At 24.7% G+C, this 130,084-nt stretch overlaps 1 protein-coding gene and 1 long non-coding RNA gene across 3 annotated transcripts; one reads left to right on the forward strand and one right to left on the reverse strand.

The window, feature by feature from the left end:
- Positions 1-49,931: 49,931 nt before the first annotated feature.
- LOC129610353 (uncharacterized) lies at positions 49,932-50,847 on the reverse strand. 2 transcript variants are annotated; one of them, XR_008697086.1, is made up of 2 exons: positions 50,763-50,847; positions 49,932-50,067 (listed from the first exon to the last, which is right to left on the reverse strand). It is a non-coding gene; the product is annotated as an uncharacterized LOC129610353 (long non-coding RNA). The 2 variants fall into 2 exon arrangements; XR_008697087.1 differs by having other exon boundaries at positions 50,772-50,832.
- An 8,267-nt stretch (positions 50,848-59,114) lies between these two features.
- On the forward strand, positions 59,115-116,001 carry LOC129610350 (sodium- and chloride-dependent glycine transporter 1-like). The gene is made up of 12 exons (XM_055522906.1): positions 59,115-59,318; positions 84,471-84,762; positions 85,568-85,702; positions 86,346-86,489; positions 88,168-88,390; positions 99,912-100,101; positions 103,412-103,579; positions 103,677-103,853; positions 104,358-104,642; positions 108,058-108,192; positions 109,985-110,140; positions 115,754-116,001. The coding sequence occupies exons 1-12, from the start codon at positions 59,307-59,309 to the stop codon at positions 115,883-115,885; spliced, it is 2,049 nt and encodes a 682-aa protein (XP_055378881.1). The 5' UTR covers positions 59,115-59,306; the 3' UTR covers positions 115,886-116,001.
- Positions 116,002-130,084: the final 14,083 nt, after the last annotated feature.

Raw genomic sequence — 130,084 nt, forward strand, 5'->3', positions numbered from 1 at the left:
ATCAAAAGGAAAACTCTTTTCATTTTTCTCTCCATATAGCACTACTGTGACAGTATCAAAGGAATAAAAAGTTTATTTTATTTTTCTCTTTTTTTTTTTTAAATAAAAAATTTTTAAGTGGTGCAAAACCAAATTAGAATTAACTACTGCTCTGAGAATTATTTATCATTTTTGCAATTGGACAAAAAATAAGAGAAAAGTAAAGAGTGCGAAAAAATTAAAATAAAAAGCATAAAAACTTTATTTTGTTATTTTTTAATTTTTTGTTTCATATATAAATGCATTACAGTTGCATACACAAAAACAAAAATATTCATAAATTTATTTTTTGTAAAAAATAAGGAAGATTACATTAAAATAATCAAAAATGTAAATATATGAATACATACAAGTATTCAAATATGTTGAGTAAATGTGTGTATTTATTCTGGAAGTATATGGTGTATGAGTTGGATTAGACATATTTAGAGTTCCGGTCGTTTTTGTTTTTAATAAAAATTTTAAGTGCAAGTTACATATTTGTAGTTTTGTGTGTTTTACAGTCTACACGAATAGAACTTTTGATACCATTTTAATATTGCTACGAAAGGTCGGTATATATTGCGTATACGTGCTCAGCTTCTATTAATTAATTACCTTCGATTCAATTGTTACCAAAAAGCAAGATTATAATATGTAAATTCTCATTGAATGAATCATGTTTTGCTATTTAAATGGAAATTTTCGAAGCAAAATTTTGCCAAATAGAACATATAATAATTTTGAACCAAAAAAAATTAAAAAATTCAAAAATACTGAAAGTCACTTTTGCTACTGCCACATGCTTTTATTATGGATCACCCTACAAAACGTTATTTATTTGATTTATTTTTTTGTACTTATTTACAGATCACTTACGGGAAGAATTATGAGTGAAAATATTATATTACAAAATTTATTATAATATAATAAGTTTATTTTTTTGTATATAGTTTTTTATTTCTTAATATTATTGCTGTTTTTTTATAAAAATTTCAACTGACTTGCATGTGGCAGCAACTAGTATGTTAATATTTATTTATGTTGTAATTTTAATCTTAATTTAAAAAAGAAAAAAAGAGAAACTTTTCAGACATAGTTTTTCATTATTTTGTCTGACAGTATTAATTTTTAACTTTAGTCCTTTATTCCAATAATGAATTGCATAATGAAAAAGTCGAAATTTATACTTAAGAAGCGTTGATTTACGTATCGTATATTATTATTAAGTGAAAACCAGTTGGGAGCGAACATTATTGAAAAGATATCCTATATTTAATTTGCTTAATACTTCAACCATTATGGAATAGATAAATATTTTGGATTTTCAGTGAGCTTATTGAAAAATAATTTTATTTGTAAAGTAGTGGCTATACAAAGAAAAACTTGGTAATAAATTTGGTAATTCTTTTAAAAAATCGAATTGATATTTTTTTTTTCAGATTAATTTTTGAAAATCATTTTGAATTTATTGTAAATTTGTGTGTAAAGGACTCTTAAATATCAATGTAATTAAAGGTCTTATGAAGGTTTTATATAGTATACATTACAGATTTGTACAGAAATGTTTGGTATTTAATTAAAATATTTTTTTTAACCAAAGATTGCTAAATTTTATGAATTTTATAAGCAATTTTTATCTAAATTATACAATCAGTGTATTAAAATCTAAATGAGATGACAAAGCTTTACGGTGTAAAGCTGCTGTGTTTTACACTGGCCCGGTTCTGGCTTGTTTTGGCGCCCGAATAATACGCTCGTCCCTCCTCCTTCACCTTTTAAACAGATAAGCACAGAGTTATAAATTACTAATAGAATTAAATTTTTAGTTTTTTGTTACGCAATATTTGTATTTAGAGAACACGCAATGGAAGAAATTAGAATGAATTTTTATTTTTTAAAATTTAGTTTTTTTCTTTAAGTTTTCAATGCCGCGCCTGTTTTTCGGCGATAATTGCAAATGTTTATTTTGAATATATGGTAGATCCGCTGCTGGCTTTACGTTATCGGGTCATCTGGATGCTGGACATCGTAATTTCCTAATTTTTCAAGAACACTTAAAGCATTTATGTATATAAAACAGTTGGGTATATTTGTAATATATGTAGATGAATTCAATTTCTACTAAAGCAATAAAATATTTTTAATAGCTTAAGTTTTTTTTTCATTTTCAAATTTTTGAACTATAAAAACAGGATTACTAAATTAATTTTTCTGTTTGTCCTTAAATTTTAACTATTTAATTTTATCTTTTTTTATAACTATTTATAGGTAGTTAGTAGAAATTTATATTGAAAAATTGCAATTGATTTTAATTTTCCAAAAAAGAAAAATATAATAAAATCTTCTGTTGCTAACACATTTCTTTCAATCTTATTCACACATCCTTAAAACGTATGCATGTAGATTATATTTTATGTTACATACATTTATGTAAAGAAAATATAAAATATTGTGAATATTTTTCATTTGTTAAAATACTTTAAAAAGTAAATAACTGCAATGATTTATAAAAATACATTTACAATACATACAATATACAATACATATTATAGTGTAGACAAAATCCAGTTAAATTTTTTATCCTTTCGGAAAATTCATTGTTTATCTTCACTCCCCCCACCCGCCCAACTTTTTTTTTTTTATTTAAAACTAAAAACAAATAAATTTTCATAAAGTCCTTTTATATTCAAAGTCTTATACAGTATGTTATCATATGAAATATTTTGTATGTACATACACGGATATGCACATAAATAGGAACGTATAATAGAATTTTGTGAGGAAAATAATGTATACCTACATGTACTTTATAATTCGTTTGTATTTAAAATATAAAAATAAAAACAAGAAAACAAAAAAATAAATTTTTTTTTAAGTACTTTACTTCTTTTTTTTGCATTGAAAATTTTCAAAATAATATTGAAATACTTTTTGTTTAAATATGCAAGTATGTGCATATTTGCCTTTGATATTACATATTTTGTTTGTATCTAACACATAAATGCAATTGTATATATATTATATGAAATGATCTATAGTAAAAACATAGACGACCTCGACTATCCGACGAGTCTATTCTAAAGGATTCTAGAGTTAAAACAAAAAATTAAATTAAAAAAATAATAAAAATAATTCTTTTGATTTTAGAGAGTGAGAGTAACATGTGGCAGTTATTATTGTTTTAACACAAAACTTTTTTTTTTATGTTTTTTTTTCTAGGTTTTTCTTTACTGAATCCTGAATATTGCCGTATTTGCTTTATTTTTAGATTTTGAAAATTTTTCTTTTTCCTCGCTCTTTCTCTCTCTCTCTTTCTCTATTGGTCTTGATCTCTCTTATATTTTTATTTATTTAGTTTTTTTTTCTGATTTTTAAAAAGTCTGTTCACATCACAAAAGAGTACAAACATTATGTTAAAATTATGTCGCCTTCTCATTTTATACATTATTTTTGTTTTGTTTGTTAGTAAAATGTAAACAAATATATACACATGCAAAGTGTATTTATAATATTTATAAATCCTTTCGGATATAGAGTAAAAAAATATTCTTTAAAATATAAGGAAAAATTAATATAAAAGTTTGACATAGTTTAAGTAGATACACATGCATACATACATTATACATTTTTATTTATATTATGTTTGTACTTTGTATGTGTATAATTTTAATTAATATTAGACAATAATTTTTTTATTGTGTGATAAAACCGAGTGTTGTACTGCGTATACATACATATAGAGTATATTATATAACTAGCAAATTATGTATTATGTACATACAAATAGTTGGATACGAATAGTTGGTGTTGCTAGTAAATAAAATAAGAAAAATTATTTTTATACTTTATATTGGATAATTTAATGACATTACTACAATACTGTCTATATGATTATAAACAATTTACTATTATAAAATAGAAGAAGAATCATAATCATATTTAATTAAAAATATTACCGCAATAAATTTAAAATATGATTTGGTTATGGTCCACAGAGTGTGTACATACTGTATAAATACAAAACTTATATAAAATTGTTTAAAAGTTTTAATGAACTCTATTAAATAATTAAATATGTTTTAAATTATATTTAAGTATATTATTAGTTTGTTAGTTTGTAAATTTAAATAAAATAAATTTCCGGAATAATATTAGTTATTTAGAAATTTAGTGAAAATATTTTATTAAATATTATAATCGAACTAAAAAAGTGTAGTTATAGAAATCTTGAATTACAATTGTAAATTTACTGATCGAGTTTATAATTGATATTAGAGAGACTGTTTGTTTTCGACTCTTTTTCTCAATATACGCGATTTATAGTATAAAGTTTAATATATTATAGCTAAGAAATCGCATAGTAGTAGGTACATTGTGGATTTTTAGATTTGTAGATCGGCTGGGGTCAATCTCAGATCAAGCCATAAAAGCTTATTGTAATATCCCACTGTAATAATAATACGGCATCAGCTAAGGGCATAACCGTAACATATTTATAGATTCGACTGAGCACCATTTCTCAAAGATCCGAGGGGGCCACCACATATATCCAAAGTGAACCAATCGGCTCCTGGCTAATGCCTAACAAAGTAGAGAGTATGCTCAGCTGTCTCATCGTTTCCATATCAAAATTTAGATAAACGATCCCCAGATTGTCCGAATTGTATAGGTAGGTATATCATCTTTTATCTTAGCTTCTAGTTATAAAAAATCTTAGATATTTCACAAATTATTTAATCTGGAGAAATATTTTAAATAGTTATAGGAACAACTTTTCATTTTTCAAATAGAATTTTATAATGGAGCAAATTTTCATTTTTTTTAAGCTAATAAATAATTTAAGAAAACGAATATTTAAAGTTGGGAATTTAAAATAATTATTGTAGTTGAAAAAGTAAATTGTTTTGTACCTATAAAACAAGTTTGAGTAACCTATAAATTTTAGGTTTATAAGCATAATATGTAATTATAGTGTTCTTAATTGCATTTGATATTCAGAATTTGGAATTCAAATCATATACATATTTTGTAATTTTAAATTTTTTATATCGTATAGATCTACAATATTAGTAAAATATAGAGATGCAGTTGATTTTGGGCTGCACCCACACAAAATTTTATTTATCTAATTATCATTTTCAGTGTTTAATTGAAGAGCTTTAAATTGTTACAATTGTCCAGTATAAACTTGTAAGAGAAATTTTCTATTTTCAAAAGATTTTTAATTTTTAAAATTCACATTTAAAATAGAATTGCAGAAAATCAAGAAAAACTAAAGTTTTTGTTTTTGGATAAAATAAGAGTCAAAGAACAGAAAGTTGCATTTTTATTCACAAAATAATAAGAAATGAAAGTAGAATTTTAGTTTGTATTTAGAAAGGGTTAAATCATGTAGAAACTATAGTAATTGGAATGGTTAAACATATTGTTTCACTAAAATTTGTTCGTTTGGAACAGAAGAAAACAAAAAACTATTTTTAACATTTGATTTTATTTTTTCATTGTTCAAAGGAAGTGAGAAAAAGTAAAAAATGTGAGAAAAGAGGAAATTAATTTTTTCATACACAATACACACACATACATTATTGTGCTTTTGAGAATTTATTTTTGTGTTGTTGTTGTTTGATTCCTCTAAAGTTTTGAGATTCCTGAAATTGTCATTTGTGGTGATTTCCTCTATAGTTTTTTTTTTGTTTTAGTTTTTCAGTTTACAAAAATAATTTTTCTTTGTTTTGTGAAAATTTTGAATTGTATTGTGTGTGTGGCCCTTCCTTTTGTATGTGCTCAGCAATTTTACATGACATTCTTTTGTTCTTTAAATATATTTTTGAATTTTCATATTATTATTTTGTGTCTATTTTAGAGGAAGAATAGTTTTGAAATAACACATTGCTTTTGTCTAATAATTTATTTGCTATTGTATTTGATTTATGTTATGAATTGCTCAGATTCTTTATTTTTTAAATTTTAAGAATTATAAAAATCATGTGAGAAGAAAGGATTGTGCTACAATTTTCTATTTATTAATTCCATACTTTTTTTAAGTATCTCTATGAAATTATGTGAAATTTGGGAAATTGTCAAAATTTTATTAAACTCTTTTGTTTAAGAAAATTATTTTTTTTTAAAACTAAAACTTGTTCTATATTAAATTTTTCATTCAAAAAATTTTTTTCTATCATTTTTTTTAATATTAACGCTTGGATACTCTGATAAATATTCGGAAACTTTATGAAAAAAGTATGCTTATTGGTTTCATTTTGTCTGTAAGTTTGACCACAAAAACATAATTTTTACGTATTCTTTTTACCGTATAACATGCAATTCTTCAAATTTCTGAAAATGCCAGAAATCGATTATTGTCTGTCGCTTAATGTATCATCTTTGATATTTCATCAAATGATAATCGTATTAGTTGCGCTTACAAAAATATATGAATTAAATTAAATTCTATAGAAAATATAGAGGCAATTGTTTCGGGAAAACATGCGCAATTATTAATAGCTTTTAGTGAAACAAATTTTTTTAAAATTGCTTCCTACTATTGAATTTTTGTTTGGAATTTTCATTTTCATCAATTATAGCAATAAAACATTCGAACTTTCATCCTTACTTTCTCCGTAATTTGAAAAACAGAAAATATTTGAAGTTTTCCACCAATTGACAACACATTCGTATTTCATAGTCTATTGTAGTTTCAATTGTGGCTCGAAATTTGTTTTTCGTTATTTTCTTACGAAGAGAAGAGAATTAATTATTTATTCACTCTTCCACATAGGTTTACTAAGTTTTAGTGTTTATGTAAGGTTTTCAAAATTATCTCATAAAATTTTCCTTTAATTATAATAGAGCATTAGATTAGAAAAATTATTATTATGGCCCTAATATTTTTAAAGCATTACTTTCAATTTATAATTTATGAAGATCTAAATTAGATTGGAAAATAAATTTATTTTTATTTTATGAGTATCATAATAGAAAAAGGATTTCAAAATTCAAATTAAATAAAACAAATACGTGAATTTAATCCCAGTTCCGAGCATTAATTTTTGATTATTAATTTATGAGAATGCAATATAAAATGGTGGTTCTCCATTTCTGCAGTAATTTATACAGAAAATATTTTTTAATGCATAATGTAAATGTAAGAGCTTTGAAAATTTTAACTCTCCAATATATCAAATAATTTAAATTTTTCTCATAAAAACAGCAATATTTTATTAATCATTGCTGAATAAAAGTTTATATTAAATATAAATCTTCTTTCTCTGATAATCTACTTGGATATTTTATCTGTGTTGTTGAAAATATAAGGTTAATAAGAGAAAGTATAATAAAAATGTAGGTGAGTATGGCCGTTTATGGTTTTTTTTTTGCATTTCTATTTTTGCACAAAACCTTTTAAAAATACCTATTAATATTATAACAAAAATATAAATAATTTGTAGCTCTGATACAAAAAAAAAATCGTTTTTAAAAGAATGTTAGTATTCCATTAGTAAAATCCTTTTAAAACTTGAATTAAAAGGATTTAAAATTTTTACACAGAATATTTAATTTTTCCCAATAAACAAAATATGGTTAATATTTTTATTGCATTATGACATCACTTACGTATATTCCTTTAAGAAAAAAAAATAAAGAAAAAAATGGAAAAACAAGTTCATAGACCTTATCATTTAATCTGAATATTGATCCCATGACAGCCGAATATATGTCATACGTTATGTCTTAAAAGCTAATGTAATTTTTACTGCAACACCTGGCTATAATATTTTTGATTTATAATGGCGAAAGTCGCCAAGAAAGCAAAAGAAAAAACAGAAAAAAAAAAAAATTTTTATTCCTATTTTTATTTTTGCAAACCAAATGGTAAATTAACGGAATGGTAAGAAAAATGAAAATTGGATTAAAAATATGGGGAGGATATTTTTTATTTTCGGAAGAAAAATAATAGCTTTAAAAAGAATTTCGGTTTCATTTAATTTTTAAAAAGGTTATCACAAAAAAATTAAATTAAATTTTGTCCTATTCTCTTAAATCAATCATGTTCTCTTCTGTAAAGAGACCCTTATAATGTAAAGCTTATCATGCCTAAGATGTTACTAGACATACAACAAAAGAATTGGAATTTTCTATTATTTTATGAATATAAAATGTGTAGGTAGTCAAAATTTCCTCCTGTATATAATTAATTTTTAAAAGCTTTTTTTTATATGAAACCAATTTTGCGTCGGCGACAATAAGAAAAAACAAAATGCAGTTACTACAACTATTGAAAGTGAGTTGAAGCGGTACCTCCGTTGAGGTACTGGAATGAAAAAAATATAATGAACGAATCAATTGCAACGAAATGCAGGAAAATTGATTCACAAATTAAAACACCGAGAATAATTTGTAAATATTGCAAAAGATTTAACTTGAAATGTTATTGAACACGGCTTTGGAAGGTATGTCAACAAGAAAGGAAGACATTCAATTGAAAATGTCGTAAAATGCATAATTGCAAAAAAGATTTTAAGTTTGCTAAAATATTCAGAAAAAGATATTGTATTTTGTTGAAAAATTCCAAAAAATTCGAAATATGTGGTTATTTTAGTTAAAAAATCGGATTCTAAATAATGCCATTTACTTCTATGCACTTTTTGTGTATATGCTATAATATTATATTTACTTATAAGATACGAGTATAAGGCTTTTAATTTTACTTATTTAGAATTTGAATTCAATATAATTTTGTACTAAATTAGTTTTATGAATAACTTTCGACTTATTTTATATATTTGGCATTCGCAATGAATTTAAATTCAAAAATGGCAATTCATGTAACGACAACATCACTTACATTAAATTATACATGTAGCATTCATTTAATTTTATTTTACTAAAGGGCTTCTTTTATATTTGTATATTATATGTTATTATTATGTATTGCGGTATATGCAGATAGAGATGGTATCTCACTCAGTTTATTTAATTTAAGCCAATGGTCGTTATAATAATTTACAAAAAATTGAAAGAAAAAAAAAACAAATATATTATATACATTACTGGTATTCAACTATTATTACCTACCTATGTAATATATTACAATATTATTACATTTACATTTAACATAAATCTGAGCGTTGTATCAGATTAATATACGGTAAAAGGTTTTTTTTTTGGGATTTCATTTAGTTTGTTGGCTGTTATCATATGTTATATAGGTTCCTTTATTATCATTCAGTATTACGTTCGTAAAAAAAAATAATATTAATAATTCTACCGGTATATTGCCAAAACATAGATCCTCTGAATGGAATTTTTTGTTGTTGCGTGCATAATTTTTGTTTTGGTGTTTTCCTTTTTTAATAGTTAAAATTCTCTCCTAATTTTTTTTTTTAATTTTTGTTACTTACACCATTCTGCATTTAACTGCGAAAATATGCAATATTTTTATTGTTTGTACATATATACTATATTGTACATATATTTACTTAATATGTAATATATATATATATATTATGTATTTTTAATATTATGTATTTTTATGACTTTTTTATGCCACTTAAAGGTGCGTATAATGCCAATTTTATGCCTTTCATTAACATTTTCTAGAAATATCTAGAATAAATAGGAATTATTTATCAAGGGGGACCTTTAAATTTATTCAGAAAATTAAAATCCTTTAAAGTGAATTTGATGGGCTTTAAGAGTAAACATGGTGTTCAGTTATAAAATTCTTAAGTCATTTTAAATTTAACCTTAAATTATTATTGTTGAATATTTTAATTTGAATTCAACTTGAATATTTTTCTAAATTAAGAGCGAATTTTGCCTCGAATCAAATTAATTTTTAATTTTCAGAGGTTTTTAACTGTTATCGAAAAAATAAATTATGAAAAAAAACTTCCGGTACCGCCACGTGAAGTTGAAAATCAATAGGAATATTTATTTGAGCAACATTATTAAGAGCTAAAATTAGAAAACATGCCATGGGAGTGTGCGGTTAAAAGCAGAAGCGTTAATACAATTTTTTGAAAATCTCAACGATAACTTAAAAACTAATTGAGCAAATTTATTATAGTACACGGCAGAACTTAAAGTAATTATAAGCTAGGTATGGGTGGGGGTAGCTGCCATACAACTTCAAAATTTAGTTGGTTGTATCTCAGAGATTATTTTGCGGATAGTTTTGAAAATTTGCACAAACAAATTCTTAGTATGTTTGATAAAAGCTGTTGAAACTTCTCGATTACGGTAGCTACCATATAAGTTTATAAGTTGTTGGTTCGTAGCTCAGAAAGTATTGAATCTACAAAGCTGCAATATTACACAAACGAATTTAATGATGTGGTCAGTAAAACTCTCTAAGATTGTATGGGTATACGTGTATGGTGTATATGGTATGAGGTTGTAAGAACCTGTATCTCAATAATTTATTATCACAGAGTTGACACGTTGAACTATATTCATTCTCGTTTTTTTTTTTTCAAAATTCATTTATATTTTATTTGAGTCTCAGAAAATTATAATAATATTTTTAGATACTTTTTAGCACTTTTCCAAAAATTTTTTTGAAAAAAGTGCTTATTAGTTTCACTCTGTCCGTCCGTCCGTCCGTCCGTCCGTCTGTCCGTGTGTCTGTTTACAAAACTTCTACACCTTTGAAGATAGAAAGCTGAAATTTAATACGTACATAGATCTTCACTAGAAACTTATTTCCGTAGAACAAAATTTTTACCTATCTCCCTCCCTCTAGAAGTTATACCCCCCCAAAACCCTAAAAATGGCCTTTTTTAAATATTTGTTGCATTGAAACCATAAGCATTTTTGAAATTTTGCAAACGCAGAAAGGCAGTGGCTTGCTTCCCCTTGCGCGGTATACTATAGTTCAACTTAAGAAAAATAAAATGGCCGCTCAAATTTACCGTTATTTAAAGTCCTTTTTTTGCAAATTTTTGATGTCGTTTTTCTTCTAGACCCCAGCCTGTAGAAGCTTGAAATTTTAGGAGGTTTTAGATATTATCAAATAGTTCATTTCGCTAGAAAAAAATTTTTTTCCATCTCCACCCCCTCTCAAGTTATCGCCTCTTGAAATTTGTAAAATTTGAATTTTTGACACCTTATATTTCCGAAACCGCAAGCTTTTCCAAATTTTTATAAACGCAAAAAGCTAACGGTAAATTCCGTAAAATTAAAAAATATAATTATTTTTCTGAACTCACACAATTAACCCTTAAAATCGAGCATTATGTTAACCCCTCTTTATATTAATTTTTGCTTTATTTCAAAGACTGCATGTATGCATGTATCATCCTAAATATATGCAATCCTAGAAATAGTTTTGTATATGAATGAAAATAATTTTAATAGTGTGATAGCTATACATAGACTGTATTTAAAAGCAGAATTTTAACTTGTTGAAGGGAAAAGTGCTACAATACAAACCATTGGTTTGACCCAACTTTATTAAGATTAATGGGACCAATAATTTTGCAGCAATATTAAAAATTCAATTTTTAAATAAAATTAAATTTGAAAAACTTCAGTTAGAATAAGAATTTAATATTCAGAATGTAGTATAGAATCCTTTAAAAAATCATTAAAGAAAAAAAAATTAATCTCAAATCTTATTGATGCAAGAATTTGAAGCATAAAAAAATATCTACAATTTAATTTTAAAGGGATGTAATAAAAAATGAAAGATATTTTTTTTTATGAAATTTATTTAATGTAATAAAAGTGAAAACTAGGTTAATAATTTTAGTTGCATTTTAATAAAAAATAAAAGTGATAACTAGATTTTATGTATGTTCTTCTATCAACACTTTGAAGAAGAATGTCTAATATTCTCTATAAAGATTCAAATAATTGTAATTTGAATATTACTAAGTAAATTTATACCTTGTATACTTAAAATAGAGTTAAAGAATTTTTATAATAGTGAGAAAATAAATAATAGATGTTGCTTATGACTGATCCACGACATTTAAACTAACACTTGAATTTTAAGATTATCTGAATGACTTCAAGCTAATTATTGCTTTTTTACAATTAAAGTTATTCTTTAGTTCTTCATGAATTTCATTTTCACTGTCTTTAAAAGAGATACTAAAATGAAAATTTAATGTCTTCAAAAACTGTTTGATTTTGTTTTAATTTTCATTGTCAATTTTTTTTTGGGAAAAGAAAATAAAATAGAAAATAAAATCATATTGTGAATATTTTAGAAGCAGCAATAAATTTACATTCTTCATTTAAATGTGTTTGAGAGTAAAACGAGCTCATATAAGGGGGGTATATTTAAAATTAATTCATTTCTTTTATACAATTGCTTATTAATTCCCAAATAAATGAAAATTTTCATAATTCAATTATTCGTGCCTTCTGAAAATTTTTGTAGATTTCAAACAAATCTAAATAAATATTATTTGAATCTTATAATTATGTTCAAACTTTTCACTAAATTATTATACGCGACACATTTAACGTTTCATTAGTCGACAAAAGATTTAAGGTCTCATAGTTTCGTACCTTACATTTCCGAAAATGTAAGCTTTTCCAAAATTTTGCTGGTAGACGGTAAAACTTTGGAAGAACTTAACATTTAAGGACATTTACTGTTAACTAACAGAAAGTTAACGGTAAATACCATGACATTAAAAATATAATTATTTTTCTTAACTCACTTAATTAACCGTTAAATTCACGCAATTTGTTAGCGCCTCTTTCAATTATTTGTTTCGTTTTACTTCAAAAATGCATACATTGCTCTACCTAAAAGTATGCAATTTTTTAAATATTTTGGTACATGAATGACAGTAGATTTAATAATGTTAAAGTTAGACTGTTTTGAAAAAGCAGTATTTTCACTTTCTGAAGGGACAAGTGTTACATTACAAAGCAACTTTTTTTAAACACTCTGTTTCGTTTTTTTCCATCATATAAAAATTTAAATTGTTCATGGCAATGAAATATAACAAACCGTGAAATTGAACAGCTGTCGACGAACTGGATTTAATTGTTTTAACAATTTCGTCATTCTTCAATATTTCCCTATTTTACTCTATGTACTGCACTCTGATTTTTTCAAAACATGATTAGATTATTTACAATTAATTCTTTTCCTTAAAATTCACTAAGAGAACAAAAATTATTGAGTGATTTTAATGAGTTTTACTTCTTATTAGAAAAGTAAATGACATTATTAGTGAAATTTACTTTTCTACAAAAAGTTTCAGGTGCTCTATGAAAGATCAATGAGTATTTTAAATGATAAATAAATTAAGTGCATTTAACGAGATTTTCCAAAAAAGTGAACATAACACGTTTTATCTTTAAACTCTTGCCATGTAAGTGTTTATTGTATGCGATTTTAATACAAAATCGCTTGGAATGCACATTTTTTATATAGGAATAGTTTTATGCTATGCACAAATAAGCAAAATTAATTGATCTTATAACAATATTCGTATATGTGATTTTCTCTATATATAAAAGTTTGTTGGAAAATTTCAATATTTTTCAATTAAATTAAAACAGTTTATATTTTCTTTTTTTATTTTATGATGGATATCAAGGATATTATAAATTTAAATTGGAACAAGAACTTTCCTTTTTTTTTTGTTGTACTCTTTTGCAGATTTTTTCACAATATTTCATTTAATAGTTTCAGTTTTTCAGTCAGAATTTAGTATCATCGCCTTATTATTTTGTATGGATAAAGTTAAGTCAAGTGGTAACTGGGTTTTCCAGCACTTTGCCTTAATATATTTAAAAAGAGAAAATAGGATTTTTTTTTCGTAAAAAGGAAAAGTTAAATCAGTATGCGATTAACCAAATTTAGCGAAAAAAATAACTCTTTTTTTTTTCTTTTTAGCACAAACAGTTAAAAAAATACAAAAAATAAGAAAATTTTTTTGAAATTTTTAAAATTTTAAATGAAAAAGTTTCTCATTAAAAAGTTTTCTTCCCAATGTAAATTAATTTTCGTTTAATTTTGTTTTTTGTTTTAAAGTTTTTTTCTTAAATTGCTAAAGAGAAAATTTTTTTTGTTGAAAATTATTTTGACGGTGAAAAATTTGATTGTGCATTCCAGTATGAAATTTTTTTTCATTATGAATATGAAATTTTAAGCAATTAATAAATTTTTTTTTTTATATAAAATGCTATGCATGCATTTCGAAAAAGATTGAAATGGAAAATAATCTATGGGAAAAATAAGATTCATTTTTAATGATGTGCCGCCAATCGTCTTTACTTTAATACTACCTGTGCTATTATTTTCATTCGACTGACCAAATCAGAATAATTTCGAACTTTTAATCGAGAATCAATGCCCGAGCCTCTGTTCAAATGGGCAAGAATATTAAAACAAGAATATTTTGTATAGTATTGTTTGCCTGCTAGAGCAGTCTTAGAGAAATTTATTATTTAACTCAAATATTTTAAATAGTCCAAAATTGGAGCAAGAAATTTTGACAAAATTAAAAAATTAAAACAAAATTTGAAATTTATGTCCAAATATTTCTTAAAACATCACGCAAATCAGAGTTAAAATAGAAAATCATGGTATAGTATTAAAGCTACATTCAATTTAATATCACCATAAAAAATCTCTACGTCAATTGATTTTAAAGAAACTTGCATTGAATTTTTTATATTAAATGTTGCTTATATTGAAGCTGTGTACAAGAAACTTAGATTAAAAATTCTAACAAATGGAAAGAAAACCCCAAAAAAATATTATTAACAATTCATTTAGTAATCACAAAAAGGTTAGAAAATATTATGAAGAAACTGTCAAGATAAAAAAGAGGAAAAGAAAATTTAAGGAACCGATGACCGATAATTAATCAAAATTGAAATTTTGACACTTTTGTTTTTCCTCCACCTAAATGGTTAATATAGCGCGGAGGCGGAGTAAAAGTATTGACCACAAAAATTTTCTAATTTACTAAAGATATTTCTTTTCTTCCTTTCTTCTTTTGATAGATCCTTATTTTGACCTTTTGAAAAACAAAAAGAGTGAAATAAAAAAACAATCTTAAAAAAAAATCCTATCATCTAATTATGTACTTTTTTACACCTCCTTTATGTGGCAAGAATAAAAACGAAAAAAAAAACAAAGTATTTTATATTTTAGGGGTATTTTTCCCTCAAATCTATATAAAAAATTCTATGAACCCTATTTTGTTAACTTTTATTTTAAACCACAATTAAGATATTTTAATTTTTTTTTTGTTCTTTAAGTTTAACGCTACAAGCGCGCATAATATTTAAAATTAGGAAATTATTTTTTTTATGCAGATCAAAGCATATTTTTTTAATAAAAAATAATAATTTTTAAAAAATTTGAAGGTTCATTTATTGGAAAGTGGCTATGAAGGCATTTTGGCGATGATTCGGAAATAAAAAATCAGAAAATTTTTTAATTAATATTTAATAAATTTTTCAAAATTTAAAGATGAGTTTTCCGGATAAACTTTTGCACTTGCTTTGAAAATTGATAAAGAATTTAATTAAATACAGAAGCAAGAGGGGAAACACTGCATTTAAATTCAAAATTCAAAAATTTTTCGAAAGCTTGGATACAGTTGGAACTATATTAAGTGATCTAAGAAGACCGTCGGCAAACTTTTGTGAGCTATGGGCAAATAGAAAACTATGCGAGTATGGGTATAGGCCATTCGAGTCTTTTACATTTCCTACTTACAACGAGAAATGATATTTTCAACTGACTTAGAAGTTGAATGGGCGGCATGCTGCCCATATGTCGCATTTTGCTGACGTCTGATACAAGAAATTTCCATGTAGCTTTCATTTTATTTTTTTTGCATAATAGGGTTTGGAAATTCCATTAATATTTAAAGTGCCTAATAAAAACTTTAATCCGCTGAGCTCATATTGTATTCATACATACATATATAAACTTTTATAGTTTAAAAATTTTTTCATATAAGACACTGGTAAATTTAATGGACGCTTTACATGCTTATATCACCACTGATTGATGCTTATATGATTTTTAAAATTAATTCTAATAGGATTCTAAAATATCGTCATAATAATTTCAATGATTCCCGATTCGATTATTTATAAAAAAAAATTTTCATTATTTTTTCAAAATCTATTCAAAAAATTATTCGATGTCAAAAATATTAAAATTTCATACCTCAAAATCAGAAATTTTCATTGATTGTACTTTTTTACCCGGAAGGCTTTTAAACATTTTTTTTTTCAATAAAATCATTAAATAAATAAATTATTAAAGTACAAGGCATAAAAAAATTCTTTTTGGAAAATAACGCTCGCTCTATTTTTAAAACTTACCATTATATCTGACTCTTATCTAACCCCTATACTTTTTTGTATGAACATATTTTTGAACAAAGAATAAAAAATGTTTTCTGAATTTTGTCTATTTTAGCTATGATGGAAAATTTCCTAAAAGGATTTTATTGGGATAATATTCTTTTTTTTCTTAGACTTCATATCTCTCACCCCAAAAAAAAACAAAACGGAGACCTTCTGTAAATATTAAAGGCAAAAAAAAAACTTAAATATAAAGGGTATTTTCCATTATCCTTGTACCTCTTCTTTTACTTAACATTTTCTTTTTTCTACACTCTTTCCTTTTATTTTAACGCATTAAAATATGAGTTCTACGTTGTATACATAAGACAATAAATGGCATAAACACTGCAATAAGAAAAAATAAAAATACATGTGAAAAAAAGGATACTATAATAAGAAAATGAGAAAAAGGACAACAACTCAAATGGAAATATATATTCCGTGGAAATTATTTTTTTTCTTAATTTTCTCGTTCTATAAAGGAAAAACATAAAATTATTAGGTCAAATACCTCCAAGTGTATATTGAAGTATTTGTAATTTTGCAGGCATTTCAACTCATCTTTGTAGGAACGTAATTAATTTTTGTTTTGAATTTTTGAATTTTTGTTTTGAATACACGAATTACATTGAATCAAAAATATATTAGCAATGTTTTCCAATAAATCGGTTGCCACAGATGAACAAATGAAGAAACAAAATTTTTGGTAAAATTTGGTAACAGCAGTTAATATTAAATTCTTATGAGAAGGTTGGTGTAATAAGATTAAAGATCCTATACACAAATTGTCATTTTGAAGAAATTTTTGTTAATTTTTAATGAAAGGCGCCACCTACATTATAAAATACCGTATATTTTACACCATAATTTGAAAATTAAATTTTTACTTCAAATTTTTCAAATAGTCGGGAAATTTTTAATAATGTGAAATGGTAATTTTTTTTTTGCTAACTCACACTTTGATTTAATACACTCAAAAAATAATGGGGAAAATAATAGTACTAAAGAAGTTAAGGTTGATAAAAGAAGACACAAAAAAAATAAAAATTACAAAAAAAAGAGGAACAACCATATAAAAAAAAGAAAAAGGAAAACTGACCAATTTGTAAGCGTTTTTGGTGTTGATTAAAATGTATTTGAGTCTTAAAACACCGTTATTTATTATAAAACGAAGAGCTTTAAAAGAAGTTTGCTATTTTTTCTTTCCTTGTGTGTATGTGTTCCCCATTTTCTTCTCCTTTTGTTTTCCTTTCTTTAAAAAACAACAAAAAAACAAAATCATGGGGATAATATGAAAGAAAAATGTGCTAGTAAAGCTGAATTTAAGGAATCATAATCTAACACATTTTTTTTCCCGTTTTGGTTTTTTGTTGTTAAGCGTGAATTTCATGGTTTTGTACCCTTTTATTTACTCATTTTTTATTTTTTTGACTTTAATGTTAGTTAGTTTGGTTGCTTATCGTATTTTTTTAAAGTAATAATGATGATGATGATTGTTATGATATTGATGATAGTAGTGAAAATATTTTTGATATTTTTTCCACCCTTTTCTGTTTTTTTTTTTGTCTTTGGTATTTTATTCATAGGATTTCACGAGTAATTACAGAAAAGGATATTATTTTTTGATTTTCTGCTTTTCTTTTCTTGTTTTTCTTTTTGGTCATCATAAAGCTTTTAAATATGTTAGTGATTTACTTCAGTGTTTTGCTTTTATATTCCTTCTATATTAAATTGTATAAAAGCACCATTTTGTTTATATACGAAAATGAAAATTATGGTGTAGAATAAAAACTTTTTTCCCAGGCCATCCTTTCATTTTGATAGTGCTATATAGATAATGGGATTAAAATAAATGTGGTCAAATGTTTTGGAATTGTGGTATATTATAGAATTGAATTAGAATGGTGTTTTGCTACACTAAATTATAATTTTTCCTTTTTTTTTTAAATAATGAGATGAAGTCGAAAAATTTCTTGTATTCCTTTCGTGCTTTTTTGGTTTTTGTTTTTCAAAATTAACTCTGAAATTAATAATATACTGGGGTAATTTTTTCATTTTTTGGTAAAATTGTGTAATTATTGTGAAAACTTCATATAAAATAATTAATTTTTAAGATTATTATATTTTATTTACTCTTAAATTAATAAAGATTTGGTGACTACAATATTCTGTAATTTTTAATTTGGTCCTGTACATTTTATTTAAATAAAATTTTTCTGAAATGCAAAATTTGGTGTTAACATTTTATTATTATTGTAGCAATTTTACTTTCATATTAAAATTAAAATATTGAATGTGTTATACATAATAAGATAATACATTCAGTATGATAGCATTAGAACTCAACATAATTTGTCGAAAGACGAGAATTTTCTTGTTATCTTTTAACAAGAGGTATAATATTAAGTCTCTTATAACGGTGCAAAACAATATTATCGCTATTTACTTCAGTACACTATATTGTATCTTATATACAATTATTAACTTTAGTCTTGAAAAAACCACCAAAGAATAAAAATTTAAATAAAATTGTAGTCTTTTAATAATTTACTGCCAATCAAGGATACCTTCATGATTGGGAAATTGTTACAAATAACAAAATGTTGATACCAAATTTCTCCACAACCACACAATTTAGTTATTAATTGTCTCTAATGGTTCTACATTATTTAATAACTATAGTAATTTTATTAACTGTTTTACATTCAAATTTAATAATTTATTTCTTACCAAATTAAAGTGAAGTTCTTGTAATTTTATAAAAAAAAACTCACCTGGAAATAGAGAAAAGAAAATAATTTTAATATAATTAAGGCAATATTTAAAAATTTTTAATTATAGTAGCTATTGTAAAATAAAATAAATATTAATTTTTGACCTGACCACAAAGATTTTTTCTAAACAAACATAAAAATTGTTATGCAAGGAATTTCAAAATCATATGCTAATTTAAATATCACTATCTTCTAATATGATTAAAATTATCAAACGATTTTTGAATTTACCATTGTGAATTTTACTTTTAAAATTCATTAATTGCAATTTTTTACTTAAAAAAAATCACAAATGATTTACAAATAAAAATTTAATTAATTTCTAAAGAATTTCATATTAAACACAAAAATACCTTTATAAAAGTTTTTGAAATGAATACCCAACTTTTGTGGCAGATAGCAAAGTTTAAGGATATTTTTACAAATAGAAGGATGAACTTTTGCCACAATTTAGGAAATTTTTCTTAGAATTTATTTTAATAAATAAAGGCTCGTGCTTGTGTAAGACATTACAATTTTGAATGCATATTTTAGAAACGTGTCTTTATATCTTCATCTTTTAAAACTTTTTATTTTAAAGCAAATTTTTTTAATAAAAGTGAGTTAGATTTATAGAATAGAACAATAATATTAGAAATATTGCCTAATAATATAAATCAAATTAGAATATACGTGTTTTCATACACGTGTTTTTGAAGCGGATGATAAATTTGCCTTACCGTTTCTAAAGCTAAGAAATAATGATCTATAAAACATGTCTGACCGTCTGTCGTTCAGTCCCAATTATAACTAAAACTAATTACTTAAAAACTAATTGAGCTATGCTCAGCAAATTTTCACAAATAAAATTATAGTAATATAGTCGTATGCTGAAATAATTTGGGTAGCTACCGTACAGTAAAAGTTTTCTAACGACGTCTCAGAAATGATTGAAGTTAAAATATAGAAATTTTGCGCCAACGAGTATAATATTATTGGGGCTGTTATGCATAATAAAATTCCTTGAAATTTATTGATTCCTTATGGTAGTTACCAGACTACTTTAATACTTGTTTGATTATAGACTAGAAACTATTGAAATATCTACGGCAACTATTATTTCCGTACGAACATACATACATTATTTTATTCGAAAGGTATTATAAATTCGCCAATAGGATAACAAGATGGTATGGATATCACAGAGTTGATATGAACAACTGTATTTTTTTTCTCTTTAAGTTTGTTTTTATCAAATTCTTTAATTTTCGCGAACGATTTTTAAAATTAAATGTCAATTTACTTCAAATTTTTAACAGTAAGTTTTTGATATTTTTAGTGTTTTATTATTGCGACTAATATTGAGCGACTAGAATAGCGACTGACATTTATAGTATTATTGAAATATTTATGTTTTGATGAAAAATTTTAATATTTTCTAAAGATAGCTAAAGAAATGTTCCATTAAACAGACAATATAAAAGTCTTTATATTAAAATTTTCTTTAGGCATTCAATAAATTTGCAATGCTTTAAAATTAAGAAAAATAAAGTTCAAAGTTTTTTCTAAATTTGAAATGGAAAATAATAAATTTTTTGTCTTTTCCTTATAAGCACTATATTAATCTGGAATATTTTATTTAAAAAGTCAAAGGATATTTTCTATGTTATACAATTATCTATTTCAAACTCCTGCAAAATAATTATTTTGTTGCCAATATAAGGAATTCACTTAAAAGGTCTTCCGCTTTAAAATAATGTTAGCTGAAATTTAATTTAAATCCAAAAGTTTTCGTGTATATTTTACACACATGTATGCATTGATATACATACATATTATGTATGTTTTCCATTTAAATTCTTTTACGGTATATAAGGTGAAAAAAAAAATTAATTTTTGTGCCATACATTCATTAATTTGCGAAAACAAACAGGAAAAAAAACAGAAATTTTGTAGTAAAAGGTCTAAAAATATTTAGATATTTTAGATAATTTTAATAAATAAATATTTATTGGAGCGTAAAAATATTTTCAGACTATGTACATACAGACATATATATAATTAAAATTCTAAATATAATTATGATTTTATTAATGAAATTTAAAAATTAAAAGTTGAAAAAATTCAAAAAGAAAAAAGCCTATAGAATGTCATTGAATAAATTTAATAAAATTTAATAAAACCAAAAATTTCGGCACACGTACATTTTATGAAATAATTTCGATTAAAATTTTAAAATTTTCTAATAATTGCAATAATTTTTAAATTTTAAACCTCAGAACGAAAAAAAATTGCTGAACTAATTTATGATTTCAAGGCTTTTTTGAATAATTTTTTAATTAAAGACAAATATATTGAAATTTTGAGGTATTTCGCGTACTAGTGACTTTAAAGGAGGGAAAAAAATATTCAAAAATGCAGTTTATAAATTTTACAATTCAAAAGGTCTTGTTTTTTACAACAATGGAAAATTCAACATGAATTTTTAAGATATGAAAATTATTTGCATTGGCATATGCACATTATTCTTAAGCTAGGTATTTTAATTTATAATTAAAATAAATTTGTTAGTTAATGAAAACTATATGGGAGTCTGGCAACAAAAACATTTTTAGTTGCAAATTTTTAATTGCGGTAAAATAATATCATGAGAATTACAGTAACTCTATGCAACATTTTGGAAATTTATGAGTTCGAATATTGAAGTCTTTAAGTGTATACTTGGTGTCCAGAACCTTATAACCCATATTTGCATAATTGTCAAATAAAACTGAAGAACACAATTTTCTATTATAAATTTGTGATATTTTTTTCATGAGATAGTTGGAAAAATTGTTATTCAACTTATTGAAAACTAATGAAATTTAAAGCACTTGGAAGCTTAAAAAGCACATGTAAGGAATAAAAATGAGGTTAACAATATTAATTTTCTAATTTCAGATTTGCGTTATAGGCAGATAGAGTGGAATTGCTTATAATCATATTGTTCTCAAATCAGCTACCAATAATTGATTTTAAAAATTTTCACCATAATAACAAGAAATTCGCTAGAATTTTAACCCAAAATCTTACAAAATTTTTTGAAATTTAATTATGGAAAAAATTCATATTTTCGATTTGGAATTAAAGAGAAAATAAATTTTGACAATATAAAGCTTTAAAAATTCCGATAACCGACCTACTTTTAAAGACCAAAAATGCCATGTATATTATGTAGGTACATTTAAATTTCCCCCAAACATATTTCATACAGAATATTATATTACCATATTTGGGACAATTTGTATTTAATATTCTGTTTTCCTTCCAAAAAGAAAATTATGTTTTGAAGTTTGGCTAATTTAAGAAATTTAAAAATCCTACGCAAACCAAATTCTGAGCCAAAAATTTTTAGTATAAAACAAAAACCAAAAAAAAAGAAGAAGCAAAATATATGTAAAAGAAAAGAGGAATAGTTAAAGTATATCAGCATTATGTTGAAGTTTTAAAGGATACATTAAATGGCGGCATTCTGTCGCAAAAATAAGAAAAAAAAAATTCAATTCCAATTCCTTAATTTTTATCTAAAAAATTATTTTCGTTTCTCAGCAAATTGATAATGATAGTTCTACATATATAAAGTTTGTATTAATAGAGAAATGGTAAAGTATAAATTAGCAGTATAAGAGGGAGATGTAATGTAAAAGATAAAATAATACAAGAACTTTATAATTTTTTATTGTTTATGTTAACGAGAATTCAAAAAATTTGAAACTCATGACATACAACAGATTTAGTTTTCCACTTATAATGTAAATGGAAAATTAAAAAAAAAACCTTTTTTTTTGTCCTGTACTCTTTAATCGATAGGACGTGTAATGGCAGTATTTAGATGATAGTGGAAATAAGATTTTTTTCAAATCAGAAAAAATCACGACCTCACAAGCTTTAGGTATTTGGAACAGTAAATATTACCCAGAAGGCGCTTAAAAATTGAATAAGTTGTTAGAATTGTTAGAATTGAATTCATCATCATTATTGGAAAACAAGTGTTCGAAATTGTCACAAATAACTCTATTATACGGGCAGGGAATATAAATTAGGAGATGTGAGCTCTTACTAATATAGGTTATTGAAGTAAAGAAACAACAAGATTCAAAATGTGAATCTAATAATATTGTCAATTTTAATTTACTAATTGAAGACCAAAATACTGAAATCAATAACCCTTCATTGGGTTCTAAAAATTTTATATTTTTATGCTTTTTTAAATAAAATCAATACTCGCACCTGTATCAAAGACCTGAATGCAATTATTTGTAGGATACCTGCCATGGAGTTGCTGTACCAACGTTTTCTTTATTTCCTTCTTTTGTAATAATTGCTTTTCATAATAATATTATGTACCAAACTATTTTATATAGTAAGATTAAGAGAAGAATAAATTCTTTTTGCAGTATACACTTTAACAATATTTTGCTAAAATTAAGTAACTGTAACCATATGAAATACGTTTTTTGGCAGAATAAAACCAAATTCTCACTTGAATTATTATGAATTTGGCTATTAGAAAACATAATAAAACTTTTTAGTTTCAAACATTGTTTTCTATATTTTGTAATTTAAAAGAACAATTTATTTTTCGAAGCGTAGTAAAGGTGACTTTTGCCAAATATAGCTAAAAATTGAAATTTAAGAAAATACTTTTGTATAGAGTGAAATTAATTTACAACATTTAACAGCTAAAATTTTGAAATTACTGCAGTATAAATAAAAATGTTGTGCGTTTACAAATCTTAGAAAATTCTTCTTAATTTCATTCTTGCCTTTAAAACTAAAGAAAACCATCTTTTGTGTAGCAACCCTAATGTCGTAGTCAATTTCCAAAAAAAAAAAAAAACGATAAAAAATAGAGTTGACCGTGTCAACTCTGTGATACCTATACGAATTTGTTGTCCCTTGTCCGAATAAATATGTCATAGATGACTGTGGGACAAACTATGACTTTAAGTTGTCGTATTGCCATATTAACTTATGCAAAGTTTCAGTCTGTGTTTTCAATATTTTCTAAGATATGGCCAAACTGAAGTTGTATGGTTGCTTCCACAACGAGTCAAGGAAATTCAATGATTTTTATCACACATAGCAGCTCTAATAATATACTTGAGAGTTCTATATTATCTAATAAACCTAATAATTTCTGATATAATGCTAAATACATTTTGAGGTTGTATGGCAGCTACCCGAACCAGTACCCCGACCATGTCCAATTTAAAAAGGTTTTTGGCACTAACTACATTAAATCATATGTAAAAATTGGCGAACATACATTCGTACGGGTATAACTAGAATAGGTAGAGTTAACCGCATCAACTTTGTGATACCCTTACAAATTATTTTAAGAGTTGTATTATAATTTCCGCAATATTTCACCTCTTATTTTTTTGTCTTATGTTTTTGTGCTATTTTATACATATATATGTATATATATATATATATGGTATGTATAGTAACAACATAAAAGCGCACCATCTCAAAGATTTTTGCTGGAAATACTAGCCATATTATACTAATATAATAATATACTGTAATAATTATTTCATCTGTAATATCTTATTCTATTGGAAAGGTATGATTTAAAAGAAATTGGGCAAATTTTTTCGAGCTGGTATACGTGTATCTACAAGGCATTAACAAAAATTGTAGTTTATTTTAATATTATTGTAGATTATTAATACTTTCATATTAGCAAGTCCAATTCGATTTTTAATAATTTTTGAACAGAAATGTGATGAATTGCAATTTCATAATGGTTGATTCAGCAATACCTTTAATATGAGAAATAAATGCTATTTTTAATAGCCTTCAACGCCAATTAATTGACGTAACTAAAACTTTAAATTTTTAAAGTTTAAAATTTTTCTCTTGTGATTTCTGGAAATAATCATAATCAGTTTTAATAAAATCGAATTCTTACGGTCATTCAAAATTGCCAAAAAAACATACAGAACGCACGTTATACGTAAAAACAAAAATATTTTTCATATTTGCGAAATTCTTTAAATTTAATTACATTTCAATGCCAAATTTTTAAATAATCAAGTATGTATACATATGCAAAAATTTTAAATATTTATTTAATAGTTACACCTGAAAATTCTTTTCAGCTTTTCAAAGTCGAGAATGTTTGTAAATTTCATTGGAATTTTTTTGAAAATTATATTATGTATAATTATCTAGTTATTTAAAATTTTATTATCTGCCACAAAATAAAATTTATTATGAGAAAAAAATTAGAACGTTATGTATATGTCCATGTGTATGTGTATTAGTAAATAACCTAGAACTTTCAAATCCACCCACAATTATACTAATTTCATGTTTTTTTGTTTTTGTTTTTTTTTTTCTTTAATTTTAATTATAAATAAAAATATTATGTTCTAAGTATGCTACGTAAAATATATTTATTATTATATACGTTTATTACCTTGCATAAGTACATATACATGTGTATAATTTTCTGTTATACGTTATAACATTTAAGATTATTTCTAACATAAAACAGATTAACTTTGATATAAAAGAAACAGAGATGAAAATATTTTTAAAATGAAATAATTTTTTTTTTGTTTCAACATTAAATTATTTAAATAACAAAAATTTAAACAAATGATGAAATTGTCACCTGTCACAACAGTAACAATAAATTGTGATTTAAAATATTATTGAGAACGAAGATTAGACTAATACAAGAATCATAAGAATTCAATATGTTATAAACTACAGAATTATTTCTCCCATTATAGTCTGCGATAGTTACTTTACTGTTACTCATATAATATCAAAAGAGAGCCCATATTTAAGACGCTCAGCGTTTTAGTTTGAATTTAATGTAATATTAAATATGCTCTTTTATGCAATATAAAACTTCTTTTTCTCTTTGGTTTTGTAACACCAACATTTAAATTTCAATTTTATCTAGAGTATTGAATATTAAAAGAAAAATATTAATATTAAAATACGTGAAACAGTGGTAGTTGCAAAAAGAGGAGTGGAAATGCTCACATACTTTTATATAATAATACAAGATTTTTATTTAAGTGTTGTAGAGGTAAGGCAGAGTTCGCACATTAAAATACTGTTCATGGATTTTATTTAACCTACGGAAAATTTGATGAAAGTTGGATGTGTAATCGCCCGTGCATTTTGTTTGATGGATAAAATCCAATTTCATCATACATAATTCATAAATAATATTGATTTTTATTGACGTTGATTATAATGTACAAATTTAATATATTGTATTACACTTTTTCTAGAAAAGACAATAAGAATATGTCTAAAAATAGATTAGCGCAAATATCTTAATTTTTTTTTAAATAATTTTGAAGATAAATCTACAATTTTGGTAGCGCTGATTCCGATTCCTCATTATTAATCGAAATACAAATTCTAGAGAATTTATTATAATGTTAGAATATTTAAAAAATGCTATCAACAATACCACAATCCAGCTTTTTCTACACAATCCAGATAAAAATTAGTTTTTATTCCTCATTTGAAAAACCAAAATATTCTACTCTATTTTGCTAGAATTAGTACAATAAGAGAAGCTAGAAATTGTACAATAAGAGAACGTGGAAGAGAGATTTGATAATTTTAAAATTTCAATTAAAAAGAAATTTTCAAGTTTGCGACAAACCTTAATAATTAGCGAGGATAATTTCAAATTTGTAATTTGTATTGCAATTTCTAATTTTATAAATGTGCCAGAATTTTTCCATACATCATTCGTTATGAACTATAGCTATACTAATTAATTTATTTGTATGTTTCCACATAGGTATAGGTATACTCCATTTATAATTTAATAATTGAAAAATTCAATTAAATTACTCCTCTTTCTACTAAAGAAAACAATTTAAAATTTAATCAAAACTTAGGTCAAAATTTAATTGAACTTTTGCTCCTTTATTTTTTTTTCACTATTTAAAAAAAAAACAATCAAACGAAGAAAAATCCATTCTCCTCACATATCCTTTGCTTTTTTCTATCTCTCTTTTTTTCCAATTAAGAACAAATAAAACATGAAATATACACCTGAGACCTGAAACTAATACCTCAATCAATAATTTATGTTATCAAAATAGAAAAAATAAAAAAATAAATAAAATCAAACATTTTTAAATTAAATTCCTTTTATTATAACAATTTAGATAAATGATGTGGAAATATGTGGGGTGAAAGGATTGTGTGAAAATTAGTGATAAGGTATACAAAAAAAAGGATAGTTTTATAGCCAATCGATAGACCTACATTGATAATGATGATGAAAGTTATTTCATTTAATTTTAAAAGAGGTGAAATTTATTATATTTTATTTTATAGAAAAAAAGGGCTATTAAATTAAAAAAAATAAATTCAAATTAAAGTTTTTTTTTAGCATTTAAGCTTTAAGATTTTAATGAAATGACGTTATTGCTATTAGAATTACTGAAAATATTCTTAGATTTTAAATGTCAGGTTGTTTGTTGGTATTAAAATTTTAATACTCAAAAAAATTTTATCTATGGTCATAGGTCATAATTTAAGATTGTTCCAATGAATACATCTAGATTTATAGCTTGATATAACTTCATTATTTTAAACTAAGTAATTAACTTCACAACTTTAAAATATTAGAATTGTTAATCTTTTATATGTGCGGTGCTTCAGCCTATATTGTAAGTGGTTTTTTAAATCTGAATATTTATATAAAATATTTTATGTCACTTAAATCTAAAGGGAGTGCCATAATTAATATTTTAATTGCATATTCACTGTAATACTTATTGTAATAGCACAGAATTGATTTTTATACAATAGTTACCAATATACGTTAAATAATTTTACCATATTTTCCCTATTGTTCCCGAAATCAATTATCAAAACTGATTTATATTCTCTGTGTGCACTTATATTGAGAATTATACAAAGCACAGAATATTTGTCTAGAAAAGTTTCTCCCTCGATAAGCTTCAATACGATTATACTATTATACCACATAATAAATATGTTATTTTTACAATATAAAAGTATGCTAATAAATTAATAATAGTATATGGTTTTTTCTTTATTTCATAACAAAGTACATTTTGTTTCTATTTATTTACATTTTCATATTAAAATACATTTTGTGTCTATATACCACAAAATCACTTACTATTGGGTCAGTTCAATAAACACATACAGAATAGAACCACCCGACAATAGACACAATAATATATTATTTAAACAATATAAAATATATAGGAGTGCATTTTATATATGTTTGTATGTATATAATAGTCATCTCTAATAGATAATTGATAATATAATAATGTAATTAATTAAAATTGAAACAATAAAATATGTAAATACAATTGATGTGTTTATATTTAAAAATAAAATAAAAATGTTGCGATATTGCTAATTTTGGCAAAATTCCAATACAGTAGACAATCAGCAACAACAACAAAAAAAACACACAAAAAATAGAGGGAAAAAATAGAGCCTATTTTTCTAGCCTCTAGCGATTTATAAACAAAACTAGAATAATTTCAAAGAACAAAAAAAAAACAGCAAATTATTGTTGAAATATAAAACAGGAAAAGTTCATAGGTTATGGCAGGTGTGCAAGGTAAATAAATAAGGGAAAATGATTTATAGAAACAAAAAAAAACAAAAGAAAAAAAAATAAATTCAAATTTAATTTTTTTTTTCATTCTATTTCACTTCAGTATCAGCTGATTGATTTTGACAAGGTATTCATGTATTCTAGTTGTTAAATTTTCAACCAGGTATAAAATAAATATTTTGAATCCCCTTAGATAAAAAAAAATTGAAAAAAAGTACTTATTAATTAGATCCTGTCCGTCCGTCCGTTTGTCTGCCCGTGTGTCTGCTTACAAAACTTCTACACCCTTAAAGATAGAAAGCAAAATTTTATATGTACATAGATCTTTTATCGCCTCCAAAATTTGAAAAATTTTAATTTTCTGTACCTTATATTTTCGAAACTCCCAGGTTTTCTGAATTTCTATAAATTGAAAAAGCTAACAGCAATAGTAATGCCACGTCAATAGAAAATATTACAATTTTTCTTAACTCACGAAATATTAACCCTTATATTGGAGCATTATTTTAACGCCTCTTTCAATTTTTTTTCCTCATCCTGAATATATGCAATTTTTGCAATTATTTTTATGAAAAAAAAATTTTAATAATGTAGGACATAGATTGCTTTTAAAAGAAGTATTTCCACTTGTTGAATGGAAAAGTGCTATTTTGCAAACTTTTGGTTTGACCCAACTTTATTTTCTTTTTCATTTTTTGCTGTATTCACTTGCATATGCATCTTATTTATTACAAAATAACATTTTTGAACATTTTACAAGAATATACAGCCACTACTCTGATCCACCAAAGAAAAAATCTTATGAGTCAGTCATTAATTTCACAATATTTGCCATCTCATAATGTACACCCAGAACCAAATATAGTCTGTTTTCATTTTTAATGCATTGTTATGCATTTTAATTGCAAAAATAATAGAAAGGGCATGATAAAAACCCTTACAATAAACAATTAAAATTATAAATTTCATTTGTTTTTCTTTTTTTTTTTGACTAATAAATAAATTACAATTTTATTGTTAGGAAAATTCTACGTGTATATATAAAATTTTCTATAGAGAAAATATAATTTTCATAAATGGAAGACGACAATATTTTTGTTTATTCTTACAAACATACGATCTTATGATATACGATGCTTTTAAAAAATCTTATACATAGATCATAGTATGTAGATAGATACAATAGATGAGAAAAGGCGGAAAATAGTGTATGAGTCATCGTAAAACAAAAAAAAAATTTTATGTGTCACTATGTTTAAAGTCAAAAATAAAAATAAAACAGAAGATCAGATCATAGTGTATATCTTTACGAATTCTATAAATAGCTGGATTGGTAAAAGAAATAAAATAAAAATAAAATAGAAAAAGAAAACGTAGAATAAAAATATAATTTTATTTGCTTTTATTTTTAATATTTCGATAAGTTTAAAATTAGCTTTAAAATTTTCATCAATTAAAAATTTAATCAACATGCTGTTGTTAAATAATATTTGACACATAATCCAACTAGAAAGAATAGTGTTTTTGCATGTGTATAATAAAGTGTGTACCCATAATACATTAAAAAATATTCTTAAGGTGCTGTTGTTGTTTTTGGAACCGAAAAGATCATTAAAAAATTTCTAATTAGTTTTTAAAATATTGGGTATTAATTTTTTAAAATATTTTCTAATTGTAGACATTTCTTAAATGATTTATTGCGGTATTTTTTGCAAAAAAAAAAAAATTCTTGAAATTTTTATGTTTATTTATAATAATAAAAAATAAAAACAAGTTCAAGTCAATTCAATCAACTTTCAAGGTCTTAAGTCGACAAGTTATCTGTGTACTGTACAATATAACGCATGTTGTACTTTCACTAAATAGAATTTATTATATTTTCATAGCTATTTATAGCGGAATAATACAGTTTACTGCTGTTAAAAGTATAAAGAGGCGATTGATGCAAAAACACTATAAATAAATTTGTCCACTTTGCGTATAAAATTTCAAGTGTATTGCGCCAAAATTATGTCACCATGTGGAAATTTATTACAGAGATGATTTTTTATATCCGAAAATCTTTTAAAAATCTGATTCATTGAAAAATCTATATCCTTTTTTTCTAAAGTTTTTGAAATTATAATAATTGTCAGATAATTATTATTGAACGGACCGGACCTTTGAGGTATTGGGTCATTGAATTATATTTATTTAGAAATTTTTGATTGGGCAGATATTCATGACATTTACTTTACAAAAGGGAGTACGTGGGAGAAAAATTAAGATTAGTAAAATTTTGTACTAAAATTAACTATTCGCATTTAAATGGCAACTTAGAGTTACATCTAGAGCTAAATAGACTATTTACATTCAGATTCATAATTTTGTGATTGTACTAGAGGCAGCATTATGGGAGAAAACCTTCTACATAAAATGTTTTCCCGGAATGGTATTACCATGTTGAAATACAGATAACAAGAGGTTTTTAAATTGAAAAATTTAATTTTCATTGAGCATTTAAGTATTTTCTAAATAAATTTTAACAATAACTCTCTTAATTACGGCAACATACAGCTCCGTTTAAACAAAATTATTACAGCCTTACCAGTTTTTAAAAACATTTCTTAAAAATTTTTTTTCTATCAAACTTCATATAACATTGCTCACAAACAAATCTTGAAATACATTCCCAATGTTAAATTTTATTATAATAGAATATTATACAGTCTTAATGTTTACATGCTGGAACAGAATTATAATTACATTATATACTCCTTCTGTTATTACACTGTTTACATCGTTCGAAACTCATAAAAAATATCGCTTTCATAGTCAAATTAGAATTTCTACAAACTCTTTAAAAATTTAATTTACATATTATGTATTTAAACATTTATGTATGTGTAAATTTATATCTGTTAAAATATTTACATATTTATTTATTTATATTATAATAAAAAATAAATAAATTAAATCTTAAATATCATGCGACAACAATTTAGAAATACAGAAAATAAAATAAAAAAAAAATTTATCGCATGCAATTTTTCTTATTTTATTACGGGTGATGTGTGAATCAACTGAGAGATTATAATCCATGTTGTATTTTATTTCGGTATATGATTTTATTACCTTATGAACGTCAGAGATTTTTCTGAGTCAAATAACCTTGAAATATAAAAATACACATACATATTATATACATAGATAAAATGTCAACATATAATTATTATAATATGTAAATGTGAATGTAATTTTCCAGCATATTATGTATGTATGTAGGTAAAAATTTTCGTATTTTATACATAATATAATCCAATGCTTGTGTTTTGCTACAACACAAATATGAAAATGTTTTTGTGGAAATATTTTTTATTTAGCACTTTTAATTTTACAATATTGCCGATTTATTATCGCAATTATTTTTATGTAATAATCTGTAGTATAAATGGGATTATAAAAATATCGGAGCTATATACACCTATGTAAAGCGTATAATATAATAACAAAGGTGAAAAAAATTGATAGATATAGGGGGAAAAAAAGCAACACATAGAAATCCAAACAGAAATATTTTTTCATTTCTAACCGTTTCCTGAACCTTCGTGAAGGGTATATTAACTTTGGTACAGAGTTTGCAACCACTTGAAGGAGGAATCTGCAGTAACGACATGTAAGAATATATTATGTTGCATAGAATTCTGCCATGATTTTGACATGTCCGTCCGTCCGGCCGATCGCACAATAACTCAAAAAGGAATAAACCTATTGTAATTGAAACAATTCGCACAACAGCTTTGGGTAGCTGCCATATACCTCAAAGAGATTACTTTAAATATTTGAAAAATTATTAAAGATATAAATATGAAATTTTTTATACTTGTGTCCAAATTCATTTCACACGCACTTTAAAAATTTTAATCGGATGTTTATACTGGTTCGATATATTCGGAAAAGTAGTAAAGTTAGATTCATGAAACTTTACAATCATGGTGTCCAATTATAAGACAGAGATGTCCTTAAAATTTTTGTGGACGGCTTAACGATAGAGTCCAGAAGTTTTTAAGTTAAGTCCTCGAAGTCTTTATGGAATAGTTTGACAAGTTCGAGTAGCTCCCATGAAAGCTGATTCTAAATATTTAAAGAAAAAGTTTTTATGCTCGGATTGTCAAAGTACATGGTATAATTCAGTGTCAACCAACGGAAGCGTTTTATTTGTTCTTTACTTTGCTCAGCGTTTGATCTGTGAAGCACATTTCGCTATATGTTGTGTTACAAGTTGCAATTTTTTCAACTAAAATTTAGATCCGATTTTTTTTAAATTAAAATTTAGAAAAAAAAAAGGGGGTTTCGTAAATAGCATGTTTTCCGGAATGTGTTTCATCTTAAATGTTCTGCATTTAAAGACACTTTAATAAAAATGTGCCAAAATTTTTGAAAAATTATTAAATTTAATAATTTTTTTGAAAACTAAATTAAATTTGTAACTTTTCGTTTGTTCCTCTTATTTGGATTGAATATAAACTTTCCGGATTATAAGATATAAAAAAAAAAATAAAAAAATGAAAAGCACTATACTAAAAATGCTTAATAATGACTTAAAAAAACAAAAAAAAATTTGCTTATTTTTATGCAATATTTTTAATTATTATCTATTTTTGTATGAGTAACCACACTTTTCTGGCATAATGTTATGGCATTAAAATGAAACTTTTAATTAAACATTTTTTTACTTAAATTATTTCAATATTCTTTTAATAGCTCGTTTTCATTTTTTCTTCCCTATTTTATTTTTTTTTTCTTGTTTGCATTTAGTTGGTGAAGACAACAAAAAAAAAAGTTTTGCTTATTAATGAAGCTTCTTTTGGTTATTTGGTTATTCTGTTTAAATTTTACTCATTTATTACACAAATAAATGCCGGGTACATATACCGTCAGGGTATAAGAAGGGGATTTTAACAAGAAAACAAAAAATTCTGATTAAGCATCTATTTTCATTTGAATTTTCTTGAATTTTTTTTTGTTTACATTAATATAAGAATTAAACTAAAAAATATACAAAATTTGTGACTCCATTTATAATACTGAAACTGCAACCAATTAGTTTTAGTTGAGGTTTATAACAGACTTACATTATATTTGATGGAGTTCGGAATATATATTTAATTTTTAACAATGAACCATCCTATATCGTTTAAAAGAATATAGAAAACAAGTTTGTTGAAATCTAATAAATATGTTTGATCACACAATTGAAATGGAGGAATCATACATGTTTGATTATAAACTTGACTTAAATCGATTTTTCAGGTTATTGTATGATATTAGGCCAAATTGATGATTACTCATTAATATCAATTCACTATTAGGCCAAATTACGTTCATTAATTGACACTATTAGGTTTCTCATTAGTGAACGTAAAAATGTGAAAGTAGCAAAGGTTTATTGCAATTAAAAACCTTATGTTTTCATAAAATAATCTGCTTAATTTAAATCTGAAAAAGGCTTTGGTTTTTGGGAAAGATTAATTTTCCAAGCAACAGCTGGAAAAAACTGTTCTGAGGAAAATTCCCTGGTACAATCTTCATTAGTTGGAAATTATAGTTCGAGATATTAAAGGTACAGGAACATATTTACTGCTTTAGAAATAACAGAAATTTTAAATATTTGAAAGAAATAGAAATTTTAAATTTTATTGGAACAAAAATTTTAAAACTTTCCTTATAGAGCCAGACATGCAAATTTTAGTTTTGCAAAAACTGCTTGATTGTAAAATCGTTGCGCGTACATCTAAGTGACTAAACTGTTGCGTCAATGCAAATCGATTATTTTAACTAAAAATTGCAATCAGTTCGTAAAAAATTACAAACCGTTTGATTGCTTAATTGCATGCGATCATGCAATTACCTGAGCTCGTGCTTGAAGCAATGTAATACAAATAGTTAATCAAGCAGTAGCAAAACTAATAATTGTAATTCTGTCTAGGCCCTTAATACACTATTAATTTAGATTTCATTAATAATATCTTAAAGCTAGTCTTATTAACTTAAAGTTTTTTACTTTTTGAATAAATTTTTGTTAAAAACAAAAAATAAAAAAAGGCTTTTATATCCACTTAGCATAAATAATTTTGAATGAGATCAAGGATGCGTAAAAAGAGACTCTTTTTTTTCTGTTTATTGTTGTATTTCATTTGGTACCTGAATAAAATTCTAATTAACTTTATATAAAATATTTTCTTTGCCCCTTTTCTTTTTTTCTTATTTTTTTTTATTATTTAAAATAATTTTTTAATTTTTTTTTTTTTTATTTTACTGGTATTTTTAAAGTAAATTAAGCTTATATAGAATATGAGGAAAGGATTTTAAATTATTCTCATTTAAAATTTTTAAATGCTGACTAAAAAATTTACATATAGAATTTGTGAATTAATTTTTTTAGGGAAATTTTTTTTTGTTTTCTGTAAAAAATGATTAAATTTTTATTTCGAATGTTATATGAAAACTCTATAGTCCTATACCGGTTTGCATATTTAAATACGAAACATATTTGGGTATTTTTAATTTCAAAATATCTATGTTAATTAGAGAACATCATGTTTGTATACGCATATAATTTATAGGATATAACTTTGACAAAGAATTTAAATTTTTATATTGTTTTGATGAAAGATATACTAGAAATAATAAACACAGAGTTTGTGTCAGATTCGAATTCCAAACTGAAAAAAATTCTTCGAAATCGAATGGAACTATCGATTTAAGTAAATGTATGAAATAGTATACTCTATAGAAAGAATTGCTGAAATTAATTATAACATTAAAATATAAAATATAATTTCATTTACTAGAATCTTTAATTACAATCTTTTAAATTCTAATGTTATATTTCATACTTAAATTTAGTACAAAATGCTAATATTTAATTTGAAAAAGAATAGCAAGAATTATTTATTCTGTAAAGTGCAATAATTCATGTATTCGAACACAATTTTCTACAATCTTGTATAATCTTTACGAATACTAAATTTTATAGTACATACCTATTATGTGAAAAATTCGAATTAGGTAATTAACAGTAATAAAATAATTATATTGCTATAATTTGAGAAGCTTGTTAATGATGCAGTATTCCAGCGAATTTATGCTGGGTTTTAAAATTATTATTATATTTTGCGTTTTCTCTCTCTCTTTATTTTTAAATAATTTTTGTAGAATGAACTTTCGCTCAAGAAAAAATGGTTGATATTCTCTAGTTTTCACCATCTTTCAAAACTGTAAATTTAAAGTACGGTAGTTAAGTCTACCAAAACTTTGTTACCCATTATTGCTTGAAGAACAATTTAAAAATGACTACTAACTTGTAGTTTCGTATATTTTTTTAAAACATATTCCAAAAAAAAATTTCTTGTGTTAATCAAACGAAAGAATTAGACGAAAGCATGAACACAGTTAGATGAGAAGTGTATACTTTAAATATCGAAATTATTAAAGATTAAGTACTTATAAAAATGATAAATAGGGACAATCAATAAAACTTTAAAAACTGTAATTTTAGATTGGACGAATAATTATAGATATATATATTGGACCTGTTTTCCATGTCTCTTAAGCTTCTTAAGTTCCAGGAATAAAATACACTCAGTTTCTTGAGGATAAGATTATTAAAATTTTTACGAAAATCACTTCAACTGAAACTGAGTGTATTTTATACTTGGAAATTAAGGAAGATATTATTTTCATCAAAAATAATTTAGTTGCGATGCTCTAAATCGGAGAAGTTCATTGAATACTCAACCCGTTGAATTTCTTTACCTTTCTACTGAACATAATCCGAACAATATTACATACTGTTATTCATACGTTCATTGCCATATTTAAATTGAAAAAAAGCAAATTATTTCTGATGCAAACACATTGCAGCTTTTGCATATACAAGCAATTTATTTAATCTTCATATTAATATTCATTGTGATTCAAATTTTATATATGCAAGTGTATGCGGGTGTGTAGGTGTAACAGTTAAATTATTCAAAGTAATTTATATTTAAATTTATTGAATTTAATTTTATGTTTAATTTTTTTTATTCTGTTTCATTATAATAATGGTGATAATTTTTTAGCCGGCATGCAGTAAAAAAAAGAAACAAGTGAAAACAATTTCTTTTTATTAATTTTTTAGTGCGATTTCCCGAAAAATTCAGTTGAATGGTGGGTAGAACAAAATATAAAAATTAAAATTAACTTAAAATAATTTTCAGATTTTTTATTTAAATTATTATTGTTTTGTTGCTTGTATCTACATATAATTTAAAATTGTGACCGCAAATAAAATGTTAACGATGACAACTAACAAAACACAATACAACATCCTTTTTGTCATTTCAGAATATTATTTTAATTTTTTTGTTCTTTTTCCTATGTTTCATTATTTTTCTAGAATTTTAAATTTTCCACTTATATAAACACCCATTTACATATAAATAAATATCTATCCTTTTTTTTTCATTTTGGGTATGGTGTGTGTGGGTATTTGTGCTGTGTTATTTTTAATTTTTCATATGATTGTCGGTCTTTTCTGTGTCCCAAAAACCATAATATCCTTTAGTTTTGTAAAATAAAATTGAAAGAAGATATAAATAAAATTTTAAACACATTGCATTAAAAAGAAAAACAGAAATTTATAAAAAAATTTGTAACAACATAAAATATCCCTTTTGTTTTTTAAAGAAAAGGGAATGAATTAGTTTGATGATCATTCCTTTTAAAAATTATCTTACATAATACACTACATAAATAACAATAAGGATGTAACTCCAACTATTCTCATACAATATAATTTCATAAGATATTTTGAACAAACTCACGTCTATTTTAATAACTTCAACTATATATACTTAATATACCTAAAATCTCATTCATCATTGTACCTATACTTTTATTTTATTGTAATGTAAGGGCTGTTCTGCATAATATGGCTAACATTTTTATGATTATCGTGAACATGTATATACAGATGTTTCATAAAAATGTTGGCAAGAATAACAAAAATTAAAAGAAAAACTAAAAAGAAAAAAAATAAGAAAAATTATCTAGAAAAACAGATTTATAAGGACTCGTTTTGAATAATATCTGATTTTTGTTACCGTTATAACATTATACTAGAGCTGTTTTGTTGGTATTTTATTTGTTATTTTTTTCTTTTTTACATTTTATTAAATTTTGACGATGATGTTTTACTTTTGTGTTTTTGGTTTTCCTTATACATATTATTATTATTATTATTTTGTAATAGAAAGGAGAATTTCTAAACCATGTTTGAAAATAATTTTATGTAGGTGGCTAGTTGTTATTGTTGTTGTAGTATTGAAATGGTTTAAGTTACGAAAAGGTATGGAAAATACAACTTTCTTTAATAGATTTATTTGTATAGAATTTAGACTTCGATCAAGACAGAGTAATTTTTATGTATTCGGTAATGGTATAATGTAAAATTTAAACTCAAGGGACAGTGTGGAAAAATTTATTATTGTAGAGACCCCTGTAAGAATTCCCACCTGATTTTTGGTCCTAATCTCCTAGAAGCTCCCTGGCATGTTTCAGCCCCGGAAGACTCCTCCAGCGCTCCGATTCTTATTTCCCAACGAATAGTATACAGTCCGATATCGCAGAAGGAGTCCGCAAAAAAAAAATTTAATGCCATGTAATTTAATGCACTTTGATCACAAGTGGAACTATTTTTTTTTTTTTTAAAGGAATGTGAAATAATTATTTTTACACTCCAGAGTCTAGAAGATTAAAATAACCATTTTATGACAATAATTTTAATCTAAATTCTTTCCGTACTGAACTAAAACAGGTAAAACAGCAAAATTAACAAGTTGAATACTACTCATTCTTGTAGTAAGTGACTCAGTATATCTTCCAAAATAATTACAAAAATATCCTTTTTTCATACAATAAACCAGTATGCATTATGTAAGTACATAATATACTCATGTATATTAACTTTGCATAAATTTAGTAAAATTTTCAAATCCCCTTTCAATTGCCTTATTTCTCTTAAAATAATTCATTTAAAATGTTGATTTTGAATTAATATAATATATGCTATCTATCTACGTCTATAACAATTTCGTACCCAGTTTGTGTCTTCATTTATAGCATATAATTGTTTTTTATCTTATTATCATCATTTTATATCTATCGCACTTATTACGCCATCAGTAATGCGTTCATTATAAAACTGGATCCGATTATGTTATATTAATTGAAGTAAAAAATATTTGGATATACATAAGGATGGTTCATGTACCTATGTACTTATATATAATGCTATAATTTGTACATACAAGAGTGTATTATATTAATCGTGAAAACTTTCTCTTGAACGCCATTCAATTTTCCGCACTTTCTATGCATACCTCTTTCTCTTTATCAAATGAAATCAAATGATTCAATTTTGCCGATTGAAAGCATTCAAAAACAGAATTTTTATTTTATTACTTTTTTGCTTACACAAATTTTATATTTTACCCTGATCATTTAAGCTCCAAACGGATTGGTATTTTTTGTATATTTTGTGGAACGAAAAGAAATGTTTTCATGTAAATAGTTAATGATGGCGTGTAGCATATACTCAATAACACTGTTGAAATGTAAAAAAAGAAAATAAAAGGACTAACCAAAAAATAAACACAAAATAATAACAAAATTCAGTTTGCACATAGCAAAAAAAAGAGAAAAATAAAAGAGCAAGGTGATGTAAAATTGTGTTGCATAATTCTAGGATACAAGAATTAAAAATAATTATAAAATATCAAATAATACTGTTTTCCTAGATAGAATCTGCACATCAAGTTATTTAATAATTCTGAATGCAAAGCAAAGTTAATATAAACCAATAAAGTTTCCGAGCTATTGAAAGATGGTAAAGAGCTTACGAGAATAGAAACATGCCAAACTAAAATAAAATCTTAAACATTAAGTATTTCTAATTTTAAATTCCGTAGAATTTGGCAAATGCTGAATCGTGTTTCATTTTATTGATCACACAGAATCTCATCTCAAACCATATCTCTAGTCTTTTAAACATCAGGCCTTCATAAAATTCTTCAGACTTTTGAACATCAGATCAAGCCTTCATATGATCAAACAAATTTCTAGAATAGTACTTTGTACGTGGACTTTATAGAAATTAGGAATATGTAATAATATAGATAAAGAATGTTTTTAATAATCATCAATAAAACTAACTGTTATAAAACAATTGTGAAACCTATATAATAAAACAGGTTTTCGAATAAATCATATTCCACTCGTAGTGTTCCTAAACATATAAGGAAATTTTTTATATCAATTGAATAAAGTACACACTCAGAGAACATAATAACAATAGAACATAAGAATAGAAACAAAATTGAAATGAAAAGAAAACCCATTTAAGGGAGGTGTTAGGGGGAGAAATGAAACGGTACGTAGAAAGAGATGTTGCAAAATTAATAGCCTCATTTATTTAATTAAGGGGTTCTTGTAAAATTTTTTTTTATTTTACTTTTTTTTTTGTTTTGATTCCCCGTTTTAAGATTGAAATGTCAGTTCTGGTTTTTGTTTTTATTCTGTTTTGTTATCCTTGATTTTTATTGTCAATTATTAAGTTGGAAAAGAGTACAAACAGAATTTGAAGAGAAAAGAGTTTTCAAAGAGAATGAAATATTTTTTGTTTTTCATTTTACTTAATTTAAAAAAAATTGGTAAATTTAATTTTTGTGTGCTTATTAGTTTTGAATTTTTGATTATTCTTTTATTGTTATACTGCTGCTAATCTAATAAAATTAACAAAATTGGAAAAAAATTTAAATATAATCTTAAAAAAAATTGTATAATGTAGAAGAATAAAAAAGCTAGGTCTAGAATTGGTGCTGACATTAAAGTTAATTAAACCAAAATTAATGAAATTGTTTAAGTTTATTAAAAATAATTTCAATTTTCGTAATTTCATGTTAAAAATTTTGGAAGTTTTAAGTTAGAAAGATTTATTGCAGTTTTTGTAAGTGATATAGCCCTGATTATCATTTACTGTCTTGTGTTATATATTAGAAAAGTCGTCTTAAACAAATCCCTAACACACTTACGAAAAGCATTATGAAATCACCGATGTTATCGCAGAAATTTATAAATGCCGATTAAATAAAATTATAAAAGTTTTGAGAGATTTAAATAAAAAATTTAAATTATTAATTAATTTAATAATTTTAGAAAAATTAATATATCCTTTAGCAATATGAATGCCGTTTTGTTTTTTACCAAACCACCAATTTGATAATGGAATAATGCGGCTATTGCAAATTCAATAATACCGAAGCATTTCATTGATTCTTATTAAAATTTTATTATAATATGAGAATTTTTTAATTTTAATAAAATATACACAAATTATGCAAATAACCATTTTTTTTCGATTGCAAAATTATTAATTTTTTTTGCTCTATTCAAATTCTAAATAAGTTATACTGCAAAAATATTATTTTTATTTTTTATATTTTCTAAAAATAAAATATCCAAAGATGTATTTATTATTTTTATTATTCTAGGTGAATTACTTGTGTATTTCTGTTCTAAAGCTAAAATAAACTATATTATACCTACATAATATACTTAATGTTATTATTATTATATGTATATATAAACAAATATAGAGAACATTAAATAATATTTTTGTTCTCTTTATAATTTTTCTTTTTTCTTGTGATCGGTAGACCGCCTTTCATTTGAAATGAAAAATGAAAAATTGTAAAAATCTATTTTTGTTGTGTACACAAAATGTGTGTGCGATAAAATGGAAAAAGGCAACTTAAAAAAAAAAAATATTTTTGTGTGGAGACAAAATGAATTTAAGAAAAAAAAAATTGACATTATTTAAACAGTGTTGCCGTCACATGAAGAAAAATATGAATAAATTATCTCTGCATATTCTCTATATTTATAAAAAATTTTGAACAGAAGCTCAGCTAGAATCTACTAAAAAAATATACAACACTATAGTGATTGAAAAAAAATAACACTTAATAGGCTTGTTATATATATAGAGTATTCGACATCTGAAATAAAAGAAATCTGTTGAATGTTATAATCTAATACTAAATTTACAGCGATCTTGTCTGTAACATTCTTTAACAATCTAGCAACTTTATTAAATTCCATAAAAAATTCTGTGAAAAAATTTTGTGAGAAGTTACCGAATTCGTTAAAACTATATAAAATATTTCACTGAGATAGTAATTCATTTTAAAAAGAGGAGAAACAGCCATCGCCTAAAAAAACTTGATTCAAATTGCGGGAATATAAATAAAAACTTTCGTTAAACTGAATAAGAATTTGTAGGATTAGAACTCAGTAAAAGGAAAAAACAATAAAAAAAATTGTTACAATTGTATTGTCAGTTTTTCAAAAAATATATTGGTATACTTTTTCAGTTTTTAGTATTATTTTACCGCTAACCCAATACGAAGAAGGTACACTAGAAATTGCTAGATTTTCTTCACGACTCCCTTTTCATTTTTGCTGTTAAAGTTTCGAAAATTTCTTTAAAATAATAGCAACTAAATCGATTACACAGCAACACTGATTATACAAATTGTATAAAAGAATTTTAGTATGTATATACATATATTATAATATAAAAGATTTTAATGAGATTAGGGATAAAGACAAAAGGGGAGAGAAAATTTAACATACCTGTACCATATGAGTGGGTAATAATTTTTTTTGTTTTTGTATTATAAAAAAAATATTAAAACCAAAAATTCAAAAGAAAAAAATTTGCCACCAAAGGTGAGAGGAGAGTAAAATCATAAATTTATTTTGATTCTATATAAAATATAAGTGTATGTAAATAAATAGTGTGTATGGTATTGTATAAATTTATGTGCAATTGATGTGTTCACTTTAATTAAATAAAATATGAAAAAAAAAAATAAGAAAATATTTTTTCTCATAATATTGGCCACTGATGACGCTTAAGGATTCACTCCTACACACATTTAAAAATGACTTAAAATAATATATTTTTGTTTTACAGCATTATTTAAGAGCATTTTAAAATAAATGGTAACTATTAAAGAGCACACATGTATATATGCACATAACTATATTATTGTACTTGCTATATTATGCAGGTATGCTGTAATGTATGTATGGGTATGCGAAATTATAAAAAAAGCTGCAATAACAGCCACTTAAAAATTACAGAAAAAAAGCAATAGTTTTGTAACGTACAATTGTGAATACAAAATAAATGTCACCCTAGAAGCAAATTTTGTGAAAAATTTCAATTATATCTGCTCACCATACCTACATAATATATATGTATGTATATCATTTGAGAATAGAAAGAATTCAATTGTAGGGTAATTAAATTTTTTTTTCATGGCTAACGCCAATATAAAATAGTTTTTATTGTTTGCCGTAGAATTGCGTGCTGTTTAAGATTTATAATTTAAAAAGCAAAAAGAAGTAAAAAACGCTTCAAAAATTGATAAGCATAGAAATATTTTGAAAAATTGTTTAATTTAACATTTTTTTCCCAAGTTTCTCATAGTAACAAAATCAAAATTATATTTTCAATAAATTTGAACCAAAGAAGACAGGAACTATTTAATTTACGACATTTTAATTGTATTTCTACAGTCATTTATGTTCTGCGGAAAATCGTTCTCGTATATATGCTTGTATTATGACTTGATTATAGCATGTACAAGAATATTTAAAAAGAGAATATTAGACTACCAGGCTCTTTTTGTATAAAAGTTTTAATCCTTGTCCCTAAATGTAAGCTTAAAATTCGAATTGCCCGAAATTTTTGGAATAAAGTTAATTTTTCTTAAAATTTGTTAAAGATTTACGAGGACAATTTAGTGAATCTTGCATAAATAACTTAATATACCAAATCTTCGCCCAAAAAATTACAGATTTAGTCAACTTTAATAACTTTAAAATTTATTCCAGAATATCATATTTTTAAAAATGCAACCGAATTGCAATTGTCTGAACTGAATAGAAAAAGAATCGCTTCTAACAACAGATAATTTAAGATTAAAACTACAGCAACTGTTAAAATTTTATTCAAGAAATTGTTACGTAAACCACACAAATTTTGATAAGTTTTGAAAAATTTTTATTTTTAACGAAATTTTCGAATACTGTCATATAATCGTCATTTTATTTGTAATTTAAAACTATTATAGACGTCGACAAAATTTTATTTTGTAAAATTTTTTAACTTATTTATTAGTCACAATATTCTAAGTGTTCTCTTTGTGAAGAAGAATTCACAATAATTATAATGTAGGTTTATGCCCGGGTATTTTATTTACTAGTTAATTAATCACTAGTTCCCATACATTGCATACACGTTGTTAAGGTGCACTCCATTTACCATAATCATAACATTTAGCTATATTAAAATACACAATATTATAGCTCAATTAATATAATACTAGTGATATAAAGCAATTATTTTTTATGGCTGCTGCAATTAATTTATTTTTTTTTCTTATTGAAAGTATATTTTAAACGATCGAACTTAGTTGAATCATTAAAATATTTTTAATAAATATTTCACACCATTTTTATAGAAATTACCTTGATCTTTTTAATATTAAACCGAAATATTTTTAGAAGTCAATAATATTCATAGAAGAAAAAAATTGCTGCAAGAAGCTTAAAATATTTTAATAAAAATCAAAAACGCACTTAATTCCCAAGAAACAGAATATTTGTCAGGAACGTTGTGAAAATTAAATAGCTGGTAATATCCAATTTTTTTTTTTTTAATTCTTGTTTAAAACACAATTATTTTAAGAATAACTAAAAAGCCCAGACCGATTTTTAACAAGTGAATATTTAAATGCCACTAAATTCAAAAATTTCTTCTCTATGTTGACAAACATACCAAAATAATTATTTTCAGTCATAAAAATTAGAAATTTTTATTACATTTTTTAATGATTTAAGGCGACAAATGAAATAGAATTTAATAGAAGAGCATGGAATATATATTTTATTGAAGAAAATCTAATATGAAAAGTTGCCAAAAAAAGAAAAATATCGTTGAACTCATTGGTCGCTAATGTTGGCGGTCATACTTTATAAAACACTTATTTAATCAATTATTTTTAAATTAAAAAAAAATGTTGTCGCTTATTAAAATAATAATAATTATAATTAATAGAATATTTTACATCAAAAATTATTTTTCACTTAAAGTACCATAAATTTCTAAAAACAACCATAATTTTGTTTTCATGCAAGAGCTATTACAAACAAAGAATAAAATTTATAAGAAAAAAATAATTAAAATATTAAAAATATTAATTAAAATTTTTGAAATTTAAATTCTTGTTTTGTTATTTGAATTGATAAAATAAAATTTTGTATGAGAGTTTTCAATGTATTACCAAATTGTGGTACTGGATATTTTCTAAATTATTTTCACACAACAGTTTTGAATTAATTTAAAAAAAAAATTTTCTAGCAAATGTAAGACTAACACGTTAGGGTTAAATTTTCTACATTATTTTTGTTAAAAATGATCTTAAATTCCTTTAGTACAATTGGAAAATTGTATGTGAATGTCTCGATATACCTTCACTGATTCGCAACCATAAAATTATTTTAATGATTATTTTTTAAGAATCATCTCCCGTTTTTTATATACATATATACATATTTTGCGTTTATTTAAAAGCTCTGAGACATAAACTCTCAATATGAAATTCCATTAATAAAAAGAAAAGAAAATTGGACGTAAATTCGATGTTTTGTTATTGTATCTGCAATAAGCACAAAATTCAAATACATACATACATATATTTCCTATATTTATATTTACATATTATTACTATATATTCCCCTATGTAGATATGGAAAAAAACGTGTACTTTATTAAACAATGTTAATGATCTTATTAATTCAGTTAATATGCCAAGCAATAAATAAAATATTATAAATCAAAAATTCAGCTGTCATATCGTGTTGAAGTTGCACAAAAACATTAATAAATAAAGACAAAAAAATATATGTATGTATGTATATGTATAATATGAAAAACAAAAATTTTTTGAATAATTTTCAAAAATAAAATTAAAAAATTTTTATTAAAAATGCATACTTTTATGGATAGCCTTTGTTTAAAAAAAAGTTAATTATAAATTTATGCCCACTTGTTATAAAAATATTTTTTTTTCTTTATTCATTAAATTTCATACATTTTCATTAAAATTAATCTGATGAACAAGTATAAAAATACCTTGGCTTATAAATCGATAACAATTTTCACCTTGCAAAAATGACAAAGTTAATTTAGTAATTAAAATGCTTACAAAAATATTTTTCGTTTTTTTTTTTTGATTTTCTTACTTTAATTCTAAATAAATAATTGTGACTTAATTTTGATAAAATTATAACAAAAAAAAAATTTCTTTTGTTTTAATAAAATTTAATATAATATTATGCATCTGTCGTGTAGAAGTGAGAAAATACAGATCTAGATAGTCTAACAATAAAAATAATGATGAGTGTGTAAATGAAAAATTATGAAAACGAATGATTAACAGAATAATGTAGAATAGTCAAATGCAGGGGCCTCGGTGTAATATTCGATAAAATGGTATGATACCACGAATCAATTTGTATGGTACTATACTTTTCCATTTCTGCAAATATGGAAATCGTTTCACAAAAATCAAATTACATAATAAGGCCCCAGATTAATTCTAAGAGTTGCGTATAATTCTAGATTCTTAGCATAATTCCAGATGCTCTTACACATAAAATTTATATATTATCTTTTAAAGCATATAGAGTTTCAAATGCTATCTGTCTTACCATATAGACTCAAAAATACTGTGGTATATTTGTTCAAATTTATTATTTTTAATACTGGAAATGCCATGGATTTATGCCATAATTTAATATCTAATAACAGAGCAATAAGCCAAATTATGTATAGCTCTCGGCGGAAAATGAAAATTTTTAAAATTTTCATGAGATTTAAAATTAAGTATGGTCAGAAAGAATAGAAATGATATTATAAGCAGGTATTTATAAGATTTGTGGCAAGACATAGAAAAGAAATATAATAATAATGTAATTATAGTATAAACTTTTACATTGCATTTCAATGAAATTAAATTATAGCAACAAATTTTTTTTTTAACGTGGATAATGTTAAAACAATTTCATTAGAAAATTAGCCACAATATTAAAATGTAAATCAAAGAAGAATCAGGCGTAATTGTACTAAACTCGTTAAAGATGAAAGAATTTTAATATGAGAAAATTGACTTTAATTTTCGATTCGTACTTATGCAGCTTTTACATTAAATCACTATTAGATTATTAAATGTACAACATAATTATGAGTTCTTTCTTAAAAATTTCCCAACACTACAACACTGTGAGTGTAATGTTTTTGTCACAGTTTTGCCCTCCATCCATTTCAGAAAACAAATTTACTTAAGTTTTCTAAAAGTTATTGAAAAAAGTGAAAATAATTTTAAAAATATGCATAGTTACAATCAATTTACAATAATAAAAAAATCATTCTTCATTTTAACACACAATTTGCTACTTGGGTAGTCGCAAAAGAAATTTTTTATATACAAACATAACATGAAACTGAATAAAAATTAAGAAATTTAGAACAGGTAAACCATATTTAATTATAATGTATATTCAATTTTGAATATAAGCCAGAACAAGAGGAAAAAAAGAAGTAGAAATAAAATAGAAAATCCAATATGCTTATGTGTTAGTGCATATCCAAAGTTATCGTATATGAAATATTCATAAAAATTTGGAAAAATGATGACAAATTTTGGCACACATTTTAAAATTTTTCATATTTTTTGTTTGTTTTTTTATACCCTGCACTTCGTGAAGGGTATATTAACTTTGGTATGGAGTTTGTAACTACTTGAAGGAGTCATCTGCGGTATGGACATATATATATATTCTTGCTCAGCGTAAAATTCTGCGTCGATTTAGACATGTCCGTCTGTCCGTCCGTCCGTCCGTCCGTCCGTCCGTCCGTCCGTCCGTCCGTCCGTCCGTCCGTCCGTCCGATCGCACGATAACTCAAAAACGAATAATGCTATCGACACCAAACTTTCACAAGTTTTTTCTTTTGTGCCAAGGACGAACCCTATTGTTATTGGACTAATTCGGACAACGGGTTCGGGTAGCTGCCATACAACTCAAAGAGTTTATTTTAAATATTTCGAAAACTAATAAAGCTATAAATATAAAATTTTGTACACATGTGTCCAATTACATTTTACACATGCTCTAAAAATTATAATGGGATAGCTGCACCGGTTCGGGTGGCTGCCATACAACTCCAACAGCAAATTTTTTATATTCGGCAAAATAATAAAGTCAGATTCATGAAACTTGGCAGTCATGTGTCCAATTATAGGTCAAATATATTTCTGAAGTTTTAGAAGAATTGCTTGACAGGTTCGGGTACCTGCCATACAACTCCAGAAGCTAATTTTAAATATTTGGAAAAATAATAAAGTCAGATTCATGAAACTTGGCAGTTGTGTGTCCGATTGTAGATCAGACATATTTGTGAAGTTTTAGTGGAATTGCTTGACAGGTTCGGGTACTTGCCATGCAAGTCTAAAAGCTTATTTTAAATATTTGGAAAAATAATAAAGTCAGATTCATGAAACTTGGCAGTTGTATGTCGAGTTATAGGTCAGATATATTTCTGAAGTTTTGGTGGGATTGCTTGGCAGGTTCGAGTAGCTCCCATACAAGTCCAAAAGCTTATTCTTAATATTTCGAAAAATAATAAAGTCAGATTCATGAAACTTGGCAGTTGTGTGTCCGATTATAGATCAGATATATTTGTGAAGTTTTAGTGGAATTGCTTAACAGGTTCGGGTACTTGCCATACAACTTCAACAGCAAATTTTTTATATTCGGCAAAATAATAAAGTCAGATTCATGAAACTTGGCAGTCATGTGTCCAATTATAGGCCAAATATATTTCTGAAGTTTTAGAAGAATTGCTTGACAGGTTCGGGTACCTGCCATATAACTCCAGAAGTTAATTTTTAATATTTGAAAAAATAATAAAGCCAGATTCATGAAACTTGGCAGTTGTGTGTCCAATTGTAGATCAGATATATGAAGTTTTGATGGAATTGCTTGACAGGTTCAGGTACCTGCCATACAACTGTAAAAGCTAATTTTAAATATTTGGAAAAATTATAAAGTCAGATTCATGAAACTTGACAGTCGGATGTCCAATAATAGGTCAGACATATCCGTGAAGTTTCTATAGAATGTCTTCACGTGTTCGAGTAATTGCTACACAATAACGAAAGGTGCAGGGTATAATTCAATCGGTTTATACCGACTGAAACGTTTTTACTTGTTTTTATTATGTTTTTGATATTTATTTTTTTTTTTTATAAAATTTTTCCTTGAAAAAAATATTTTTTTTTTCATGTTTTATTAGAAGAAATTTTTTTTTTATAATTTTTATATTCGAGAAGAAAATTATTTATTTATTAAAATTATTTTATTTATTTTTTTTTTTTAATTTTTCTTGTTTTTAATATTTTCTTGGTTCATATTTTAATTGAATTTGAAAATTTTGTTGTTATTGTTGTTTTTTTTTGTTTTAAAAAATTTTTCTTTTTGACATTTATCTTTTTTATCACACAATCTTCACGTAGGTGAAAATGACATTCGGTATAAAAAAAATAAAAATTAATTTTATTTAGAAAAAAATAATGAAAAATAATAAAAATCTAGAATTTTTTCTCTTCATAATCCAAGTAAATTATTAACGAACTTTTTTAATATACGCGTAGATATAAGACAATGTTAATGTATACCTATAAGTTTAAATATAAAATTATTAATAATTTTTTTTTTGTTTCAAGTTTAATATTTAATCCATATTTATGAAAATAGGAGAATTTTTATATTACATTTTTGTTATGTATTCAAATTTTCACCTATATAATATTAGTCATGGCAAATTTTTTATAATTTTTTTTTTAAAAATAATTTTAAGACCAATAATTTGAAAAGAAAAATTACAGCTATTGCATTTTTGGTTTTTTTTGAAATTTTTTTATTAATTTTGTTTTTTGTTGTAATAAATTAAACAAAACACTTACCGAAAATACTCAAAAGTAAAACACTTTCACTAGCAGATAGAAAAACTGCACGCGTTCAAAGCACTTTACTTCAACTAACTAATAATAATAAAAAAAAACAGATTTTGAAAAATGGGAAATTCACTGAGAAAAAAATCTACAAAAGAAAATATAAAAAAAAAAAGGAAAAAAAAAATTTCTTTTAAAAGAAAACAACAGAAATCACAGAAAGAAAACGCAATACACTTAAAAAAAAATATTTTTATTTTTGTTTTATTTTTGTTTTAGTTTTTATTTCAAATATCGAAAATATAATTTTTCATTTGATATTTTTAAATAATTCATTTGAGTCACAAAATTAAAATCTTCTAATATTTTTTTTTCTTTTCGTGTTTATTTATTTTTTTTATCTTTATTTTATTACAATATTTTTGAGTTTTGCAAAATAATATTTTCTCTTATTTATAATGAAACTGTAATAGTAAAAATCCCGATTTTTTCACAAAAAACAGAAAAAAGATCAGTTATATTGAGGGGAAATTTTTTAAAATTTAATTAAAAAAAAGGGAAATTTTAACTGCAGAAGGGAAAATAAAATTTGAATAAAAAATTAAAAAAAAAAAAAATCGTTTGTTATTTTTTGATGCAAAGAGTGCAGTACGCGTACATATGTACTAAAAAAGTACCGTTAGTTACAAATATACGGTAAATATTTAAATTTAAGAGCAAAAAATTATTTTCAGTAAAAAAAAAAAAATGAATTTTATTTCCCTTTTTTATTTATTTATTATAATTTCAGTTTTTTTTATAATGCATTTATTAAAATTTAATTAATAAAAAAAAAATTCGCACAGCGTATACCACAAACGTGTATTTTTTTTATTGCTTTAACCGCTAACAATTACCAATGAATAAAGCTACTTAGTTGCGATCTAAATAACAACAGGATTGTGTAGAATGAAAAAAAAAATTCTTTTTTCGCTTTAATAAAAAAAAAAGTAATTTTTAAACAAAATGAATTGGCATTTTTCTACTTTATTTTTATTCTTTTCTCCATGGTTTTTAAAGAAAATTTAAAGGAAAAAAAAAACAAACACAAAAATTAAAAAATAAAAACAAATCTAATGTACATAAATAAATTTTCAATAAATTACCTTGTATAATGCGAAAAAAATCAACAAATAATTTTTTATATGATATTGAAACCACCAAAGAAAACTATTGTAAAAAATAATTCTAATTTTAAATTCACCTGTTCATGTCTATGTGTATTTAGGAAGTTCAATTTCTGGAAACGATTTCCAATTAATGCTGATTTAGGTGATCCAAGTATCGCTGCTTTGTCAGCGTTAGGCAAAAAATGAACATGCATAAAATTTTTGATTGAAATCTAACTGATAAGCCTATTTCTTAAAATTGATCCGCTTTAAAATTTTCATTTTATATAGGAAGATTATAGTTGCTATATGGCACGTACCTCCATTAAATGAAAAGACCATTCTATCGCATCATTTTTTTTGTATTTTCAAACAAAGTATTATTCATCATGACAGGGTAACATAATTTCTACTGAGCATGATTTAATGTATGATATCCGATAACTAGCATTGAAACAATAGTAAAAGGTGTTTTTTCGGGATGTTGTGTTGAGTGTTTGTAGATTCTGAACAATCCGTTAAAGGAAAAGTGAGCCACTTCAAAACATAATTTTACGGAAATCCTAGACTATATACATAAGGTGCGTCAACCGACTTCAGATTTTAAAAGCAATGCTGGTTGATTTGATGAAAAAAAATGCAAACAAACAATCAAGACAGTTGGCTAATATTAGCAATTTCAAACTTATTGTGATTTTCCACTGAAATGTCAGCCACTGAAAAGCCAGACGCTCTAAGCAACTGTAAACATTGGCTTGTGTATTGTGAAAAAATTAATTTTAAATAGAAGGGTATTATATGGGGGTATCCATGCGAGAAAATGAATTTTAATTGAATTTCGGAAGATTAAAAGAGTTTAATATAGCTACTCTAAATAATATTATCCAGTTAGTGGTCAAGGTAAAAACTTCCGTTGTTTTCACAATCATAGGAACATAATTGATAAAAATAATTTTTATTTTATGAACATAATATGGGTAAATTAAATTACTCATATTAGTATTTTCCATTGGGAAGGCAAAATGTTTGAAAAATCGAACCTTTAATCTAATTTTTGATTATTAGCACTTTGCCAAAAAAATTTTTTTTCTAAAAAAAAGTGCTTACGAGTATTAGTATCTTTCTGTCATTTTTAGTTATTTTAAGGAAACCATAAACTTTTTTAAAATTTTGTTAACGCAGGAAAGTAGCCTGGAGCTTTCTCTACCGCTTCTATGCCGAATAACTTAATATTAAAAAACCAAAATGGCTGCTAAAATTTTCTTAAGTCCATTCTTTTCGAATTTTTAATATTGTTTTTCTTCTAAACAGCATGGTTTAGGAGTTTGAAATCTAAAAAGCTTTTAGATATTGATAAATAGTTTATTTCGTTAGAAGAAATTCTTTTCCATCTTCAACGTTTCTCAAGTTATCGCCTCTTGAAATTTTTAATTTTTGGCACCTTATATTTCCGAAACTGCAAGCTTTTCCAAATTTCTATAAATGCAGAAAGGTAACGGTAAATGCCATGTCATCAAAAAATGTAATTATTTCTCTTAACTCATATAATTAACCCTTGAATTCGAGCATTATGTAAACGCCTTTTTCATTTTTTTTTTTGTTTTATTTTAAAGATTGGTAACATTGATAATCCTAAAAGTATGCAATTTTGAAATATATTCATATATGAGTGAAAATCATGTAGTATATAGCTGTATTGTTTTTAAAAGCAGTATTTTCACTTGTTGAAGAGAATAGTGCTACAATATAAAACCATTGGTTTGACCCAGCTTTATCTGAAATGAATATTTTCGATAACAATATTTTCACAAAGTAGAGAAATTTCAAACAATGCTTCCAAAATTCGAATCACATTATCTAGTCTAGAATAATTTCGGAATAGAGAACAAATAATATTAAATAAATTTTTGTTTAATACTCCGGTCCTATGTTCAATTTATATTATATTGAATCACATAACATACTCAGTATTTTTCTGTAAGTATTTTTATTTCATACAAATTTAAATACTATAATGATAACATATACCTATATATGTTATCATTAAATGTATACTTTTAGATTAACATAATACGTATTTATTTGTTTATTATACAGTTAATTTATTGATCAACACCTTAGAATATAATAATCAGTGAGCGCAAGCGCTTAGGTAGGCGTGAGAAATGAGTAAAAAAATTAAAAATTTTACAAAAATACCCAAAAAAAAAGAATAAAACAATAACCAAAACAAAATCTCTCCTCTCCATTTTACACTCTCAATTCATGAAAAATATTTACACAAAAATTAGAATTTAGAACTCAAGTTTTTGGCATAACATCAAAACTCAGCGTTTAAAATTGAAGAGATTAATATTTACACATTAGAAAGTAGATACCCATGAATAATATGTATAATAAAAACAAAATAACATTGCATATAAATACATGAGTAATAAAAGAACAACGGCGATATCAAATGAGTCGTTTTTTTCTATTTTTGAGTAGAATTTTGAGTACATGTATTTTATCTCTGTGTTAGTTAATAAAATGAGTGTGAAAATATACAATTTTCGGTATAAACGGTATATTATTAATTTCGTTAAAAAATTTTATAATTTAAAATTATAAATGCAACGAATTCATTTATTCAATATGATATGCGTTATGTACATACATATACGGTTCTCATTATAGTATTTTTCGTGTATTACTAATAATTATTTTCTACTGCTGATTAAATGATTTTTCATTTTAAAATTATTCACTATATTCGAAATTACTAATAAAACATAAGATTGATTAAACATCTATTTTGAATAAATCCGTGACAAAATATCTTTAGTCGTCTGTGGAGACACAGATTTTGTTATATAGTTAATTATAAAATACATTTCGTATAGCAAAATATTTGAAAAATAATATGCGGTCTACGCTGAGAATATTTTTGAAGCAGTGATTTATAAAAAATTTTGTATGTGGCGATTTGGTCGGAATAATTTGTTTACATTTATAACCCAACTGTTGTCGTCCCAACTGCTTCCATTATCACTAACCAGTATTTTTGTTATAACACAAACATTGTGAACTAGTGTAATATACAAAATTTTGAGGCTATACAAGAAATATTTTCAGTATCTTTCAAAATAATTTTTTATTGAGTTTTTATATAGAAGATATCTTAAGTTTTTTATTAATTTCTAACATTTTTTAATAAGCCCTTAAATACTTTAATAACAGGAATTAAAAGAAAATTTATATAAATATTATTATATAATATGTATGTTAATATAATTATAAAAAATGTATGTACGAATATAGTTTTATAATATCATTATAACTAATTAACCTTATCATTTTAAAATTTGAAATTCAAAACTGATTATTTTGAGTAGTAGTTTTATAATATATAAGATTGATAAGTAGAATAATTAATTTATATTTTGCAGTTAATGAATATAATAATATCGGTCATAATAAAAACGGTAGTTACTAATTGATATTATTTTATAATATAGGTAAATAATAATTTTAGGTTATTGAACTTCAATAAAAAATTGCAAGAAACATTGTTTTAAAGCAAAAGTATAACAATGAAGCGATAAGTTTAGAGAAAGTGGGAAGATAGCCTTCATAAATATAACAATGTAATAATCTATTTATTGTGAATAACTAATTCAATTACTGTAGAAATATTACTTAGTTGCTACATATTTGTTAAGGAAAAGAATGTAAGCAATTATCACATGTGGGTTAAAAAATCTATCTATAATATTTTAAGTATTTCATAAGAACGAAAGATTTCCCTTGTTATCTTCATTGATGTCATAATAATATTATAATGATAAAAAAAAAATTCCTAGAATTGATTGCTTTTTCCTGAATTTTTATATTAGAAACAAAATTGCTTTTGAGTTAATTCTATAGTATAAATTTTAATTTAATTAATCTATTGATTTTCGAACAGAAAAGAAAATATGTAGTCGATGAATAAAGGAGAGTTTTAAAAATTAGGAAAACACATTTTTAAGAATAAAAATTAAGATATGATAAAATGATTGAACTTTGTATTCTTTTAAATATAAGACAATGTAACTGCGTATTATTAGGACCTTTGTCGACTAAATTTCAACATGAAAATCTAATTATAAAATCAAAACCAATAATATTCCAGCTGAATAAAATTTTTGAGGGACTAATCAACTCTGCATTGGAACCTTCTTACCATAATTTCATGCAGTTATATGTGAAGCGACTTTACTAAAACTTATAGGATACATCTGAGCCCTAATTGGACACATGACCGCCAAAATTCATGCTAGCTTTATCAGTTCCGTTGTAGAAATTTCTGTTATTTCGCAGAAAATTCGGTAAAACATATGACCATATTAGGCACATAAATATGTTGTTATCTTTATTAGTTTTAAAAATATTTAAAATATGTTTTTTAAATTATACTTTAGCTAACCGACCCCGTCATTCGTATCGGTGCAATTACTGTAGCAACCATCCTTGACAGAAAAAAAACAATTTCTCGTAGTTTGGCGGTGTTTACCTTTTTCGGTTTTTAATTTATCAAGGACGGCTGAATAGAAAAACGAACATGTTTATGTATATATCAAGGTGTTGTTACTACAGATAACTACTTCAAGTTATAGGTTATTTGGTGGATAATTACTTACTATATAAACTACATAAATATTTTGTGTTAGTTTCACATCAAATTCTCCTTGACTCAATATAGAACCTTGAATAATATAATTTAAAATTCTAAAATATTAATCAATTGCAAGATAAAATTTATTAGCTTTAAGTGTCTGCCATAATTTATGTATAACCATAAATTATAATGTATTTATAGATTACTAGCTTAATACTGTAATACCTTCTAGCAACAGATTTACTTTACGATAAAAATTTTATATATGCATTCTTGTACGTTATATCTGCATTAAATTTCAATCACTGACAAATTTCTCACTTGAATTTTGTGAATTTGGTTAATTTATTGCATTACATATAAAAGCTTGCACGAGGCAGCAATTATAAACACTTCAAATTCAACTGATTACTCAGCTATCTTAATACTTTTCAATATCTAATTTAAATATTTGTTTTTGATTTATTGAAGGAAAAACCTATGTATATGTACATACTTATAGTCAATTGTTATATTTGTTATTCATGCAATATAATATTGTCGATTATAAATAATTAAAAACTTATCTTTAATAAATTAAAATCAAATTATCAAATTTGATTTTAATAATGTCAATGTAATTTTCAATTTATGATTAGAATTTCATAAAGCAGCTAAATTGTATATGACATTTTTGTGTAGAACACATCATTTTCAATTCACTTACCAACACTGTATTTCACTGATTATAAAAAATTTTATGGCAATAGAAAATAAGTTTAAAATTAAATCCCTTTCTTTCCCTCTAAAATTAATTAATTTATTATGAATTTTTAGATCGTTAATACTCTGTTTTAAGAAGCTTGAAATTTTCAGGCGAAAAATTGATTATTGTTGTTGTTCACTTGTGTAGTATATTTTTTAATAAAATTTTCATTTTGAATAATAGTTTTCAATGTGTTATTTTAATAAATTTGTTAATAACAATAATTTGACCTACATAGCTAGACAGTTTTGAAAATAATTGTTTTTCAGTTCACTAAAAATTACTTTTTGCTTCGTATAGTTGGTCACGTAGGCTTTCTTGCGTTAATTCTTTAATTTTTAACACTTCTTCTTATTAGTTTCATTCTTTCCGTCCGTTCGTTTGGGTGCCTCTTTATAAAACTTTACCCTTTAAGATAAAAAACTGGAATAATAATAATTACAACACAAAATGTTTGCAATGATTGCATACACATAGGATATAAGTAGATTTTTATCAGAAACATTATAGCCTAGCTATCCGCAAAAGAAAATTTTTAATACTTATTATTCAAAATTTTTATTATATTATATATTAAAACATTTTAGTGTATGAATGAAAATAATTTAAAGAGTGTAATAAATAATTGTTCCTATGACAGCAAATTGTTACTTTTACAGGAAAAGTGTTACTCTACAAAGCATATCAGTTGGACCCAACTTTATTTCCTTTTTCTTTAAGTACTTAATTATTACATTAAAACAAATAGCTTACAATAATTAATTAAATTTAAAATTTTAAATTTATTTAACTAAAATATGTAACATAATAGGTATATTGTAATAATAATAATAATAATAATAATAATAATAATAATATTATAGTATAACACTCAAGGTGGTTTTTCAATAAATACTAAAACACTGTAATCATAATTATAGTTTGTTTGGTAATCACATATCGCAATTTCCATTCTCTGCTTGTTTCATATTCTAAATTCCTAGTGCACAATTTATTTGAAATATAGAATATAAAAAAGTATCTGTCTGGAACGCAATTTATTTGAACTTATTCGAAAACAATATCGATTTGCGGTTTATATCCAAAATGTATTAAAGTTTACTGATTATGTAATCTTGTAAATTTATTATTTTTAAAACTAAAATGTTAAAATAAATTTTTTATGAAAATATTATCTTTTTAATTGATTTCGTATGAAATAGTTTTAGAATTATATCTATTACTGTTTTCACAAAAACACATTATAAAGGCATGTATATACTTAATATAATAATATATAACAATAGGTGTTATAATATAAATTATCTTAAAACTATTTGAAAACCACTTCAACTCTTATATTATGAAAGTGAACAAAATATCTTAGTTTTTATTTCTCTTATGGTGAAGAGCTTTAAATTTTAGTTAGCTATCAAATTTGTTGAGAAATAATGACGATAATACGATAATATTATAATCACACTAATAATATTTAATGTGATAAGCCATATTAAAAATATAACACACATATTATTTAAAATGAACATTTTTAACAAAAATTTTTATATCTAATGTGACTTTATTAATTTTTAGCTCAGTTAATAAAATTCACCTGAGCTGGACGGAGTGAAAGAATTATTTACGGCTTTTCTCTCTATAATATTTTGTAATTATTATCGTTTGTTCTCATTATAGTGAATATCGAGTTGAGTTCGTCATACAATTTTGTAAAATAAAATTATTATAAATTTTTGTTTTGCTTTTTTGTTAATATTTTTAAAATCCGGATTAATTAAATTTTATAATTTTTGTTGTTTTCTTTTTAATTCTTTTACTAACTTGGATTTTTCCTTATAATTTTGTTGAAAATATTATTGAAGTTTTATGTAGGCACCTTTTTGTTTCAAAGAACAATCAGTTGCCTTTTAGGTTTTGATTAATCAGTTCAGTGTTTACTCGTGTTATAAAGGTTACGTGTAATTAATAATAATAATTATTAATTAATTAATTAATTACGAATTGGAATTACAAAGTTTTACTTGAAAAGAAATAATATTTTGGTCATTAAGAAAAATTAAATATTTACGGATTGCCGGCAATATATTTTACGATATAGTCGTTTCTGGAACATATTATTATTAAAATAACCGATATTATCAAAATTATATTTTTGATAATAAATAGTAATAGTGCCAAAAAAAATTTTATATGATAAATTATAGAAATATTTTGTCAATTTATTGGAATAAATATAAAGGAATTTACTCAATGTTGAATCATATGCAAGAATTATTAATTGACAAAAAATATATTCGCCATTTACTAAGATCATTCTTAACTAGCTCAGAATTTTTTTAATAAATAATTAATTATACATGTACATATATCGAAATATAACAAATAATATTGTATGTAATAATTTTATAAATACAAAATTATAATACGTTTTGGAGTTGCAAATTTGCGAATATACATCAAGTATACACAAGCGCTCATTAAGTACATATTTGCGATATTAATTTGCAAAAGTGTATTATAACAAAAAAAAAAAATACACGAAGTGATCGTGTAAAAATTTGGCGTATGGTAGAGTACAATAAAAAAAAACAGTCGTTTTTTTTTTCTTTGTTGTTATCTCGTTGAGATAAAGCCTGCGAAAGAGTAAAAATAATAACTTGTTTGGCTTATTCCATATTCCAAAATAATACGAGAAGTGTTTTTCGTCAAAATTTGAATTTATTTGAGATTATTAAACAAAAAAATAAAAATAAAACAAAATCAAAAGAATTTGATTATTCTTTGATTATAAATATTAAACGAAGGAATAACAACATACACAGTATTAGTTTGGATTGCAACTTTTGGTGGCTGTTATCATGAGCGGAAAGGTATGTTATTAATATATTTTTTTTTTTGTTTTAAATTATTTGGTAATAATTAAATTTAAAATTTGATTTTGTCATGGGATTATTTCAACAATGTCTACTATTATTTCCTTTTAATTATTATAATTTTATTAATAATAGAAAAAAGCAAAAAATTCGGGTTTTCGGAAAAATTTGGCTGTTCCGAAACTTTGCTGTTCAAGATTTACTTTTATATTATGTTTGAATTTTTTTATTTTCATTACAGTTTTGAGATCAATTTTATAAATTTTAATTGTAATCTTTATAGCCACAACAGTCTTATAGAAGTCTAATTAATACTTTGTCGAACTTTATTTAATTATTTCTAATATGCTATTTTGACTATACGTTCCGCATTATAATTTAGTTATGCACTTATGTAAATTATTGAAAAAGTTCAATGAAAACTTGGTCAATATTTTTGCTTTTCATATTTTATTGAGAACAATATTATCTCAAAAATCTATTAGTTAACACTTTTATTTTTCAGTTAAAATAGATTGAACTATTAAAAAATTTCATATAACAGTATAACAGTATTTTTCCCTCTGTTATTTCAAAATTTTGAATTGCCCTAAGTAAATATTATGTAGTTTGTAATTTCAATGAGTATTCTTGTTATTGTATTGTGAACATAATATTCATTGTCACTATTCACCGACCGTATTGTGCGAGTAGTTTTAAATTAATTTCTAAACTTTTAAATTAAAAAAAAAAAATTAATAATTAATTTTAATATATTCGAAAACAATTAATAATTTTAATACAATTTTTTTTACTTTTATTATAAATTTATTCAAAAACAAACAAAATTTGTCCGAAATCTTGCCGAGTTATAAATTTTTTTAATGTGCCGGTAAATCATAATTTATTATAATTTTATAACAAAAACAAAAACAAAGCTGTACTAATTAATCAATGTTGAAGTTAATTCTATTTTAAAAACTATTCTATTTTAAAAACATATGATAATAAATGGCATGTCTATCACGTATTTTATGATAGTAAATGTATCATAATAGTATTTAACTATTATGATAGTAAATGGCATGTCTACCACGTATATTTTTATTTACACATGTTTGATTATAACATCAAGATGCTTAACTATTCTTTATGAGTGAACATTTTCAAAATAAAAAGTAAACGAAAAATTAGTATTATTTAACAGTTTTCGGCATACCTACATAGTAGTATATAGTATGTATATGTATAGATAAATATTTACTAAGATAGTATCGCTTGTAAATATTTAAAAAAGTTAATTAATTCAGATGAATTTAATAAAAGTTTGAAATTTAAAAAAAAATTGTTATTATCGATTCATTGTGATGAAAGTGTTTGATTTGCTAATAACATGTGAAAATTAGTATAATAAAATGAAATGGAAATAGTCTAACAACATTTCATACTAAAGGTACGATTCATATCTAAAATTATGTCATAAATGTAGGTATTTTAAAAATTAGAGGAAAATTACTGGAGTGAATTCAGTTTTCATTCGAATTTCAAAAACAAAATAGCTGTAGTAAAATATTTTCATTTAAAATGAGATGTTTAACACGTTTTATGTGATTATGATTTTCCTAAAAGTTATTTATTATTCATAAATATTCATATACGTTGTAATTACTTAAAGTACTTTAATAGAAAACGTAATTAAAATGGCAAAATAAACTATTACAAATAAACGTTATAATTGAAAAACCGCACAAGTTTTAGATCAAGTTCTAAGTAATTATTGTTTATTCAATGAACTTCATTGAATATTATTGACGCATAATTGCAATACAATAATAAGATTTGCTTGGATGAACAATATTAATATTCAAAATTTTTAATTAAATTTTTTGTGATGATTGTATGATTATCTTGCAACAATACAATCATACATTTTTTGTGTCTGATTGTATTGTTGCAAGAAGTAAAAAAATAGAAATATCACGTGTGTATCTATAATTAAATTGAGAAATATTATACATTACATAAAATAGCTCAAATTTTTTATGCCGTTTCTTATCATTTTAAATAATTTTGATTTGATCCATTAAAAAATTTTGTATTCTAAACTGGTATTTCAATATTTTGAAACTACAATATCATGTATAATATTAACTGAGGGACTATTTTATTATTGTTTTAACTATTATAGTTTTCTATTTGCTATACACAATAATAAACAAGTTCAATTTTGAAACAAAGAAAAAATATTACTTAAAGTGTGATTAGATAAAATTAATACTTAATATTACAAACCTAAAATTATGATTAAAATTTACTAAAATTAAATTTTAAAAATAAAATTCGTCTGGAAAAAAGGTTTGATTATCTTTTCATCTTTCTAATTTAAAATAATGTCTATTTGTGTGTATAACTTTTATTAGAGTAGAAAAGTGTTGGAATAAAACAGGACACATATATGTACATACTCAGTTAGTCTGGTCATTTATGATATTTTAAAGCTTGAAATACACCAACTTTGAAAAAAAAATTTTCCATAAATTTTATTACTAAAAATATTTGAGCACAAGTATTTAATTTGAATGACATATTTTCACAGCTGATCGGTGCCGAAATCATAAACTGACATTTACAGTACCTCAGCCCAGATTTTGTTTCTTAAGACAAACCAATTTAGTTACTTAGAATTAAAATGATTTTCCATTTTCCAACTTTAAAAATCTAAAATTTTGAAGAATATCTTTTGTCATTTTATTTTCTTTGAAAATAAACGCACGTTTTCCTAAAATTGCATGTATAAATTTTGATGATTTGCTCTTAAAGTACATTTTGATTTATTTTTATTTTAGAAATCTTTTCACCTTTTCAGTTATTTGCAGTATATAATGTCACTTAATGTAAAGTGTTTTAAATCATTGTGCCAATTGAATCAAGAAACAAAAAGAAAATTCAAACTAAAATGGTTAATATAATAAACTTTTATATTTAAAGAAAACAAAAAACGAGGTATCCTTGTATATTTGAATTGAATTTACTTTTCAAAAATGTCACATATTGAATCAAAAATTTAAAGATAAATAAAAATTGATTTACAAAATAGTTAACACGGTTAACCTTAGGATACTTGTAAATTTATTGATAAAGTATTTTCCGAGAAAGTAATATTTGTAATTTATATAGCAATATTATTAAAGTAGCAAGTTATTGTTCTAGCGCCTGTCTTGCTTTTAGATTTTCTGGTGTTTATATCTTATTCAAAAGATTAGGCTTACGATAAAAGTAATTTTCAATATGCAAATGCAGAATGATAAAATAGTTTAAAGACTGTTTAATACTAGTATTGAGAAATTCAGTTTGAAAACCACTATTGTGGTTTAAATAAGTTTTAAAATCACTATAGAGAAATTCAGCAAGAACATAATATTACTAAATTTTGATTTTTAAAAATGAACAATTTTTTGGCCATTTCGCATTACAAAATGCTAAGAAATTCTAAATACACTTATAATCAACCTTCATTTTGATTTAAAAAAAAATTTTTGATATTCTATTGTAATAAAAAAGAATTTGTGTACTTGCATAAAAATGACAATTTGAGTAAAGGCAACAAAAATTCAAAACCAATTTTTCATCTTTATTTACTTACTTACAATACGTGGGATGCTTAGATTTTAAACCTTTCACGTGGAAATTTAAACATAAAAAAAAACTATATGAGTTTGTACATATGTATGTATAACTGTGCTACAGTACATAAAATACAAGGATAGATAAATGATACAAAAATATCAAATTGAATCAACATTATCATATATAAGAGAGTGACAGACTAGGAATGAGCGAACAAAAAAGAATTTATATGACATTTGTGTAGATTCCTTTTGTGTAAATATTATATAAATCATATAAAAATTGTCATTTTCTTGTTTTTAGTCTTAGCTTTTTATTTTTTATAATTTTGTACGGATTCGTTTAAGATTTTGTAAATTAAATCCATGACTTTTTGAATTATTAAAGGAAGAAAGAAGGTTTTGTATATTAAGAGTGTGGGTTATTTGTGTAGTGTGTACATTTAAGGGTAGAATGTATAAGATTTTTTTTATTATTAACTTAAATTAGACTATAGAAGAATTTGTGACTTTGATGTTTATCAAAATTTTGAATTACTTAACAAATGTTCAAAGTTTATCATGCACAATTACGGTATTGTTTCTTCCTTAATTTCAGTTACATTTAATTTAATAAAAATCTAAATCTGAGACTCTAAAATTAAGAAACTATGAATACTAGTTGGACAAAGCAGTTTTCTGAATCCTTGTGTAATGTAGTGCCTGTATTGGAGTATGGTATTGGAGTAGTACTGAAATGATTTAGAGGAGATTTCTTCAATATTCCTTATCACAATTTAGACAATTGTAAGAATGGCCAGTTATGATTACTTTGACCTTTGCATTAGGAATGTTGCTCGTAATTTTAATGTTTGACTAAAATTTACATAAAAGTAACTTGTTTCGCTACTCATTTTCGTTTTTAAATAATAATAATGTTTTGATAACGTTATGTAGGTATCTAATACAAATACACTCTGACAACTACTAACCCTTCATCATTTGTCGCCCACTTTAATTAATGTTATCGGTATTAATTAATGAGATAGATTATTGAGATCTGATAGTCGAATTTTGTGTATCTAAATGCTTTCCACATAATTTCAACTTTAAATGATAATAATTTATGCTTGATCAAAGCAATTCACCTCATTTATACTAGTACTATAATATAACATCTATTAATAAGCCAACTATTTAAATATCAAAAATTATTGTAGATAGCGTTATTGTTGATTGATATTGAGGCATGCATTTTTAAATAAAACCTTGGGGTTAAAATGCCTGCTATAGACTAACAAGGCAAATTTTTCCCATAATAGTTAATATTTTTCATTGTCCTTATCCTGTCTAGTATAATTTTTTTCTTTAAATATAGCTACCTTTAAATACGTATAAATATTTAATAATTTATTATATTACCATTTTTTTTTTGTTTTTGCTTTGTAAAAAAGGATAATAATAGAGAGATATCCTTAGAACAAGTATGTAATTTTATTTTTTTTTTCATGTACCTAATTCTCTTCATTTTTATTATTATAAGTGATATTGTCGCTATTTTCTTTTTATATTTCTGGCCTGATTTAAGAATAAAGTTGTGCATGCATACAGCATCTTAAAATAGATTTTATAAGGGAAATTCAAGAAGATAGCGAAGAAAAATAATAGTATATGAAGAGAAGAGTTAAAAATTCATGTCACGTTCTTAAGTGATTTTCTATCAAATTGACACTGCTTTCTTTTATAGTATGTTGTGTTCCTTTTCTATGGTATATTCTAGTGTAACTATATAATCATGAATGTCTTGAATAAAGTAAATGAACATGTATTTTTGTCTATAAGTTTTTTTTTTTTTTTTAAATAAAATCGAATAACTTCTTCTATGTCTTCATAAATGGAAAATAAGTTTTGAATTTTAAATTCTATTTATTTTAAATAATTTTTGGTTACTCGTTGCTTACTTGCTTGCTTTACTGGTACTGTACATCCACCATTCAACATAGTGTATAGTATAATATGTAGAAATTTTATGTATGTATAACAAAAAATACCTGAGTTAAATTCTATTTATGAACTCAGGATTTGAATATTAAGCACAGGATGTTTTTAAAATAAATTTAATTTTAATTGTGATAAATTGTGTTGGGTTTCATAAAAAACTTTGTGGTGAGTTGTAACAAAGGAATTAGGATTCAGACCATGTTAATAGCAGTGTCAATTTGGTAGCAAATCACTTAACATATTTTTATGGTGTGCTATGGTCTAAGATAAGGAAGGAATTTTTCGAACTTTTATATGATTAAAATTGTCTTCATTTAAAAAAGAATTTGAAACTCTTATATTTCTAATACCGTTGAAACTTTAAAAGTTAGATGAAGCACAAGATTGGATTATTTTTCTAGCATTTAAAATTCAAAAAATTATTTACTGTTAATTGATTTCTTAAATATATGTACATAGATACATGTAATTGTTTTTCTAAATTTTGACATTATTATTCGCTAATATCGTGTTTGTATGAAAACTTCCAATATTGATGATATGTTAATTAATATAAAATTCTTTCACGAGCTTGGAAAGCGTAAGTTTCATTAAAATTATAGGTACCTTACTTAAAATTCTGTTTTGATTGGACAGTAATATTTGGTTTTTAATAGTCATTTAAAGGAAACTCTTAAATTTTCACCAATTTGAAATAATTTTCCAATAACACAGAAAATTAATTCATTTTATTAACCAAAACCTGAAATACATCCTGTATTAAGTTTATTTATGTGGCATATTATAAAAGAAAGGAAACGAGACTTTTACATTAGAGTTTAAAATGCGCTCTTTTGTTGTTTCAAATTTTATCTAATAAAGGAAAAGATGGGGAATTTTTTTTTATTCAAGATTTGAATTCGATAACGATTGCGACATTATTATTTTGTGAGAGAGACACCATTTTCTCTTATGACTTCTTTGTAAATATTTCGTTTCTTTTTGGTTTTTAATAGTAATGCAAAACATGTAATGATTTGAAATCTTAGTTAAATTTTAAATGGAGTTTTGTTTTCTCTAACAAAAAAAAAATAATAAAATTTTTGTAATGGGAAAATATTCAAGTGCATGTAATATAGATTGAGTATATGTAAAATTTGATAATAGGTCCTTATATAATACATACATTGTAACAATACAAACTGAATATTTATTTAGATTTAATAAGTTTTTAAGTTAAATGTTTAAATGAGCACTTAATTTTAAAAGTTTCGTGTAAATTCGTTTTCAAATTCTCATTTAAAATTTAATAGTTTTTTATTATTTTGGTAAGGTTTTAAATTCAGTTAATATATTATAGCGTTTTGAATACGAAAATGCAAAATTGTTTGTAAGTAGCCAACCTTAGTATTAATATTAAGTAATGAGTTTTTAATTAAGTTGATTAACAACTCATTATCCAAGAACAATGAAGACATTTGAAAAATAAATAAAATTCTAAAAATCAATAAAATAAATACGTCATAGTGAAAATTTAAATTGTAATAACAAATATCGTAGAACACACAGGTATCATAATATAAAACTTAAATATAGTTACCGCAGTGATTAACTGAAGTTCATTATGAACAGCGTTAGTAAACCTGAATAAAATTATAATTTTAATATTACGAGTTTATCATTTACATTATATTTTCCTGTACTTTAACCTCAAAGTTGTTACTTCAACTTCAACTATATGGAGTGGTTTAAAAGCGTCACTTATGATGTAAATTGAATTTAAGAACGTGCATAAGCGTTCACACATCTTTTTGCCTTCACATACATTTGAATTTTATTCAAAATTCCACTTTCATGCTATGACGCTTTGGAAAACCCATCTAAACCATATTTGAAAATTTTTTTCTTGATTAGTTTTCAAATGATTTCTGGCACATTAAGATGTTGAAATTTTGGAAATTCCGTTAATGATTTCATGACGCGTGTTTATTTGTTCACATTAAAATTTATAAACATCTTTATTTTTAGACGATAAAGATAAATTAAGCTTTAAATTGTAATGTAAGTAAAGAGATATACAACATAGATTATTAATATTTTTATTTCGTAAGATCTTTCGGTACACATCACATTTAAATAATCTAATCATAATTTACAAAGTTGTAAAGCTTATTCTTGTTATAAAAAAGCTTGCCTTAAATATGTTATTCAGCATTCGTTATGATATTTTAAATTAAAAAATTATTTCATATGTAAACAGAAAATTAATTCGTTCGACAAAAAATGTATTTGTTACTTTATTCTACCTATCTGTCGGTTCTTTTCAAAATTTCAACATCATTTAAAGCAGAATGCCGAATTCTTATAGAATTTTAAGATTTCCGAAGTAATCCCAAATGTTATTAGTTTATGGATGTCAAGAAAATATTATATTTTTTATTAAAACAATTAATCTTCCCACACGCAAGTTATTATGTTCCAAAATATGTGAAATGTTAATTTTCATTGTCGATCAAGTTTCATACAGTCTTATCATTCTTTTGGCTGAAATAACTAAATTAACTACAAATACATATATTTTTAAAAAAATAATCGCGTCAAGTTTTCTCCTAAATTTATGCAAAATTATTTTGCACTAAGAGAATAGAAGAATTTCTTAGGAACATAAATAGATTGTTTTCATTATTAATACCTAACGTTATACAATTATGTAAATAAGTATATAGTGCTTTAGATTTAAAATTTTAGGAAAAATATGTGCCATTTAATCAAGCCATGGATCTGATAGATGACATTTTTAATATTATAAATAACTATGATTTATTAGTCAAAATATTTTCATATCAGACTGTAATAAAACACCCAAAAATTAGGTTAAAAAGTATTAATAATTTTCTTATTAAAATTAAAATTTTATTTTGATATATAAAACACTTTATAAGGATAATTATTGTATATTAAAAGTTTACAACATTTTAGTGAATAATTTATGATTTCGACATGTGGCGGTAAAGTACTGAATGTGTGGCTGTATACATAATATTTAGGTATACATAGATATTTTTTTATAATACTTTGTACATACTCGTATGACCATTATCATTTAATTTTAATTTTAATATTTTCATAATCATTGTATTCGGCCGTAATCGCCATATAAATTGCTATATGATAAACATCTAATGATTTATAATTATATTATTCAGAATCTAATTGAAAAAAAAACACCCAAGTTTTTTTTCTACTGTTAAGATAATCTTATCTAGTATCGACGATAACAATGCGAAATAAAAATGTTTTTATTAATCTAATCAATAAAAAAAGAATAATGTGTTTGACAAGTACCAAAGCACTTACAATTAAAAATATTGTAGACGGCATAAATATTATTTTGCAATTTGTTTAGCTACACATAGTTTTTAATATTGATTTTATAAATTAACATAAATGCTTAGATACTCAAGTTTAGTGTTATAATTTGACTGTACTCACTGTTTTACAATTTTTATCATGTTAAAAGCTCAAAAATTTCCTTTCATGTTCTCTTTCCGTTTATCTATCGAATAAACTCTCTCTCTCTCTCTCTCTCTCTCTCTCTCTCTCTCTCTTGGTTTTTGATATGTTGTGAAGGAAAGTTGGAAATTGAAGTATAAAGGTTGTTCAATATGTTGAACAATTTATAATAGAGTAATAATATTATTATAGATCGTTTAAGGTCAATCGCGGTCAAAAGTTTTAACTAATATAAAAATATACATGCAAACATAATGTATATGCTATGTACACATTCATGTATAATTTTTGAATTATAAATTTATTATGAAGATGTATAATAATTACAACTTTGCATACACATACATTTTTTGTTTATGCACATTTTAGGTGGATGCATACTGTAAATGGAAAATTTTGTGTAAATATTACACACTAATTCCGATTTAAATTACATAAGTCAATTTTAAATAAATTAACACAATATTTTATTTACATGTTATGTGATACTCGATAGATAAATTTTTATGTGAATGTTAAAAAGTTTGTGTGCCTATTCATTTTATTATTAATTGAAAATGTATTTTTGAGGTGATGTTAATATAGTTACAAGTTACTAATTGAAATAGATTTTATTTCAGGCTTATTACTTTGTTATAATAAATTCAATATTTTTATAATTTTGTTTTATTGATTATATACTCGTATTTGGGAAAGGGAGTATTATGTTACCTGTACATTATTAAAAATTAACATTAATAATCAATTTGGATTTTCTTTACAGAGAGATGATTTCTATGTAACATTGTTTTTCTCACTAATAACGTTATTTAAAAGAGCTGATTCCTAATCAACTTTCATAATAGTAACATAATGATAATAAATTGCATAACACAATAATAGTAGCAAATATATGAAGTTGAGAATTTCATTTTTTAGTGTATGTATTGAAATGACTCTCATAATTTTGAAACTGGCATTCAATAATATGAAGTTGATATTAATAAATAGATTTTTTGAATCAATAATAAATTATTTTTAATTAAATATTATATTATATTATATTATGTATTATTTTGTCAGGTTTACAGCTGTTTTGAGCCGATAATAATATTAAATGTTATTGTTTGAGTAAATTAGCATAACAGTTACGTACCTTTATTATAACTTATTCAAATTATCAAATAATAAATTCTATACCAATATTATTAATTTTATTGTTATATAACAATGATATTTTTAAAGGTCAATGATAAATACAAATAACTAAAATTTTTAAATTTTGATAATATAGCTACTTAATTTTCGAATGATTTTGTTTTATAATGTCCATCTACTTCAACAGATACTTAAAATAAAATATTGAAAAATTAATAATCACTAGAGTGTCATTGATTTTAGAAATTTTTATCATAATTTTTTTTCACTTAGCACTTTTCCAAAAAGAATTTCCGTCCGTCCGTGGACATGTTTTCAAAACTTCTACAAATTGTTCAATATGTAAGAAAAGTAGTGGATGCCTTCTTCCACCGCGGTTTCACGGTACCCATTTTTCTACTATGATATCGTTTTTCTTCTAGATGTCAGTTTAGAGGAATCCAAAATCTTAGCAGATTTTAAATACTATAATAAATAATTTATTCTGTTGGAAGAATTTTTTTTTGTATCTCCACTACCTCTGAATATACCGCCTCTTGAAATTTGAAAAACTTTAATTTTTAGTACCTTATGTTTTTGAAACTGCAGGATTTTTTGCAAACTTCTATAAATGCAAAAACCTAGCTGTAAATACCGTGCCATTAAAAAATATAATTATTATCTTAACTCACACAATTAACCGTTAAATTCGAGCATTATTGGAACATTGATCATTTTAAAATTATGCATGTCTTGATCACCCTAAAAGTATGCAATCTGTGAAATATATTCGTATATGAATGAAAGTAATTTTAGTAGTATTTTGGTAATATCGAACCTATATTATTTTTGAAGGAAAAAATGCTGCACTGAAAACAATTCGTTTGGCCCTACTTTATTATTATTTTAAATTGATTTTTTAATATTTTTTGTGTGTTATGTTAAGATAATTTCTATTGTCCTTCAGGTCGGGCTACTAGACATTGTTCAATATTATTTAAAAAAAAAGATATTTCTTTTCAATAAAAATATTGAACACGTGTCAGTATAACATAAATACTTTTAGATAGGTTGTTCGTTATTTTTGGCAATTTATTGTTATGATATAGAAAATTAATAATGGTTATTTTTTGTGATAAGGATTTTTTTTTTAAATTAATTCATTAAAAATTTGTTAAATAGAGATTATAAAATTTGTTATTGCAGACGTATTCGTGCGAATATAAACGAAGCTTTGTTTTCTTATATAATTACTGATATGGTAGCACCCTTTCTGTTTTTAATTCAAAATTTTAAAATTAATAGTTTGTGTCTTTTCTCAGTATAAAAGTGTGAATAAAATGAAAGTTGATTTTTCAATATTGTTGCAAAAATGTTCAAAATTTATTGATATAGGTGTGTAATTATAGTAATCTGACAGATTATAGACCTATAAAATTTAATAAGATAAAATTTTGCTCCTTTATCAATATTATTGTTTAAAAACACTTTTTCATCATTTAAATATTTGAATTTAAATTTAAAATAAAAAAGCTATAAAATGGGGAAATACATTAAACTTAAAATATAATGCAAAATTTTACCTTGAATATAAAATTTTCAACATTATAAAATTGAGATTTTATAAAATTTGAACCCATTAACTTTTACTGTTTTCTTTGTAAATATTTTTAGAATTTAAGTAGAATTTCTTCTTTTTATATTATTTTGTATCGCAAATATTAACTCTGTGCATGATTTTTTTCATATGAGTTTTATAGTATAAAAAATACATGTACGAATAGTCACATACACATAATGCCCTATGTTTATATACTTTATTGTGTACATTTTAGGTTTCTCTTTTAAAAATCATGTTATGGAGAGATTATTATTCACTTCATATAACCCACGAATTTTATTTAATATTTACCTTATTTACACGCGTATACGCCGTACATATTCATATTATATAGAGTATTGTTCTTTTATACACATTATAACCTTAACTTTTCATATAATGTGGGGTATATCAATATTGTGAAAAGAAAATCACGTATATCAATATTTGTCCACATATTTTTTTTTTCTTATTTTTTTTGGTTTTTGTTCTATGGTAAAACTGACATTTTTTTTTCTTTTAATTTCAAATTTATATATAGAAAATTTGTATATATGTGTGAATATTTTGTTCAAGTATAAGAAAATATTCTTGCATAACCAAGAATGTTAGAGAGGATGTATAACGTGTGACATTTTCTAAAAGGTTTGTAGAGAAAAGAACAAGTAAAATGTATTTTTTATGTGTGTATTTGTGGAAAAATTTTCCAAGCTTTACCAATATGAAGACATTCTTGATTGTTGTTTTTTTGTTTTGTTTTTGCTGCTTAACATGTGAAAAAGGTTTTTCTACTTCAGTATAATAAATACGAAATGAAAAAATATTGAAATTTTATTAAACATAATGTTAAATTTAATATTTACTTTTAGCTATATTCAAATACATTTGCGGTGTAAGTTAGTTGAATTCCAGTTTATGTTCTGTAATTTTTGAATATAAACTTATTTCAAATATAAAATAAAGCCTATATCTACAAGAAAAAAATTTGGTATAATTAATAATTTGTAAAAATAGTGAAATACTTAAAGTTTGAACATAATATACCTAATATGTAGGGGTTAAATACTATAGGAGTTTGTTTAATTTGCTTATAGGCATCAAAACATTTACTTCTCTTTAAGTATTATTTTGATATATTGAATATGTGTTTGTATACCTACATATATGTGTATTTATTATAACCATTATAATAATACTATATAACAATAGTAAAAATAAGTATAAAATGAGAGTCCATAAATAACCATTTTGATATTTTGAAGTATATTTTCATGGCAGGATATTTTTGTATAAAGAATTAATTCTCTTAAGGAATAAAAAGTTAAAATCGACGGATCTTGAAAATCTAAATTCAGAGTAAAAAGATTTTTATTTTATATTATCATAAAGTAGGTACTTTCGATATAAAAGCTAATTCATAGAATTTGGTTTTGTTTTTTTCAGTGAGCTTATGTGCTTATGTATTATGCATTTAGATATCTCGTTAAGATCAAATATCGAAATTTGTTTTTTTTTCAATTTAAAATTTGCATTTAAATCTTAGTAGACGGTACAAGATATTATGCTTAAATAAAATTAACTTCTAGCTTTATTAAAATGCTAAAAATGCTAAGGTTCATTGAACTGTTGTAAGGCTCTCTCGTTTTGATACTGCCAGATCCACAAAATCATCCGCCTTTGCAAGAATCTGGCCGGGCTTCTTAGAAATCAATTAGAATCTCAGACATTTGAATTTTCTTAACAATTCTATTTAAATAATTGTATTTTTCATTGTAACTTTAAATTCTATTTATAAGCTTTTTATTGGACAGTTTATTTTATTATATAAATTCAATAAAAATGCCGTTGAAAATTCATTTCAAATCGAACATCATTATCTTACTCAACGACATTAACATTAATATTATAGTTTTACATAACGAGCCACAATTTTTTCATAAAATTTTAAATGGTTTTCGGTATATTACTTTAACACATAAATCTATCAAGATGTATTTTTATGTTATATTTGTTTGAGGAGAGGGGAAGGGCTATACAAAAAAAAAGGTGGATAAATAGTAGTATATATAGGGAAACAATGAAAATATATTATGAATATGTCAGTGTTAAGAAATTTGGCTATAAATCACGAAAATCTGACAAAGTTTACGGTTTTATTTTGTTGAAGTTGTGATTTTTGTTTAACTTATTTTGTATAAAATTCTTGGTAAATATATAAAATAGAAGAAGAAAAACAAAAAGAAAAAAAAAAAGAAAGAAAAAAGTAGAATCCAGGACATAAACTTAAAAATAATTTAAGTATGTTTTTAATGTTTGTCTATGGGTTTCTTTCCTCTTTTTGTTTTTCCTTTGAATTTTGTTTTATGTTATAAGAAAAAAGGACATTTTAAACGCGAAAATAATTTTTATGAATATTAAATTAGTTAGAAATTTTATTTTAAAACATAAAGAAACAAACAAAAATGGAAATTGTCAGGATACAAAAATCATACCGTTATTATTGTCAAAGATAAACTCAAATTTTGCGTATTTTTATATTATACACATACAAACATAAGTACTATACTGAAAATGATTGATGTCTTTGATAAAATTATCAAAAATATTGTATATGAATAAATAAAACGTTTTTCAATAAATTTTCTTCGAAAAAATTAATGTTTTTTAAAAATTTCTTGTTTAATTAGAAAACAAAATAAAAAAAATTCAAATAATCATCGGAGACTGGCTATGGTGAAGTTTATATAATTAATATGAATACTAAACTTCGGGACTTAAATATCTTAATTTTAGAGCAAATGAAAGAAATTAGTACTTAAATAAATGCATTTAAAGAGTGTACTGGCAGTAAAATAAGGCAAATTTTTGTGTTTCTTCGTGTTACTTGTATGGAAGACAAATTTTGAAAAATGTTTAAAGAATCACTGTAAAAAGATAATAATGTAGAATAAATTAAAATTAACAACTGCCTAGAAAACCAAATGAATGTGTATACGATGCCTGTATATTAGAAAAAGTCTAAAAATTTAAAAACATTTTTCCGAATTTCAAAATTTTGTTTGGTAGAGACAAAAATATTTGGTAAGAAATCTTTATTCTCTTAATAAATTACTGCTGCTATGTTCCAAATAAATTAATTAATCCTAAACATTTGCCAACCAATATCGTAAATTTTGACCAAAAATTAAATTTTTTGCATTATTTAAATTTAAAATCTAAAATTATTTTTTATTACTTTACTATTGAATTTTCATGAATATTGATGTAATTCTATTGAAATATAAATGTGATTAAAATTTAACAACAATTTCTTATATACAAAATTGTCGATTAGGGTGAAATTGACCTTCAATAATATAACAAATAAAATTGAAGAATTTAATATAATTTCAAATAGATATTTTTTTTTATTAGACATCTGCCAAAATGTCAGAGTTAATTTAATTTTATATTTTTATGAATTTTATGACATTTGATATTCATATTATTTGATATTTGATAAAAAATAACTGTTCGAAATGAAGGATAAATTATTTATAAATAATGTTAAACTTATGACATATTTCCAATAAAGAATGACGTGGAATTTGTAAGAAGTGTAACCCTTTTTTTGTACAAATTTTATTTAATAAAAATTAATATTCTAATATTGAAGATTAAAAATGTATGAGATTGACAGTTTTTTTTTATTAAAATATTGCGTTTGTAATCTTGTATAATTGTATATGATAAAATATAGATTTGTACTATAATTATGTAGTTTTCTCAATAGCATTCTCAGGTTCAATAGAAGTGTCATCATTATTATGGGGAAGAGATTACTTATAATTGTTTGTTACTAAACTAAAATTACTGTCGGTCCCCAGTAATTTGATGTTCACACATGACTAGCTAAATTTAATTTGGCATGTCATGAGTGAACATCAAATTTCCTACAACATTACTTAAACAGCCCGCTTTCAATAAGTAGAATCAAAAAATAGAGTACTAAAATCAATTTTAGTTACGGGGTCTAATAATTTCTAGGTAGCGTGGCTTATATTTTTAACACCACTTCTAAAGCAAAATTTTTTCAACATGGATGAAGTATGCAAAAATCTCATACTTAAATGCACTAAAATTAATGGATTTAAAGTTTTATTTGTATAGAAGTTGTAGTTTCTTCTTTCTTATAGTCGTGTCATAATAAATTTCTTGTAACCAGATTTCAACCATTATTTGGACTAGAATTTTAATTTCTTACACAATAATTTAATGATATGAATACTGGCTGTCCGGTGTTGCAATTGTCGTGGGTAGAGTTTCCTTAGTTTTCGCGAACTGTATAATGTTGTCTAATTTATTTGGGGATATCTCCAGTTTTATACTTGTGACAAAAATATTAAAGGCGGGAGCGTGAGGAGGCTACAATAAGACGCGAATGACTGCGGTAGCTTGGAGGATGTGCTCTGTAGCCCCATTCAGTTCTCTTGGAATCTATTAATTTAGTGATTTGGAATTACAAATGGCAGTTTTAATTTAATTCGAATCTTAAGCAAGGATCAGTCTTATTATTTTCAAGTTCAGGTGAACTTGTTAATTCTTTTAGGATGCGTTAAGACATTTGAAAACCAAAAATAGTTTTGAAATTTAAAATTAAATTTAAATCTGGTCAGACGACGGAGTATAATTGAAAAAATGCTGTGAATTTTTATTTGATCAAATTTAAAATAAGAAATAATATTCAATATTCAAATTGTCTTTAAAATTTTGAAAGGACTTCATTGGTAACTATCTCTTTTCTATTTCTATTTTACTTTCAATTATTTTGCACATTCTTTGTGTCCACTTAACCGACCAATTATTCAAATTATTTTTTAATTAAAATCTACTCATTTTTTTTCAGTTTTATTTTTATTAAATGCAATTATTCCTCTTCAATTTGAAATTTTTCAAAAATTGACTTTCCTATTAATTGAATTTTCTTCCTTTTTTTCTTTATTTTTCTGTTTTTTTTTTTTAAGGAATACTGCCACTTCAACACTATTTTCTATGAATACCAATATAAGGATAAGATGTAAAGCAAGAAATCACCATGGAAAAATTTTTCCAATTTTTTAATTATTTTTGTGTTTTTTCCTCTCTCGATCCCTTTAATCTTTTGTGTTTCTTTTAAGAAGTGGAAAATTAATAATTTTATTTTTGTTTTATTTTTAAAGAAAATCTTTCGAAAACCTATAAAAATAGAAAACAATATTTTTTTTCTCGTCCTTTTTGTTTTTTTTTATAATAATAGAAAAGGATTTTCAATAAAATTCTTAAAAAGCAAAAAGAAAAATTGCTGAAATTTTCTGTTTCATGAAGTCTTCTGTAGGATTTTTATATTTAATAAACCTAATATTTTTCCAAAATGTTACATTGAGTACAGTCTGTTGCTTGCTTATCATATTGCAATCAGCTCTTATGCCATTTTCAATAATTTTGAGACTTGGTCGGTCGTTTAAAACAATTTTATTCATGAATATTAATTTTATTGGAAATTGGGCTCCATTATGAAAGAAAATGCAAACTTCTAATATACTTACGTAGTTGTTGGTCGCATTGCATTTAAATCATAGCATTCTAATTTTCAATCTACATAGCATTCTAATTTTTTCCCTTCTGGCGACATATTATATTGATATATGAGAAAAATTGAAAGAATAATCAATAATAATGTTGGAAAAAATCAGGAAATCAATGAAAAAATATTTTTAAAACATATAAAATGCATCCTTTCAATTGTGATTTTTCATATTTTCCAGTTTATATAAAAAAAATTTAGATGGTTTACTTTGTATGCGCTATATCCTGTTTTTCAATTCTATATACATATATACGATATAATATTATGAGCATAATATTTAAATAAGATGAGAATGAAATGTAAAACAAATTTCTAGGAATTCATTTTCTTAAATGCATAAAATTACATTTAAAAATTTAGTTGAATGTCATTTAAATCCGATAAACACTAAAATAAAATTAAGATATTTCAAATTTTAGGATGGTTTTATTTGAATTTCCTATGGATATCTGAAGATTTAACAGTTAAAATGTAAAGTAGGTTACATTTCACTTAACGTAGATCTCTCTAAACTCGGCGTATAGGTCTCATTTAAAAATTGCAAGCGACAAATAATGTTTAAATTTAAAATATTGAAGAAATCTTTATAAAATTACACGAAATGGATTTTCTATAATTTGTACAATTTGGCTGATAGCTCTCTATATTTTTCTGAAATCGTTTAAAGGGTTAAGATTTGAATGCTCCTATGAAGGTGAGGTAAGGAGAAGAATTTGTTTTGTAATACAATTTTTCTTTTTTTAGAATTTGCAAGGTGCATTCCGTCATTTAATCTTGTTTTATATTTTTTGTTTCACCTTCAGCGATATTTTAAAGATTTACGTTTAGAGATGAAATCAATATTTTTTTCAATATTTGCCTCTCTTTCTTAATATTTATATTTATGCTATTTGATTTGGTTTTTTGTTCTCGTTAAGAGATATAGAAAAAATGGAGAATTTTTAAATTTTTTTATATAAAATTTTAAGATAAATTTTATAAAACTACGTATTTAATATTTTGTATGGTAGTGACAGAATAGATGCACATTATTTGTGAATTTATTATGAATTTATTTTAAGGTAATTTATGAAAAAAATTTTACAAATTTATGAAAAAGGTTATAAATTTTTTGAAGAAAATTGTGATAAAGAGAAAGATTTTTACAAGATTTCATTGCATTTTTATCGTACATAGTTTAAAAAAATTTGGTTCAGGAAAAATAATGTTACGTAACGCTGCGGGAAAGTAAATGAAAATGTGAACTTTATTCAAATCCAAAGATCTGTTAGTTTTTTTTTCAAACAAATTGCAATAGCAATCAAGATTGAAGAGATCATTATTAAATTTATATAAACTGTCATGTGGCGTTTTACGTTCAACGCTAGAGTATGTTGATAACATAAACATTTTCGATTAAAATTTTTCGTGATCAAGTTTCGCATTTCAATAAAAAGTTCTTATTATAATTTTGTATGGAATTTTCTTACAGACTAACATGCTTTTGTCCAGAGAAGTTTTAACTCATTTTATATTATAATTTTTTCTATAATTTAAAACTTAAAAAATATTAATCTCATTCATAATGCTATTTATAAAAGGTTCGAACAAAAATTTATTAAAAGACAAGAACGAAAAAATCTTGTACAAATCCTTTTGTACAACTTTCGACTTTCTGTGAAGATTTTAAAATATTGTTTTACTTTCTATTATAAAAGTTCATCAAAAAAATTTTCCCGTATCAATGCTTTCATTATAAATATTAAAATTATTAATTCATGAGAAAGGATTTCTCGTACACATTCTTGCTTACACACATTTAGGAAAAGTAAATTAATTAAAATGATATTGAGAAAATTAAAGACAGATTTCTTCCGAATTAGTTGATATTTTTGTGCTTTTTAAAAAAAATTATAAGAAAAAATTTTGTAATATTACTTTGCATACATAAAGAGTAAAAAGGATTCTTTTAATCAATATTAGTTTTTAATTTATCCGAGATATGTGATTATAAATTATGTTTTTTGTAGTTAGTTTGAAAATATTTTCATATGAAATGAAAAAAATCTGATGTGGTCAGCACATAACCGACCGCGTTGTGTATTGTCTAGTTAAATGAAAGTGTTACAGAATATTATAAAAATGTCTGTTAAATATTTCTTTCCAATTTTTAGGACATTAGTAAGCTTATAGTTAACATACTTAGAAAAATGTAAATTTGGCTCTTAGTAGAGTTTCGCTTTGTGCTACCCGAATTCCTTGAAATGCTCGCCAGTTAGTTTGGGTAACAACCAGAACTCAAATATCAAATTTCAAGAAATTCCATCAATTTGTTCTGTGGATATGGTGAAAAATGTAAAATCGGCCCGCAAATCAGTTCTCGAGCCCTGATCTTTCCAAAAAAGTTATATGTTCATTGCTTTAATATGAGGAATTCATATATTAAATTACAATGAAATCGGTTGATTATTTCTCTTTATATACACAAAAGTGTATGTTTGGCCCATAGTAAACGTCTAGTTGCCGATGCCTGATCTTTCCAAAAAATTTACATGTTCATTGTTTTAATACGGGGAATTTATATATTAAATTTCAATGAAATCGGTTGATTATTTCTTTTTATATACACAAAAATGTATATTTGGCCCGTAGTAAAGGTCTAGTTGCCGATGCTTGATTTCTTCTAAAACATACGAATTTTTGCGGACGGGCGAGCTGAGCTTATATATAAAATTTCAAGTAAATCGGTTGAATACTTTCTTCAAAACGTTCAAAAATGTAAAACAGGCCCGCTAAAAAGTGCAGTTCCCGAGGCCTGATATATACCAAAAGTTGATCGATCCGTCCCATGGTGGAAACAAACTTACATATAAAATTTCATCAAAATCGGTTCAGCCGAACTTGAGATACACGCGTGCACACACAGACCGACAGACGGACAGACCGACAGACCGACAGGTTGCTAAAAATAGTTTATTTATACTTCCCTACTATGGAGAAGTACGTTCTCACCGAAAACTCGATATGCAAAATTTGTTGCCATCACATAACCTACCTATTGTTTACACAATACGGTCGGTAAAAAATTATTCTAAAAGGGCATATTTTATATACACGTATGTGTGTGTATGTGTAAAATAATATTTTCGTTTCCTATTTTTCATTTTCTTAAAAGATTTTCATCAGCTTGTTTTTTCTTTCGTATTCCGTTTTTTATTTCTTCTTGTCGATTTCTTAATTTTCAATTTCTTCATTTACAAAAAGGAAAAGAAAATTAATCAATTGATATGCTTAATGAATTTGTTTTTCAACATTTTCTCTATCATTTTTTTCTTTTATTATTATTGTTTTTCTCAAATTATATGATAAAATAATATTTTTAAAAGGAATTGAATTAATAAATGAATTTTCAATGATGTTTCATTAAAATTACTAATTGGTTTAATGGAATTTTTATAATTAATATTTTATAAATTTGTTAGCTTTGTTCTTTCTATCAGGCGTATGAAAAAGAAAAAACACGTGGAATCTATTAAATTTTTGAACTCGAATAGATAACATTGAAAAAATTCATCAACTTCGATAATTTTTAAATTATACTTACTCGTTCCTTTGTATAAAATCATTTGTACAAGCTTCATTTATATACTAACTTTGATAAAAAAGCTTACAATAACCATTTAGACATTTCCAAGTTTAATAGAGTGCAAAAATCTGAATCTGCACGAAAATTTGATAATTTAAATCTTTGCGAAGTTTAATCCAATATTCTAGCTAAATATTTAAAGTCCATTTTTGATATATATCAAAACGATCAATGATCATTTTGAAAGCAGTTTAATTATTTTAATATTTCTAGCCATACATTTTGTTTCATGTCTATTTTAATACTTTCAGGTTTTTGATTCTGAGGAAGAACAGAATCAAGTATACTAAAACTTAAAAGATCTACTTTTGTATTTACTTTATTTATTCAGTTCTGTATAAAATCCTTTTGTCACAATAGAGAAGATTTACTGTTCTTAAGTGCAAGAATCATTGAGAAGTTTGTTGTATATCGTATTATAATATCGTAATTGTTATCCTTATATAACAAACAAAAAATATTTTTGTAAATTTTTCAAAAAAAAAAATATGGGCAAAAAAAACAACTGATTTATTTTTCATTTTGATCGTTGTTACAAAATCAAAACTTATGTCCTGTCCTACGCATATAAACGCGTCCATGGTATTTAGATTTCTAAAAAAAAAAATAAATAAACTTTTACTATCTTCCTTAGTTACATAAACTAGAAATAGGATTCCATATTTTTTTTTCATTTGGCTCGTGTATACAAAAGTTAAAACTTCATTGTAAATATTGTCTTTTTTTTTACCCTTTTGGAATAAAAATAAAAAGCATATATGACTGACAGGTTCTAGGTCTGATTTGTTTTTTTTGGAAGAAAAAACGAAAAAACATCAAAAGCAAATAAAATTTCATTTAAAAAAGAGTAAAAGTAAAAACTTTTGACTGAAATCTCCTTTCAACTTAGAAAAAGATTGAAACTAACAATTATTTTTTTTTCTCTTTCAGTGTCTTTATCTGTCAACAGCACACTGCATAAAAAATTAACACTATAACGAAAAAAAAAACAAAGAGAAACAGTAAAAGAAATATTTTTGTTGTTCTTTAAATTTCTAATAAACAAAATTGCTTATGGTAATGTTTAGTTTTCTGATAGCTACACAAAATACAAGCCACCGTATCGTACTCAAAATAAACATTTACCACCCCCCTTTTTTATTTTTGCATTTTTGCATAAATATTTTCTGTATTGAAATTTGTAAAAATTTGTTTTTTTTTTTTTAACATTTGAATCTGACCCAAAATCTAATAGGAAAAAAAATGTCGCCACCGGGTTGCTTTTCAAACTCTCAACTTCAGATTCTTTTAATGTTGTATTATAGATTTTTATTTCTTGGTAATTATAATGTAGAATATTAGAATATATATATTTTGGAGTGCCAGTATTGTAAAATAATTTTTCTAAAATTTTGCCATTTTCTAAAGCTTATGTGGATCTTATTCTGAACTGTTGAATTTTGCTGTTGCTTAAAAAGACCAAAAAGCGTAACAAATATTAGATTCAATAATTAGAAATGGGCAAATTAATAAAATATTGTTCCACAATTTCAAAATTTTAAATAGAATCTAAATTATAAGAATTACTTTATTTGTTTTGCCCTTCCCAGTTTAGAATTCTGCATTCGAAATAATGACTTTTTACTCTAATATATCTCTCAATGTCTACTATTAGCCAGGTAGCATATTTTAGGTTAGAATCAATTACTGTGATTGCTGTACATAATAATTCACTAGAAATAATAACTAAATTATTACCATCTAATTGTATTAAAATTGTCGAGAAAATTGCAAAAAAATTTTCGGTATTTTGAGTTTAACAATAAGTTTTTGGTTTTTTAATTTTTGTATTTCCGTAAACAAACGGATGTTTCTCTCTATCTGTCCCTTGATAGTTTTATTTACAAATCAATCAAAATTTTTTTTGTTTCTCTCTTTTTATTTCGTTCTTCTGAGTTGGTAGTAAACAACGAAAAATCATCTAAAATGCAAATGCAAACTTAAAAAAAAAGGCAAAAAAATATTCGGCTTTCTAAAAATTAGAAAAAAAAAAACGGAAAAAATATGTTATACTCGTATAGTTTTTTTCCTGGTCTTTTGTCGACATTTAGGAATAAAAAATAAGGATAACATGCCGCTGAATATTTGAAAAATTCCAAAACATAATGGAAGAAAAAAAGAATCCGCGAGGAATAATCTTCATTTTTGATGCCTAGTTTTTTTGTTTTCCTAATTTTTATTCTATGTGATCTATTTCCATTTTATAAAAAAGTTTCACATTTAAAGGTTAATTTGATTTTGTCGGCCATTTTGTAATGTTTTTAAAGTTTTAAACTTTAACATGCCAGAAATTATTTTATTAAGATCTACATGTTTTTATAAAACTGCTTAATAGGTTAGTTGCTGTGTTTGTTTGATTTATTTCAGAAACAAAGTAAACAGGATTGAATAAAATAAAAGAATAAGGGAAGAAATCAGTAGCCTTAAAGATCTTCCAGTTTTTTAATTTTACAAACTCGCTCAAAATTCTGGAAAATCTTATAAGTACTTTATATCTATTTGGAAAATCCCTAATTTGAATTTAATTTAAATTTTATTAATTGAAACTGTAAACAATGAGCCCTTTACCTCTTTTGATAAAACCTATATTTTTAACTAGCAATTCTTATAATGATTATTTGAAATGAATTTTGTTCAAATTCATGTGCTGTTAAGGTTTCGATACCTTAGAGTAGAGATTATCAAATTGTTTTCATTTGTAATATTTTTAGATTGTTTACTAACAGAGTAGGTTTAACAGTAATTTTGGAATTTTAGATTTAGATAGTAACTAGGATTACAATTCAAATTCCAGTTGGACACTTATTTTTTTTTTTGTTTGCATTGTTTCGAATAGTGAGCGTATATTGTAATGGAAAAAAAAGGATATGTAATTGTTTTTTCAGCTTTGAAGTATGTTCTCTTTTTGTTATTTTTATTTTTGACTCTATCATAATTCAATTTAACTGAATTACACCCATTTTTGCATTTTTGGAAGGTTTGTTTTACATTTTGTTTTTATTTTTTTTTGTATTTCAATAATATTTTCCGGTTTCCGCTTATTTTTGTTTGAGAGTTCATATTTTCAAAACGTAAAGTCATCAGAGGATTTTTAAATTTTAAAAAATTGTTATTGATATTGTGAAAATATTTCGAAAAATAGTTCAATTTTAGAAATTCTAAATATTTTTTATTTCCAAAAGAAAATATTTTTATTTGGATTTTAAGTTCAGTTGATTGAATTGAAAAAAATTTTTGTTTGGCGCATAAATTATCAAAACTATTTGGGAGTGACATTAAATTTAGACTTTATATAAAATATGATGAAAGAATTGTTTGTGTTTGGAATTGTATTAAAATTATTTCTAGTTGAATAGAATGTGTGAAAGAAACAGGTGACTTCCTTAATTGAATATTGCTGGTTTATAGTCTTAGATTGCTAAAATGTGGAAATTAAAATATGTTAAAATATTAAAGAATTACCAAGAATATTCATTAGGAAATTGAGGAAACCTTTCATTACATTGAATATGTGACAGGTTAATGGAATTTGTGTTAATGTATATTATAGATATTATGTATGATATACTAATATTTTCGATTAACAGACAATATGGGGCTTGTTTTAATCCTGGTTTGCATTTGAATTTTTTTTTTTCTGAAAATTATTTCTTCGGTTGGCTGAAACTCATAAAGTGAATGAGTTACAAAAAAAATTATTTTGAAACTAATTCCAGTAGGATGTACAAATATTTCACAGCACTATTTTTAAAATATAGAAAACATAGAATTGCAGAATTAGCTACGCAGACCTTTTAATTACTTATAAAGTTGCTGCTCTAAAAATACTCTCTTAATCAATTAATATGACATTATTTTAGCTTCCTAAGTTTGCCTAATAAGGTTTTAAATAGGCCTTACAGAAACGAATTTCATTATCCTTTTAAAAAGCGCAATAAAATTCAATTTACCCAAATACACTCAGTTTTTTTTTATTTTATAGGTCTTCCATTATCTCATTTCCTGTTTTTTTTTTTGGTAATACTTTAAGCTTTTTTTCTAATATTTAATTTTTTTTTCTATTTTTTTTTTTTGTTTACTTTTATAGGAAAATTCAATATTGTCAAATGGTTCAAGGCGATCAGTCAATTCAAATGGTTCAGTTGTAAAAACAACGACACCTATATCATCAAAACCATCATTAATAACATTAAATAAAGGCAATTCCATTGAACAAAATGGAAAATCTACTAGTGTACCTGATGGCACTACTATCATAGATGGAGAAAATCGTGGAAATTGGCAAAATCCAATTGAATTTATTTTAGCATGTATTGGTTATGCTGTTGGCTTAGGAAATGTTTGGCGATTTCCTTATTTAGTTTATCGCAATGGTGGAGGTATGTATATTATGTAACATTTTATACTCGTATCTATAATATAATTTTGTTGGTGTGGTACATCGAGCCTCACAGATACTTTCAGTTATAAAATGCTTTAAATTTAAAATATTCAGAAATATTTAATGCTCATGCACTCAAAAGTATTTAATTGAAAAAAAAAGATATAAATTGGAAAAGTCTTTATAGCACTATACTTTACGAGTAAGAACGACATATAAAGGTAACTAAAAAAATACCAGTAAATAATTTGCAACTACTAAAAAGAAGGTTAGAGGATTTGGACATAATTAAAAAAATTCTTTTTAGAATTTTATACATACAAATTAATTCTCAAAACGTATTTAGATTTTTATTAGAACTTCATAGAAGTGATAAAGATTGCGTGTGTTAGGAATGAGCAAGATTTTTTGGATAATATGTTTATTAATTCAATTAAGATTTGAATCCTTCCACGAATTGTCTAATAGAAAAAAGAAATATATTTATATAAACTTTGTTATCTTCCACAATGGGGGATTGTGGGTTCCTCACACGCAGAAGAAGGGAAATACTGGGGAACTACACGCTCACTTCGGCGCAACTGCGGTCCTCTCGGCAGACCTCTCAAGATATTCGAATTTATCAGAAGAAAGGGTCTGGAGGAGGTGTTGTAGGAGCGTATCCAAAACCTAGTGATCTAGCACTATAGATACTTTTATGCTAGTCGCGGTGCACTGTTACTCCGCCTCTATAATCTATAATCTATACAATCTACCTTCCACAATTCAATTTTAAAATTAATTAATTAAATTTTAATTTACAGGAGCGTTCTTAGTACCGTATCTACTTATGGTGTTCGTAATTGGTTTACCAATATTTTTAGCTGAATTATACATTGGACAGTATTCAGGTCTTGGACCAATAAAAGCTTATCATTATATGTCGCCTTTCTTTCAAGGTAAGAAAATAATGTTATCAAAATAAAATTTTTTAAATTACGTGTTTAGCCTATAATCAATATTGTCGCGTAAATTTTCATTTTGCACCCAATTTGATCTTAACTTGGTGTAATTCAATTCAAAAAATTTTTTCCATTTCCTTTAACTTTAGTTTAATTTTAAATAACGTTGTATGGGTTGTATAATTATGAGACCAAGTATAATGGTTTGATTTTCTTTACGGAAGATTTTAATGGACTGTGATGTTATAAAATATGATTCTTGTACGATGAAAAATATTTTTGTTTCATGACAATCATATGTTAATTGACTATGTATTCGAAAGTTTTTAATAGATTAATTATCCCGATCATTTCAATTCAGTTCTTTTTTTTGGAAAAACGCGATTGATTTGCTTTAATTTCAAAATTTTTTTGCATATTTGAGTTACAACCTACTAAATACTAATTACTATTTTAAAAACAATTTTTTATTTTGATATTATTTCCAAATTGCAATTGATATAAATAGTACATCCGACATATCATTCTTTTAAAATATAATGTTTCTTCGATTAATAATCGTATTACATTAAATTACTACACTTATATTACGATATTTTAATAAATTGTCAATTAAATTTATTTCAATTTTTTATTATAGGTCTTGGTTATTGTACACTTATAGTCATTACATTTGTTACAATCTATTATATGGTGATTATTGCATGGATTTTATTTTACTTTTTTGCATCATTTACAAGTGTATTACCATGGGGCTATTGTAACAATGATTTTAATTCATATCGTAAGTACATTTATATGATATTTTTCCTATATATTATAAAAAATCCTTGTTTCACATACAAAATGTACAACAAGAATATTATTTAATTGTCTCTTTTTTTCAAATTTTCTTATTTTAAAAGTAGAATAAAAGTATTTATTAAATTGAAAATAATAATTACAATTTCATAGACTTTCATAGAGAATAAAATTTTCCAAAAATTTTAATCGCATCTGTTATTAAATTTGAATAATATCTTTCATTGGAAGAAACCTCAAAAATCTATAAATATTATTGAATTTTATAATAATAGACAATGAAATTTTATTTTAAAATTTTTACATTATAGTTTCCTAATACCAATATTGTATTTAAATTATGAATAGATTACTTGTAAAAGTCATAAAATGAATATAAATTTAATTTAAAAAGTATAAAAGAAATATTTATTGTAAAAATTTTGTAATATTTCCAAAAATTGCAATTTCATATTAGGGTTTGTTCATTTGTTATATGTATGTATGTAACTATGTACTTGAAGTAAAATTTAGAATAGTGCCTAGATAATATAGGAATGTACTATGATTCCAAAAAATTTCAGTACACATACAATTTGCAAAGACGTTATTTTGTCCTACTCACTCAATAAGGCCGTCTTTAATTTCTGCCTGATACTAATTTGATGTTTTTTGATGCGTCTGTTATGCAAGTTCCCCAAGTACTCGGTCGTGACCACAAGACCTGGTGATTGGGGTTTTTAATTGCTTATAAAACACCGCTTCTAGAATTATTTTCCAGCAATGCTTTGTGTTATTGTCTTGTTGAAAAACAAAAAAATTTTTTTTTCATTTTTTCTAATTTGTTAATAGTGTCCTTAATGAATACCAACAAATACTGCAAAATATTTCATAATGTCAGATATATTTTCTTTATTGTATTCTGTTTAGCTTTCCCATAGTTTTTCATTACTGTCTGACAGTCTTCAAAAATATTATAATATTTTGATTCGTCACTAATTAAAACTTGCAATGTAGTAAAATGTTTGTTCGCAAAATTAAGTAATTTTCATTATTTTTATCACACTTGAATAAGTTTTTTCAATTTCTCGCAATGACCTACTTTGCAAAAATAGTGCCAGTACAATTTTCTTAGTTTCTACAGATGTCCTACTTTGATTATCTTTTTATTTTCATTGCCGGCTATTTTTTGATGTCGAAGGCCAGAAGACTGTTTTAGTGCTTAAACAATATGTAAAATAAATTCAGCCCCGATGTCCGACATAATCACTTATCTCGAATTTACTCACTCAGTTCCCTCTGTTAATCAATTATCTGACAAAGTTTTTCTTTAAGCTGTACGAGTATATTCTTAAAATGTCGTCTCAACCTTAGTCCATTACGTAGTCTAGCTTACTTAATAAAGACTCCCTGTGTTACAAATTCCCAATAAAATGTCATTGTCGAAAAATACAATAGAAAATAGTATTTATTCGGAACGGAATGAATTAAAAGAAAAACTATAGCATTAATTTCCTATAATAATTGAATTTTGATATAATTTACATTTAATAAACCTAAACAAATTACAATATTAATATTTAAATGCTTTTAATATGTATAAAGGTAGGTAGATTTACCTAAATATACCTACATACATTTTCTAATATAGTATTTAAAAATAATATTTAATTTTATTACAGAATGTTACAGCAGTTTAGAAGATAATTTTTGTAAGCAAAATAATACAGGAGATAAAATGGATCAATTATTTTATAGAAAAAACTGTACAACAATTGATAATATTTGCCGTGAAAAGAATTTTATTGGTCATAATGCAAGTTATTGTTTTAATGAATTTAATTCAACATTAATTCCATTAAAAGATGTTGCAAAACGTGTTCTAGCATCTGAGGAATATTATTAGTAAGTACAAAGCAATTTATTATTTATAATATTATTATTGTAATAGTATTGAAATAGTACAACGCATAATGTGGATAGATTTTTTATGAAATATAATATTAGTATTTGTTGCAATTACCTGGTTATTGAATTGCATGTAAATAGAAAATACTTGCCCCTAATAAAATTTTTAAGGGTATTTTTTATGTAACTATTAATATTTTTATATGAGTACATTTAGTTTTGAATGTGAGATTCATATGAATCAGGTGAATTTAATTACTGTTAACTGTTAAGAGAATATATTTATTACATTTAGTTAAAATCTTAAATTTGTGTTTGTTTTGTATTGTTATTGAATTACTATAGTGTAAATTAGTATGTATTCATATATTCAATGAATGTTCTAGTGTATTTGATTTATAGTGAATGTTTTTTGAATTAAATTTTAGTATTAATAAATTCTGACAAAATCTTAAAGATGCGTTCACTCCTCATCTCAGGTCAGGTAGGCAACAGAAATAAGTTTTAATTAAAAATTTTAATAATAATGGCATTAATTTTTTGTCTTTAAGAGAAGAAACTTAAATTAATCACATATTCAAGCCACATAATGATATTTCTTTTTATATTAAAGTATTATTATATGACTGTGACCTTAAATATTTCAGAACATTCATTATTTCTAAGAAAAACGAGAAATGTAATTTATTTTTTTTTTTCTTAGAACATTTTTATCTATTCGAGCTCTTTGAATATAAAACAAAACAGCCAAATGGCATATTATGTATAAAACTTTGATTTTTTTTTCTTGTATTCAAAAACACAATTTATTACGTATTCTATGAAATTTATAAATATCTAAGGGGTTTCTATCTACTTTAATAAAATTGTTTAGAATATAAACGGAAATTTCTTTTATGAACATTTTTTACTTTGTGGTTTACCAGTAACGATATTCGTTTGTATTTGAATAAAAATGTAGGAGCACTAAAAATATATTTTTATACTCTTACAAAAGTATGTTCCAATGGTATACTAAATTTGCTTCACCGTTTGTAACGATAAGAAATATTGGTCTGAGATATAGACATAGGTGTATATTTTTGATCATTGTCCGTCTGTCCATGCATCCGCACGTTCAAACGATAACTGAAATACTATAATTTTCTCACTTTAACAAAGTGTCGCAAATGATTTATAATTGTAAATGCCTAAACCCTATTTAAATTGGATAAAACTGCTGTACAATTTCGAAGTCAATTGGTCTTACATTATGGAAATTGTTGAAATTATAGTGAAAAATTTTGCATAAATGAATAAAAAACTAGGAGTACTTATGGAACAAGCAACACACAGCCCTTAAAGTAATGCATCCGTGTGGGGTATCACAGAGTTGTCACAGTGAACTCTGCCTATTCTCTATTTCTATACAATTATTGTACATACACGATTTCATATTAGATGAATATTGTGTATCTGTGTAGAAATTCATCAGAATTCAAAATCTCTGGTGGACTATATCCAAGAATAAATGTTGATTTCTCGTTGCCTAATCCGAAATAAATAAATTTTATTTAAGTTTTTGTTTTTGTTCATTTTTATAGCAATGTTTTATTGTTAAATTTTTTTTGAATTTTTTTTTTCTCTTTTTTGTACTTACATTTTCTTTTATGGTTTTATTTTCACCTTTAAATATTATTTTTTCTTATTATTTTTATTATGCTTGTTAACTTTGTATAACTTTGAAATTTTTTTTTTTAAAGTACTTAATTGTAATAGGAAAAGAAGTAAAGTTTTTGAGTACCAACTAATTTTTATTCGACAATTTAGTATTCAGGATAATTTAGTTAGGAATGTATTATTTTTCTGTGTGCGTGCATGTACACCAAGAACTATGGATATCCTAATATGAAATGTATATGCACAGACTGGGAAGCATTTATACTTTCTTTGTCCGAAATTCAGATTTTTTATGACGGGACTTAGTAAACTTTAAAAACGTATCGTAATGATTTTAAAAGTTTCTACTACACTTAAATCAAAGTTGATTTATTTGTCTAGTCCCTTACAATATTTTACATAAATAAAAATCAAATAGAATGAATTATGTATGTAAGATGATTACTGAATGAATGCTGGCCATTAGAGACAATAAAGTCGAATACGCAACTGTTTCAGTTTATTTCATACAATTTAATAATAATGAGCAGCGTTGAACCAAAGTATGTGTACAAATACCATGACAATTTACATTAATTCGTTCGTTAAGAGTAAGAGTAAGTAGGTTAGGAAGGAAATTTATGTATCTAGACTTACATAAACAAAGGTGCAACAAAAATAATAAAATTATATAATTTGTTATAATAATTTTTTAAAGTTCGTAATATTTTAAAAGTTCTTCTAAAATCAAGTTCAAAAAGCCAAGCAAGTAAAATGTAGTGCACATAAACCTTATTTTATTTTTCTGCTCGAGCTGCCAATAAAATTCGGAAAAGCTTTTTAAGATCAACAGATTTTCATTATTTTCTCTTCTTTTTTTTTTTTACTTTTGTTAACTCACTCACTATTGTTATGGCCTTTTCAAAATTTTGTTATTCTCCAACATTTTATTTTAATTTTTTTTTCGAAAGAATAATTTTTATTCTTCTTTCTTTATATCTTTACCAATTTTTTTTTTTCATTTTTTTGAGCGATTTCGTTCCGATTTTATACTTATTTTTAGCCCTTTAAAAAAATTTTGAAAAAAGTGCTTATTAGTCTGATTCAGTCCATTCGTCCATCCGTGGACATATTTACAAAACTATTACACGCTTGATGACGCAAATGTCAAATTTATTATGTACATTGATCTTTCCTATTACCGTAAAAGAAATTTTTAAAATCTCATTTTTTTTACAGAAATATGGCGGAGAAATTCTTCTGTCGCGACATAACTTAGTTGAACTTACAGAAAACAAAGTGGTCGTTAAAGTTTACCGTTATCTGTAACCCATTTTTTTTTTCAAATTTTTGATATCGTTTTTTCTTTAGACGATAAGCTGTAGAAGTCAGAAATTTTTACAACCTTTAGTTCAGTTTTTTAGAAGAAAATTTTTTTCTATTTCGATCCTCTTTATCTTTAAAGTCATCATCACCTTTCGAAATTTGTAAAACTTGAATTTTCGGCACCTTATATATTTTCAAAACTGTAAGCTTTTTTAAATTTTCAAAACTTCAACTTTTTTAGACGTCAAAAAATATAATTATTTTTCCTTAAGTTGTTAATACAAGCAAGTTAATGTTTCTTTCATATGTTATTGCTTCTTTCAAATTTCACTTTTTTGCTCATCCTAAATGTATGCAAAAATTTTATATACAATTAGAATATCAATGAATAATTTAAATAATTTAGTATTCAGGTGGACATGCAATTTTAAATTTTGCTATTGTTTGATTTCTTATTTGTATTCAATAGGTTTAGGTTCAAGCGGGCAGCCATGCAACTGTATGGGTCGTATGTAATTAAGCAATCAAACAGCTTGTAATTTCTTACAAATTAATTGAAATTTTTAGTTTAACGTAATCGATTTGAATTAACGCAATAACTTAACAGTAGCAACTAAACTATTTTGAGTTTAAATTAAATTGCATGTCTGGCTAAGCTATTAGAAACTGTAGTTTTTATGTCTTGTTGAAGCAAAGAGTGCTACTTTACATACCATTGGTTCGATCCAACTTTAGTTATTTTAAATTTGCTCTTATATTTCTCAAGTAATATTATAACAACTATGAAATTGATGCTTGATGGAAGTTGAATCAAAAATTCATGATCTTACGGATGAGATAATCGTTCGATGTACAAGTGAAGGAATCATAAAATAAAAAATTAAAAAAAAATAGAGGCAAAATTTAAAACAGAACGCCAGCTACTTGTAATTTTTTCTTTTATCCTTTCATATATAATGTTACATGGAAACCGAAATTGTAATTTTATTTTTTATCTATATGATTATATACAGCTATATGTACATTTGTATTATTTTATGTACACATATTATAGATTTATACTTAAAATAGCAAAAAATATTTTATAGTTTTGCAGAGATTTAAATCGAGTAAAAATTGCAATGATGTTGCACGATTTATTTATAAAAAACAAAACAAAAAATGAGCAAACAAACGCCAGCAACAAATGAAATAAAATGATGGAAATACTGTTTATAAAGAGAAACAGGATATTTATATACTGACTATAAAAGCAAAAAAAACAAAAATAAATAAACAATAAGATATGATATAGCTAGATAGATAAATCGAAAAGTAAATTTATAATAAAATTACAAATGAAGTAATAAATAAAATTTTTAATTGCATGAATCAGTAGCTCTGTAAGATCACACCATTCCCAGTTAAATAATCGTCTTGTGGAATAGTGTAGTCATACATTTATTTTCAGTTCTCTTATTGAAATTTAAAAACCATTTTAATAACGGAAATGAGTTTTTAAATATTTCTACAATATTCAGTTCAAGGGTTCAATTTCTTGGCTACATTCAAGGTAATATCTATAATAGAAATGAAATTATTTAAGAATAATAATATTGCCAGCTCATATTATTTTTCTTAATATCAAATTTGCAATTTATTATAAATGAAATTGAACTTTTATAATACTTTTCTAAAAATAACAAATTACTGCCGACTATACAATAAAAAGTGATAAGAGTACTTAGTAAGTAATGTAGTCTTGAAGTAAGCAACTTGATTTTAAATTACAATATTTTGTAAACGAAAAGCTAACGGGCATAAAAAATTACAAAATGCATAAATTTTTTTTTCAAAATAAAAAAATTTGAAAATGAAAGGATAATAATGAAAAAATGAAAAATAAACCAAAAGCAAGACAAGAAAAAACCCTTTAATAATAATTTATTGAATTGATTGATTTGGATTGTTCAATCAATTTTGAATTTATAATGTTAGGTTAAGTGCTTCTTGAATAATAAAGTTTTTCTGTTATTATTGAAGATTTTATATATTGTATAGCATAATATACTTATAGATTCATGAAATTAGCAAAAGGAAATAATATAGTAGAAATAGTTTTGGAGCTATTGAAAAGTTGTAATTTATTTTTGTTTTTAATTCGAAAATAAATTTTCTTTCAACATTGTTCAAAATATTTCTTCATAATTATTTTAAATATTAAAAGAATAAATAGAGGCGACAAGCAGTCAAATTTCAAATAAATAAGCGAAATAGATGATTTAGTTTTGATTTAAAAGTTAAGAATATTTTTTGAGTTTAAATGTGAAAATTAGAGCCTTAAGTAACCAACATTTCTTATTAATAATGCTCTATTTTAAAGAAAATTTTATTACAGTATGTCTGAAGTAAAGTTCAATATTGGCCTTTATAATCTTTTAGTGTTTTAGAACCAGTGCATATTACAATTATATTTTTGTTGGTGTTGTTAAAAGAATATTCAACAGCTTTATTATATTGCATATAATTCGGCTGAATATAATGCTTGAATATTTTGCAATGTGTAATTTTCAATTGAAATGTTTATATTTAAAAGCTGAACCAGTTCCACAACCAATTTCGAGTACAATCAGTAAAATTTTTTTAATTTCGTATAAAAATTTAGGAAAATTTTCAAATTTATTGTTATTAAAATTAAGTTATGGTGGTTTTTCAAATTTATACAATAAATTTCTAAATTTCACGAAGCAAGGTTGAATATCGATTTTGTTATTCTTTAATTTGGTCTACAATTTTTTAAATTTTCTGGAATTGGGTGGTTTTCAAAAGACATCAGTTTACAGCCATAGTTCAAGATTTATTTAAGTCTTCTATATTTCAATGGCAACATATTTGAGTCAACTGCTAAAATTTGCTGCTGAACTACTTTTAATGGCGACTGTCGCAAATTAATTGATCTTTTTATTTATTTTCTAAAATTATTTTTAAAATTGCAAATCAAAATTGTTTTTTTTGTTGTTTAATCTTAAAATTTATTAAAATTTTTTGCTTTATTTTTTGAACTTTGAAAATTTATTTCTTCATTTTATTTTTTGAATTTTTTTTATTTATATTTTTAATTACCGTTGGATTAAAATATTTTAACAAATAAAATTTTTATTCACTTCGAATATAAAATTAATTTTGTTTTTAATCACCAAAAATGGTGAAACAGTGTAATGATTTTGTATGGTAAACGCCATTAAAATTCTAAAATAATTCAACAACAAATTTACAATATAATAAAAAATGTTGTACGAGGGTTTTTCTCAAAATCACTTTTTCATTATTTTAATATCGAAATTTTATAAAATATTTTTATTGATTTTATTATTGGAGTTATAAAATAAATAGCAATTAAACCAAAATGCTTATGAAAGTATGTAATGTGTATGTGAAATTAAAAGATTTCACATTGTGAACACACTGTAAGTAAAGTCTGAATGAAACTTATAAAAGAATAACAGAAATCAATGATAACCTACTGTATTCATTTCATAGTTGAGAAAAATCTGTATAAATTGACCGTTTCCCAATGCAAAGATTTTAAAGTGAATACACGGGCAAGAAATTAATATTCAGGGGACGCCTGTATTCACATTTCCCTAGGCATTTCAAATGTTTTAATTTTCTGTTAAATTTTTTTTTTTGTTTTAATTAAAAGTGTTACTGTCATAAGTGTATTTCCAATGAAAATATCTTTTCTTACAAACAGTTTTATATTATTTATACCTTTCTTTTAGTACATTTACAAAATGATTGAAGACACATTCCTTGAACATCTCCTTTAAGTCTACATTTGAATTTTGCAATTTAAAATTGAGCATTTTCTTAAAAAAATTTTACAAAAAATTTTAAGAATTTCGCTTAGCAAGTACCTATATGGTAACACTCTAACTTAATATTATAACTAAGTATACATTCTCTTGCAATTAATTTAACATTTTTATATAACATTTATTTTATCTACCAGTTCAAGTATTCACCATAGCAATTAAAATTTGATTATGTTTTAATTTTTTTTTTCTCTTTATGTGAAAATGGAAAAATTTAATTTGAAAAATCGTAAAAATCAAATTCCCTGCTTTTATTAATAATTTTCTTTTACAACTTTATCCTTTCTTATTGTAAATAATTTTTGTTGCGCGAATTTTCTTGCAAAATTTAACTTTAATTTTTTATTATAAAAGAAGTTTCTTAACATTATATTTGATTGAAATTTTATTTTTTATTTGTTAAGAAATTTAAGTGGGTATTTGTAGCAATATTGCAAATTTGGCATGATTTCTTCAAATTTATAATATGATAAGGCAACTAAAATCAAACGAGTAATGCAGTTTGGTTGAAATGGGGGACAAATTTCGGGAATCAAAAGACATAGTAAAGGTATTTTCCTTCATTTTGCCTTATAATTGCATTAAGATTTAGCAAAAAATAAGAGAATTAAAAAGCACTAAATTTTTAAAATATTAGGGATGAGTTCACGAAAAAATTGCATAATTTTAGGGTTTTGATATATCAATAAGGAATGAATACCATTATAATGAATTCATTTGTATTTGGATGACGTTTTTAACAATTTAGTTTCAATATTATTATTATTATTGGAAATATTAAAAAATATTAATTTATTCCGTAAATAGGAGGTTTTACTTGCTATTTTCATACTATTACAAATATTTTAATTCTCGATCAAGTAATTTCGGTAAATTTTCCAAATAGCCATGTACAAAAGTATTTTGTTATTGTATTTCCCGTTGTTGTATTCCATAGAACACAGTAAAACCATAAAAATAGAAAAAATATAACTTTTCTCGAGGATAACATAATAAAATGGAACATAAACCAAAAAGGAAATTAAAAACAGAAGAAAAAAAAATAATCTGAATCCAAAATGTGAAAGGAAATCCAAATGTTGTGTAAATATTTTTATACAACATTTTATTTATTAGTGTTCGGAGATTTAACAGAGTTGTAAAGATAATTGGAAGCTCATTTTATGTATTTATAGAATATATTATATAATTCTTTAACTCATATTACATTGTTAAATTTTTAATTACTAAAAAATTTTAGACAAATTGTTAAAGTGGCATTAAAATGATTTCAATTGAATGAAATCTTAAATATTTAAATTTTCCTTATTACGTGTAATATTTTACAGATTTCTGACTTAAACATTATACAATTATCATTAAGTACTACAATATTATTGTAATTAACAATATTATATGTAAGTTTTAATAAATTTTTTGTAATCAATTCCAAAAAATCAAAATATACAAGTCTTTACACTGTTCTAGTGTTATATGAGGAGAACTGAAAAATGTTATATGTTTTTTTTGTTCTCTTTCTCTATAGTAATATGCGCTATTATTAAGTGAATTAATTTTTAAAAAGCTTGACCTAATTTTCAGTAGAATAAATCAAAAAGATTTATATAATATGTGTCTTGGGATTTAGACTTTCATGTTATCCGCCATGACGCCAAAATATTGACTGAGAGTGAATAAACTTTAATAATATTCTATAAAAATGTATTTTTATAAAAGCTTTTATACATAATATATAAATTTATATTGAGGTCACTTAAAATAAAAATTCTTAATGAAATTAAAAAAAAAATTATTGAAATTTTGTCCATTTATAAGTAAAATTAATATTTATTACTTAATTTATTTAATTTTTAAAATATACTTCAAAATTGAGTCATAATCTGGTCTCAGATTAAGTTATTTAAGTAAGTAGTATGTAAAAAGTAAATAATAAAATCTTTTTTTAATGTCAGTAGTGGTGATAATTTTTTGTTAGACTAAAATTTGTCAATTTTATTGGAAAAGTTTTTGTAGTCATAACTTAATTTTATGTAATTAATTGACTTGTAAGCATATTAGGGAATGAGAAAAAAATTAATAATTCAATTTTAGCAATTTTATTTGTTTGAATTAATTAAATTTATTTCTCCATCATGCGGTTGATTACGTAATTTTTTCTAGACTATAAAATATTCTCATGTCTACTTGCATCTCATTTATTTTTTTCAATTTTTAATCTTTAACTGATTTAAAAGAATTCGGGCTCAATTTTGTTTAAAATAAATTGTTAAATCACACAAAAGTTGTTTCCAGAAAATCCAGACACAATGTGTTGTTGCCTAACTCAATCAAAACACAAAACTTTAACAAACAAAAATTATAAATTCAAAAAAAATTTTGAAAACTTTTAGTTTTTAAGAAAAACTTAATTTGTAGGAATTATTTCTCTTATGTCAACAATACATAGTATGAAAAATCTATTATGGTCGGTACATAACTCACCATAATGTATATTTTCTGGTTAGTGAAAATATCATAGCAGAAATGCATTATGAAAATGCGTTTTAAGCACTTATTCACAATTTAAAGAACGCTAGTCAGCTTTGAGCTAGCATTCTTTAAAAAATTTAAATTTGGTTTTTAGTTGAGTTTCACTTTCTGCCTTCCGAATTCATTGAAAAAGTCGCCAGTTATTTTCGGTAACAGCCGGAAATAAAATATTAAATTTCAGCAATTCCATTTATTAGTAAATATGGTAATTATTGTAAAATCGGCCCCTAGTTCGATTCCCGAGCCCCTGATTCATTTGTTTTAACATTGCGAATTCAAATATTATAAGAAAATTGGTTAATTATTTCTCTTTACATGCGTAAAAATGTAAATTCGTCCCTGGAAAAAGATTTATTTTCCTGATATATCGCAAAAGTTGATCAAACCGTTACATAGCCGAAATAAACTCAAATATAAAATTTCATCAAAATCGGTTCCGCCGAATTTGAGACACATGCACGCAGACAGGCCCACATCTACCTAAAAATAGCTTATTAATGCTTCCCTATTGTGTAGAAGCGCGTTAACACTGAAAACTCGACATCCGAAATTTGGTGTTATCACATAACTTCGTATACAATAGGAGCAATATGGTCGGTACAAATAGTATATAGAGTTTTACAAGAGAGTGAATAATCAATTCGAAGTTTTGTTCTGACTTGAAAAAAGAATAATTTATTTTAAAATATTGTTTGTCCGATATCAAGAATATAAATTAGTTGAAGAAATTTGCCAAGGTTTAAAAACTTCAAACATTTCAAGTTTGAATATTAATTTAGTGTTTAAATTATGCATAAATGATTACTTTAATGATTGACCGTAAAAATAACACTATATAAAAAAGGTGTTAATATATGCAATTTTTTGTTAAAAAATTTAAGAATTTATTCAAATTTAAAAAAATAAAAAAATCTTCATTCATTATTACAAAAAATTTACAAGCACAACTTTAATTTCTTAATCGTTTTCTCTTTACTATTGTTATTTTAAAAGAATGAACTCTATATGACATCATTTAAATTAAAATGAAAGGATTTGTTTTTTTTTTTATAAATAATTTTCTTTATGTTTTTTAAATAATGCAGACAGTCTTTGTAAACAAGAGAAAAGAATAATATAAAGCAATAATGTGATCCTTTATTATTTGAAGTTCCTTTATAAAAATGCACATAGATTTAAAGATTCTTGTATATTTTTTATAATATGTCTTTCTCACACGTGTCTTAATCCTATGGCTTCCATCATTTATTAAATTGTCTGTAATAGCCGCCAAACTTCATTATTATTACGAAAATTCTGTAACGTAAAAAATTTTAAGAAATTGAAATTTAAATTATCGTATATCTTGACATTCTCGTAAATGATCATTATGTTACAATATAAGTAGAAAGTGGCAGAATTTGTCAAAAATAAATTGTTTATCACTCAAATTATGACATCGACTTTCATTTCGAGCCGCTCTCCGCTTTTTCCTTTTCATTCAAAATTATCTTTAAACAATACGGAATTGGTTCGGAATTGAAAATTTCTTTATAAAAAAAATTGTAGGTAATATTTTGCCTAAGTTCATACAATTTTAACAATATGGAAGTCAACACAATTCTGTGCCATATAGGCACCTTAAAGTGTAATTTACTTGTCTATAAATTTTCATTGTAGTAGATTTTTTTTCGCTTATTTTCTTGTGTTTTTTGTCCTTTGTTATTTTACGATTCAACGATTTCTGTTTATTATTATGTTACACAACACAATGCCCACGAATTATTCAAGTTAACAATAATTTTTTATTCGTGTTTTTTTTTTTCAACTTATTTTCTTACTAAAATTATTTTCATTTCTTTTTTAAGTTTTTGTTTGAATAGCATTTTTTCTTCTTCCATTTTTTTTAACATACTTACACACTGTATAATGTCAAGGCTTGCATATTCTATTTTATATTGAAATTATACTCTCACAGTACATGTTAAGCATATTAAGTAGAATATATTAATATTATGTATGTAGATTCTCTTGAATGTATAGATGGTCGGATGTACTTAAAAAAAAAAAACAAAAAGCATAACGTTTAAAAAGCAAAATGTTGAAAAAAAAAATTACTCTATTCCTTTTTTCATTAAATTTTTTATTTGATTTTTCATGCTCTTCTTTTCGTTTTCTTTTTATTATTCTAGCCGGTATGTCCTCGGAATAAATGATGATACAGATTGGACTAATTGGGGATATCCTAGATGGCAGTTGGTATTGTGTCTTCTACTTGGTTGGTTAATTGCATTTTTTTGTCTCATTAAGGGAATTCAAAGTGCCGGTAAAGTGGTTTATTTTACAGCACTTTTTCCATATGTTATGTTGACAGCTTTGTTGGTAAGTATATACAAATATGCATAATATTGTAAGTGTTAATAAAAAATATAGGGAAAAAAAATTTTTAAATTAAATTATATTCATATACATATATATATAGTATGTTATGCACATTTATAAAAAGAAAATTAAGTTAAAAATGTAGGGAGGACAAAACAAAGATAAAAAGATTAATAAGTTTACATTCATATAGGGGGAATCCATAATAATTTATTTATCTTATATGTTAAATTTATGAGAACGATATGAAAAAAAACTTGGATTGTTTACAATGGAGTTTAGATTAGTTTTACAATCCAATTGGATTTTATATGGTATTTATGACAATAAAAAAGTTTTATCGATGCAATAACATAAAATTTTCTTACCACATCATGTAACTGTAAGATTTTAACAGCAAATTTTGATTGTCAGACTTGGCATTATTATATGAGTTGACTGCTCATTTAAATTGTTAATAATATTAACCTATTTACATAAACGAGAATTTTCACAATTTTCTCTAGATTCTGTCTATAGTAGCAGTTTGAGCATTAAATTTGTGAGCTATGTAACGCAATTAAAGTAATCCATAATTTTTTAATGTGATTTTTGCATTATTAGTGCATTATTCTGTTCTGAATTCAATAAAAAATTTCATTATTGCAATCAAAGAATTGATTATACAATAAATTCGTTGATTTAGTTTATAAGCTGCTCTAGATTATATTTACAAAGAACTGTATTGGATTGTGTTAGAATAATCTTTGTAGGACTGAGTTAACATATTTTATTAGAGTTTTTATCCTTATGCATAAATTTGTTTTACGAGTATTAAAATACTTTTGTAAAAGTTACAAAAAAGAAAAGTGTTAAGTAAAGGGAAAGACAAAATTTTATATTTTGTTTCCATATCATTTTACAATATACATTTCTTTTATACTATGTGAATGTGTATAACATAATGCATTTTAAATGTGTATAACATTTAATTACGAGTACTAAGGTCTATTCACAAAATTTATTTTTATATTATTATGTTTATTCAGTATAACTATGTAAATTTTTAATGCAAAGGCTAATGTGCATAACTTAAAAGATTTTAAACATATTAATTACCCATTAAAGAATAATCTAAATAAAGTATGTATATATGCATTATATACAATAGTATGTGGAGAGAATGAAATATTTAACTTCTTGTATGCGATGGTTACATTAAAATTTCATGGTTCTCATTAAAAATTTTCCATTAAAGAATAATAAGTCGGAATATAATAATAATAATAACAAAAAGAGATAAAGATTCTTAAACAGTTTTATTACAGTATATGTGTAAATGTAAAATTTTATTAGTTAATGTTAACATAATATTTAATGGTTGTAATCTAGGCTATACAAATACACATAAATGCATACATACGATTATTTATTGTAAATTTTAATAATAATTCTGAATTAAAACAAAATTTTGAGAAACAGTTGTATGCATTTGTGTATGTATGTGAATATAGAGATATCTGAATAAATTAATGACCACAAGTTTATAATTAATAAGAGATTTTTGGAGGTTTCAATAATTTTATTTTGTGTTATACAATAATATTAGAATACAAAATTTTATTAAAGCAATATTCTTATTTATTATTATATAACTTGCTATATTATTATACAGAAAAAAATGTTAATACTAGTTTCATTTTGGATATAAGAATGATATTAAATTAAAATATTAAAAAAAAAAATATATTAAAATTGCAAAATTAATTGATTTCAATTTTGGTTAATTACACATTAACAATTTAGTTGAATAAAATATTCTATTTGAAAAGCCATAAAAAAAGTGTTAATTTTGTTCAAAATATTTGAAGTGAAAACGCAATAAAAATTAAAAATTTAAAATCAATTACAATTTAAAAGTATTTTTTAGTGAAACAATAATTAAATTATAATTTTAATATTCATTTGTACGAACCTGTTCTACCCATGTTAGTTTCAGTTAATTTCAGTTGTTTATTTTCGAAACATGGGGAAATAAGTGTTTGTTAAGTGAGCGGATAATAATATACAACATACATAGTAGAAAGAAGAAGAATTTAGATATTTCATTTGGCAAGAAATTTATTGTATGCTGTCAAAACTATCAATACCTACCTTATTAGACCTAATATAGTAACAAATTTTTCAAATACGTAGAAGAGTTTCTCATGTAAAAAACTAGAGCACAATTTTAAGCCTAACTATACTTAATATACCCTCTTATATATTCAATATTAAATACTGACAAATACGACTAGATAAAAGATTTTATTTTTATAAAAAAAAACCCATATGTATATGCTTATTTCAAACGTCTAACCGAAAATGCTCTCTTTCGCAGAATTTGCTTAACCCAAATGAAAAGTTTATTTGTGGATTTTGTATTTTTCAAATTTAATTGTGTATACATATTATGTACTTTTTAAGAATGCTTATAAGTCTACTGTTATACACGACTTACAATATGAACTATAAACTTGAATTTTTCTTTGTTTTAAAGTAATTTTGTATTGCGTAATTTGGTACCTGGATAACATTTATCAGTTTTGAAATTCTTATTAGAATTAAGATGATTTTTGCCTCTTTTAAGGCATTTTTTTTGTGGGGCCGTAGACAATTATTATTTTTAGTGTATCGTTGAATAATTTTTTAGACTTGATGTACATTCTTTCGATTTCCATTTTTTTTGCCTAAATTTTATATTTTTCAATAAAAAAAGCAAAGAAAAAAAAAATCTATTATTTAGTATAGCTATTTTTTGTTATGTCTGTACCGTAAAAATTTAATTGAGTAGAAATTTTTCATTATTTTTTAAATTAAATTTTAATAAAACGCATTTAAAGGCAATTTTTTTTCTAGTGCAATTGGTTTTACCGCATACATATTTTATAGAATCGCGTTTAAAATATTATGGTATTGAAAAATTGCTTGTCATGAGTGTACAATATTTTAAGGTAAAAAATTGCATATATTCAGGATGAAGATATCGCACATATTTTTAGAAAATTTCTATAATAATTTTGAAATTAAAAATCGTGATCAAAGAAATGGATACATATTTTGTTTAATAATTATATGAAGGTATTCAATATTTTAGAGTAACGGTAAAATACAAATGAATAACATGGTGCAAAATATTATTGGTACAAGTGGTGATACCCGGCACAGTTGATTAAATTACCTATAATTGCAATTTAATTATCACTTAATAAAATTTTGTGACTCTAAATTTTTGACTCAAAAAAAATCATTTCGCTTTAATATTAAAGTTTTGAAATAATTTTTTTTTAAGGTACGTGGTGCAACTTTACCAGGTGCATTAGATGGTATAACATTTTATATACAACCAGATTGGAATACACTTTTATCAGCGGCAGTATGGGGAGATGCTGCATCACAAATATTTTATTCATTTGGATTGGCATGCGGTTCACTTGTAGCGTTCTCATCTTATAATAAGGTAAGAAACCAAAAGAAATTATGTTCCACTAAAATTTTTCTTTAGTAAATTATTTTCCACTAAAATTTCCTCTTTTTGTTTTATATTTCTATTTTAGTTTAATAATAATTTTCATACAGATGCTGTGGTTGTATCATTTACAAATGTTTTCACATGTGTTTTTGCTGGTTTTACGGTATTTGCTGTATTAGGTTTTATGGCACATAATTTAGAAACGACTGTCGGAGATGTTGTACAATCTGGTCCTGGTTTAGCATTTATTGCATATCCTGAGGTACTAAATTTATTATAATTTAAATATTTTAAAATACCATTAAAGTATATTTTTAATAAACCTTTAAAAAACTCGAAGATTTTGTATAAAATCATAAATTTTTAATCAAAAATTTGAAATTCAAGTGAAATTTAATTACGATCAAAATCACGAACGACTACTCTTCAATAAGGCAATGAGTAATTTTTCTAAAGAGTCATTCATTTTATTAATAAAATTTTCAAATTGAAAAATCTTCAATGACTCTTCTTTCAATTAAAAAACAACAATCAAAGTAAATTCTTAACTTAAGCATTTGTGGTCTTTTACTAAAATATAATAGATGAGGAATATGTATAGTAAATTTTCAGTTATTTCTAAATTTTGTTCTTAAAATTTACCACAAAATAAAAGACCTTTAATATTAAACTCAATTATAACCGCGTTCTACTTAAAATGTACTTGAAGTTAAATTTACATGTAAACTCTTTTTTTTTCATTTTAATTAATAATTTCAATTTTTAGGCTGTTTTATTAATGCCAATTGCACCGCTCTGGGCAATATTATTCTTTTTAATGATGTTTGTTCTTGGTATTGGTTCACAATTTGGTGGTATTGAAGCTATTTGTACATCACTTGTTGATCATTGGCCACATTTAAGAAATCAAAGATGGAAAGTAACTGCTGGTGTTTGTCTTGGATGTTTTGTTGCTGCTTTACCAATGGTTTGTAATGGTGGAATATATGCATTTACATTAATGGAATGGCATACAGCATCATGGGCTATTTTGTTATTGGGTACCGCTGAGGTATAAAATTCATACAGTTTACATTATTTTTAAATTAAATTTTTTTTCCCAGTTACTCGTATTTGAAATATTGTTGTGCATTATTAAAATTTCAAAATATGACATTTCATACTATACCTTAGCAATACTACAATACTATGCGACAGCTAAAGATATTTGCTTCCTTAATTTCTTCTTGAAAATGACCTTAAAAATTTTAACAATGCCATGATTTTAATAATATAAAAAAAATTTTTAAAAATATGCGATAAAAAATTTTCAAATGGAAAATTCCTAATTAGTATCTTTTATATAAAAAGGATAAATTTTTCCATTTTGCCATTTATAAATTTGCCTTTATTAAAAAATTGTTCGCATATAAATCGCGAGTATAAAAAAAATATTTTTTGTTCAATTACTTAATTTTAGATCTATGTTGAAATTAACCTACACCCATAATTATAATAAATGAATAAAACCATATTGCTAATAATTTAAATGTATGCACGTATGTATAGTATGTAATACATTCAATTTAATGCATTAAAAATCTGTACGCAAGCAAGCATTATCCGTACGTGCTTTTACTTCTTTCACCCTTATATTTCACCATTTTTTTTTTTGGTATTTAATTCAAAGCTTTATAGTTTTTTTTTCTGGTTCCATGATTTATAAAATTTGTACCATCTACCGGCAATAAATTGAAACATCTATTAATGTCATTAATAATGAATGGTCAATTTTATTTTTTTTTTCGTTCGGTTACCAGTGGACCATTTTCCTTCATTTTCCATTTTCACACTTACTTTCATTTTGATAATTTTTTTTTTATTTTTTTTTTTGTAATTTTATTGTTAGCTTATTTTAATACACAATTTTTTTGTTTTCTTTTCTTTTTTTTTCATTCGGAACCGCAACACTATGTTACCAATTAAATTTTTTTGTAATCAATTTTTCAACGGTGTATACCCATTACCAAAATTAATGTCGAACATTATGTAAAATATATAAAATAAAGTAACAAGTGGCAAAGTGTTGGCGTATAAAATTTTTTAACAAAGAGTGTGGGTACTTTAATATGGTACACGATACACACTTAATGTACATTATAATATTTTAACTACAGAGATTTAATGTACTACATATAATATTATACCGTATAATAATTATGAATAGGTATATGCACTATATGCAAATTGTAGTTGGTATTTTTGCTAAAAATTTAATAAAAGTTGTTGAAATATTAAAATGAATTTACTGAAAAGTTAGTAGCCACTATATACACATACAGTTATGTAGAGAAAATTGAGGCTATCTAGATGCTATAGTTTTATTTAATGTTGGGAAAACAAAAATGGTTTCTTTTAATACAAACATTTCATTTATGTTATAGTGTTGCTATATACAGTTAAAATTTTATAAATATACAAATTTATTGAGGAACACAAGCACACAGAAATAATTTATTCGGGATGGGAAGGAAAATATTCATTATTTTTATTGTTGTTTTTATTATTTTGAATGCGACCACAAAGTTATTTTCATTGATTATTGCGAATTATTTTTATTATATAACAGTACTTATATGTATAATAGTACGAGTGAGTAGTATAATAATTATTGTAATTTGTTTATACATTTTGGTAGAAAAAATCAACTGATTTAATGTTATACTCAATTCCTATGTATTGAAAATTTTTCTACTAAATATTTAGTGTATTAATATTGTTAATATTGGAAAACTATATAATTTATATTACAAAAATATTAAAAAGTTTAATATTAAATTTTTAAATTTTACACTGTGCGAAAAATTATTAAAATACTTAAATACGTGCGGACAAGACTATTTAATTAGAAATCTATTGCAACCTGTAAATTAAATGATATATGTTAAAATACCTTTCAAAGAAATCACAGAAACTCTATAATTTCATTTCTATATAAATTATAACACTTGCCATTGTAGTTTTAAAAAATTCTATATTTGAGCTTAGAATAATTACTCTCACAAAAATTGTTGATACATAATTTTACTCTGTTATACTTAGCGAATTACTATAGTGATTTAAAAAAGTTCTTTAGAATCTGTCATATTTATCGCGACTAATTTAGCCTTAGATCTGACCATTGGTGCAGTGGTTATGGCACCGGTCCTTTAACCGAAGGGTCTCGGGTTCAAACCCCGGTCAGGTCACTATAAAAATTATATTCAATATTATTATAACTTAATATACAATACTAATAGTAATTATATATTTGAATATTACAAGTAATTTTCAAATATTCCTAATATTCCATATTAAAAAAAAAAAATTAAGAAAAATAAATAGTAAATATTAATAACCTCAAATAATTAATATATAAATAAAAACTACGGCAGGCTAGTCACCTACCTAGTTAAACCCTATGACGCTATGAAACTAGTGCATGAGAAATCATGCACTAGCCCTATGCTCCTTCTAGGAGTGAACAAAGGAAAAAAAAAAAAAAAAAAAAAAAAAATTTAGCCTTAGAGTTTTTATGAGATTTCTATTATTTCAATTTATCTCCTAGAATTTTACTCTCGTCAAAATGCCTTCACAAGAAACTACAATCTACTCACAAATCAAGAAACTAATGATCATTTAGAAAATCAGGTTAGGGCTGCTATATTGGTATATACAAATAATGTAATTGAGCAAAAGCCACTAAATATTAGGCACTTTGAATATCATTTCATTGTACTCGTATAATATTTTCCGCATAATTTTTTTCTCCAAGTGTATTACTTACACAAATTACAGTAATAATTGAACAGTTTTTTACGTGATAATGTTAAACTAACATAAAATTATAACGAAATTATAATGAAAATATATATATATGTACTTTATATAGCAGAAAAATAAAATATTATATTAACGGTTGAAATGATGACTTTTATTAGATTAACAAATAATATCGAATTATAATGTGCGTATAACAAACACTTTACCAAATATTTTAGAAAATGATTAAAATCATTATTCATGGTGTTTCGATAACAAAATTAAAATAGGGTATGGATGAAAAAGAGGGAGAGAGCATGAATGTTTTATATAAAACACCTATGTATATTGGAAAATGAATTCATTAAATAAAGGTCTGAGAAAGTGAAAAAGGGAAGAGAGAGAGAGAGAGCAAAAAAGAAAAATTATGGTTAAAAATATATTTGGGTTTTATGGAAGTATAATTTTTAATTTTCCTTTCCTTTTTTAATTTTTCTTTGATTTTTTGTAAATATATTTTGTATAACTATTTAACTTCTGTATTAAATTAAAAGGTAAACATTATTATAACACCCTCGCATAAAATGGTTTCGATAACTAGATTTTTAATTACAAAATATTTTTCATTTTTCTTTTATATTTTCTTTTTTTTAATATATATTTTCTTTATCGTTTTAATGTTATAGGTCGTCATTATATCGTGGGTATATGGAATGGATCGTGCTTTAAATAATTTCATTGATATGGGCATTAAATTCAATTGTTTGGTACGATATTATTGGAAATGTGTTTTGGTAGTTCTTACACCAATTGCATCTGTGGTAAGCACCTATATACATTTTAAGAATTTTCTTTTTATTATTTTTAATTTTTGTTTATACTCGTAACCAATGTGTATTTTGTGTTTAATATATTTTGTATGTAAATGTATGTACACATATGAATGTGTGTATTTTAAAATTTTTCATTTTAATATTAATGGCTTTCAATATTGAATATTAAATAGAATAAAATGATTTTAACATTGGGAGGTTATAAAAATTTTGTTTTTGTTTTTAGATTTTGAAAAATTCTGAAAGGTCATAGAAAAAATTTCAAACTAATTTTTAATTTTTTTTTTTTTCGAATCGAATTGGAATAAAACCAGAAGCAGGAACTTTTTCTTTTTTCATTTCTTTTTAATTGGTTTCAGTTCTAAATTTTTATTTAAAATTCAATGATGGATTCGGGTTTAAAATTGTAAGAAAAGTTTTTTTTTTATAATGGTTGCTATTGTGTTTGTCTGAAGAAGATTTTTTTTGCATTTAGTTAAAAAATTTTCCCAAAAAAATTTGAGTGGTTTTGCATTTCTCTTATTGTAAATGACAGACAGTATGCGGTATATTGGTTAAAATTCAAATTTAATTTTAAACTAAAAGTACATTGGATCGTATGTGGGACACAAAATTGGTGAAAATACTTCAATAATGACACAAATACATAGAGTTTTATGCAGTTTTCTGCATTGTTATATGCAAATACTGGTACATAGGAGCTTTTTTATTGAATTAAAATAAAATATCTTTGAATGCACATTTTAACATTTTAGATTTAATATTTTCTTCGAATTTAATAATAAAAATTTTATAAAATCATAAAATATAAATTACTCTTGGAATGAAATAGACAGGACTATATGCATAATTAGTCAGAATTTATTAAAAATATTGGGTAATGAAAGATATTTTTATCTAAAGTATTTTAAAGCAATGTAAATTAGGTGTTTTTCCTAATGTTGGTTTAAAATTTATTTTTCCATTTTCCTAAATTAATTTTTTCTGAATTTCTTGTATTAGAATTAGATTGTTATTTTTGTGGTATGTTTAACTGTTCAAAGGGATTACATCATGTTAATCGGCCGTTGTTTTTACCTTGGTAACATAAACTGAAAAATCAACAAAAAATTATGAAAAGTTGCACTATTTTTTTTTGGATCCTACTTTTTTTTTGGATTTTGAAGTTCTATATTTTTCAAATATTTTTTGTTATTTTTAAGCTCTTCTATAAAATTTAGGATTACTTTTTTGTAATATGTCTGTACGACATCTGGCGGCCAAGATACAAAATTTTACTACAGAGCCTTAAGTGTACTCGTTACTAATAATAAAATTTATCACATTTCTATAAGGATGATGACCCCTTATTGGTTTTTATTTTAGGACAAAGTGTTCTATTATTTATACAAGTTATGTTTATGTGCAATATTATTGGTTAGCTTAACATTTTGTCATTAAAATTTAAAATATTTGTAAATAAATTTACGAACTGGAATTTTTTCAATGATGTTTGCAACTACTAGACATGTTAGGCTTATAGCTTCGCATGTTTTAATAATTAATAAATAATGTGATTATATTTCGAAGATTTTTAAAAACCTGTATCCATTGTTGACATTTAATCTCATCAACAATTTGGATCCATCATTAAAATTTTTTTATATATATTTTTTATAATTTTCAATTTATATAATTTTTTAAATACATTAATTATTAATTAATATACTATGTTTTACATTACAAAATAATTCTAAATATTTTTTTTTCTATTTTTTACACAATTTTCTATAAATAAAAGGTGGTGTTCGTTTTTACAATGACAGAAATAAAACCAACAGAATTCCGTGATTATAAATTTCCAGGATGGGCTGATGCACTTGGATGGATGATTGGTGCATCAACATTAGCTCCATTTCCGATTGCAATTATTTATAGATTATTTAATTCAAAACTGGTATGTATATAAAAATTTTTCTCTAAAATTTTTAATCTTAATGTGCACAATATGTATAACAGTTTTTAGATTATTTTTTTTGTATCATTTTAATAAATTATTTATAATTTAATATAAAATGCATATTATTAAAAGGATTCGCATTCATATTATAAAATGCTTGTGTATGTTAAACCATTTTAATTATATTGAGTAAGTTGTGGTAAAAATAAATTTTGAAAAACACTTTATTTTTTTTTTAAATAAAAAATATCAAACCACATCCAATAACCTCATTATAACAATAAAATTTCAATTTTATTGTGGTATAATGTTTTTCTATAAAAAATTGATAAGAAAAATTGTAATGCATAAAATTACAAAATCAAATTTATAATAATTATTTAAAATTCTCTAATAATGTTACGTAAATTTTAATGTAATTAAATATTATAATTTTAAGTAGCTGATTAAACTTACGGTATGTATCGAATATTGAAAAAAAAAAGATATAAATTTTTATCCGTTATAACAATTTGCTATTGTTCTGATTCACAGAATAGTAAATATTTTATTTGCATTTAAATCCTATGGCTAAATTGAAATTTATTATTGATATTAGAATATAATATTACTTAAATCGAAAATTAATTGTAATTTACTATCAATAACTAATTTACAAAAAATATAATTGAAATGATTTTCCTTGTATTACAGTATAAGGATTTTTCCAAGAAAAATTATCGTCTTGGAAACGATAGATTTTTTATTAAAATTCACCCATGTTCATTGTAAACTCTTAATCTATATAGGCAGGAGTTTTCACAAAAAATTCAAGACCTGAGGCAACTGATATATCTGTTATTTCCTGCAAATAAATGAATTAGAGGTCCTGAAATTTTTTAAATATAATGTATAAATATACGGAACAAAAGCAATATTTAAATTTTTAATCTATTTAATATTATTTTTAATTATTACATATAGGGTTTATCATCTAAAATTTCGCGCTTTCATATCATTTAAAATTTAATAATTATGTCCTAATAATGTAAAGAACGTGTTATTTTCAAAATTAATGCTTATAGTTGCAGTTCCATTTAGTTCTTCCTTACACATTGTAGATAAAAAGTTTTAGTTATTCATCTTTTTTCATCGTGAATTTTTCCATTGTGACTTACGCGCAAATGCAAATATTTATTTTTCTATTAGTTTAAGACATATTCTCAAATTGAAATATTTTGTTTAAAATATTAAGTTGCTAATTTGAGTTCACACGAGATAGTGAGGTGCACGGCAAATGTCTCTCTTGTCCTCACCTCTGGTAGAGCTTGTATATAGGTATTAAAAATTTAAAGTGCTCTAAGCTATAATAATTATATAACACATAAATATTTCGTGATTTAGAATCTAAAAAATGTTTAAATAGAAATATAGACATTTCATGACTTATTTATTTAAATTCTATATTTTTATCTTCGATTTATTAACATTAATTAAAATTCCAAAAACTCATACTCATTAAATTCATATTTATTTTTAATATTTCTATTAAAATTCCAAGAAATCATTAAAAATAAACAGTATAATATTGCCGCTCCCATTCATTCCTCATATTTTCATTATTATAATTTTTATTAAAGTCATAAACTTTAAACATTTAATTTTCTTTAACATTTTATTATCATATATATGTATGTATGTATGTATTCAATAAAAATATAAAACTATATAGAATAAAAGTGCTAACTTGACGAATTATAAATAAATATTAAATCGTCTTACGACAACAACGGAAAAAGTAAAAAAAAAAATGAAAAGGCAAGAATATTAAAAAAAAAACTAAGAGGACCAAAAGAAATTGGAAAGGAACACTGTTTTCATAAACAGAAATGAGATAATATTTCCCAAACTATTAAAATAAACTGATGTGTATGTGTATATGTAGATGTGTAGATACTTAAATACAAGCAAATATTTATAAAATACTGACATAAATCAGTGTAAAAAAGGAAATAAAAGAAAAAGAAGGGAGGCAAAACTAAAGAAAAAAGAAAAAAACCTATGAAACTTTTTTCCTGTTTGAATTTTTTTTTTTTGATTTTTTGTTCCTTTTGAAAAACTTTTACTATGTTTCTTGTGTACTGCAAAGCGATTACACAAATAAAAACAAACTACTAAAACAGAATATAAGAGTAAATAATTTTTTTCGTTTTTTTGAAGAAAACAAAAAAAAATAATCACAAGAAAATAATATTGTACAGTTGATTTTTAAGAAAAATCTACACTAAACAGGAAATATGATAGCCAACCCTTTCAAAAAAAAAAAAAAAAATAAATTTGGTTTTGGTTTTTCTATGATAGCAATCTGATTGTTAATATTCCCCATTTCAAATTAATTACATGTTTTTTTCATTTAAAAAACGAAGATTCATTGACCCCAAATTTATGAAATTTAATTTCAAATTTATAGTCAATAATATTATTTGTGCTTAAAAATATGCATGTGTAGGAATACAATCATATATAGTTCATCATTTTAATTATTTATTTCGGCAGCACTACGTTCATAATTATAATCGTGAATAAATTCACACAATTACATTCACATTTATACAACAAACTACTATTTCGTGGTATTTTCAAAAAAAAATATGATATATTTTGCCTAAGAAGTTTATTAACACTATTAGTAAGTGTTAATAACGTAACATTTGCTATCATAGTTAGTTTACTAACACTAATGCCGTTTAAGTATTTTATGCTATTATAAAGAATTTTAAATAGTTGGGAATAGTACGCTCCATTTAATAGATAAAAATATACCCAAAAATGACAAAATCTAAAAAAATTTAATTAATAAGAAAATTCTTAAATAAATAATATAAATAATAGCTAAATTGGAAAATAATTTAAAATTAAATCTGTTATAAAATTTTGTTGTACAAAATTTACTATCAACTGAATAAGCTTTAAGCATACTCAAGTACATGTACCTAGATATGTGACATTAATAGTTACGCACTACAATTTGCAGCAAGATAATATTTCCCTATTTAATCACGTAAATCATATAAATTTAGCTATTATAATGATAACATTAAAATAATTTTTATTAGTTTCATTATAAAAAAAATTGCATAATTTCAGGCAAATTTATATTGAATTTTGCTTCATAATAATAATGTAACAATAATTTGCAAACAGTTGCATTACTTGGTAGATGTTATAGTTGAGAATATTACCGCATTGTTGAATTCAGTATTTATCATAAAATTGGAAATATTGCATATATTTTGGCGAAGTAAATTGTTATTAATACCTAGCCTTTTCCTTTTTTCTGAAATTTTTTTGAAACAGCAATTTTATAAAATTTGTACCGTGCATTTATATTATTAGAAGTTGATTTTGTCTTTGCATATTGGGGATTAATTTTTAAAGCTTGAGAAATTAAAGGAATACAGTACAATTTCTGCTAAAAATAACTCGTTCTCGAAATACTAATTACTTAATTGTTTTAAGCGTTAAATACTTACAACTGTGAATCAAGGTAATACCGTAAGAATCTATTTGTGTATGAAAAATGTTTGAGATATTGTTGAATAAGATTTGATTTGGGAATGAGAGTATAAAATAGTGGGAATATCAGAATATCGTTTTTGGCATATGAAATAGAGTAGAAGAAACCGTTTGGAAGAAAAGAGGAAAAACGTAGTATGAAAATGGCTGGAATTTTCTTTGGATTTTTCTTATAAAAATAGTGCTTGAAAAAGAGACTCACCATTTTTATTTATTACGTCATTATATTCTGATTCCAATATTTTGTAGAAAGTAATAGTAACATAGTAAAAGTTAATACACTGAGAGCTCAAAATTATAATAAACGGTTACTCCAGAACTTATTAATTAGGTTGTCACTTTATTTTATCTATTCGTTGCAAATTGTTGTTCGATTAAGATCTTAAAACAAATTTAATTCGACTGGAAAACTCATTTTTCCTTAAGTTAAAATCATATTAAGGAAGTTTAAGGAATAACATACAATTTTAATTATTTTTATAATTTTTCATGTTTTTCTATAAAATTTGGAATACGATAGAATTGTGATGGAAAAATTTATAGAAAATTATCAGAAAAATATTTTAGACAACGAATAATAATTACGCTACCAATATAATAGTATCAAAAACCGTCTTTCTCTTATTCTTGAAACATACGATATAACAATATTTTGGACCAAATAACTTTAAATGTTAAAGCTGCTGTTGCTCGTAGAAAGAGAAGCTCTTCTTCTCTTTCCTTTATATTCTCTTTAACTAAAAAATTTTTCTTATTTATTTTCTTTGCTCCGTTTTTATTGTATTTGTTGTTTTCTCCTGTTTCTTTTTTTGTTTTTGCTTTTTTCAAAAGAAATTGTTTGTTTTACTTCCTGTGTTTTTCTTTTTCTCTCCTTTGTGTTTTTATTTTGGTAATGTTTTATTTTGTATTTTCCAAAGAAGAGTTTTGAATTTTTTAACAGCATCAAAAATTTAAGTAGACTTTTTTAAGAACGTTTTTGAATTTTTTTCTTTTATTTTATTTTACTTTTTATTTTAGTTTCAATTTTTTCTTTTTGTTTTCTGTTTCAATTTTCTTATAATACAATATTTACTATCCCAAGAGACTCTTGGAAGGAGTTGATAGTTAATAATAATATTATAATAACTATAAGGAAAAGACACAAAATGAAAATTTCCAAAAAACACAAAAAATAAGTAAAAAATAACGAAAAAAAAAAAACTTTCTTTCGAAAGTTATTCGATAATGTCCTGCATTGTGTTAAGTTTGTAAGGAAGTTAAAAAAATAAGAATAAAATACGAAAAAAATCCAAACAAAAGTAAAAAAGGATGTAGAATGAGACAATAACAAAATACTATTTAAGTATTAAGTATTTTGCAGTATTGTAAGAGCACTATGGGAATAAATTTCAGAGATTAATATTTTTATAAAGAGCTATTTGACTGTGGTTCTAATGTCATATATATGTATCTTGTATTTTCTTATAGTATTGCTATAATGCCTCAATAAATTTTAAAATTTAAAATTTAAAAATTGTTTTGTGTTCGTAATCATGGGCATTTTTAAATAGACACAATTATATATATCCTGTATTTATAAATTGATTCTAATATTTTTGAAATCACTTCTAATTTGAAAATTTTAAAAATTAGATTGAAAACTATTAGAGTTTTTCAACGCAATACTTCATTTAACTTTAAAATTTTAAAGATATTGCTGCCCTTTCTCCTTGTCCTATTTCTTGATTAATAAAACAATATTATAAGCAAGCACGTAAATTAGGCTTTGAAAATGACTGTAAAAAATTTTATGCAAATGTAGGGATCTATTGAAGAATTGTTATAAAAAAAAACCAATTTCATTACTATTGAAAGTAGTGGTGAAGTGCCTTAATTAATTTTTCATGTATTTGAATTTATTCCTTTATTATATACAATGTTAGCATAATTATTTTACTATAATGTTATACATATGAGCTTCTATTAATAAATTTAATAATAATAATAATAATATTATGTTAATTCTAATATTATCATATTATTTATTTTTATTATTTGTTTTATTTTTATTTATAGCGTCAAGAACCATGGTTTAAACCGACAATAAATTGGGGACCACAAAGTACAAATACAATGAATTCAAGTGATTCAAATGAAAAGAAATCGAATGAAGGTTGCGATAATAAAGCATTCGACTGTAATATTTAAATTATTTTAAATATAAATTTTAATATATTGTTAATTTAATATCAACTAAAAAAAAAATAATATTTTTATACAAATAATAAAAAAAAAAATTTGGTGTGATATGCAAAATGATCTGAAACAGTATGTTAAATGTGTTTATTGATGTGTGATAAAGAAAAAAAGAATGTAATTAATAATTAATAAAAACAAATTTTTATTTTTATATAAAATATGTAGCACAATTTTCACTAATTTATTTGTATTTGATTTAGGTGTAATAGAATGGAATTATTTACTTCATCGCAATTACTAATATTCATAACATTAATTACAATATTATCTTAATTTTGTAATTTAATAAAATTGGGTCTAATCAATGGTTTGTATTGTAACACTTTTCCAATGAACAAGTGACAACAGTGCTTTTAAAAAGAATCTAGAGTTGTACTACATTATTAAAATTTTTCCTATATGAATATATTTCTATTTTTTCCTATATGAATAAGACTTTCTTTCCTATATGAATATATTTCAAAAATTGCATACATTTAGGATTTAGGTTATTTGCGTGAGTTAATATTTTTTAATAGCGTGACGTTTACCGTAACATAAATTTGCAGTTTCAGAAATATAATGTGCCAAAGATTCGAATTTTACAAATTTCGAGATGCGATAACTTCAACGAAATGAACTATCTATTATTGTTTAAAAAAATTAAAAAAAAAAAACAATTTTACATAACGCTAAATTTAAACGGCCATTTTATTTTTTTAAAGCTAAATATGCTATGCCGCGTTGTAAAAAGCTCACCACTACTGTTCTACCTTTAAAGAATTTAAAAAATATTTGTGGTTTCTTTTAAATACATAGTCAAAAATAGCCTTTTTAGGGCTTCGGGGGGTTATACTTTTTAGAGGGGGAGAAATAGATGAAAATTTTCTAAAAAAAAAAAGAAATGACTTTCTAGTAAAGATCTATGTACATACAAAACTTTAGCTTTCTTCAAGGATGTAGAAATTTTTTTGAACATGTTCACGAACGAAAGAATGGACGAGACAAACAGAGTGAAATTAAAATTCTTTTGGAAAAGTACTAAATATGCATTTTTTAGAATTTTAAAATGTATGTTAACTGTTATACATATGTTTTAATAATATGAAGCAACTACATTTTTTGATTGCCAATTTTCAACACAGTATACTTTCTTTTCAATCTTAAAATTTTCTCTAATTCGCTATATTAATTTCACATCAATGAAGAGAAAGATCCTTAAAGCTATACTTAGTTTTTTCATATAATTTTTATGCATAACACAATTTTTGGGAAATATATTCAAGTTTTGTCTGAATATTATTATTATCAACTCCCTCTCCCCTCCTGAATTGTGTTCATTTTATTGTATACAAAAAAAATATTTTCATATTTTAATAATTTATTAAATCTAATATAAAAATCTAATATAAAAAGATTTATATTTTACCATAATTATAATTTCATTTAATAAAACTTTCATTCATTTTAATATTTTTATTTATACATTCATGTATATACATATTTACTTGTTCACATATACATTAATCCAAGAAACATTGTTTGCGGTTATCTGCTCATTTTATTTTTTTTGTTGAATTTTCTTTGAAATATTTTCGGGAACAAGAATATTAGCATTAAAGGAAATATTAAAAAAAAAAAGGAAAAATAGTAAAAAATATGGGAATACAAAGAAAAAGAAAAGGAGAGAATATGTCTGAAAGGATGATGTTAAAGAAAGAAATGACCATAAATCATTAAAATAAATGAAAATTAATATTCATTCATTTCAGTGAAACTATAACACTATTATATAATAAAAAATAGTGATATGAAAACAGTGGCTTACAAATTTTTCTAAGATTTAAGTTCAAATATGATTTGTTAATTATTGCAATATTTTAATTTGTGATCGTCGCAATACAAATTAGCAGGACGAATATTATAATTGTAATTTAAATATGGCAGAGATAGGGCAGAAAAATGGTAATTCAATTATTAGAATAACTATAGAATTTACATTAGAAAACTAATGTAAATTGTTTCATACAACTACAGAACAGATTGGTGACGTAATCAAAGAAACGAGTCAAAGTAGGAAAATTGTAAAATTTTTCCTCCTAAAACTGGTAATTCTCTTATTTATCTTGTCATTAGTATTTCGCATTTAGTGCCGTAAATATGCTCAACTCGTTTTCTCTACTTTTGACCGTGAATTTTGGACACTCATTTCAATTATACGAATAAATACAATTGCAATGAATATTAAAACCAATAGCGATACGGTAACAATAAACAATTTAAGTTTAAGTCTTAGTTATATTAAATATTCAAACTGAGAAACGCCTTCTTGAATGAATTTTGAAAAGATATATAGAAAGTTCTTTGATGTGAATATTTTATTTTTGGATTTTGGGTGAGTATTTTCAATTACTTCTCTTGTTATTCAGGTATATTATTACAATATTGTTATGTGAGACTCGAAATTGTGATTACAGAGAAAGCTCTAGTTTAAACTGCAAATATTAAATTCAATTTTAAAAATTTTACTGAATTAAGATTTCTTTCACTAATAGAGTATTCTTGTGGAGTTATTAGCATTACTGTACTCTAAAATAACATTTCACAGCCTCTGTTTCATTTTCTAGATTTGAATACGTTTGCATAATTTCATTTTCTTTATTATTGGCTAAATAATTATAATATAGGAATAATGAAATAATAAAAATGATATTCAGTATTTTTGAGTTTTGATAAGATCCTTCCGCTTCTATATATAATTTTTTCTATGAAATATGTAGATAACAATGAAAGAAAAAAATGTTGGAAAAATATTAGGATCAGCCCGTAATTTTTTAGTAAAAAAAAAATAGTGTTAAGTTAGTTAACCTTTTAAAAATATTATTTACATTCAATCGCGAAAGTTCACAATATATTTAGTTATATAGAAAATCCCTAAAGGAAAATAATTTAATTTAGAAAAAACAAGTATTAAAAATGATAGAAAAGAAACATTTCACAGGATGCTGTTATTTTTTGCTCTTTTTATTTGAAAAGAAGTTGAAATTACAATCTTAGTAATCTTTTACGATATACGTATTTGCACATTATATACAAGGTAATTCAGCATAAAGTTAGGAGCCCATACACCAGCGGTTATCTAAAATTTTGGTATTTCAATAAAAATCTTAAAATTGAATTTTGTTACAATAACGTTCTTAGAAATGTCAACTGTGCTTAAGAATGATTTTCCTAATCGAAAAATAGTAATAGTTGAGATTTATAACATTTAAAATTAATAAAAAGCAAAAACTTTAATAATTGCTTGAGCTTATATTTTTTGTTAAAGTCTATAAAAATCTTGAAATACAAATGATTTTTTTGCAATATCTCCTGCACTATAAAATATTTTAACATTAAGTGACTTAAATTCAAGCGAAGTTCTGTCAAGGCAAAGCGATTAATTGTCAATGAAAAAAAATTAGAATGTTAAAAGATATGAGAAAAATCGGTTCATAAAGTTAGAATGTTTATATTTCCGAAAAAAAAACATGTAATTTGGCAACGCGCTAATTTGAAGCCCTCTAATAGCCCTGTTCGTTTGAAGCTTCTATCTGTTAAAACGGAAGTTATAAGCAAAAAAACTTAAAAAAAATTCGTGTAGGTCCGAAACTGTTCCGACTTGGCGCTATATTTCGAACTAAAAATTTTAATCCTTTTCGACTATCTGCCCATGTCCGTATATACTCGTATGGCTCTTAATATGTTGCTGAATCACCCTGTATAATATGCAATTTTTATTAATATATTATATACAAGGTATCATTTTATTATCAGCTCGTTAGTGTCAGTCATTATATACAAAACTTTAAAATGTATATAAATATGGAAAAAATAAGGGAATAAAGTAGAGAACGGAAGTGTACATAATGCACACAAAACAGAACAAAAACTATAAATAAATGAAAAAAAAAAACTTGTTATCATTATTAAAGTTTAAAAAATCGAATGTCCTTGTCACATGAAAGAAATTATCGCGCTTTCAGTATAATACCAATCTACAAACACATAAAATTATCAGAAATATAACACAGACGTATAACAATATCCCTATATTTATTAAAGGCAATAACATCTCTTATACCTATATAGTGATAGCATATAAAATAATAAAAAGTCTGACGTTCAATGGTCGTCTTAATGACTGACTGACTGTAATAATATCATGTTAATGTCCTTTATAAATATATTATGTGTGTATATGTGTGTGTAAAGATTTTATAATTTTATATGATGTTATAATATTTTCTTTTTATTCTTTATAATAAAAACCGTATAATGATCATCTTTAAAAATGGTGGGAAAAGAAAAAATATGTAAGTATAAATGATTTATATTATTAATATGAAATTTTTATTTTCTGATTTTGAGAATGTTATTATTGCAACTGATATTGTCGTCTATGCTAAGTTACACATCCATACAATGGATTTGCTCATTGATGTTTGCATGGCGGTAGAATGTGTTGTAAAATTTTTAAACTAACGAGGATGTAATTTTAATTTTAAAGCTTAAGTTGGTGATGTTAGCATTCTTTGAAATAGTTTCTCTTTTCTCTTTGATCTGAATTCAATTTGATCTTTAATTTTATTAAAATTTAAAAAGAAAATAGAATGTTGTTCAAAATATATTTATTGTTATAACACTACAAATTATATTAATATATTAACTCAATTATCTCTCAGAGCATTGAGAGTTCTCGGAAAAAACACTAAAACTAAACTCTTAATGGGAAAAAAAAATTTTGGCCACTAAAATCCCCTATATCTTGAATTTTTTTCTTACTAACGAAAATCTATACTCTGGTGTAGGTCAATGTATCATTGCACGGCATTCTCTGTGTAAACCAATAACAAAATTAATTTTTAAAAAAATCTCTGCACTATTTATGGGAAAGGGAAAAAATCTGCAATAAAGGAAAAAATATAATGTCAATTGCATGAAAAATATATCGTCTCGTCGGGAAACCGACGAACCAATTATTCGACATTAATATTAAATTATTATTTTATACATGGCCCTGTATATCAATTTTTGAGAAATTATTTACATAGTTTATTTCTCTAAATAGTTTTCACAATTTATCTTCTTCAGCCATTTTAAATTTTCTTTTTTTAAAAATGCATTTTATTACTTTAAATAACTTTGAGTCGGAAAGAATAATTAAATACTTAATGAAAAACTATGCAATTTTATAAATTGAAATACAAGATATTAAAAATTAGGAAATTTATGCGAAATTATTATACAGAGTGAACCTCTAACGTTGTAAAATTTCTCGAAGGCAGAAATATGGAAAAAATTATGAACTGGACAATTTCAAAATTACAAAAGCTAAATTAAATATAAAATTAGACCTGTAATAACGAATTTTCCTGGAAATCGTCGAGTTTACAAATAAAATCTCGGAAACGTTACATCACATTTTTTGACTTATTTCATGAATAACTTTTTTATCAGCAATTTATCAAATGACATACTGTTTTTTTTAAACACAGATTTACTCTTAAGCTTTGTTGCATATTTTTTTAAAATCAGTTAATAATTATGGAAGTTATAGCCATTCAAGTCGTTACACCATTTTATTGAAAGCAAAAATTTTCAACTGGGACTTTGGCGGTTAAATATTCATTTGCAGATATTTTTCATAAAATTGCCCCACTTTTCTTCTCCCGATGGATCACAGCATATTATAGATTCACACTGTATATATATTACAAAAAAATATCTTAATATTTTTTATAAATTCTTATCTCGATTTATATTAGTTCACTATTAAAATATTCTAATAATATACTTAATAAGTAAAAACTTATATACGTCATACCCAGAATGCATTAGTATATAAGAGAAAAAAAAAATAATCTTTAACTTATTTTTATATTTTCTTTTCATTATTATTCAGACTTTTGACATTTTATCATCACCCTATACATGTATAATAACATTGTCATAGAATAATAATAAGTGTGTAAAGGACTAAAAGGAAGATTACAATATTATTATATAGTCAGAGTCGGAGTATGATGGTAATAAAAAATTCGTAATTATTTTATACATATTTTATACATTCATTTATCTACGCCCAATGATGGTTTTTTTTTATTCTATAATCTTTACAATTTTCTTTTTCTTTCGCTGTTTTTTTTCTGCTCCATAATCTTATTAGTGAGTTACAATTTTAATGGACAGTTAAAAAGGATTTTTGTCATATGACAAAAGTTATGATATACAATAATTTTTTATTATTTCGCATACATATACACAATTTTCTTTTTTTTTTTATAATAATAAAATATGCATAAGAAAATCATAATTTTTATTATGACTTATTAGACTTTCAGACTACTTTCTTTAGAGTTTTTTCTATACTTTTTAACATTCTTGAGATAAAATAATTCACTTTAGAATATTGTATAGAGATGCATGTATATAATTATGTATGTATGTACTATATAATGTGATTGATGTTAAAGACAGTGATTGATTTAATTATGATTATTTGACTTTCTTTTTTTTTTTGGGCCATTATCGTAAGAATAAGGAATTTCAATGAAGTTTTTCTTTAATTTTTTTTTTATTTTTCTCATTATGTAGAATAATATTATATAAAATTAGGGAGATACATATGTATGTATTGTATGTATATACATAAATGTTATTTTATAAAAATGTTAATGTTGCCAATATAAAATTGTTAGTATATTAAAATTTATATAATCGATTGTGATAAAATTTCAAGAGAGTGATGACGTAAGTGCATGGGATGAGGATAAAAAAAAATAAAAATTAAAAAATTGTTATAAGAAATTTTCAATAATGTATTTTCAATAATGTATTTTTATTTTTATTTTAGTATGAAGTTTGTAACATCACAAAGAAGTCGAATGCCGCCTAAAATTCTGTTCTGGTTACAAACATGTCCACCTGTCCGTCCGTTCTTACGAATATGAAAAAACGAAAAAAATTAAAACACCATCAGATTATCATAAAATATTTTTTTTTTTTTTAAAACGGCTGCTATTGTATAGTTTGACTAGTTCAACAATGGGTTCGAACTGGATATACGGATGTCAATACTTTCGTCCGTCTGTTCTTCCGATCGCACAACAATTGAAAAAATTATAATGCAAACGCCACAAATTGTTCAAATTTTCACAAATTGTTTCTTTTTGCCATGAACGAGTGCATTAATATGGATTTGTACCAATTTGGACTATGGATTCGTGAGGCTGCAATATAATATATGTAATTAAGAAATAAATATGAAATTTTGTAAGCATGTTTCCATTACTGTTTTATATGTATAAATTCTGGAAAAGCCTCACTAATTCGAGGACCTGCGATAGAGCCTTAAGAGCTAATATTAAATGCCTGGGAAAATAATAAAACTATAGATACATGAAATTTTGCGGTCTTGGACACGCGATGCAGGTATGTGATATCTTTAGAATTTTTGTGGAATGATTGTGGTAGATAAAACGTATAATTGCAACTATTTCAAGAACTAGTTTTTATACTCAAATTGCCAAAGTGCAGGGTAATTGTCCTGCTAGGCTAGTTAAAGTCGCCTGAAACGTTTTTACTTGTAAATGTCTTAGAAATTATATGCTACTTGCTTATACTAAATTTTTGCAATAATTTTAGTAGAAGTTTAAGATAAAAAATTTTTATTAATCCAGGATTTTTTAATATGTCCTCCAATTACTTGGTTTCAATATTAATTTCCAATTTTAGTTCACGAAAAAAAAAAGAAAATTTAAATGGCACTTTATTCAACTCGAGTAACTAAAAAAATTAATTAAGAATCAAAGCCTATGGTATAAAAATTACAACAGAAACTGGATAAAAGGAAATCTTCTTTAAATTAAAATATTTTTCCGATCACTTGAATTTTCTAACAAAATATGTCTCTCTAAGAGGAATTCCTATGCACCCTGTACGTGCAATAAATTTTGTGAATTTTGTACACCATTTCATTACATTTTTATCTCGGTAAGAGAAATATTTTTATTACTACTGCATTAAGTGAAATTTTTGTTTGTATATTGGTTCATTTCCATACTAGATTAAAAATTGCTCTCGAAAAATGTTCTTATTCGGGTTCAAATGCAGTTAATATTAGTAATAATTAATGTAGCTCCTAATAATAGTGGCATTTCTGTTTCACTAACTACAGTATACAAAATAGTATACAAAGCGTGCAGTTTTTCAAAATACGTATTTGATTAAATTATATGAGAAAAAGTTCAATTGTTCTGTATGAAACAGACAAGTCTTTGAACAATTTTTTTTGCAATTTCTTTAATAGAAAAAAACACGTTTTTAAGATTTTAAAGAACACTTCGGCGCATATCATGTAGATAGCTACGGTAGGCTAATCACCTTGCCTAGTGAATAAAAATAACGATTCTTGAAACTGAGACAGAGCCTCGGATAACGGATGAAAACATGGTAACGACTATTGGCACACGAAAAAGGATACGAATTGGACAATGGAACGTAAGGACTCTAAGGGAACCCGCAAGATTGGCACCAGTAGAGAAAGAAATCACGAAATATAATGTCAAAATATTGGGCATAAGTGAAATGAGGTGGCCAGGCGAAGGAGAAATTGTAACATCACTTGGGAATATGGTTATACATTCCGGATGCAACACTGCTGAGGGAGGAGTAGGATTTATAGTCAACAAGGAATAGCGCAGTTGCGTTATAAAGTGGGAGGCCATTTCTGACAGAATAATAACACTTAAAATACGCACAAGAATAAGAAACATCACACTTGTACAGTGTTATGCCCCCACAGAGGCCGCAAGCGAAGAAAACAAGAACGCATTCTACTCCCAGCTGTCAACGACATTGTGTAAGATGCCTCGAAACGAAATATGCATTGTAATAGGCGATTTCAACGCTAAAATAGGAAATAGTAAAACGGTTGCAACAGGATCACATGGGCTGGGTGTTCGTAATGAGAATGGAGACAGATTAATAGACATATGTGAAGAACATGACAGAATAATTGGTGGAACCATCTTCCCGCACAAAACGATACACAAATACACATGGGTGTCACCTGACGGCAGAACCAGGAACCAAATAGACCACATCTGTATGAGCCGAAGATGGAGGCACTCGCTTCTTGACTGCAGAACGTGGAGGGGAGCTGATATATATAGTGACCACGTACTGATCACAGCAGACATACAGATGAAGCCCGCAGTCATAAGGGCGCAAAACACGTCTTCAAGAAAGAAAAAGATAGATACCCACAAGCTGAACAACATAGATATAAAGCAAGAATTTATATCAAAAATAACAGAGCAAACCAATAATATAAATGCACAAAACATACAAGGCATATACAGACAAGTGTGTGAGGTCGTATTAGGAACAGTACGCCCTGAAAGGAAGACGTGGATATCGGACGAGACGTGGCAGAAAATAGAAGAACGGCGCAAGCTCCACATCCAACTACAACAAAATAACGACCCAGAATCAAAAAGATTGTACAATTCGGTAGCGAAGGAGATCAAGAAGCTGGCAAAGAGAGATAAAAAGAGGTTCCATAATAAGATAGCGAAGGAAGCACAGATGGCAGCTGACATGAATAATATGAGACGCACACATAAATGCATCAATGCCCTCACAAATAAGAACTTCAAGAAGCACCACCCAATAAAGGATAAGAAAGGTAACCTGATCACAAATGCACAAGAACAACTTGTAAGATGGAGGAAGCATTTCAACGAAGCAAACGAATCGGCCCAAAATACTCCAGAAAGGAACCAGAGGACTACAGCAACATCGGCCACTTTGACACCAGGCCTCCATCCCAGAAAGAACTCAAAGATGCGATTATGAGACTTAAAGACAACAAGTCTGCAGGTGCGGATGGAATACCGGCTGAATTGCTTAGGGCTGATCCTGGTCTGACAGCTGCGATACTCGGGCCCATAATAGAGCGGATCTGGCAGGAAGAAAATATAGACGACAAATGGAAAGAAGGAGTACTTATAAAATTACCAAAGAAAGGCAATCTGCAGGAGTGCTCGAATTGGAGGGGCATCACCCTGCTAAACACTGTATTCAAGGTGCTGGCACTAATTGTCATGGGCAGAATCGAGCCGAAAATGGATAAAGTACTCAGAGAAGAGCAGGCCGGGGTTCCGGAAAATCCCAGAAAAAATCCAGGGCGTCCCCAGAAAAATTGTGAACATCATTCAGGCCATGTACGAGAATACGAGCTCCAGAGTGTTACACGGCGGCCAGCTAAGCACACCCATCCAAATAACATCGGGTGTCAGGCAGGGGTGTCCTCTATCGCCGTTTCTCTTCATCGTAGTACTTGACGACATAATGAAAAAAGTAAATATGGCGCCGAGGGGTATCAGATGGGGATTGACCGGAAGGCTGGAGGATCTTGAATATGCAGACGATATCCGCCTCCTGGCCCACACACATGCAGATATGCAGACCAAGATAAGCATATTGGAGAAAGAAGCTGCGGGAGTCGGCCTTAGGATCAATGCCAACAAAACTAAATGCCTAAGAATACATACAACAAACAATGAGCCCCTTCTTCTAGGCGATAGGCATATTGAGAACGTGTCACAATTTAACTATCTGGGCAGCATCATAGCGGGTGATGGAGGAACGGAGCTGGACATAAAACACAGACTATCAAAGGCTAGGATGGCCTTTGGCCGGCTATGGCACGTGTGGAAATCGTCCCACCTGACAAGAACCACCAAAATCAGAATATTCGATGCCTGTGTGAAATCGGTGCTTCTGTACGGCTGTGAGACATGGATGGTGGCTGCAGCGTACATCAACAAGGTCCAAGCATATGTCAACAGGTGCCTGAGAATAATATGCGGCATATTCTGGCCTAGAACAATAACGAATGATGAGCTGTGGGCGATTTCGAACCAGAAACCTATAAGTGTGGTCATAAAAGAAAGAAAATGGAGATGGCTGGGACACACGTTGCGAAAATCTAGTAACACGATAGCCAGGCAGGCATTAGACTGGAACCCTCAAGGTAAAAGGAGGGTTGGCAGACCCCGAAATACATGGCGTAGAACCACGCTTAGGGAGGCCGAGTCCAATGGCAAGTGCTGGTCGGAAGTAAAGCGTCTAGCCCAAAATAGAGTGCAATTTAGAGGATTTGTTGAAGGCCTATGTTCCCTCCGGGAATGAACAAAGGAAGAAAAAAAAAGATTTTTAATTTTTTTATAGTTAAGATGCTATTCGGATAATGATATTTGAATAACAAAATTTACAGTACGTGGATTATGAATTTTGCACTTTTCAGTGTTAGTTAAAATAGAATTTAAATATCAATTATAATATTATGTGTATTTTAGCTTTATGCTTTAAGCAATATTATGTATGTATTCAAAAGTATAATGAATTATAATGAACATTTCTACATTCACATATTTCATAGCAGTTGTACACCTTTATCAACATGTGTTCTTTAAATCTGAAACGTGATTATGCATAATACATGAAATTATTAAAGGAAAAAGAAAACAAAATTAAGCTAAATCAAAAAAAGGAGAAAAAAAATTAAATTCCTAATAAGATTCAGATCGATACCTATAATAATTCATAACACCATCATCAAGAATACTAAGTAGCTAATATTTTTATTTTTTTTTTACCAAATTTTCATTTTTCGATTTTGTTTTTTCTTTTTTTTGAATATCGTAAAGTATTTGATCTGATTACCTTAAAATCTAATAAACACACACTCCTTATCATATTTACATTCAATATTATGTACAACATACACACAATCACATATACCGTTTACATATAAACTGTGTATATTGTAATTTCCTTGGAAAATAAGGAATTATGAATCTTTTCACATTTTAACTCAAAATATTTTTTTAATATTATCAGTGCAAAAGGTTGGCAGATATAGGTGCCATACGAGAGCACGTATCTTATATTGGGTAATAAGAAATGAAAAATTTCCTTAATTTATTGAAATATTTTTGTGGATGTAAGATAATATACTACTAATATTCTTCAAGATAAAAAAAAAAACAACAAAAAAACTAAAATGAAACATTAAAAAATAATTTTTTTTTTTGCCAAAATCAAATTTTTCAAGGTTAATTTATTCAGTTTTCTCTTTTTCACTGAAATTTTCATAATAATATTTACATTATATACGTAATATGTGTATGTAGGTATTTATTGGCAAAGAAACTCATTATATTTTTATTACTTTTACCTATACTCGTACGAGTATAGTAAGAAAATTCAATTTAAATAACAGTTGTAATTATTAAAATTGCAAATATTTCTTAATATTTGATGTAGGAAGATGAGATTTTAATTTTCCGAAATTTACTTAAAAAAGAACTTTGAACTGAAATAAAATTTAAATTATGAGTAATTCAACATGAAAACCGCAATTGTTTTCTTGTTACAGAGAAAATTTCCCAATCAATTTGCTGTGACCGGTTGGGTTAGGAATGGTTAAGACTACCGAGTTAAATATCGAATTTTTCATATTATATAATTGAGATTTCTTGAATAAAAATGTCCCATAGTTAACTTGAATTGAATATTGATGAAATTCTGTAATTTTCAAGATTATTATAATGCAATTTTGCTTTATAATTTTCCAAGATCTCTTTATAATTTAATTATAATTCAGAAATTTTTATGAGGCTTAACGCGAATAAATTTATATTGGACTATGCCACACGTTGAATCGATTCATTATGCATTAATAAAATTTACATTATTATCAACAGAATTTTAAAAATTTTTGTTCTGATGGCCTGTAAAAAACTCAAAGGAGCTTCAAATAATTATCCACAATCACTTGTAGATTTGTAAAACCAGAGTAATAGTGTATCATGACCAAATATAAGAATCTATTGTGCTCCTTCCCTGAGTGCAGGACATGAGCTTACAGCAACCGCTGAGATCCATCGCTTTGGTGTACTCGAGCCAATTGTGAGCTGCGGAAGACAGCAACCCCGTTAGCCAAATTTAAATTTTAATTCACTAAATTTCAATAAAAATATAAAAAAATATTTGAAGTTTTTAAATTGTTGAATTCTACTTTATTAATAGATTAACAGTATAGTTCAAAAAATTTAATTAATAAATATTTATAATTAAAATAAAATTTATTTCTAAACTTAAAAATATTTAATTACCTTGAAAATTTAAATTATATTAAATATAAACACGTTCTTTGAGTGTTTTAAAGTGACTAATATGATTTTAATTAAAATTTTATTTGAAATCTTCCTTTTATGTATGGTCATGGGAACGTAAATAATATTGTGTATTTTATATTTATGGGCATATAACTAATAGTGCTGAAGTTAATTAACATAGTTATTACTATAAAATAACTCATAGTATGACAGGGTGGTCCGTTATCAATGAATAGTACAGTTGAAATGAAATTAAAATATTAAACGGTGTGGGAACTTCTAATAGGTATTAAGTGGGAGCCGTTTTTAAGTTCTGCATTAAAATATTGGTACCGAATAGAAGTAAAATTTTTATTATTAAAAAAAGTCTACTTGATGTTTAAATAAAACAAAAAGGAAGTTGATTTTTGGATTTGAGTCAACTATATAGAAACCAGAAAATAAGAAAGTGAGATAGAAATTATGTTTATGTCGTACATTTCAATTAAAAAGATATTAATGTGGTGGTTTTCATTTTAAATGTGGCATGTAGATATAAACATAACGAAGATATTCGGAGCGGGTTCATACTATATTGCAGGCTTTATTTTATCTAATTTAATTTTCCTAATCATATACTTTGTAGTATTATCCATTATTCGTTGTCCACCCCCTGTAAAATAATAACAATAATTAAATATGAAACCTGATGCAAAGGATTATTTAAAATTTTATTATCGATTTCTATGTCACTATACAAATTAGTAATGAATAGTTATTATCCTAGAATTAAAGGAAATTTTCATTTAATTTTATTTAAAAATATTTTGTGAAATTAAAAATAATTTAAAAGAAGCAAAAAAAAATCATATTAAATTATTATTTTAAAAGCTGATCGATATATTAGGGCATTTTTAATTTTTTTTCCCTCTTTTCCACTTCTAGGAGATACATGAGTATT

The sequence above is a fragment of the Condylostylus longicornis genome, unplaced genomic scaffold, assembly GCF_029603195.1.
Source record: "Condylostylus longicornis isolate FDR11 unplaced genomic scaffold, ASM2960319v2 ptg000044l, whole genome shotgun sequence".
Taxonomy (NCBI): Eukaryota; Metazoa; Arthropoda; class Insecta; order Diptera; family Dolichopodidae; genus Condylostylus; species Condylostylus longicornis.

Excerpts from the sequence above, each read along its gene's own strand:
- LOC129610350 (XM_055522906.1), top strand. Across the intron at positions 84,763-85,567 it reads AGTTTATCGCAATGGTGGAG|GAGCGTTCTTAGTACCGTAT; the intron begins GTATGTATATTA and ends TTTAATTTACAG. Across the intron at positions 100,102-103,411 it reads TTATGTTGACAGCTTTGTTG|GTACGTGGTGCAACTTTACC; the intron begins GTAAGTATATAC and ends TTTTTTTTTAAG.